The 143,887-nt window shown below is 43.1% G+C and overlaps 5 protein-coding genes across 8 annotated transcripts; 3 read left to right on the forward strand and 2 right to left on the reverse strand.

The window, feature by feature from the left end:
- The first annotated feature begins 2,290 nt into the window (after positions 1-2,290).
- Positions 2,291-52,182, forward strand: samd11 (sterile alpha motif domain containing 11). 2 transcript variants are annotated; one of them, XM_006785545.3, is made up of 13 exons: positions 2,291-3,142; positions 4,257-4,348; positions 16,557-16,732; positions 26,426-26,535; positions 33,567-33,659; positions 36,672-36,836; positions 41,884-42,037; positions 47,074-47,189; positions 47,353-47,431; positions 47,539-48,317; positions 48,780-48,913; positions 50,032-50,142; positions 50,398-52,182. In XM_006785545.3, the coding sequence occupies exons 1-13, from the start codon at positions 2,443-2,445 to the stop codon at positions 50,671-50,673; spliced, it is 2,985 nt and encodes a 994-aa protein (XP_006785608.3). In that variant the 5' UTR covers positions 2,291-2,442; the 3' UTR covers positions 50,674-52,182. The 2 variants fall into 2 exon arrangements, with proteins under 2 accessions (XP_006785608.3, XP_087690109.1); XM_087833983.1 differs by lacking the exon at positions 50,032-50,142.
- A 1,012-nt stretch (positions 52,183-53,194) lies between these two features.
- On the reverse strand, positions 53,195-77,107 carry noc2l (NOC2-like nucleolar associated transcriptional repressor). Its single transcript, XM_087833329.1, has 18 exons — positions 77,018-77,107; positions 76,484-76,603; positions 75,441-75,624; positions 75,114-75,360; positions 73,039-73,129; positions 72,858-72,936; positions 72,603-72,713; positions 72,376-72,489; positions 72,073-72,261; positions 71,600-71,739; positions 70,321-70,432; positions 67,522-67,635; positions 64,622-64,723; positions 64,255-64,398; positions 58,064-58,177; positions 57,720-57,858; positions 55,781-55,864; positions 53,195-53,443 (listed from the first exon to the last, which is right to left on the reverse strand). Exons 1-18 carry the CDS (start codon positions 77,035-77,037, stop codon positions 53,298-53,300), a joined length of 2,250 nt encoding a protein of 749 aa, XP_087689455.1. The 5' UTR covers positions 77,038-77,107; the 3' UTR covers positions 53,195-53,297.
- A 263-nt stretch (positions 77,108-77,370) lies between these two features.
- Positions 77,371-92,412, forward strand: klhl17 (kelch-like family member 17). 3 transcript variants are annotated; one of them, XM_035905637.2, is made up of 12 exons: positions 77,371-77,529; positions 80,611-80,875; positions 81,573-81,694; positions 81,810-82,031; positions 84,386-84,502; positions 85,530-85,761; positions 86,191-86,335; positions 86,551-86,718; positions 86,808-86,896; positions 87,046-87,119; positions 87,266-87,447; positions 90,029-92,412. In XM_035905637.2, the coding sequence occupies exons 2-12, from the start codon at positions 80,662-80,664 to the stop codon at positions 90,255-90,257; spliced, it is 1,794 nt and encodes a 597-aa protein (XP_035761530.1). In that variant the 5' UTR covers positions 77,371-77,529; positions 80,611-80,661; the 3' UTR covers positions 90,258-92,412. The 3 variants fall into 3 exon arrangements, with proteins under 3 accessions (XP_035761530.1, XP_035761529.1, XP_006785606.1); XM_035905636.2 differs by lacking the exon at positions 77,371-77,529 and adding an exon at positions 77,931-78,328; XM_006785543.3 differs by lacking the exon at positions 77,371-77,529 and adding an exon at positions 77,932-78,328 and having other exon boundaries at positions 85,530-85,743.
- Positions 92,413-102,089: 9,677 nt separating this feature from the next.
- Positions 102,090-115,403, forward strand: plekhn1 (pleckstrin homology domain containing N1). Its single transcript, XM_087834196.1, has 16 exons — positions 102,090-102,273; positions 103,876-103,966; positions 104,132-104,293; positions 105,089-105,169; positions 106,608-106,698; positions 108,405-108,538; positions 109,019-109,168; positions 110,340-110,420; positions 110,524-110,599; positions 110,850-110,995; positions 111,270-111,422; positions 112,058-112,300; positions 112,696-112,851; positions 113,223-113,468; positions 113,685-113,745; positions 114,593-115,403. Exons 1-16 carry the CDS (start codon positions 102,200-102,202, stop codon positions 114,775-114,777), a joined length of 2,130 nt encoding a protein of 709 aa, XP_087690322.1. The 5' UTR covers positions 102,090-102,199; the 3' UTR covers positions 114,778-115,403.
- Positions 115,404-116,583: 1,180 nt separating this feature from the next.
- Positions 116,584-123,336, reverse strand: perm1a (PPARGC1 and ESRR induced regulator, muscle 1a). Its single transcript, XM_087834060.1, has 4 exons — positions 123,223-123,336; positions 119,228-122,907; positions 117,515-117,631; positions 116,584-117,368 (listed from the first exon to the last, which is right to left on the reverse strand). Exons 2-4 carry the CDS (start codon positions 122,883-122,885, stop codon positions 117,238-117,240), a joined length of 3,906 nt encoding a protein of 1,301 aa, XP_087690186.1. The 5' UTR covers positions 122,886-122,907; positions 123,223-123,336; the 3' UTR covers positions 116,584-117,237.
- Between the last annotated feature and the right edge of the window lie 20,551 nt (positions 123,337-143,887).

Raw genomic sequence — 143,887 nt, forward strand, 5'->3', positions numbered from 1 at the left:
CGCTTTGATAAAGTATCAGAGCTTCTAATCTGAAATGCAGCGTTCCACTTCCTAGAAACGACTTTTTAAACATATGCCATAAATGTCAGCAGGTCATAATTAATGTCAGTGCTGCTTTTCGGCGAGCTCACCATCACGTGGAAAGATATGTCGAAAAATGTTTGATTCGATTTTTTTTTTCTTTCTGTTTCAGGCGAGGCTTTTCGGAGAAGTGATCTCAGGTCACTTTTTTCTTCCTTAGCTGTGAATGTAACATCTGTTTTGGTCTCTTCCTAATCCACAAACCCACTAATTCCATTACTTTTCCCTTCAGACATCACAGCTTCTCATATCCAAAGGGAAAAATGTCAATCTACAGCCTGTCATCATCTTCAGTGAGGTAGCTGGCATCTGTTTTTATACATGTCTGCTGTGTATTTGCCTGCTTGGTCGTGGCTGGAGGCTTTTATACCAGTTTTGGCCCCGGCTGTGGACTCCGGCCTTCCCGTGCAGCGCTTCCGCCTGCGGTGTGGCGTGCCTCTTTCCTGTGTGTGTCAGAGGCAGTTTGGCCTGATTTATAAGCTCTTGACACACAGCGCTTTAGACCCCACCTCTGCTGCTGGAATGGCTATTCCATGTGTTGGTGGTGGTGGATCCACCTGGGTGGTTCTTCACTGATGGGGGTCAGATGTGGTCTTGCTCATAAGCTCCAGGAGCTCAGGGGAGCCTACCCTGCAGACAGCGTGGAGAGAAAGTGCTTTCAGAACGTATGGTTCCAGGTTTTGGGTTATACTCCAGTTAAAGAAACAAAAGTCTGCAGCAGTGGTTACATATAAGACCAATTCCTTTTAAAATTTGCTATATGATGATTGAGTTTAGTTCAATTTTAACACTTTTACTCAAACAAACCACCATTACTTATGACTGTATTGAGGACAAAATAGTCTCTTAGACCACAAAAATATATTTTCGGTCCATAATTTGACCTTTATTGCATGTCACACCAGTGTCTGTCTTTGTATTTCCTGTCTACATCAAAACAGAAGCTATATAAAGGACAAAACACACAAAAATTACGTTTTCCATTAACTTAGTTATTAAGCACACGTCTAACAGCTCACTATTGCTGTTTTTGTAATACCTGACAATGATATCAATCTTGTTTTGCTTTTTTTTTTATTATATTAAATAGAAACACAAGGTTAACACCTTCTGTACTTGGTTAACACCAAAAATAGAACATGTAGAGAGCTTAACAGGTGAAAATGTGTTCAGCGCTGAAAGTGGCGGCTCACATAAAGACACTGCAGCAGGTGTGGCGGGAGAGGGCAGAACGGGGTCATAGTAGGTGAAGTATAACAAATAAGATGGTTGAATTTAGACACCAAAACAGAACACAGCAGTGGCCATGTGTGGATCTGGTAGTCTCTGACGTCCGTCCAGCAGTCCATTTCTTTTGTATAGGCTAGGTTAATAGTAAAGGACTACTTTAGAGCTGTGAAATTATATGATGATGAAGTGATTACAAGTTGAACATGTGAGTAAAACTGGCCTTTTTTTGTTGGCTAAAAACAATGGCCAAAGCAAAATTTGGAGCAGTTCCTCTAATAGTGAAGTTTAAAATGACACGAAAGGCGTATTTTAGGGTTGAATTTTGCTTCAGTTGTTAAATTGTATGAGTGCGATTTTGTGTCAGTGTTCCACTTAATAATTATACGATTGTGAGCTTTTGGTTAAACAGAAGGAAAGAGCTGAAAGAAGTTTAAGAGTTAGTTAAATAGGTGGAGACGGTTTACTTCCTCGTGGTGGTTCCTCCATTTTACGCACTGAAGTGCCGTCCCTCGCGGTACCCCCCTCCCTCTGTGTGGGTCTCGCCTAGCCTCCGCTGTTTAAATGGGCCAAGTTGAGAAGCGGCGGAGAGTGCAAATCTTGTTTGGTCTGGGTCTGTGAACTTCAGCGTGACTTCAGCGACATGCACAGGGGTTAAAAACTAACAACTCTTACCAAACTTTAAACCGCACCAACGTTTGCGCAGACACTAAGGATTATTAAGTCTCATATTTTATTATTATTACTATTATTAATAATAATATTGGGATGCGTTTCTGATCAATGGCACATATAACTGGTTTAATTGAAATAAAACACGCACTCTTATCGGCTTCTTGTTATTGGCTGTAACATTTGGGCTCGTTACATCTCCCCCAAGTTTCCACAACAGAATCGCTTTTTTTTTTTTTTTTTTTTTTTTTTTTTTTTTTTTTTTTTTAAGATTGCACTGGCGATTGGTTTACCTCTACTCGGTGGATATTAAAAAAGAAAAAAGAACTCCCACTTTTAAAATTCTCAAACGCTAAGAAGTGCGAGGTAAAACGTGGCCGCTACTGATTAGAGCAGGTAGGAGAGTGTGAGGGGCTCAGGGCTGCCCAGCATGTCAGGTATTAACAGAGCGAGTGTGATTAAATGTGGGAGGTAGGAGCTGTGAGGCTGGCGGAGAGCGCTGCTGCCGCTGCGAGCTGGAAACTACTGAATGGGAATCTATCCGGCAACTTCATCAGACCGCTGTCTCTCGGCGACACGGGACTGCGTAAAACCAAGCGGCGCGTCTCCAAGTCTGGGTCAGCCCAACTCGCAGACGAAGAGGACGCTCAAGTTGGATCGGGCGAGCAGCAGCTTTTCACTTGTTACCGGCGCTCGGCTCCCACTAACATGCCTGCCATCAAGAAGGAGAGGCTGGATGGAGACGACATGGCATTGACTGCGTTCAACCCCTCTGAATACTTGGCCCCTTTAAATGCCACCGCTATCCCCGTGGTGACCCCGCATCCGCCGCCCTACGACCACATTTTCGCCCATCATCGCGCGTACTTGGGGCTCCACGACTCGGCGCTGCATCACCAGCACCTCCACCATCACACGGACGACTTAATGGTAGAGAGGTTCTCCTCCATCCCCGACTTTCAGCCCTTCTTCGACAACGGGGAGCCTTGCATTGAGGTGGAGTGCGGGGAAAACAAGGCTTTGCTTTATATCAATAAACTGTGTCAAGGCAGTAAGGGACCCTCAATTAAATACAGGGGCGAGTGGCTCACCCCCAACGAGTTCCAGTTTGTCAGTGGACGTGAGACTGCCAAAGATTGGAAACGGAGTATCAGACACAAAGGTAAGAACTGTATCTTCACTTTTCTGAAGGTTCACGGGCAAAGGAGGACACGACACGGTGAATTAGGAGCTTTATAGACGTCGCATAGTGTGGCTACTAACTTGAATCCTGTGGTTCGGTACTGAGTTTTGGAGTGAAAGGGTTACAGCAGTCGGCGCGTAAGGAGACAGATGAGAAAGGGCGCATATCCTCCACATACCCTCCGAGCCTTTGACACAGAGTTTGGGCTGCTCTCACACACACCGAGCCGGGGCTGCACTAGGAGTTGGCTGCACTGGACCGAGGTGAAAAGTTAGACGTAGTTTACTGAAATACGTGACAGTTCAGATATATTGTTTTCTTCCACATTATGGGATAAATCATTCCGCTAGGTGCAGCTGCACTTGTGCATGGGTGTTCACGTTTACGCATTGCATGTTAGATTTGAGGAGACTTTATGAGCCGATATTTTGCGTCAATTTAGCGTCACAGTTCGTTTAATGCGACTTATTTGTATCCAGTGTTTCTCATTAAAGCTGACTCATTTTGAATGTTTTTTTTCATTAAAAAACCCCCAAGAAGAACAAAATAACCAAAAAAAACAAACCTTTGCCAGCGATTTTTAGCTTGGCATTTACAGCAAAGTATTCTTATGCAGTAACTACGCTTGGTGCGCGCCCTTTCGCCTCACACTCACGCGCATGCAGGGCTACTCCGGCAAAACTGACACGCATTAAGAAGTGTGTGGGTGGGTGGAGGTGTGGGGGGTCGCCCACAGGTCAAAAATGATAGTCTTATAGTTTAATATAGCGATTCCTATAGACAGATGTCAGTAAGCTCCTGGCTGGCTCGCAGCCCTGAACAGTGGCTACAGCTGGACAAAGTGATCAAATTAAACAGAGAATAGGCAAATCTTTGCAGGTACCGACTCTTTCAGGTCTGTGTTGTGTTAATTATCTGGTTATTATTATTTATTTTTGTTATTTAACATTATTTGTTTTTAAAATTCTGAGGTGAAGAGCTGAAGACAGATGCCATGTTAGTGGGGAGCTTCTCCCATGCTACAGCAGATGAGTTTAGTTGATGGAGGATATGATAGGTGTTCTCTGAAAGTGTCTCTCTTGTTTGTTTCCAGGAAAAAGTCTCAAGACTCTTATGTCCAAAGGAATCTTACAGGTGCATCCACCCATCTGCGATTGCCCTGGTTGTCGAATTTCATCCCCAGTGGTAAGAATATTTCTTTTTATATATATATATATATATATATATATTACTGGTGGCTGCTGTGGCTTTCTGTATGTTTTATGTCGGATATGGGAACACTACTTGCTGAGGTATAGCTTATTTGTCTTTAAGATAACTTCTTGTTTTTAGTGTGTAGGGTTACTGTAGTGGTGAAGAATTATCTCATTGGTGGTGAAGGTTATAACCGGTCAAAGAGGACAGTCGTGGTATAAAAAAACATTTGTGTCAAAGGTTTTGTCATTTTCTTTTGCAGATAGGCAATATAATTGTTTGTTTTTCTGCTCAGTTAAATCAAAGATGACTGTTTGCTCTTTCTTGGCTGGCACATCAGTTTATTTCTGTATTTCTTAAATCGCAAAATCTTGTTTAAGGGCTTTGGAGTCTGTACTCCTTTTTGTTTGTTATATATTTTTTCCTCTTAGCTTATAGTTGAGTTTGGCGTGGGTCAGAGCTGGAAAAGACATACCAGCATTTATTGGTATTTTTGTTGTCAGCTTTTATTCTACCAGTGGGGGTAGTCTGTAAGAGTATATTGTGAAGCGGTCTTTGTAACCTTGATGGAAGAGACCCTACAGGCACACATGTCAGCTTTGATGGTAATTTTCCTCAGCATGAATATCAAATCCACTTTCAGCCTTTCACAGATGTGGCGTATCAAACAGCCTTTTATTCGGAGGCATTGAGCTGTCCAGGTCTAATGCCTGACGTTGGGTATCAGTGGTCAGGTTCTTCTGTCTCGCCGAGTCGGTTTCCTCACCTGGCTGTTGAACTTTTGTTTGCCTAGTGCCTCCCTCAGGGCTCGGCCAGGGGCACGGTGCCAAACCTTGAGGCCTTGCAGGTGTGTCACGATTATAGCATCACCGCTCTGTGTGTGTGTGTCAGCTTTGAGCAAGCACACTGCGGGCTCGCTGCCGCCAAATCTGTTCACACAGGTGCAGAGGGTTTTGAGCGTGAGTGTGTGTCTTTGCGTGTGTGTCTGTGTTTTCTTTCTTCTTTTTTTTTCTTTTTTTTTTTATCACCGCGGAGCGCATCTGTTGTCGCTCCCAAGCTCTAATCTTGAGGGAAGGGTGTAAGAGGCTTAGCGAGCTACTGAGCGTGGCTACTGCTGATTATTGTGTGCGAGGCACGCAAGGCAAAGGCGGGTTTGATAAGCCGGAGGTGTTTGAGTGATACAGGTAAACTGGTGACATTTTTTACAGCCAAGAATGAAGACCTGCACCCTGACACATTGAGTTCAGCCAAAACAAATTACCTGAGGGAGGTTGGGGGCAGGAAAAATACACGTCTTATTTTTTATAGAAGGATTTGAAAATGTGAGCGTTCGCTTGCGCTTAGGCTCATTACTGATATCATTGGCTCTTGGCTTGCTATGGCTTGTACAGTTCCACTTCAATTACAGCTGTGACGGAGAAAACTTTGTTATTGACGTAAGCAGAGATATGAGAGCCTTAAGGTTGTTGTTGTAGCCTTTTCTGCCTCTTTCCCCTTTCCTTGGGTTGGTGGTGAAGCCTAAAGTCAAACCCACCAAGTGAATACCTCTGTGACACACGCACAGACACACACACACACGCATAGACACACAGGCTGAGCATGTTGGCAGTTCTATGTGGAGCAGTGAGGGTTAGGCGGAGGAGGGAAGGCAGCGGGACTTGTATGGCCTGTACTGGCGTCTCCCTTTCTCCCCACTGACTCCCCTCAGGGCATGGCAGCCAGCACTCCCTCACTGATGAGCTCTCGCTCTCTCGCACTTTTACACACACACACACATACACACACGCGTGCACTATATGCCTGCCTACTGACACAAATTACCTCATGCCGACATTTGTTTTGAAAGTTTGACGGCTGAACTTTGAGTGATCTTGTTTCGCTATAGGCATGAGGCAAGCCATCATAAAAAAAGTGCAGCAGCTGGTGGGAAGACGTCTCACCTGCCTGCACAGAAATCAGGGAAGGTAATTTGCTGCGTCTGCCTGGGCACGAGCCGTTTTAATAACACCACGACACAAATTGGTCCGTTACACTGGAAAGTTTATGGATTAAATATGTTCTTAATGTTGGCGTATGAAATTAATTCCTTTACGACTCGCTGTCGAGGTGTCTTACTTTTCCATTATGTAATAACGGCAAGTTGCTTAAAGGATTCCTCTTTCATATTAGCGTTTGCTTTTGTTACGGTTAGTCATTGAGGTTTTCAGATGCTGCTTATTGAGTGTCTATATAATACTTTATCTTAGCTCTGTGTATTTGTCTTTGCGTATGTTTGTGTTGGTTTGTATTTGTGTTTCTCTTTGCCTGATACCGGCTGACTTGTCAGCTTGCTGTGTGTGCACGTACGAGTGTGTTTGGGTTCGTGTGTGTGTGTGTCTCTTCCCGGGAGAGCTGGGCTTCCTCTGCTCTGTTATTTCAGCGGAACTGGCGGAGGCCGGGAGGAAATTACACTCCCCTCCTCCGGCTCGTAAAGACCTCCTCCAATCAAGGGCTTCTCTTGCAAAGTGGAATTAAACATGCAGCCGCACATATCTGTACAAGCGCGTACACACACACGCACTTTTTTCCATATAACTTCTTTCTCATTATGTTCATAACACCCGTTTTCAGTTGGGTAAGAATGGAGAAGATAATTAAATAATTAAAGTGCTCCATGTTGAGTGAAATATAGGACGATGTGTTTGTGTGATGGCTAGACCGTATCCACTGCGTGACGTGTGTTCTGTGTTTGTGCACACGCTCGCACGCATGTTGCTGATGCTACGTTGCTATGGTAACAATGGAATAGGTCATCAGCTCAGAAGTGTGCAGAAACTGCAGTTGTGCCAAGTGCATAACTTTGGTGCGCGTCTCTCTCTGTGTCTCTGCGACCAATTAGATATGGAGCCACCAGTATGTGCATCAGTCTCACTGATAGACAGACATTAAAACCGTAATGTGGGTATGACATACAGAAATGCAATCCTAGTCATACACACACACACTTAAAACCATTTTTGTGGCTCTTGTTGTCTTTCCATCTATGAATAATTCAGTTAAAATAAACTGTTTAATTTAGCAAATTACCCATTAGCTTCCGTTAGTGTCCTGCTCAGCAGAGATGCCAAAGACTGAGAGCTGAATGTGTCTGGCAGTTTGTGTGAACGAGCTCTGTGCTGCACTGTGGTGGGTGCGGACACTGTTAAGATGCCCCTAAAATAAGTTGGAACAGCTGTCTGTCAGCCAAATGTGGTTTGTCACAGTGAAGACAATGGCGATATTTCTTGAAAAACCCTCCTCCTCGATATCTGTGTGTGTGTGGAGCAAAGTGTTTGTGCTTGCGTTCTGACGTGCGATTTCCTCTGATAATTGTAGGCCTGATCTGCCACATCAGACCTTTGTAGACACTATTGTGTTGCTATCATACGTCTTTCAATACATTGAAAAGAACTCGTACCTGTATTCAACCAAAGAAAGAACATTCTGGTTATTAATATTGACTTTAATAATGAGTTTGGTTGTTTGCTGTATACTTAATGTAAACGCATAGAATGTATATGTATTTTTTAATGTTACAGATGTAACAATTCAATTCAATTTTATTTATATTCTCCCCTCTTCTTCCCCCCCATATTTGTCAGGGGAAGGAAAGCCACGGTCGTTACCTGTCTGTAAAGCTCCCCTGTGGCGACCTCAGTCGGCGTACACAAACACATAGAAAGAGTTGGGGAGAGAGAGGGCGATGGAAAGGCAGAGAGAGAGAATAAGTGAGGAAGGAGGAAAGAAAGGCGGGTGAGGGTGCGGGGGGGCGTGAGAGGCACGCTTGCACGCCTGGCTGCACCGGCACTGACCTCCCAGCGCCGAGCCTGCAGCCTCCCCTCCACCTCGCCGCCCCTCGCCCTCTGTGCACCTCAGCCCCTCCTCCACTATTCCCCCAACCCATCCACCCCCTCCCCTTTTGCCTTGTGCCGCTCCACTGGGCTGCAACTGCCCGCTTGGCTCAGCGCGTGGGGGCCGAGTGTGCAGGGGAGCATGTGTGCATGTGTGTAAATATATCTCTGTGTGTGTGTGTCGGGAAGGCGTGGGTCTTGGTCGCATGCCTGTCTGTCCTACAGTGCTTTCTCACTTTTTTTTTCTCCTCTTTCTCTCACATGGCCTTGAACAACCAAGTGTTGCCTAAAGACTGCACATAAACCACAGACACACACTCGCGCACACTGCCATCCACAATCAGATCTATTTTTCAAAGTGCATTTGAACTCATAAGGAGTTGGTGCTTTTGTGCATGATCTCATTTGGAGATTGATAGTTCTTTTTGCTGTTATCACACATTTTCAATATGTGTGAAGGAGTGAACACCACGATGAGCCACTCAAACAATATTTATTTATTATTAACCAAAATATTGACCTTTAAAGAAACCCAATGCTAATACCTCTGTCAGCACAAGCATGTTCTTACCAAAATTATTCCAAAAGCTTCGAAGATGATGTAACAACAAAATCTTTAGTGAACCATCTCTAACACTATACCAGAATATGTTGGAAAATTCAAATCCCATATTTACTCGTGCTCTCCATACTTGCTTTTAGATCATTGCTCTTGTTCTGCCTGCAAGCCCGATGCTGCTGTGTTATGTATATAAGTATGTTTGTTATTTGGTTTTATTTGATGTTATTTTGGTGCGATGGAAATCGGGTCTAAAACCATCTACAGATTTCAAATGCAACCTGTGATACTCATTTGCATCAGTTGCAACTTTTCCTTGATTCTGTGCCTCAGTTAATCCGCGCTCTGAAACCAAACAGTTTTAGCTTCCTTGCGCCTTCCCTTGAAGCTAGCCTTCTTTTGGTTGGCTACTCTTCGTAAACGTCTGAACAGGAGCCGCGTAGGGCTTCACTACTCACGACAAAAAGCTGTGCGCACGAGGTGAAACGCGTCGTTAATATCCCCACTCTCTGACATCACACAGAGACAAAATTAGAAAGGGGGGATAAAAAACTATCTGAAACCGAGCTTGTTGCTACCAGTGATCACTGATGCGTATACTGACATTATTTGAAACTTCGTTAGCATCCACAATCGTAGCCGTGTATAGACGGAAAAAATAAAACGAGCACTTTAGACTCTAACCTGAACAGACTGGATAGGAGCTTCATCTACAAATAAAATTTTCAAGTATTGATAGGATTTGCTTTAAAAAATAGGGTAATGGTTAGGCCGACACACATGCTAAATGTTAGTATAGTTCTCAGGAACATGTAGCTAAGTCTTATCTTTTAACAGAAGAGCAGTAACAAGTTACTGTAACTGTTACTAGTAAAATATATGTATATAAAATAAAAGTGATGACATTGTGTTGCTTTTGTGCACTTGTGTTGAAGCATAACTGTTTTTCTCCACTTGTGTAAAGCTGTGAGTTTCAGCTGTCATTTAAAAAAAAAAAAAATGGCTGTCTGTTAAGTTTCTTAATGTGAAGCTCACACTAGTCATACAATTATAACCCCACGGGGCAAATAGAGATTTTGTCATTGTCTCTGCACAGTATACTGTGCCTTTGTCTGATTTCTTTCAGTTTTGTTTCTAAACTTGCTGAAAGGTCACGAAGTACGAAATGTTTTTTTCTTCTACAAACATATGGGGTGTGTTGAAGAACGAAAAAACACCGAAATAACGTGGGGACGACAGTTAAATGTCTTTCATGGAACGAACATAACGAAAAGTAACAGAGCCTGGCAATGAATGTTTTCTGTGAATTCACCAAAGCAAAAGCAACTCCACCAACTCCGTTTTTTGATGACTTGTGGCTCCATTAAGAGATTTTACAGATCAGTAGAAATTCTTACAGACTTTATCCTGACTGTCAACCAAATCATATAAACTTTACTATTAGGTTAGTGGGAGAAATCAGATTAACTGTGAACCATGTAAACACTTTAATCAAACCATTACCTTAATCTGATTATTCACAGTAGCTAGGTTATGCTGGTCGTGTTTGCACACTGAGCGACCTCAGGTTGACCAAAGCTGACAAATTTGTAGTTAATTTAAGGTGCACCTGTGAAAATGTCATAACGGCCGTACCGTCCACTGGAATCGGAGGCGAGGAGATGAGACTAAACAAAGTAAATTTTGCATTTTGTGACGAATTGTTTTTCAGTCTCGCGTAAACACACAACAGACAAATTGTTTGTTTTGGCCTTGTTTCAGAGCTCTTATGCTAGCGCGGTAATGACCGCTCCGCGCCCCCCCGCCAAACCCACCATCCTCATGCTCACCCCCCCCCCACTCCCCTCGCTGTCGTCTCCTCATTCCCCCTCCCCCTTTCCCCTAGTGCTCGCGCCAAGTCGGCCCGCCATCCCGCCTCCACACACATACACACACACACACATGCTGCGAGGTAACGGCAGACAGGCGCGTGACTCATTAGGCATTCGTCCCCCAGGGAGATCGCTGGGGGGGCGCGTGCGAGGGAGAGAGAGCGCCGCAGCTGCAGGAATGTCACGGGCGGCTTCTGCTCTGTGGGTGTGTGTGTGTGTGTGTGCTTGCTAATGCTGGTTGGAGCCAGCGGCGGGGCACTGCACCTTTCAGGAAATAACGCAAGGAGAAAGGGGAGGGGAAAAAAAGGGGAAAAAAACATACTTATTAGTCCTCTTTTTCCACCAAGTGCTTATTTAAAAGTCTAAAATGAATTTAGAGAGAAAACATTAGATTGCCTTATAATTTCTGCTTTAATTTGAATGCTTTTGCTGGCCAAGCTGTGCTTTAGCTGTGGATGTTAGCCTGCGTTGTTTTTCACCAAGACTGCTTTTTGTTGCTTTTAAGCCATGCACTGGCCATGAATTTATGAGCGTTTATGGCTGCAAATGCAACAGCATTACTCACTGAAATATTAAAAATGTATTATTCCTATATGTTAAAATAAAAAAAATGTAATGAGTTGATTTCCTGCCTCTTCATTACATTTTAAATCATTTTAGTGAGCCCAGTAGCATATATTTCAGTACTTCAGTAAATCTCTTCCCACCACACTAAAGACCATATGAGACACAGGAAGTCAGTGCTGGCTTCATCAGTCTTTTAAAGTGACGGCGTTATGTCATTTAGGCGTAGGTCACTCTTAGGTTAATGCTCCTCACGACTTCGGACAAGCCCCCAACAGTAACAGAGAAACTATGTGCTCTATATTTGGCATATTTTGAGGAGGATCAGAAGTTTTTCTGAGAGTGCCCATCTTCTTCTTCTCCAGTGCAATTCACATTGCCCATTCCTCTCATATTTGTCTCTCTGTGAACCCTGTCCTTATATTCCTTTTGGTCCTGAATATGGAAAGCCTCTTTCATTAAATTTTCTCTATATGTAGTAAAGGAAAAAAGAAACTAAACAGTGCAGGTCTTCTAGACTTGTCTCTGGTTGTTGTATCGGTGGCTTTGTGCGTGTGCCTACCCATCAGCGAAACGACATAATGCATGCAGTTCAGACTTGTTCCATGTTGCAAGCCATATGTAAATGTTACCAGGTAGTAAAATTGTAGTCCCAGTGTTTGCAGAAAAGGATTCAGGCTGTGGATCCAAACTTGAAGCCTACACAGTATTGGCCGAAAGGATTGCAAGTGGGCTTAAGTGGCAGTTGGTGCTATTCATGTCTTTCAAATTTTGCCATGGATATTGCGTTAGCATTCATAGAATTAGGATAATCACTTACAATGAATCCGTTGAGAGTGTTACAGATGGGCGTGTTGGTGTGAAAAGTAAAGATAATGCAGAAATGCCTTGAACCTGCATTCTTAGTAAACACCACTAGGGGGGCGAAGCTGTGGTTGCAAGACTTCCACGCATAGAAGTCTACGCCACGCCAGTAAATACTTTCCTGCTGAGTGTATGACCTCAGTCACTCATTTCGGGTTGCACTCAATTAAAACAAACAAACAAACAAAAAAACATTTTGGTCATTCTACGGGTCAAAAAGAGGAATTATCCAGGATATGGTCATTGGCTAGTTGATAGTGCACGAGTGTGCAGTTTCACAGACAGAACCATCACCTGCGGTCGCATCCGGTTTCAAAACACTAATATCTCGATGACGGTAATGCTACATGTTAGGCTTTAAAATGGGACTTCAGAAACCAGTGGATGACGTCGCAAACCGAGTGAACAAAGAAGACCGAAATAGTTAAAAATAAAACCTAAAGACACTAAAACTTTTAACGTCTCACGAAAATTTGTTTTTAAAGCTAATACAGCTTTATTACAATACATAATGCAAAGGTAACATGTTGTTTCACTGGCTAAAGCAGTTGTGGCCACCTTTAAATTAATATGTAATGGAATAATAAATTATTTTTCTATATATCAATCATTTGTTGGAAAAAAATGGACTGTAAATGATTGTAATCGTACTTAACCTAGATATACAAGTTACCCCAACGCCTTAAATATGCGGGACTCCCCCAGTCATCTTACAGCTTTTATGATGTAAGCAGGGTTAACCGAAGAGATTCAATAAATGTAAACTATTAGTCTTAGATCCGCTTCTCATATAATTTGCTTAGTTTGAAAGAAGCTAACTAGTTACTTCATTTAAAAATGTGTTACAATCACAAAAGCTTGATTTAATCCTTAGTTTAATAAACAGCGCTAATTTAATTTAACATGTATGAAGGGCTAGAAAAACTCGTTGTGTTTTCTATTTTGAAAAATCTCTGAGAATAAAAACTTTATATTTTAACCTTGAAATGATTTGTGTACATTAAGTTAAACCAGAAGATATTGATTAATGCCAAATATTTATAATCCCTTCAATGAATGGAAGTGAGTGCGTTTGTGTTATGTAGGCTTCAATAAGTGAATACCATATATCATAGGTGTCAAACTCTGGCCCGCGGGCCTAATTACATTTGGCCCGCAAAGCCATACCAAATTACTATCAGAGCTGGCCTACTGGTATTATATAGCTAATATATATATTGTTTAGTATTAAGCTTTACTTGTTTCATATTCAGTTTTTTAGCTAAACGTGTTTGAGTCCATAAGAAAAGATTCATTCTTATATCTGGAGGAATAAATATATTTCAATAAATATTAACGTTAGCCCGCGACTTTGTTCCAGTTTTGAATTTTGGCCCACTGTGTATTTGAGTTTGACACCCCTGCCATATATAGTAGATTCTGAAGGATGCTCTTGCATCAAACTTAGTTCATCTCTTATTATCTCTGACCTGTAATAGCATAATGAACACCTGCACTGCTGTTTGCCGCCAAACTATCGAACATGCAGCGATCTGTCTGAATCACTGAGAAATTTCAGTTCAGGTTCAGTTAGTGCCGGCTTCACTGCATATTGTGAGTGATTGGCAGAGTGTCCGTGTGTTTGTAGTCATTATAATTGTAATTGTCTATATTGTGCAATCAGTTCATCTGTATGTCCTTATGCGTGTGTGTGTGTGTGTGTGTGTGTGTGTGTGCGTGTGTGTGTGTAAATGTGGAGCCCAGATATATTTCTTGGCTGGCTGACTGTTAGACAGAAAGCGTGGGAGGTGATATTCATAGAGGTGCTTTTAGTGGGACTTTTATGAGAGACTTTTTTCCATGGCTGAAAGGAGGTTGACCACACACAGTAAGGTTGCCTCAGCTCTGCACACACGCATGTTTGCGCGCGCACGTACGAGCACGAGCGCTCAGGCGCCCTTCCTTTGAGCGCTCCTACGTGGGCTGCCAGGGGTGTGTTTGGCTTCATGTTTTGTTTCAGAGAGCCCTCCCCCGTCCTGCGGAAGTGTTGCCGGAAGCAGTGGGAGCTCACCCCCAGTTCTGCGTCAGTGCCACTAAAGAAAGGATTGGGGCTTTCCGGGAGGAGAGAAGAGGGAGGAAGGGAGGGGGGCTGTCAGGCTGGGTATGTCACGGCCATGTGGGTGGTTGTCACGCACACACGCACACACACACAGTCACAGTCACGACTGCTCTTAGACAAACTATTCTTGTGTACACTCTATTGCTGGCTTGCTCCGAGTAAAATCCCCCGCTTTGGAGGGGAATTCTAAGGAATATTAACAGGTGTGCCTGACTGTGAGAGCATGCATGCGTTTATGTGTGTCACGGTGCGGGTGTAGTGCACATGTGTTTTCCCTGACAATGTGAAGACAGCAATAAATAGACCTGGAGGTGGAGAATTTGTATTTGCCAGATGTTTGTGTGTAAGAGAGACAGATGGATGTGGTTGGATCCATAAAGGAGTGATTTATTTATTTTTATTCCTTTTTTGGGGGAGGGGTTCACTCTTGGCCCCTCCACTCCTCTTGATTCTGTATTAGAGCTCCAGCATTCATTTCTTTGACTTGGACCTGGACTAGAAGAAGCAGAAGTACCAGAAAGTGTCCTGAAATAATGGTGCACAACTTTTAGAAAGGCCTGACAGGACAGGAAACAGATGAAAAATCTTTTTTTTATTATTATTTTTTTTAAAGCAAGACACAGAAAAGCAGAAAGGCGAGAAATTTTCAGAAATCTGTGGCCTGCTCATCCTGGGGGATGTTTTCATCCTTCTCTGTCCCCTCCCAACTCTTTTTAATGTGTGCCATTTGAGAGACTCCAGAGGGGCTGCACCTGTTTGCCTTTTGGCTAGGAGCCCCCAAATCCCTCCTTCTGCCCCCGCCTGCCACTCATGCTACAGCACCTCCTGGGATGGATGGAGTGAGGGAAGAAGGGAAATATAGGGAGGAGTGGTGGAGTGTGGGGTTGCATGCCGTGGAAGGGATAGCTGGAGGGCTTGAAGGAGTAAGAGCAGAGATGTAGGCACACACAGAGAGTACGAGAGAGAGGGGAATACAGTTTCACATCCAAGTCCATTCTCCCACACTGGACAGACCTTCCCTCTGTGGAGCTTTCTCCCTTTCATGTTTTGACTCACCGCATTCTCTTTTATTTCTGTGTTTTCTCTCACCTTTTTCTCTCCTGTGCAAAACCCACATCTGCTCTTCCTCTCTTCCTTGTTAACTTTTCTTCTCTGCCCTATCGTTCCCTTGCTCGTTCTCCAATTTTCTTCCCTGACTCAGTCTCTTTTACTCTATGCATCTCTCAATCCTCCTATCTAGGTTATTCCTCCCCTCCTCTTCCTCACCCTTCTCCCATTGCTCTGTGATAGGGTCGTGTTAATCTGCAGTGACCTCTTCAGGTCACATTAAAGGTCGCCCAGCTTCACTTCCCGATATCCCTACGGCCATACTCTTGTCTTAATCCCTACTTTGCTCTGCTAACTCCAGGAAGTTTTGGAACAAAATAAATACACGGTTCACCGACAGAGTTATTTTCTTCCCATAGATTTGCTTTTGAAATAAAAACTCATGTAATAGGCAACATGTAACCTTTATCTTTTATTATATTATATACCCCACCATTCAACATATGACAGCTGGGATTGGCGCGTGTGCACGTTACATCTGGCTCACTGATATCTGTAAATGTCATCTCCCCGACATGCTTTTCACTCATGCAACCCCGTATCATCACGCTCCCTCCTCCGTGCTTTACTGTGGCACTCCTCTTAGGCTGAACTCCGTCTGAGCCGAACGCATTTATCTTGGTCTCATCTGACCAAAGCAGGTGTTCCCAGCTTTTATTGGGTTTCTTTTCATGTCGTTTTTTCAAAGCCTAATCTTGCAGATTTGTGCCAAAGAGCAGGGAAGGGGTTTTTCTTGCACGTTGCCCACAGAGGCTAACGTTATGTAATCTCCTTTGCAGTATCTGAGATATAACAGAGAGTTGGATTTTCATTGATAACGCCTATTCCAAGTGGGAAGCCTTTACCTCTGTGTGCTAATCGCGCACTCTCTGCGGTGATTTTAGGGCAACAGCCAGAAAGGCTCTGATTAGCGGCACTACAGCTCGTTCTGTGCATTCTGATTACTGCAGCAACTCAGTTTCGGCTGATTTTTAGTCCATTTCCTGTGCAGTCTGACAATCAGACTTTCCAAAATTTCTGCCAATTCTTTTTTATATACAGCCAGACTTGCAGATAGAAATCCATGGATCGCAAACTGAAAGAAATCTGGTGTTCAGGTCTGTTTTTTTTATTTATTTATTTTTTGACTTCGATTTTCTACTTTGAGTATCTACTTGTGTTTTCATCTCAAAGAGTGGCAACTTTAAATAACTCACATTTTAGTACGTTGTCTGTCTGGAATTACTGAATCCTGTTTTTAAAGTCTCGCCTCTTCTGTGTTTTGCAGAACCGCGGGCGCTTGGCAGAGAAGCGCACCATCCCCCTGCCACCTAACCGGGTGCCCAAGAAGGAGCTGGCCTCCATTTTCAGCAGTGACGACAGTGAAGGCAGTGACCGGGCCAGTGGGGATCATGCTCACATCAAACAGGAGGATGAGCTGCATTACAGTATCATGAGAAAAAGGTCAGTCACCTCTGACTTGTAGCTACGACTTGCATGCAGTCGGTTGTTATGCTCTTTTACAAAATTAACAGGTAATTACCCAGAATTTTTATTTTTACTTTTTTACTTTTTTACTCAGGCTTTTATTGTGTCTTCAAAAAAAAGTACTTTAGTCACCTCATGAAGAAAAACATTAAACTAGTCTTTGTTTTCTTGTTTTTGTTTTTGCCTCTCAGATTGTGTTTAATGGCAGATGGATGTAGCTTTAATAAACTAATAGCACCTCAGGCGTGTTTAGTACTTTTATCAGAAGTGGCTTCAGGATAATTTTGCCGTTAAAGGCTCACTTTTAGACAAACAAAGAGCCGCATTTCAAAAATATATGTGCATGGTTTTTGCTTTGGGATGTCTAATGGAAGCTGTTGAGCTTTCACGGCGTTAATTGGTTTGTTAGTTTGCGTTATCCTGCTCCTGCCAAGTCTCGGTGTGTCTGTCTTGAGTTGATATCGAATGACTGAATCACCTGAGTCACTGCTGCCTGTTTCATCCTATACTGTAGCAGGGGGCAGCTCGCTCATAATAGAAAAGATAAATTTGCCGTCTTTATGGTGTTCAGCTGATCTAAAGATTGTTTCAAAACGCTTATGAAGTGTTTTTGAACAACTCGAGTTAGATTAAAGAAAGAAGTAGCATATGCTGCCTCAAAGACACTTTGGCAGTGGTAGAAACATGACTAGTGTTTTATTTTTGTCAGATCTGGAAGGAAAGCAGGAGTTTTTTGAGTTGTGCCATTTTTATTTTTAAGAAGTAGCTGGTATCACATCATAATAATATGCTTTAGGCATACATCTCAAATGCTTTTATAATGATTGGGGGTGTTTATTCTTTACATTGAGCGAGTTTATGTGTTAAATTAACAAAAATATTAAAGAGTTATTTTCAAAATGAAGATGATTTCTGTGCAGGATTTTTGGTTTGTTATAAAGTGGGAACTGCTCTGGATACAAGTGAATAATCACGTCTCCATTTTCATACATGCAAACAAAGACGTGCAAGGCTACAATGATGTCACACACCGCCACTGGTGGCGTATAGTCGATGGGGTTAGGAACAAAAACTAAACTGAGATGGAATTATAATTTTTCTCGTGTGTGTGTTTGTTTTTTGTTTTAATTGCCACCGTGGAATTTTGTGATTGCTCAGTACGTGCGTAAACGGATTGTGATATTTAGAAATCAGACAGATTATTGATTTAAGGCAGAGCCTGTTTATTGATTAAACCCAGAAAGTCCCCAGCTGCATTATAGGAGCTTGAGCAACCTCATTAAAGAAAGGGATGTTTTTCATGTCGTGAGATTTACGCGTGACACGGCGGACAGCGCAGCAACTGTGAAGCTTTAAATGGATCCACTAACCTCATTTAAGAGGGCTTCCCCTCCCCCTGACACTTGTGCCGCTGGCGTGTTAAGATGATAATGAATTTAAAGAACACTTATGACTAATATGTCAGGCTTTTACCCTTTGAAAGGCGACGGACTCGCTGGAGCCGCAGCTCCGGTCTGTCGTGGGTATCCGTCTCAGCCTTGCTTTATCCCCCAATGTGGGTCTGGACGAACAGGATAATGGGATGTCCAATCATGGAAATGTGATTTCCATTGACCGCAGCTTCGTAAGTGAGTCGTAGAAGGGTCTTAACAAATTGGATTTGTCCGATGGATGTGAAAAATACAGGGCCTCTGTATACATGTGAGTGTATCTGTGCTGTCTCATCCTCACATCATCAGAGCTGGCGGCAGCACCGTCACACCCACTCGGTTGCAGCTACTTGCCTACTGTAACTGTACTTTAATCTAAAAGAGCACATCAGATGTGCCATGTGGTATTTAACCGTTTGATCCTTGCGTAATGCTTCATCCAGAAATTAACTTCCAGAAGGATTACGTTAGGAGATTCTCCCCCTTTTTTTTTTTTTTTTTTTTTTTTGACTCAATTCAAGTTTTTCACTGCAGAGCTGCATGGAACTTGTATAAAGTGTCACATTTTTCACTAAAATGATTTTGCATACCAATGCCAGAAAGTTTCTGACCTTCTCATTTCCAGAATTCATTATCAGACACTCCACCTTAATCTGATTAATGGCAGCAGTCTCTGTCTTAACAGACAATTGGTTTTCTTGGCACTCTATAGATCTGCATTCGTCCTGCTGAATAAGCATAGACCAACTACAGACTGAAGTGCAGCCAAACCACAGAACTAACCCAATAATCGTTATCGCAATAGAACGCATATGGACGTTTCCTGGATATCAAAATGTATCCAAAGCTCTTATTGTGGTGTCTGCGCTACAGATTGTTAGGATTATTTACACACTGATTGATGAATTTCATCTTGGGGGGGAAAAGATTATGACTTTTTGGTTGGAAAAAGGAGTGCAAATGGAGGTCAGCTCAGTGATTTTTCATCCTCTGCATCCTACCTATGCAGGCTTTATGGCTCTGTAATTACGCCACCTCACTTCCTCGTCTGCTCCCGTCATAATTACTACTGCCGCCGTCGTGTTGTAATGTAGCTCCGGTTAAATAAGCTTTTTACACCATCAACCTATGGAGTCATTTTTCATAATTTCTTTTTTTAACGGCAGGGAAATTTTAAGATTTTAGCGTCTTACTCGAGGGCAAAACAAAGCCTATCTTAGCGTTTGTTTATCTTGGCTATAGATAACAAGGGTTGATTGAAAAGTGCTGACTGAGAGTCTGGATAATTACTTGGCAGCCACCGTGGATTTTGTAAGTTACACCTGCTGACGTCTGCCTTCCAACCTGCAACCTCTGGAAGACAAACTTCTTCATACCCGTTATTAGCCTTTGCCAAAACAAACACAAAAGACGCTTTAACAGTTTCTCAGTCATCCACGGCAATTAATTGTATATGCAAATTCTCCCTTCTCGTAAAGAGACGCTAAAATAATGAGAGGGAGGTGTTTGTGACAAAATCAGCAAACATACTTCATAAAAGGGTCATCTTTTCCTGTCTGGTGATATTAGAGCATGCTAATATCCTCCTCGTCATGGAGGCAAAATTTTATTTTAAGTCAAAACGTAGAAGAGCTGGCATGAGTTTGAAGTATCTTTCTTACTGTTTGTTACAGGCTGTGGGTGATAACAGGCTGGTATGAAAATAAGCAGCAGGCAGATGCTTACGTTTATGAAGATTAAAAAAATCCTCACATAACTTTGTGGCCCCTTTTTGGGAAGCATCATCGGCTCATTTGTTAACAGGAGAGCTTTACTTAATCTGGCCAATGGAGAAAGACGCTGATGCTGAGTTAGCTACTGTATGTCTGTTGCAATTGACATTTTGTCCTCTGGCTTCATTGAACAACCGTATCATTGCCTTATGCCAGTAAGGGGTCAGAGACAGTGTGAAATTACTGGAAATGGCTCTCCCCTAAAGCACTAATTAATGAGCTTGGAGGTTTTATAGCTTTTTAGAGGAGCTTTCCGCCTTAAAAAAGGAAGAAAAAAAATGGTCTTGTTTACATGCCTTTGCCATGGCGACATAGTCGCAGCAATTTAGTAGTTGATTGGGCGTTGGCTAGCAGCAAGGCATTCACTGTTTCCACACAGAAGAGTGTTTGTTGTGTCTGTTAACTTGCTGTCATAACACAGGATGGACAGAAAGACGGTCAGCAGTGTTTCAGCTGTTAGGCTCAGATGTGGCTTGAGTTCAGCTTTTCCACGTGTAAAGATCAAAGTGATTGTGCTGTTATATCAGTGCGAATCAGGTGAAATTAATACACAGAATGAAAGTGTCCTCTCTTGAGAATTACCACTCAAACTGCAAATATAAATTTTATTTAGTCCAATTTTTTCCTTAAAACTAAAAACAAAAATCTCTCTCCAAGTGAGGAGAGATTTGCATTACAGATGAGAAATCAAGAGTAAATAAAACCAGCAGTTTTCTCAAGGAAATGTAGCATGGCAGACTTGCTGTATATTCTGTTTCCATTGTCTTCCCTCCCTTGGCTGCTTTATCGACCTCATGTCAGCGTGTACAGCGGGCGCACAACCAGGAGGAATGAAGCTGGGCTACTCTGACTTATTCATGTATCTGTTTCTGTATTTATTCATTACCCCCTCCACTTGCAGGGTTCCCACTTGCATGTTACCTTTGAATTCAACTGTGGAAGCCTGACAATTGTGCTTCTGCTGCTCACAATAAACCAACAAGAATCCTGATTTAGACTTGATGAGTCTGAAAGGAAGTCTGTTTTTATAAACTCTTTTTAATTCCTTAATTTTTTCAGCATAATACTCATGTGCACGCCTTTCTTCTCTCTGGTTGTTGAATATTACATACTGTCTGGTAGTATTTGAATTTTGCTATGGGGCCACCTGCGCAGGTTGGAGCAGGCTGTATGTTTGGGCTATTGTCTTGAGCAGATGAGGGTAGTAAACCTGCGCGTACCAGATGTTTCATAGCAGTTGCACCCTGCCTTTCTCTCCCGTCTCTGTCTCTCTTGCTCTTTCTCCTCCTCCTACTCCTCCTCCTTCACATCCCTGCTGTCTGTCTGTCAGCACTTTCCCAGCGGTGGTGTGAGACATGGCGTCAGGGTGCCTGGGCTGCCAGCTTCTGCCAGCTCACACTGTGACCTCCAGCCCCGCCACCTCAGCTCCACGTGCCAATGCCACAGCAGGGCACTACTGGGCATTTATACTGAGTTGACTCCCGGTGCCAGCAGAAGTCTTTTCATGTTGTTTGGGTTATTTTGAATAGTACTGAATTGGTAGAAGAGAGCACAAGCGTTTCTTAACAAAAGATCAACTTTTACTCTAATACAAATCATTTCTCTTGTTAAGCTATAAATACATATTTTAAATATCTAAACAATATTCACAGAAAATTGTAATACAGAGCACACTACTACACATAGTATACATAGTATATACCAGGGGTCGGCAACCTTTCTGATGACGAGTGCCATTTAAAATTTCCTCAGAGGTCAGTGTGCCATATGATTGCATTAGCAATAAATTTAATAACGCTCTTTATTAACAGTTACACACTATATAGAACCACTTTATAGAATTATATTTGTTCGCAGATGTTGGCAGCTGTCAGCAAATAGTTATCAGCTATTTTGAAACAAAAATAGACTTTTTATCCATTACAGCAAATGAACTGTACAACAGAAAATGCAAATGCTATTTATGGTCTCCTCACAACAATGATAAGAAAAATAAACTTGGCCAATATATGACATGTTTGTTAATACAGAGACACACATGTTAATGTGATCTCTGGTCTCCCACTCAGAGACACAGGTCTCCGAGTGTCCAGCATTCAGACGGCTACCTGAGGACTCATGTGAGAGAAAATCTGCTCACACAGACATGTAGAGCCAAATACTGTCAATAAGGCCTCTACAATGTTCTGAAGACAGTTAAACTTGTCAGGTAGTGATGTCCAGCAGGTGAAAAGGCAGCTCCATGAACACACACAGCTGTGGATTCCAGCTGCTTTGATGTTATATGTATGATTTCTATACATTTTACGTCAGATAAAAACTTTGGTTGTAAGCTTCAGATAATTATTTATTAAAAGCCAGACATTTTAAATGAGAATAAGAAAGTATTTCTTTGTGCCCCCCTCTCCCTGTTAATGCCCCACCTGGCCCCCTGGCAAAACTTTGTTAGACCCGCCCCTGCACAGTTACCAGCTGTCAGCTACTTAGAAAAGGATCTTGGTGTTATTTGTCTCTCAGAAACAGTTCATAACTTCCCTTTAACTCATTCATGTCACCTAAAAGGTAAACCTGTTTCTCCATCACCTGTTCAGCTCTGATGATTCAGTAAGGACATCTCCTGGTTTCATCTTCATGTTTCCCTCTCACCAGATAACCAAACTGACATCATGACCAGCAGCTTTACAGCTGTGGCTCCAGCAAACATCAGCTGATACTAGAAATTAATATCAAATAAATTCTAACAACAGCTGATCAAGCTTAAACGTGCTGCTGTTGTTTAGCGCGACATCTGCGGTTTCCTCTTTCTGGCGCAAAGTGGGCGATAAACAAACGAGAAAAAAGCCGATCAGCTGATCACTGATCAGTTTCATGATTGAAGTAGCAACAGGCGAGGGAGGGGGAGAGAATGAGAGAAGAAGAGGCAGCTGTGCAGCAAAGACACAGAATAACTCCAGCTTTGTGTCGTTTTCTATTCTAGCTGAATTACGGGACAAACTGTTCCTTTTCACCTCAACACGAAACGAGTAATATTTTCTCTGAATGCGGGACGATTCAGTCTTTTTACAGGACAGTTGGCAACTCTACTAACTAACCTTATGAATAAAATAAAGTTCACTATCAGTAACATCATAGCACCCACCCAGCTGTATAGAAACTCTGTCATGCTAGCTAGCACGCAGTACGAGTTATTGTAACTGACGGTAAAAAGTCAGCACAACGAAAATAAACTCCACCTAAACTTGTTTATATCTGACCCAGGTACTCTGCAGGTCATAACGTCTTACCTGAAGTTCTGTTCACCTGACACTCGGACCGGCGGCCGCCTCGGGTCTCTCCTCTTGCCTCCCCTTTCCCTCATCCACCTGCTGGCCTCCACCACTTGCTAATGTTACTGAATCTGTGGAAGCTCCGCCATAGTCACCACCAAACAACTGAGTTATTTTTACACACCAACCAGCATCTGGCCAATCAACCACCTTCCATTGTTTATACGTTACAAAGAAAAGAAAAAAGTCCCCTGGCCACCGAGCAACTGCCCGGTATGCCCGATGGCCAGTCCAGCTATGGTCGTGCCATCAGTTAACCCTTCGCATGCCAACTGTGGCACGCGTTCCTAGGGTTGCCGACCCCTGGTATATACTATAATGCACATACACAGTTATCTGCTAAATAATAATAATGCTAAATAATGCATTTTCCAATATGTTATGTGTTGCACCACTCAGCAGATCTGATTCGTCAGATACTTTAGACATTAAAAATGTTCCAAAAAGCACAAATGGTATAAACAAGGTGGAGGGGTCCAGTTCAAACCCGTTCCCCTAACTTTGAGCCTTACCAGCATCCTTTTTTTTTTTTTTAATGAAAATGCATATGAAAAGGAAAACTATGGAGCCCAAAACTACTGAACATGGCTTTAAATGCTTTTTATTTAACAGTTTCAAATGAGAGTGATTCACTTTTGAAGCCAGCCTCAAGTGGTTACTCTGGGAACTGCAATGTTCTGCTTTATACAGGCTAAAAAAAATAAGTATCATAGCTGGAGATGGATTGGTATTGAAATTCAAATTCAGCCTTTGTGGAAGTTTGATTATGACAGTTTTATGTCATCAGTAATGTTAGTAGATAGTGGTATTTGATTAATAACACACTCTGGCTAACCCAGTGTCTGGTTCACTGTGTCCAGTAACAAAGGAACAGTACTGACCAGTTTAGAGATAAGCAGGAGGTGACTGTCTGGTGCACGTGGGTGATGAGAAGTCGGCTCATGTCCTTCTTAGCAATCGGGCTCAACAACCGCTATATAACCCCCTCCCTCCATCGTTTCCAAGGCCTCCGTCCTTCCCAGCTAACCCTGGCCTTTGGAGCTCCTTAGGGAGCGCTGACTCAGGTGACTGGGTTTTAAACAGCATCCCCTGCCCCCCTCTGTCTTCCACGGCTTGAGAGTGACCTTGCCTCCGCTCACAGAACAAGCGAAGGAGGGGGCTGAGGGAGGGCATAGGTGGGTGGGGATAAGGCTAGGCCCTCATTAGCCCGAGCTGAGGCGGGACGGCTCAGGAGAAGTGCGCTAATTACCCAACTAACAATGTCCTTGCCGTTCACGGCTTTGAGCGGCCACTTCACCATGAGATAATAACCCCGTCACCTCTCTGAGAAGTTCACGATGGCATTATCACTATCACTTTAAATGATGGACAGAGGGTGGTGTTATAATGCAGCTAACTGATTGATGGATTTGGCCGCAGCTTCCCACAGTAGAGCATCTAACTGCATTGCGTACGGACGGCATAGTTTGGAGTGAGTGGGTGACACAAACGCACAATAATGACCTTTAAAAAACCTCCTTTGGACCTCATTTTCGTTTTTGAAGAAAATCATTGCCCTCTCAGACGCTTAGAGCTACCAATTTTAGTAAGTTGCACTCTAAAAAAGAAGTCTGTCATTAGTGTAAAAAGTTTGCAGTCACAGACCAATCAAGCGTCTCCTTGCTTAGCAACCGATGGTGACTGTTTTGTCTGCGACTATTTTCTGAGTCATTGGTTCTCTGTGCCTGAGAGGTGACTGGTGAGGCCAGCAGGGCCAGCATGAGGTCCTCAGCACTACCCTTCATCTTTTCTGTTAGCGTGTGGAAAACAGCTTGGCGACCGACAGCCTGACATTACAGAAGGAGCCTGTAATCATGGGACTGTAAAAACCCAAATCCAGCAGCCGCAAACAGTGTGGCCTCGTCATAGTGGTGGCAGCTAAGAACCATTCACCGCCTCTGTCCCATAAACTGTGCTTGCCGTGTCATACCAGACCCCCTTCATAGATGTTTCTGCTTTCAATAAAGTTGCCAGTTAAGGCTGTAAATGAGATTGCTGCTCACACGAGAGGTTGCTGATGCTGTGAAATGACGTGTTAGGGTTACTGTGAAAACAACACAGCATGTATGTGCAAAAATCTCTAAATCCTCGTGGGCTTTGGGACAGCTGTGTGCAGCAGGTATATCGCATAACTATGACAGAAGATATGTAACTGTAACTAAAAAAACACATTCAGCCCTGTACCTCTCCTGCCGCACAAGCTGTTTGCCATTACACTGACTACACTCCACACACCGCGCGGCCATGCTACCCTCAAACGCTAAGCGCCTATTTCCCATCATTATGCCATTTAATGCGATCAGGATGGTAATCAGATTGCAAATGAAATGCCTCCATGACACAGTTGTGTGGGTCCGCTGGTGTGGGGAGTTTAGAAAGGCAGCTGGTGGAGAATTTGAAAGGACAGAGCGGCTCCAACCAAATCTGGGTCTAATCTGTTAACCCTCCTCCTGCTCCTCCTCTGGGTGCTGAAGGGCAGGACAGGGTGTTTGAGAAATTCTTGTGAATAATAATTTTCTTTCTTTCTATTTTTTTTTTTTTTTATCTTATCATGTGAGGAACTTAACATTAGCGTAGGCACAAGACTAGAGAAGACTTGCAGCTCCTTTTTTTAATTGTTAGCGCAATCAACGGTGGCTTATACTTGAGGATTTTATACATTCTTAATAAATAAAACCACTTCCAAGCGCAATCGAATCGTTTATTTATCTTAACTATTCTTTACCTGTCTTTGCATATTATTAGAGCGGGTTTTAAGCTGTTAAACTGCTTATGGGTTGTGAATATGTTCATTAATACATCTTAGTGTGGAAGATGAGTAGGGATGAGACCTGAAAGTGCTGGATGCGGTAGTCTGTCAGAGTGTATTACACACCTCAGAGCTAAGAGCCAGTTGACAGGACAGCCACTTGTTGCTGCTGAGTCTGTGTGAAGATGTGCATTTTATAGAGCGCAGGTCTGTCTGTATGGAGGATTTCGGTGGTAAGTCTTTTGTGAAACAGTGTGAATTTATATGCTGCTGCTTACACACTGATTTGGTGCACTTTTAATTGTGCTCTCTTTCCTCTATGTGTGTTTGCGTGTGTATTTTGTGTGTTGCAGTCGTGACACTGACCTCTCTACAATTATCTCCAACCTGCACCACACCAGACAGCACGGCATGCCCGAAGGCCAGTCCGCCTCTGACCACGGCACCAGTACTGGACACACAGGTAGGATCATGATGATGCCTGTGTGTGTGTGTGTTTTAACAGTACGCATGTCTAATGTATGCAAAATGTAAGGTGGCTTCTTTCTTTCTCTTTCTTACATTTGTCTTTCTCTTTCTTCCTTTGCATGTAGGCAGATGATGCATGCCCCTTTACGCCTCCTATAACACATGTAAACGTTCCATTAACCATTTAATTTACTGTAATTTATGTGATTGAGGGAATTTAACATAAGCGTATTAGTAATTCCTAAAGGTCGCTCATGTTGATTACTTAATGTTCTTCCCACATTCTCTGCCGCACTCCAGGATTTTTTTTTTTTTTTTTTTTTTTGGCTAAACCCCCTGTTTTAAATTACCTCTGAATAAATAGCTTTGTTTGCCATTAATCCAGTTTCATGTGAGCAGAGGAACCATGGTGTGCATGTGCTAAGCTAAGAGCTTTGCTTCCAGCTTAAACACAGAACACAGACCACATTTAATCACAGCTATTTGTCAAGTAGACTGTATGAGGATATTGTGCAGCCATCAAAGACATATGGCTGTTCGGAAAGCCTCTGTGTAAGTCACTGTTTAGAAACTAGTCCATTGTGCTGTATGTCTCGCTCACATTTTGTAAGTTGCACTTAACTTTAGTGGCGTACAAGTATGTTTGTGTAGTTTTTCATGGTACACTTGCAAAATCTTCACATTATCACAGTAATATAAGAAGTTCACTAACTATAATTTTAGGGTTGTTGAAGACTTAAAACAGTCGGCGTTTCATGTTGAACTAATTAATCTCAAGAGTTTTTATTTTTTCTTATCCCTGCTCATTTTTTTTCTTTTTTTTGATTTTTTGCCTGCAGGTGAAAATATTGATCATGACACATGAATAACCCTGGATTATAAACTTCTATCAGATAATCCAAACACTTTTAAATAAATGCAGTTACCCTTAATTAAATAATTGGGTGCCTTTTTATCAGTAAAGACCATACCTTTGCTTTGCTGTTACCCGGAGTTCAACCCCTGTCCCTCCTTATCCCATTAGGAGGCACAGCAAGTGGCATAATCACCCCAGACCCAACACTTCCATACTGTCTCTCCGTGTGCTCATATACTCTGTCTGCCAGATTAATTGTCCATACGGTGCCTGCGATATGAGGTAGAGTGGGTGCAAGGTGGGGAGAGTATTAGATTGCTAAACAGCCAGCTCAGCCGGTGTCTTTGGGTCCCTGTTTGGGACAGATTTCCACCAATACACCAGTCTAATCAGCTGTTAAACTTAATGGAGAAATCAGAGCCATGAATGATTTTCCTAATGGGGGAAGACAAGAGAGATGGAGGTGGGTGTGGGGCAGCAATGGGGGATGGTGTGCGCACAGTGTGGCCTACACATAGGGGGTCCAAGACCCTAAAATCTGTCCGCTTGAGCATTAAAGGGAGATTTAACAGGCTGCCTAAGCGGCTCGCTTCGTGTCTGTAAACAAGTCCAATCCGATCAGCCACTGGCTCTAATTCTGTCTGCCAGTGAAATTAGACACACACTCGTTCTCAAACACACAATTACACACAAATAACATGTAGTTATACATCTGCGTGCCTACGCAATATCAACTCAAGTTCGAATTTGCGTCCACATACTTAGGTGGGTGACATGTACGTGAAGTTTTAAAGCAGCGGATTATTTGGCTTTGGGATTGGCGCAGCATAAATGCTTGTGTTTATGTGTTTACGCTGTTGCGTCAGTCACCTCTGCTGTTCGGCTCCTCCAGAGGTGTTTAATGTGTACCAGTGAACAGTGGAGGGAAAGAAGGGAGAAAGACAGCCAGGAGGAGGTGAAGAAAAAGTCTGCAGCAGCGAGAGACGGAGATGCTGTGATGGAGGAAACATTTGGAAATAGGGAGCCAGAAGAAAATGAGATGAATGAGTGCGGTAGTGGTATCAAGGGAGGGTAAGCAGCAACTATGGCGGCGGACTGCTCCGTGTGTGTGTTTGTGTGTGTGCGTGTGTGTGTGTGGGTCAGGAGGAAAGGGAAGCAGGCTTGCCGGGTCGTCTCTGTGCCGGAGTGGGCCGTTAATTAAATCTGAGAGACAGACAGGAAGGTTGCCTCCCTCCCTTCTCTTCCCATCTCCATCCGTCCCTCCCCTGCTTCGCTCTCTCAATCCCCAGCCACTGGCTATTCAGAGGCTCTGTTAGAGGCGGAGAAGGAGGGTGGAGGGGAAGGAGGGGTAGGAGGCAGGAGGGGCAGGGGCGCCGATGCTGAGAGTCTGGCTGCCTGTGGAGACTGTAAACCGTGGCTCTGCGGTCAGACCGGAGACTCAAACAGGCAGATAAGGTGTTTTTGGGCCGCCGCTCTCTCTCTCTTCCTCTCTCTCTTCGCTCCCAACACTCAGGCTCTCAAAAGCAGTTACAGCCTGTCGGCGTGTGTGTGGTTGGGGGTTGCAGCAGCGGTTTGGGGCTTGAGCACATTTTTGTGTGTGTTTGTGCATGCGCACCTTTCCGTGTGCGGTTTCGAAAAGGCCTGGTTTTAAATGTTTGCTTGCGTGTGAATCTGCAGCCCAGCGTGTTTGTGCAAGGCCTTTTTCTTTCAAACTGATTGTGAGCGAGGATTGCTTCTGAAGTATTACCAGCTAGTTATTACATGATTAGCATAGAAAGGCAATTCTGCCCCCAAAGTAAACATTCCAGGATGTGTGCTTATATTAGCTCTGTCATACAGCGGCTAAAAAGGGGAAATGTGGATAGTAAATATTTTAAAACATCCCACAGCTTAACAGGGATGTAATTGCACTGCCATAACAAAACGCTTTCTCGTGGTTTCTCAAAAAGACATGCGGACGGTTCTGTCAAGATGTGGAATTCAAGATGACAAAATAAATAGTTGAATTAATAGTGAAAATAGTTTTGTCTGTCTGGGCGCTTAAAAGAAACCCTGTAGTTTCTGTAGTTGCTCTTTGACATCTCAGATTTTTTATTGTGTTTTTTCTTTTCTGCTTGTACTTGTGCAAAGTTACACTTGAGCAGAATCAGCAGTCGGTCGAGTTGTGCGTCACAGAAATATTTCTTGGCACTTTTAAATCTTTAATTGCCTTTAATAACCTGCGAATTGCGCGTTGTTTGAATGGGAATATTAGCTTGCATATTTGGGCACGAACTGTTGCCTAGGAACAGTCTCTGTAAGCAGAAGAAGACGGATGAATGCTGGGAAGACGGAAAGATCTGACAAAGAAAGCAATACATTTAAGACTGACAGAAGATATTAGACATCGTTTTTGGATTCAGAACAACCTTATTGGAAAAGTTTAATTGAGAAATTTTCCATTTACAGATTTTTTCCCAGATATTTAATCTACTTATGCAATATTATATATAAATGTTTCTTGATAGTTTTTTCCCCTTTTTTATATGTTGTTTCCTGATTCAGGATGATGAAGTATTTTATTTATTAATCAAACTTATTTTTAATTCTAATTAGTTATTTCTGTCATGTTTTTTTTCTTTTGACTTTTTAAAAGGAAATTCAAAAATAAATGGTATTTCCATAGAATTAGGACAGACAGTTGTCAGATTAGTTTTGTAGCCGTTATTTCGGGAAACAGAGTAGACAACAAAGCACTCTGCAGTGGTCTTTTGCTATATGGGTTGCCTACTCAACCCAGTGAGGTGTACCGATGCCTACATATTAGTAATTTTAAAAAACTTTTTTCTGGGCGACTGTCACAGTGGTTGTCATAACCGACATTATAAACAAACTGGTACTGCTGATGGAAACTTCTCGTGTAACGCCACCTGTTCAGAGGATTCCTATGAGAAGGGACTGACTGTATCCGGCTGAAGGCAGTGAGGACGACAAAGACAAAACCTACTTTTGGTTTTATTCGGTTACATAATTATGATCTCTTGAAAATATCACACTCACAGATTTTCATTTTAAGGTCAGATGTTTGGGGGTTTTTTTGTTCCATTTTTTTCTGGCTCTGTTTGTCCGTCTTTCCGTTTCTTCCATCATATAAGAAAGACGAGCACTTTTTGTGGCAGTTTTCCTATTGGTGAACATTTGCACATGTTGTTGTGGTGCATCCTCCACTCGTGCCAACTCCATCAACCACCCCCAACCCTCTCTCATACACCCCCACCACCACCACACCGCCCTTTCCCAGCTGCATCGGCCCGTAAGCCAATCAATGCCAGGGCTTTCAGGGCCGGCGGAGGCCCCGGCGCACGGAGGAGGGATCAATAAGTTATTAGCACCATTCTGTCAGCTGTAATGTGGAGATTGATCGGGGGGCTGCGGCTGGCGGCCCACCCCACGTCCCCGCCTGTCACCCCACCCCCCCCAAGCTGCTCCCTCCACTCAGCCGCCTCCCCCTCCCCTTCCTCGGCCTGATAAAGATGACAGATTAACGGAGTAAGAGAGGAATTAAGGAGTCTGGCTGTCTGAGCTGTCAACGCGCTCCACAGGATGGAGAGAAGAGAGGAGGAGGGCTAAAGTTTGAGGAAGAAGAGGGGTAAAAAAAAAAAAAAGAGTAGGAGAGGAAGGGGAACGTTCTCCTGGCTGATGATTCGCCCTGCTGGTGTCACATGAAAGAGAAGTCGTTTAGGTCCTGCTGTTTCCTCTCTCTTTCTATCCCTCAGCTCTCATCTATCTTTTCTCTCAGTGGGAGGAACAGCAGATAAGGAGGAGGTTAACTAGCAAGGAGGAACTGAGGAAGAGGCTGGAACATGGTGTGTTCACATACACGTCTGAAAAAAAGGCAAGACTGCAGATTGTCTGTTGACCAAGAAAAGCTAAAACATGGGGTTATATCATTAGAAGCAAACGCTGTCTGCACTTAATAATTGCTGTATTTTGACAGTTAAAATAGCAGCCTTGGAGGCGGACTAAAACTCTTGACTCCACGACCGCTAATTCCTTAGCAATATTAACAAGCAGGTGATAGGGAAAGGCCTAAGGTAGCAAACTTGACTGTAAGCTGTGTTAGTGGGAGTAAAAGGGTTAGTATAGATGCTAGCAGAGCTCAGGGTTTGGCATTAAAAGGGAGCGCCGGTGCTCTAAGAAGCCCCATTTAATTGGCTTTAAAAGCTTTCCGCCCTCAAATCTCGGGCCCTCGGGCACTCGCTCAGGAGACGCAGTGTCTTGAGTGAGGTCGGCTCAAGAGACGACTCAAGTGTGTTTGATCATGAGAGGCTCTGGGTGTGGGTCTAAGCGCGTGTGTGTTTGGTAGAGAGGGGCTTTAACTAATGGGGGTTCTCTCTCTCTTTGTTAATATTTCACTAATAGGATAGATGGAGACCTTCGTTTTTTTTCACCTGAAAGGACCAGTGAAAGAAAAGTACCAAAGCGAGATTTGAAAACGAGAAAGAAAAACGGAAAGAGAGATCATAAAAGAGATTGGAGAAAAAGTAGAAATGGTAAAAAGCATCCAGTTTGTGTGTATGCATGCACTTGTCCATTAGCGTTACTCCCTGTGCCCCCCGCCCCCTCTTGCTGTTTCTTTTGGATGGTATAGGGAGTGGATCTCCTCAGGACCTGAGAGGTAACATCAAACACCGGATCATTAGTGAACCTCCTCCCTCTCATCCTTTCCCGCTTGCTCGCTCGCCCTCTCATCAACACCGGCACTCCTTTAGCAGCACAGCAAAATCCTCAGAGTCCTGTCTAAATCCATTTTTTTCCCTCCTCTGTTCCCCTTGCAGACAGGAACAGGCACAAGTTTGGCTAATAGGTTAAAGGTCAGAGCTCAGACACCATATCAGCTTTACTCTCACGTACCACCAGCAATATTAATGCCGGACACAGGAAAGAGGCGGAGCTAACTGTATTTGCGTGGGTGTTGCGATGATGACGACGACGTGTTTTATTTCTACTCTGTGTTCGTTGTTTCTCCGCACTGTTTACACCTGCTGTGCAAATGATGAAAAATTGCTTTGCTGAAAAAGCAGAGAGAGAGAGAGATGAACCATTCTCCTTGAGGGAGGGGGGGGAAAAACTCGCCTCACCCTGAAAACTATGCATTGAGATGGGAAAGAGAGAAAGTGGAACGAAGGGAAGAAGAAGTCACTGCGATGGGTTTGGCTGTCTGTGTGGAAGAAGAAACAGAGTTGGAGAAAAATCAGAGATGCATGAAGTAGAAATAAAGAGAGAGAGAGCGCGCAATGACAAACGCCTCTTTCCTTCCTGCCGGCGCTGCGTGCGATGTGCTCTGCATCTCCTCCTTCTCTGATAAGGCCTGTATTGATTTGAGGTGTGTTTGTAGGGGAGGTGGCGGGGGAGGGGGGGGAGGTGATGGGATGGGAAAGGAAGGAAGAGAGAGATGAGAGGGGAGGAGAGGTAAGGGGGGGGAGCAGCTCTAGAGGCAGGGGTGAGGACAACAGGGAGGAAGAAGAGGAGCCAGAGAGGTGTTAATGTGAGAGTGAGGTGCTCCTGAGGTTCAAACACCCAAATGAGACTAACGAGAGAAGGAAGTGGACGGAGAAATGAAGAGACGTGAGGGTTTATGGGAGGTCACCAAAAGTTGTTGTAGAGGTACAAAAATTAAAATAAAAACACGTGAGGCAGACATGACGTCAGCTGAGCGGTATTTCTGAGAGGATCTCGTGCACTTGAGTTCAGTCAGAGGGTTTTGCTTCAACATCTGGAAAAAAGGAAGAAAGAGAGAGGAAGAAAGAGAGAGGAAGGATGGTGATAACACTTGAGGACAGACTGTTGGAAAGAGATTATGGCACAGAGAGACCGAGCCCCCCTCCCTGCTTTAGATAGACAAACAAACACGTGACTAAGGGGGGGCAGATCCGTCATCCACGGCAGTGCAGGGCCTCTCTTTTCTCTGACAGACAGAATATGCACCTCTCCAGACGCCCGTGCCTTGTTTCACTCTTCTGTTTTTCATCTTTCTCTCCTCCTCTTTGGTTATTTTTCACTCGCACGTCTCTCTTTCTTCTACATTTCCAAAGCAGCCACCATGCACACAGGTAGAGACACAGGAGAGCGGCAATATCGAGTCTTTACTCTGGTTTTTGTTTCTGATTGGTTTCCGTGTGTGTTTACAGATGACCTTCTAGGCAAGAGGAGAAGCTTCTCTCCCAACAGCAGCAGCGAGTGTCCCTCTGAAAGCAAGAAGTTACGCAGTGTATCCCCCAAAGGTAGGCAGTGTATTTGTGTGTTGTGATGTTACAGATGTGTGAAACTGTTTGAGGGAAAAAAGAAAAAGAAAAGATGGAAGTTGACTCGGCCGCTGGTGAATGTCAGAATGTTGACCCCAAATTATGTTTCTCCAAATATACATGCAAACATCCCTGCAGAGAAAGGTGTTATGGGTGACTACAGGTCACAGAGGCCCACAGAGCAAATGATGTGCAGATCTCAGTGTGTCACATGCTCCTGGTTGAGATAGAGGAGTATGTAGAAGCAGCCATCTCGTCCCCCTTTCTTCCTACATATGCACACGTTAGAGGGCGCCACCAAAAACGAATAAATAGTCAAATAAAAAACAAAGTTCTTACTTACAAAGTGATTTAATATCAATAAATGAAAACCGTTTAGGAGTTTCATTTTTAGCCCTGAAAAAGATCAAACATTGATCACCTCTATATATGTGTGTGTTCCACAAAAAATGAATGAAAACTGTGATTTGAGGGCATGGCCTGTCCCGTCTGTCATCTTCCAAACAAACACGTGTGTACAGTAATATCCTCAGGCAGACACACTCATATGAGCATTTGCTCTCTAGGTGAAATTAGCACAGCGTAAATGACGGACCTTGACAAGGCACACCTTGGTAAGACGGTGCTCTGTAGTGCTGCAATCTGGGCGCTGTCCTCTATTATTGATATCTCCCTCGTGTGGTGTGAAACCAGGCGCCCGGCGTGGAGCTGGAACGGCCACCGAGTCTGTCCCTCTGGGCTCCTGACGAAGACTTCCTGACTGATGCATTATACAGCAGGCAAAACCCGAGGGCAGCTCACCACACATCTTATCTTTGCAGACTCACAAGCGCTGTGCATACACTGCACTTCTTATTTGACAAACTAATAAAATCTTCTTTCTGCGGGTTAAAGTATGCATTAAAATTTAGATGACTTAAAGCAGTTGTGTGTAATTCGGATGTAAGACTGAGCTGTGTCGAGCTCGGCGTGATCCCTGTTTTGACCTTTGGCCACCAGGTGACCTTTGACCGACTGCAGTCCTGCCTGGAGCCTCTTTCCTCTTTGTCTGTGTACAGAAGCACTCATTCGTGGCCATTATCGTCTTACTTAGACACAACCCTGCCTCTGAAAGATGCATGGGTTTGTTATTGGTTGAGAATAGTGTGTTTGTGTGTGTTTGTGTATTCTGGCTCGGTTTCCTTTTAAGGCAAATGGAGGTTTGTGTGTTTTGAGTTTGTGTTTTTGTGCCTCTCGCAGTGTGTATGGTTAGGTTTCTGGTTTTAAAAACACAATCTCTGTATGTGCTTTGCATATATACATACATTCTTCCTCTGCTGTACATGCACAAACTGAAACTGAAACAAGAGAAACTGATAAAGCAGACTCTGTTTTTATGTGTGTGTGTGTGTGTGTGTGCGTGCAGCCAGCTGTCCAGAAAAGTGCATTTAAGCCTTGTCAAAACATTGCTGATCCTGTGTCTTAACCTTGAGCTGCGTCCACACCCAAAGCCTGACGCGGCACCTGTATGTGGGTTAGTATTTGTGTGTTATCTATGCTAAGTTACATCTTTTTGCCTCCAAGTGTGGTGACACAAGAGATCCTTTAATGACTAATGCAGGTGGAGAACAGACTAAAAGAGACAGACTGTGAGGGTAGTGTGTGGATGGAGCCAGAGAGATTGGATACCACTGTGTAAATGATGTCTGTTTTTCTTTCGGTTGCAAAGTCGGCACCCCCTGCTGTGTTTAGAGAGCAGGAAAACTTTAGACAGGCACAGACTAGTTGCGCACGCACACACGGACGCACACACAAACACTCGAGGACCTTGGGTGGATTAGCTGGAGCTTGTCGGTGGAGACAGAGATGCTTGCGTGTTCGCTTCCTCCCTCACCACCTCCACCCCACCTCCGCTCCTCAGCGCCACTCCTGCTCGCCTGCCCGGGGCCAGACTCAGGTTTCAATAAGGAGGAGGGTGGTAAAAATAACCCCTGCTTCTTTCCTCTGCTTCTCCCTCCTCCACCTCATCCTCTGTCTCCCTTTACTAACTCCCTAACCACCTTCCTATATCCCCCTCCGTTCTTACCTTAGATCATGTTACTATTGACAGGGAGGGGGAAGAGGGAGGTCAAAGGCAGGGAGATTAAGTATGGGGGACTGACGGCTAGATAGACATCATACACCGCATTGTCTTCGCAACACCTTAAACACAACAGAGAGATGTTACACACACACGTACCCACACTAACAGTGGTCGAAGCTGAGAGTTGTTTTGTACTGTTGAGTTTTCTGTAGTCTGCATTATATACAGTAAGTTTCATCACTGCAGTGTTACCGGAGCTACTGATGCGCTTTGTGTAAGAGAAATTGCGAGTTCATGATGGGGTCAGGCTCTGAACATTAACAATGCATGGCTCTACGCATGTAGCTTCATGTGAAGAGGCTTCCAGTCCACTGGACCTTCATGATCTTTGAAAGCACATGTTCTGACTCATATTTAACATATGCAGAAAACTTATACTTGTTTTATTAGGTAAAATGAGAAAATGCGACCAAAAAATGTTTAATATTTAGGTATTTCTCAAAGGGTCTAGTACCTTTAAGAACTGAAATCAAATTTTAACTAGAAAAGGTTTGAATCATTATTTCTTATCTGACAATAAAGTTCGCAGTAATGTTAAAGCAGTGCTTCATGTGTCTGATGTTGAATCGGCTTTTTAGCTGTTGAACTGCAAAATTTCACAAATCTGTGACCTCTGGTTACCATTTAGAGCCACTAATGCTTCGAGGCTGCTAACAGTATTACATTTCATGCAACCTCTTGCTTGTGGCGTGCTCTACACAATCGTGACATGCAAATGAATGTGGACTGTTCTTCCTATAAATACCCCGTGTGCCACTGAGGTGATAGAAATTTATGGGGAGAGCTTCAGAGCCTGGAGATCAAGTTAAAAGAAATTTCCCGATCAGTTTGCTACTGACAATCACTAATCCCTCCCCTCCTTTCTGCAGAAAACTCCCAGAGCCCAGGGGTGGAGGCAGGCGGCAGCCACGGCCACATGAGCCCTGAGGAACATTACAGGCGCATGATGTCAGCGCTCAGCGAGCAAGGGTCCTACGAGGAGCAGCAGCAACGCCTCTACCAGCTAGCAAGCAGCATGGGTCTGCCCGGTCACGGTCAGTACACAAAGCTCTGTCTTGCTATTTGATTCTAATCTTTCCCCACTCCACAGATTTTTAAATTCTTAATAGTAGATTTAGAAATTCTTACATAAAAGATCTAGAGGTTTCTTTTCGTTCACTTTAATTCAAGCATCTTTTAAGAAACAAAACAAAATAACCCTCCTCCATCACCTGTCGCTAAGTCACTGAGGTGCAGTGCTACCTGGTAACCCTGGAGTACAGCTCTGTGTTCGCACTACCATGTAGCACCGTGCCACGCCGCTGCCATTGTGAAACCCCCGGCCACTGAGACGGCTGACATTTCTATTTGCGGCGCTTGCCCACCCAGTGTCAAAGTGTCACTCAGGGTGATTTCTGACCACCCCGACTCTCCGTTGTTAACAACACCCACAAGCCTTCACATGCATCAACGCCATGATTGATCCAGGAGCTCTCATTGGCTGCCTGCCAACCCTCTAAATCTCACCCAGGAAACCTCTAGTGTGTCACATATTCACTGAGCTTCTATAGACATAAAATTCCCCAGTTTTATCTTGAGGAAACTGGAGTTTGATGGGCGGGGAGGAGAGAAAATGAGAAAAGTTGTTACAGATTGATACGTTGGCTTCTTGTTCTCGTCGCTGAGCGTGAAATGTTAATATTTTTCGCACATTTTTTCTATAGGATGTAACGTTAACTCCTACCAGTGTCTTTTTTTTTTTTTCCTTTTTTTTTTTTTTTTTTTTTACACGAGTCTTTCTTGCAGTAGTATAAATCCAATCAGTGCTTGGGCCAAATTGTAGTTTGAGCAGCTTTTATTTTTATTTGATTAGTAATGATTTTTAATTGCTGGTTGCAAATCTAGGGGCGAAGCCTATAAAAGCTTTAATTGAGTTTAGAGGCAAAATTCTGGGGGTTTTATGGCCATGGGCTAAGTCTGATCACCGGCTTCCTTTCCCAGAAGCTTCGTCAGTTTTGAGGCAAGCGCTCTGGAAATACTCGCTTCCTTTTCTTCACTTCCACATTCCAAATCATTTGATAGTTTCCACATTATCCTTTATTCTGCAAATATGCTTTCTTTATGCGACCAGCTCTTGTGCAGAGAAGAAGAGGCACGGGTAAAGAGGGGGAAAAAATGTATATCTAAGGAGAGGAAATGAAGAAGGAGCACAAATGAGGGAAGAAGAAATAAATAACTTCTCCTCGAGGAAGAAATATAAAACAAGTTACAGTTGCCACACACTAAATGAACCCATCACTTAAAGATAATTTCCTTGTGACATAGCACACTCCTGTTTATGTGTTAGATGCTGTCAGTGACTGAGGAGCCACGGGCAGTGCAGGCTTCGCTAGTGCTGACAGCCACCCTTCCATATTTCTCTATAAATCCACTGGCTGTTTACAGGTTTATTTGCCAAACACAACACTGCTTCCACATCCTCCCTTTCTCCAATTAACAGGTGGCGCTTGTTAGGAACCACACTGTGAACAGTTTAGGATGTAGGACAGAGGGACGGCTGTTTTGTCTCTTAAGAGGCCGATGTGAATCACTTCAGCGAGAGCGAGCCCCTTGACATTGACCTGGTCTCCAATGAGGCCCCCATGACCCTCTTCTTTAACCACCTACGCCCCCCCACCCCCCCGGGGCCCCTCATCTCCCCTATACATTTGCCTCTCATGCTTGCTTTTATACCACCTCCCCTCTTCCTCCTCCTTTTTCCTTACCGCCAACTCTCCCTTTAGCCTTGGTCCCCGCAGAGCATCCTTTCATGTGTTTGAAGTGTGGGGCACAGAAAATGAAAGTGTGAGTGCGTGGAGAGGTGGGGGTGAAGAGCAAGTCTCCGTGCATGCGTCTAGATGTGTGTGCACGCAAATGTGTAGTTGCAACGTGTTGTGTGAGAGGCTCTCTCTCTCTGGACCTGATGGGCAAAAGAAGAGTACCAAAAGAAGTGATTGGGGGTGTGGGTGTGAGGGGGGGGGTGAAATTGGGGGTGGAGGTGGAGGGGAGGCAGGGATGTAGAAATGGCCAGGAGGACTTTCCCTCCCTCTTCATATGATGAAAGGAGAGTAAAGAAGAGAGAAAAGAAAATGAGAGGTGGGGGTAGAGATCCAGATGAAAGTGAAAGGAGGGGTGGGATGGGGGGGGCGTCTTCTCCTGTTTTGTCTCTTGGAGTTCAGTCGGCGTCGAAATGTGGAGCTGTGCGTAACACCTCTAGCATCATCCCGAAAAAGTGAAAAAAATCGAGCAGTGCGTTTGGTCAAAGGACGAGGACGTTCAGCATGAGCGCACATGCCGCATATTTACAGCTGCATAAGCCTATGATACTGGCTAAATGCTGATAAATGCTTCTTCCTGAAAAGATGCTTAATTTTCTGGTGTATGGTGCGCTTTAGCGGATAGATGCTGGCTTTTGTGTACCTGCCAGTCCACCAAATCCATCACGGGGCCGGCCAAGCTGCATCAGCGCAGCGCTCCCCTGTATTCTCGTGCTGAGGAAAGCCCGGCTTAACTGAGGGGATTTAGGCCCAACTCCCGGAATGGTGGTGGGGAGAAAAATGGGATGGCACAAAAGAGGGATAAGTGGAATGGGTCCGAACGACAAACTGGGACTTCCCAAAATAACTCATGCAAAGAAAGAGGTGTGTGTGTGTGTGTGTGTGTGTGTGTCCATCTGCAATTAGGACTCTAATTTGTAGTCAGAGGGGCTCTCCTCTTGTGTGCCAGCAGCTGCAACATGAGACAAGAGTTTTAGAGGGGAACATTCTGAGTCCGAGCACCTAATCTGTCCACATACACACATGCACACACACGCACACGCACACACACACACAGAAAGAGAAAGAGAGAGGGTTAGAGCCCCAGGTGACCACGCTGCTCTCAGTTCACATGAAAGAGAATTCAAGAGAGAGGAAGGGAGAGAGAAAATATGGACCCAATATTGAAGTGATGCATCGCTTCCATGGAGTGGACATGTAGAGAATAATAGACAGAGAAGCAAAGGTCATAAGGCTTGTACTGTGTCGATTTAAGGGGGTATATCACCTGTTACACCTGTCAAATTCAAGGTCTTAGTTACTTTTGGGAAATCATATTTGGGGGTTTTAAGATTGATTTTCATATTTTAAAAATAAATGTCCGGCTGGCTCCTATGGACTCCTTTAAAAGTCTAATGAGAAGCATGATGGGAAGTGTAGGATCTCAAAAACACAAACAATGTGTCTGAAAATGTATTAATGTTAAGACGTATGTCGCATTTAGAAATGAAAACATCACAGTGAAACCAAAACACTGGTCTGCTGCTCATCAGTAAATAAATAAATAAATACTTAGAACATTAGTAATTTAATGAACTTTCATGGAAACGGCGAGTGTTTCATCGCCTCCCCTGGAAACATTTATGGCTCGGTGTCATCTGCCTCGGCCAAACTGTTATTTTAAACAGCAACTAAAAGTTGGTGTGTTTGCTCCTTGGTCTCCAGCATGGTGCGATTGTTTGTCTCTGCAGGTTTTATTGTGACCATTCTTTCTCAGCTGGGCGCTTGGTACTCCTAAAGACTAACAAAACTGCTAAAGTAAACCCTTTAACTGAGCCAGACATACAAAATAATTGGTGGAGGTGGGACTGCGACCAAAGGAAACTTATAGAGGTCAACTATCCTACCCTGTCTTCACTGCACCTTGTATGCAAGTGCTCAACAGAGTGTGTGTGTGTGTGTATGTGTGCGTGCGCTTTGGGGCTTCAGTTCCCTCTGATCCTTCCCTTATCTCTCACAACCCTCCCTATCCTCCTCCCCCCCCATTTTACACACACACACACACACCCTTGTCTGCCGCCAGCAGAGTCCCTCGCGGCCTGGCGCAGCAAACAGATCGATACACCGGAGCTAGGCCGCATTAATATCTGTCGCTTCACCCCCCCCACCTCGGCGCCCGCTCAACTGCTTCAACACACGCACACACGCGTGTACACACACACACACACACACACACAGCCGGGCACATACACGTAAGCACCTAAATCACGCAGACACACAGAAACACACATCACACCCGTACCGGCGGCGGAAATGGCCCCTAGCTCCCGAGGGATCTGTCTAATTAAAAAAAAAAAAAAAAAAAGTTGGGGGAGGGGTGGAGGGTTGGGGGGGTGGATAGATTGAGGCAGAGAGTGAGAGGGAGGAGAGAGAGAGAGAGCAGGATGGATTTTTCTCTCATTAGAAGCCATGTCTCCTGGTGTGGCCTGGCCTGGCTTGATAATGATGAGTCCTCTTCTCCTTCGAGGGCGAGAGAGAATCGGGGAGAGGGAGGAAAAGAAAGAGAGGGAGAGGGGGATAAGAGAAGAAAGAGATAGAATGAGGCAAGAGGTGGAGGGCATAAGGTGCAGGGGAGAGGGCAGGTAGAGATGGAGGGAGAAGGCGTGGTGGTGGCTGTGAGGGGTAAAAACACTCTGTACATACTGTGCTGCTTTTTGCACAGCAGGCTATTTTTTTAATAAATATCAGAAAAAATAATAGCAGAAATTTTACTTTTCATGTTTTTCCTGGATCCAAATCTTTTTCTCGTATTCACTTAAATGGGGTCAGCTCAGTTCCAAAGCAAGACACATGGCTTTAAACTCTGTGTGGATATCTGTATATGTAGATGAATGGATAAGAAAATCCATCATTTCAGTGTAAAGGTGGAATGAGGCCGAGTGGAGTTCTTAATGACTCATTGGGTGTTTTTATAAGCTGCCTGCATACTTGACCCTTAAATCCATCACTACAGGATAATAAATAACTTTTGAGAGCATGTGCCGCTTCTGTTTTTTGTTCTAATAACTTGTATCACATATTAAAAGCCAAATATCAGCAGCTAAATGTGTAATTAGTTGAATTATGTTTTTACAAATGTTCAGTAAAATACAACTGGATGCTAAACTTCATCTCCCTTTCTCCCTTTACATCCTCTTTCCTTTCTGATCCATCTTTTCTTTCATATTTATCCCATCTTTGTCACATCAACACTATCATCTCATTTCTTTTCCTCCTGCCGTGCTTTCCCCTGTGCTCCGTAATGCAGACATGCTGCGAGCTCGCCAGGAAGCGCTGGCTGCGGCGGTGAGGAATCCAGTGGCCTTAGAAGCTCACCTGCCCTCGGCGGGAAGCTCTTCTTCATCCAGCCAGAGACGCAAGCAGGGCCTGCCGCAGCATCGGGACGCACATTACACCGACAGGTAAAAACAGATGCACGGCGTCAATGTCTGCATCAGCGCTGCCGTAACCAGCTGTAGCTGTTGAAACAAATACCCGCATTATTCATTATTAGGAAAAAAGAAACCCTAACACCTGCATCCACCTGGCACATGCATATAACTTCATACCATAAGAGTTGGAGTTAATCACCTGCCAGTTTGCATCAGCACAGCACTGTACAGCACCCCCACCCCCACCTTCCTCAGCGAGATCTGATCTCATATTTGGCTTTTCCTGTGTGCTGCAGAGTTTGTGTGAGCGTGTGCATTTCCACATACATGGCTAAACTGAGGATCCAATAACCTCTTGGCTACCACTGTGGAGTTGCACGCCTGCACGCCAGCTCTTCCTCCCTCCCCCCCAAAGCGCTGGCCCCTGCGCCTCCCAAACAAAGCCAGGGGCAGCGGGAGTGGGCGGGTAATTGCTTGTCGATTATTTATGTGGCGCGGGGAGAGGCGGGGGATCGATAATGGGCCGGCGGTGCGGCAGCAGGGTGTGTGCGCTTGTGTGTACGCTTGTGTGTGCATGAGAGAGAGGCAGAGAGGGGTTGGTGAGGGGCAGGAGGGGGAAATAAGCAGGAAGCAGAGCGGCCAGGCGCTGTGTGGTGCAGCTCTGGGAGACTGTGGGGGTGTATATAGTGTGTGTGTGTTGTGGCAAGATTGGGGGGGGGGGGGGCTGAGTGTTCATGTGTTTGTTCCATTTTTCAAGCTGGCGGTCTGCATGCGTACTCATCTATGCGGATTGAATCTGGGTTTGTTTGTGTGAATATGTCTGCTAATTTGTGTGTGCGTGCGCGTGTGTGAGAGAGGCCAGTGGTGCAGTGTGAATGTACTCAGTGAGCCGCGGCTGTTCTCCGACAGCACACAGAGTAATTAGCCACACAGGACCGGGGAGAGTTAACTAGGCCTCACCCTACCTCCGTCCATCCGTCCGTCTGTCTGTCTCTACCTCGCTCTGCCCTGCTTGTGCGTTCTGTTTAACCCTCAGTGAAACAGTTTAATCTGTTTATCACTTGTGCTATTGTCCAAGCAGTAGTACAGGAAGAAAAGACAAATGGACCTAGGGCTGTTCGATATAACGATATATATCGGATGATGATATAAAAACGTCTATCGTTTCATTTTAAGCTATTGTGATGTCGCAAAATAAACCGTTGACGGCAATATTTTTTCATCGTTTTGATGGTCACTGTAGCGGCTATATTAATTTCTTAAACTTCTCTCTTTCTCTTATATTTAATATAACCACACTGCTGACGGACAAGCGCCTGTTTTTATGCGTTGTCGTTAGCAACAACGACGGTAACAGCATCGCGTGTCCGCTTGTTTATACACAAACCTTTCACAATAAAGCTCAAGATCCTGTTGAGACTTTTCAAAATAAACCGAATCACGTGAAAGAGCAGATTATTTACGGATGAGAATTAAAAAAGAGCCGCCAGGTGCTAAAAAATAAACCTTAGACTCAAACGTTAGAACAGGCTTTTCCCCGCAGCACGCCGTGTAATAAATACTCACAAAGAAAACGGCGGCCGTTACAACTTATGTCTAAAAATGTATCGATTCATGCATCGGTTAAAACACTCGACTCCAGCTACATGACGCGCAGCTGGAAGCACTTCCCGCAAGACGAGCTGCCCGAGATTCACAGAATTTACAGAAAATGTTACATTTTTGTGATTTATATCGTTATCGGACAATAGAAGTCTTATATCGAGATATGAGATTTTGGTCATATCGCACAGCCCTAAATGGACCAATTCTAAAACCTAAAGGCAAGGTTGTACCAAATCCCCATATAATAAACAGAACTAGTAAAAAGAAGAGGGGGGCAGAGAGAATGAGTGCAAAAGTGAGGAGAAAATTAAAATGGAGATATAATTGGTATATTGAGAAAAAAAAAATAACAGCAATAAAATGAAGAATGAAGGCTGAGGGAGTGAGTTAGAGATGGAAGCGCTCCCCTCTCTTCCTCCCTAACTCTCTCCGTGGCTCACCTTTCCATCGACCCCTCATCATTGATTACCTGGGGCCCATTAGGGCCCATTGTTAAAAACAAATCATTAGGGCCGCTCGATGGGCTTAGAGCCTGGCGTTCCATTTGTCTGGCCTTAAATGGCACTAAGCTCACCAAGCATCTGCAAGGCAAATAGGGGAGGGGTAGAGACAAGTAAAGAGAGTGTGTGCGTGTGGGGGGGGGACATTGGAGCATAAAGCGGGAATGAAGAAAGGGAAGCAAAAAAGGAAGAGAGGAGATGGGAGATGGCGAGATGACGGAGTAACAGAGAGAGCGAGAGAGAGAGATGAACAAAAATAGGGAGTGAGGAGATCGGGAGAGTGTGAGATAAGGGGAGGGTGGGAGAGGGAGAGAGAGCGCAAGCGTGGAGGGAGCCTCATCCATTTTAATGAGCTTCCTGTGTAAATGTGTTCCTGCGGAGAAGGAGCCGAAGGCGGCCGCGCGGCGCTCCTAATCCCCCCACGCTCCAGTCATTAAGGGCAGCCCTGTCACACACACTTACACAGACGCACTTATGCACACACACACACTGCCTGGGCTGCTGTGGGACGGGGCCGCTGTCGCCACTCTGACAGGTCGCCACACACCAGTGAATTCCCCAGGAGCCCCTGGCCTCACTGCAGGCAGGAGACACACAGGCTGAAAGAGAGAATCCAGCGATACAGTTTTGCTTGATTATGAGTCCACCTTGCATTTGTGAGTCTGCCTATTTTCAGTCTCTGAGTTTTTTTGCCTCATCTTTTTATAGCATGTCAGTGGTTTGCCAACAAAATGCAAAGATGGTGCAAAAAAAAAAGAGAAAATAAAACCACACAGAGAAAAACAGACAAGTACACACAAACACATGTAGGAGCACCCAACACACACACACAAGGCCCCAGAGCAAAACGACTAATGTCTGCCACTCCTCCCTCAAAATTGCCTCCTATAAAAAGAGGAAGAGAGGGAGAGATGAAGGAAGGGAGTGGAGGGGAGTGTCAGACAAACACTCCTTCTCTTCTCTCTCTCTCCTCTTTCTCTCTCTCTCTCTCCCCGTGATTAGGCCTAATTATGGTGGCGCAGACGCCTGGCAGCCCCAGTCATGCAGCTTTAATTGACCGTTATTCATTTGAGGGCTAACGCTAGGCAAGGGTAGGCGGTACAAGAAGAGGGAAGAAGAAAGGGGGAATATCAGAGGGGGGGGGTGATGGGAATTTGGCATGCGGGAGCCATGGTCGGGCGGCTCGGGGGGGAGGTTGGGGGGGGGGCGCCTTAACGTAGCCTAGTGGAACTGCGCGTCGGAAGGCTAATTGCTAGCCCTGAGGGATTAGGCCAGGTGATTACACACTGGGCGGTGTAATTACATAAGCAGCGGCTAGCGGGGCCCCGGCTCGCGGCTCCAGGGTCACGCGCCACAGCCCTCACCCAAGATTAATTGGAGCTGCCACTGGAGTGCGAGGCACCGCCGGAGAGAGCGGTTATACGATTAGCATTAACATTTCAGCGGCGGAGGCGATCGATGAATGCTGCCGCCCCCCCATTCCCTCCCCTCTCCAGCACACACACCCACTCAGTGCTCCCTCTGCCACCTCACACCTCCCACACCACCCCATCTCATCCACCAGCTCTCGTAGATGTGCCCTCCCTCTTCACAGTTCCCCTCTCTCGCTCTCTCACTCTTTTCCCTCACCATTTAGTGAGGCGGGAGACATGCAGGCGCTGGCTAATTTGAACACGGTTGCAAAACAATATTTGCGGTCGCATGTGTCCCAGTGTTGGTTTTGACTCTGTTGTTTTCCTCAGCTTGTTTCCCGTGTATGCTTTTGTGCGGCGGCAGTCGCGCACAGCTGAGCTCTGATTGGTGTGATTGCAGCAGCTCGGGGAGCAGAGAGAGGGGAGTGAAGTGGAGACGTGTGGGTAAAAGAAGCTCGAGCTTGAGCTCAGGAAAAGGCCCTGGAAAAGGCTCGAGAGAGGGTAGAGAGACAGAGCAGGCGGGCGGCATCATCATCCACTCCGGGATCAAAGCCTCGCACACTCTGACGCCTTCAGTGGGTCAGAGTGCACATGCCTCACTTTTCACACATTACATGCTGCTTCAGAAGCCATATTCCCGCGCCCCCAAGGATGCACGCCAAACTGAAAGAGAATGACAGAAGGGAGGGGAAAAAGAGACGTGATGCACAAGGCGAAAACAGGATAAGATGAAAGGATGAGGAGAGATATAAATAAACAGGCAAAAGGAGCAGACAGATTTTTCAGAGGTCATAGAGAAGGAGAGAGAAGGGAGTAAGGAACAGAAAAAAGGTGGGTAATACAGAGGGAGAGATGGAGAAAGAGGGGGAAAGGTGAGAGGCACCTTTCCCCCTCAAAGAGGACAAAAGACGAAGCCAATAATGGAGAGGCCTTTTCAGAAACAGGGGTTGTAGGACGCTCCATCTTTTCACTGGCTTCAATGCAGCCTGGAGAGAGGGAGGGAAGCAGGGAGAAGAGCACACAGAAAAAAGGGGAGAGGAGGAGAAGAGAGGAGGGATGAGTGTTAATTAGAAGGTCCTTCAGCCCGTGGCCCCGGTCAAGACGCAGGGGCCGCCCCAGCTGTCGGAGCATGACACACTGGCATTGTGCATTCAGCCCTCATTATGTGTGTGTGTCTGGAGTTGTGGCGTGTATGTGTGAGGCGGCAGGGGAAGGAAAGGCTGCAGTCCAGGGTACAGCAATGGCCAGCGGCGCTTGCTGCGGCGTGACAAGACTGATGAGGCGCTGGGGCGACATGAGGGCCTCTGGAGCACCACTGATAAAAATACACTGCATACATTGGCAGTGTGGCACCATTCGCGCACGCACAGACACACAGACACACAGAGCAGCAGCTGAAATTTTCTGAGAAGAGAGAGGGGGAAAAAATCAAAATGTGAAGTGAAAACTGTTCCATTGACGTAGGAAGTCGCGTGTGCCGAACATTCGTGTTATTTCAACTTATTTAGTAAAATTGAGATTGATGTTTTTGTTTAATTTGTGTCCACAGAGAAATGTCCCATCCTCCACCCCTACTGTCCCCTCCAACTGCTCCTCACATCGCCTTAGGACCTCACTTGCGGCCTCCTTTCCTTGGCATGCCCTCTGCTCTTTGCCAAGCCCCCGGTGAGTCATAAGTAATTCCAAGGCCAGATGGATACTTTCGCACAACACACAAAGAAAATAAAATTTTCACCCTAGTATTTCTTTTTGCCACTTTGTAACATGTTAACTCAAAGATTCCTCCAAAACTTGGGACATTGTTACATTTGTGCTGTTTTTGTTACAGGTTACGGTTTCCTTCAGCCAGCTCAAGCAGAGCTCTTTGCCCGCCAACAGGAGCTCTTGAGAAAGCAGAACCTGGCCAGGTGTGTTTAATAAAGTGATTATGAAAGCCTACATCAAAAGTATTAGGATATGGGTTTAGGAAGCGTTTGGACTGTGTGGTAAACCTCTCTGTGTTTCGCTGCCGCAGACTTGAGATGTCAGCCGAGCTGCTGAGACAGAAAGAGTTGGAAAATCTCCACCAGCGACAGCAACAGCAACGTCTGCTGGGCTCTGACCCTCTGGGGGCTCTACCGCCTGGAATTCCTCTCGACCATCCAGCATTGCGGAGCCTCCACGACATCCCAGAGGGCCATCCTCTCCGCGAGGAACTGGCCCGCCGCACGAACGCAATGCTGGTGCTTCGACACGGGGCTACCACGCCCCTCCTAACACTCAACCACCAACAACAGCAACAACCGGGGGCGTCATCCACACCCAAAGACACCCAGCCGCAAAGCTCCACTGCTGGCACAGACGCCGAATCCAGAAAGATGGCCCGCAGGATCCCCCAGACGCAAATCCATAGTGGGGATCACAGAGAAGGAAGAGAGGACAGAGGAAGGGAGGAAGACATGGAAGTGCACGAAGAGGATATGAAGGACTCAGACAGCGAGACAGAGATGTGCGACGAGAGGCTGGAGAGAGTCGGTGCCAAGTCCAGCAGTAAACCCAAGGACAGGGGTAAAGACACTGGCAGCAAGGGAGTGTGTGACAGTGCCAAGGAGACTGTAGAGCGCTCAGGCAGGCTGAGCGCCCCTTGTAGTTCTGCAGGTACAGACTCCCCCAGTCGCCACCTTTTTACCACTGGACTGGGCAAAACCGATCTCAAGTACCACCTGCCACCAGGGTTCCTGCCACCGCTACCTGCTCTTCATGCCCAGTCATTTCCCTTCGGATTCCCATACGCCAACCCTTATTTTCACACGGGTGAGAGACTCAGACGCGCACACACGACACACAGCTCAGAGCTGACACGTGAAATCCATTAGAGTCACTCTCTGTGCGTGTCTCTAGTGTGGAGGCCTCTCCCTGTTAGGGCCTCTTCCTCTGACCCCAGGGTGACCCACATGCACGCCACCAACAGCACAGCCACGTGGGCAGAAGGGGGTTGTTTGGTTTGCAGGCATAAAGTGGGATGACATCGCAGCAAGCGGCACGTTTACTTTATGAAAGCATAAGAAAAGACTCGTAATGAGCACCTAAAGGAAACTGTAACAGTCATTTATTAAATGAGTTTAAGATTTTAGTTTACTTAATTTATTTATGTTAACAGAGCCAAAGACACTTAAAACCAAACCAAAAAAATACATATTTTAAAACAAATAGCACCTTTGTACCTGGTGTGTGTATATATTGACACATCATTTTCACCCACTGCTGCTTTTTCAGGCTCTTTGGGAGGTCTTTTCATGGATGGGGAGGACTCAGCCACAGCAAACCCTGCGGAGGACATCAGCAAGTGGAGTGTGGAGGATGTGTGCGGCTTCATAAGCAGCCTGGCAGGATGTGCTGAATACACACAGGTGAGAACGTAGAGAGCAGGAAAGAGAGAGAGAGAAGGGGACGGAGGCCAGGGGCAGGCTGATTATTAACCATAGAGGAAAAACAGTGTACTGAGATATAATTCAAACCCCAAAACCACTGCAGTACTGTCAAAGGCGTCTCATTATATTTAGGTAGAAGCAGTAAACCTGCAGCTTTTTCAAGGTTTTTTTTTTTTTTTGTGAATGTGTGTGGATGCATGAGAGAGCATGGTCACGTTTAATAGTTTGAGCCACGTTTGTGTGAATGTCGGTGAGCTTAAAGTGCATGTAGGTGTAGCTTGTGTGAATGAAACGTGCTTTTGTGTGTTAATCCAGGCTGTGCGACGTTCCAAAATGAACTATCCAGAGAAGGTTCTCATCATTGGAAAATGGAAACGAGTAAAATATTAGGACTAGATATTCAATTCACCTTATTTTATATAGCGCCAAATTATAACAACAGTCACCTCAAGGCGCTTAATATTATAAGGTAAAGACTCTACAATAACCCAGAGAAACCCCAACAATCAAATGACAACCTATGAGCAGCACTTTGGCAACAGTGGGAAGGAAAAACCTCCTTTTAACAGGAAGATTCCTCCAGCAGATCCAGGCTCAGGGAAGAGCAGCATGTGCTGTGACCAGTTGGGGGTGATGGAAAGGAGACGAGACAAAAGACATGTTGTGGAAGAGGGCCAGAGGAACATTTCTGGAGTCAGAGACGTGTATGGGGAGGGATTTGCTGCTGTCCTGACTCCAAGGGAACTGATAAGGAACAAAGTAGACACCATAATTTGGCTTCAGCTGTCTTAGCTGGAGTCTTTGGAGTCATTTTTGCACAATAAATGATAACCGTATATACGTATGGCATAGAAATCATCCCAATCCCAACATTACGATGTTTAAAATGATAAAAGACTACAGTCTCTACAATTTGAATCATCAATATCGCAAAAATGTTTCCTGATAATCTTCAATTGCGCTCTCAAAATGAATATGAAACATTTTGGAATAGAGCCCACTGTTCTGTAGTGTTCGTGTGAGCGAATGTGTAGGGTTGTGTGTGTTTCTGTGTGTGTGTGTCGGGGCTGTGGCTGAAGAGGCTGTGTCTCCGCCAGGTGTTTCGGGAGCAGGCCATTGATGGAGAGACATTGCCACTGCTCACGGAGGAGCACCTGCTCAACACCATGGGATTAAAGCTGGGGCCCGCACTCAAGATCCGCTCACAGGTACACCTCACAGACCTGCGCGTGTGAGAGTGTGTGTTTGTGTATGATCAAGTGGACCCGTGTTTGCCTGAGTGTGCGTTCCCGTCTGTAGGACCGAGACAAACTGCTAGAATAGTATAGCTGATTCCCTTAAACTAGCCCGCCCCACATTCTCAGCCTCTCTTCTTCTCTCTCTAAATTCAGTACACATTAGTCCATAACCCGATGCTCAACAGGCTGTACTGACAGTCATGTGATCTCCTCTCGTCTCCTCAGGTGGCTCGCCGCGTTGGCAGGCTTTTCTACATGACAGGATTCCCACTGGCATTCCCGTTTCCACCTTCTGCTGCCCTGCGACCCCCAGAGCGCGATCGGGACCCCCTGACTGCGCCATCTGACACACCCTTGCCCCTCTCTCTCTCTGTGCCACACCGACCCACTTCCACCAGCAGCAGTTCCTCCCCTTACAGCGGCCCCACCCCAGGTTGCTCCTCCCCCAAGCAGGAAAACGGCAACGTGGTAGGACGATACGAGGCCAAAACCCCCTCATAGGAGTGTAAGGGAAGGGGTGAGAATGGAAGACTAGTCTCATGAATGGGGATGGGGGAGTGTAACTTGAAGCAGACTGACCTCTCAATACCTTCACCTTTTGAAATTTACGGGAAAATAACAGACTTGAATAAAAAAAAAAAGAGACAACTGGACAGTATGGACCGTATCCGACAAACCAATCAGCTGAGTTCCTCTGCAGGGGCTGTAGCCGAGCAGAATCCAAAGAAACTGGGTTGGAAGGGAGAGACGTGAAGCGACAGAGAAAAAGGAGACAGCTGGTCACAGCAAGCCTGCCAAAAAAATGGAGCAAAGCCCTGCCACAAATGCGACATTCTTGCAAGTCAGACAGTCAGACGCTAGCGGAAACTCTTCCTTCCTTCCTGGGCTGGAGGAAGCTCTGCTCACTCGCTCACTCTCTTTCTCTGGTCTCTGCATCTCTGACTGCTCTCACCCAGAACCCTGCAAAGCCCAGGAATTTAAAAAAGAGACATTTCTCCCTCCCTCCCCTCTTCCTCGCCCCCTTCCCTGAGGCCAAACAGCAGCGTGGTGCTGTATGTTGGTTTGTTTTTCTTTTTTTTGGTTATTTTTTTTCTTCTTCTAGAGGCTGGAGTTGAAACATATGCTGAGCAGCACCAGATCTGACCAGCTTCCTCTCTTATCACTGCAACTATGCATTCCGCTGTCCCGATACCAAAGATGACCGGATATGTGGAATTGAAACCATGTTTCACAACGTGTCTGCGCTTCTTTTTGCATTAACGGTCAAACAGGGGAATGCTAGGCTTAGTGCCTCACTCAGTGGGACTCTTATTTGAGATGACACAGGTAGAGCCGCCGTTTACTGACAAACAAAGGATTAAAAAATGCTAAGAAATGGAGAAGCCTCAATAGCAGCTGTGGTTTGTACCCCTTATGTCATTGTACGCTTGTGTTGACTACTGTGGGAGGTAGGAAAAACATGCAAAATTGTACAGAATCATGCTTAAGATGAAAATATCCTGAAGATTACATACGTGGTACTTTTACTTTTTGTTAAATGTAGTTGCACGATTAAGGTTTTCTTTACTGAAAAAAAAAAGTGACTTGCTGAACTTTGGTGGTACTTTTTGTTCATGAGTTTTTGTTTTGCCCTTTTTTAAAAAAAAAGTGTAATATTAAAAAAAAAAACGACAAAAAACAAAAACGTATGCTCCAATCTCGAATGCTACTTCAGCATATAAATATGAGGACAAAAATATTTATAGGACTTTTAATGTAGTAGATAAAACAGATGATGATATGTATTAAAATTAGCCCTCAAGATGGAATTCCAAAGATACTTTTACTTTCTCTCTTGGTTGCAGGGAAAAGAAAGGCACAAGCTCTTAATGCAAATGTTTTGAATTTGTTATGGGTTTTTTTTGTTTTTTTTTTACTACGCAAACAAATTAAAAATGGTCTCTAGATTTCCCTTCAAAAGTTTGTCTTCATCCTATTTTTCTATTCACCACACGGGTGAAATAAATGCTAAAGAAAGCCTCTCTTCTTTCTCTCGTGTTTGCTTCAAATATCAGAAATGCTCTTTCCTCCTCAGGTGTTTGTGGTACTTTCGTTAAAAAAGAACATGCAGGAGGCGGGGTGTGTGTGTGTGTTTTATAAAGGGGAGGTGACCCATGGGGGGCACAGTTCGGGTCAACACCAGCTGTCGGAGTGTGAGGTTCAGCCGCAGGCCAAGGCCTCCCTGCCTGTGGGGGTAAACCTGACCCTCCTCATATACCCACACACGCACACAGCAACAGAACCAGGAGCAGCCCTCGCTCACACTCGCCTTCCTCCTTCAAAGCGGTGCGCTCTTCACACTCTGCTGGGACTTCCCCCTCGCTTTAGGCGGGCCTCTGCATCAGGAGGTTCAGAATTCACTGAAAACCACCGCGGAGGAAACGTGACGACACACGAGAGTTGCTCAAATCAGATCTGCAGTTGAAGGATTCACGCCACACGTAGTTCACTTGTCTCCTTCCTACACCGGTGAATGCCGTAAATGTGCCTCGTGATAAAGGTCAGAATCGCCATCGGTTTGGCTGTGAATTCTGGCAAGCTGGGGGGGGGGAAGTTGGGAGTAGGACAGCCGTGTTTGAGCATGTGCGATAGACAGACAGAAAAGACAGCGGTCCGGGCAGGGGGTGGGTGAGGAGTTGGCACGGAAACAGACCAGCCTGTGTAGCTGCTCTACCACCTGGGCAGAGAGTCTTGGCGCAGCATCAGACACCACCCTGCCAGCCTGGCACCGCACTGCTGCCTCGGGGCTGAACACCCGCCTCTCTGTACCCGCTCCTCTTGGCCGGCCCTGCCTGGCTGGGCCCGGCTCAGCCAGCCTCATAGCTCCTTCCAAATAGCCCGTTCTTACAAAGCCTGGGGGTGCCTACAGGTGTGCACAAGTACACAAATTACTCATTTCAGGTGCACTTGTGCATTAACATGCACATACACGCTTCAATTAGCATCTTAAAAAAATTCAAGGAGAGGATTTTTTTTTGTATCAGGCTCAGTGTTTAATAAAATTAAACTTGTACTGTACATAGACAGAAAATTAAACAATAGCAAAGAGAGGAAATACTGGAAATATTGACCGCTCCTCTAGACCCTCAGTCGTCATCAGACAGTTCCAGGTCTTCAATTACATCCTCCTCTCCCTCAGCCAGCTTTATCAGAGCAGAGGAGGACAGCGGCTGAGGAGTCTTGGAAGCCTTTTTATCTCCTTCCTCTTCCTCCTCTTCATCATCATCATCATCTGGAATATAGACAAGAAGTACTTAAACTTCACGCTCAGCCACATCAGAAACCTCGCAGGTATCGAGTGGTTTACGTGCACACGCGTTAGAGTAGAACGGCATTTTTAACAAACCTCTTCTAATCTGACACATTTCACATTTTTACAATGCTGTTTACTCTCCAGGCTCGGCTAATGAGTGGCCACAGGAGTTGCTACCAGCTGTGAGACCACCATGTTAAAATTATGTAAACCATCTCAAAAGTTACACACGGATGATAAAAGCATAAATTTAGAGTAGCGCTCCTTAAATTCCATTTCTGTTCATTTATACATAATAAATTCATTTAAGAGACTGAATTCATTTCTGGGGACAATTTAACTATTTCAGTGCAAATGCTTAGTCTAAATTGTAAAATCGCTCTTCCCTCCGAACCAGCAGCCGAACCCAGAGATGTTTAAACTTAAAAGTTCAGACTGACGAGACGCAAATCTGGCATCATGTGGCAGTTTATGCCTGAAAACCTGCTACAAAAACAATTAAATATTTATTAAAATTCAATTTTTTGTACTTGACTATATTTGCATTATCTAGAGCAGGGATATCAAACTTAAGGCCCGGAGGCCAGACGCAACCCGACAAAGACTCCAATCCGGCCGCTGGACTGTTTTGGAAAATATGAAGAACATAAATTTCACAGCTTCTCTCACTGATAAAGAGCTTTTCCACAGCCACACTAAAGTAATGAATTCATAGATGATATCTATTAATAAACTATGTCCACAGTGAAAAAACGAAACATTTGCTTTTAATGAACAAAAACTTTCCGGTCTGTCTTTCATTTGCTGCAGCAGCATTTCTATATCGTGCAGAAAAACATATTGTTATAATTCTACTTCTTCTTATGTTAATATTAGAGATGGCACGATACCACTTTTTTATTACCGATATCATAAATTTGGATATCAGCCGATACCGATACGAATCCGATATAGTGTGTTTTTAATCAATAAAACTGTTTTTTAAATATCTTGCTGCATTTTGTATAAGTTTATACTCAAGTTTAAAAAACAAAACAAAACACTAAAGCTATTCTGTTATACCTGTATGCAAAAAATACACTGCACCCAAAATATTTCATAGTTCAGCAACACTGATCAATCTAATAAACTTAAACCTGCTCCATCCTCCCTATTCTGGTATTTTAAAGAATAAGCAACCTAACCAATAGGGTTGCAAACTCCCAGCAAAAAAAATAAATAAATAAAAATAGGGAACCACCCTCCACCTCATGATGCTTAATCGACGTAATCAACTTTAATTTGATGCAGTGTGAAAAAAATGCACAGAAATCAATTATTTTTTAAGAATAATTAAATAGATTCAACATCTTTCTTCAACAGAATTGCAGACTGCACAGATGGTTCCTTCCCAAAGGAAAAAGTAGTATAGCTTACTAGGGTATATTAGACTTAATAGTTACTATATACAGTAATGAACTTCTATACATTTTACATCAGATTAAAACTTTGGGTGTAAGATTCAGATAATTATTTATTAAAAGCTAGACATTTGAAATGAGAATAAGAAAGAAAAGTATGTCCTTGTGCCCCCTTTTCCCTGTTCATGCCCTATCGGCCCCCCTGGCTAAACTTTGCTAGATCCGCCCCTGCACAGTTACCAGCCGTCAGCTGCGTAGAAAAAGATCCTGGTGTAGAAAGTAATATTAAATAAATTCTAACAACAGCTTATCAAGCTTAATAGTGCTGCTGTTGTTCAGCCGCTGGTTTCCTCTTTCTGGTGCAAAGTGGGCCAAAAACAAACAAGAGAGACTGACTCGCGACAGAAAAGCCGATCAGCTGATCATTGATCAGTTTCACGATTGACGTAGCAGCAGGAGAGGCAGTTGCTCCATATATCGGTTGTTTTGTGAGGTGCTTGTTTGATATTTAATGGATCGGATTACATTTTTTTTTATTTCTCTCCGATATCCGATCCAGTAATTTAGGTCAGTATCGGACCGATACTGATACGTAATATCGGATCGGTCCATCTCTAGTTAATATACAACCAGGATTAAATGTGCAGATAAACTTCAGGAAGCACTGTTTCACTGGGCTGGCCCACTTAAGATTAAAGTGGACTGTATGTGGCCCACAGTGCAAAACGAGTTTGACATCCCCGCTCTAGAGGCAAACAGTAATTTTAAGTTTTACCCTTGTTACCAGCCGGCCTCCATATTTCTGGCCCTGCACTGATAGAAAAGGGTAACGCAGACGCCTCTACACAGCAAATTAACCAAAACAGACAAATTAGGACCTTAAAATGTGTCAAAACTGTTAATTGTGAATACCGACCTAAGTCTTCATCATCGCTCAGGTCAGACAGGTCTTCGAAATCATCGTCATCCTCGTCATCTGACGCACGGCTGCTCTTCTTACCTGAGGGGAGACGGTGGAAAAACATTACAGCGCGCTGAAATTTGTCTAGTCTTACTTTCTTCAGACGTTCCTAAGTTTGCACCGGTGCATCGCTGACGTCTGACGGCTTTGGAGACGTGGATATGTGGGCCAGGTATCAGAGGCAGCTGGAAGTGTCTATTTCCTCCCGAGATGGAACTGAGAGTCGATTACAGGCGCCGCCGCCGCTGCTGCTGCTGGTGCACAAACACCCATGACAGTTTACTACCGGCAATTTCAGACATCTTATGCTCACGGCCTAAATATAGCAAATGGAGATAGCAGGCAGGTTCCACAGCTTCCACGATAATGGCAGAGTTGGTGTGTATGTGTGTGTGTGTGTGTGTGTGTGTGTGTTGGAGAGAAGTTGGGTTTTTTTCTTTTTGAAATTTAAGGTGTGCTACTCTCAGAGTGCTGTGTGTGTGTGTGTGTGTGTGTGTGTTGTCTAGCCAAAGGGACAACTGGGGTCCACATGCTTTGAAGTTGAGGTGTGATGAGAAGCTGACGGCATAGGGGAGAGAGAAGGAAAACAGAGCTGTTTCCTTTATGACACGAGCGCACATGCACGCACAAGCGCACACACATAAACAACATCTATTAAAACATCAGGTACTTCCCATCTGAATTTAAGATCGCAAACGCGCTCTCGCCCTCTCCGACTCTTTGTTGCTCACATGGTGCTTGCAGATTTCAGTTGTACCTTTGAGGTTGCCCCCAAATGACCTGGATGACTTATTACCACCACGCACACACAAATACACACACGCACACACACACCAATCTTAATCATCAGCCCCTTCTTGCACTCCCCCTCTTTCCGGGAGTGTGTGAGACCGCAGAGAGCTTTGGTGAGCTGCCTGAAAGCTTTTGGCTCTTCGAGACTGGACGGCGAGGCGGTGGGTGTGCATTTGTGTGCTATCATCGAGATGTGTGTGTGTGTGTGTGTGTCTGCGCACGTGTTGCGAGGACATGCGGGGGCAGCTGGTTGGAGTCTACAGAGCCAGAAAAAGAGAGAGAGAGGGAGGAAAAAAAGGGAGAGAGGCCACCGCTGGCTGTTCCAGTGGGCTGGTTTGAATTAGGAACCCCCGCTGGGATCCAAGCCTGTACTTCCTGTTGGGGTGGAGGTGGGGAGGGCAGGTTCGTGAGTGTGGAGGGGTTGAGGAAGGATGAACGAAAGAGGGGTGAGGGAGGAGGGGAGGGGATGCTTGCCGGCAGCTGCCCATCCGTTTGTGGGGACTCTCCCCACAATGAAGTCCAGATGCATTTAAAAAAAAAAACGCCGCCGCCTGCTCTGTTCCTCAGTGACCTTGCGGAGGGTTTTTTTCTGTTTGGAGCGTGTCCGAGTGTAAAGCTATAAAATCGAGGTTGACCTGTGGACGACCCGCAGAGGACGAGAGACAAACGGGGGGGGGGGTGTTAAAGGATGAATGAGCTGACGGCGCCTTTTGGCGGAGAGAGTAAGAGAGAACCAAACTCTCTGATAAGCGAGAGATTTTCTCTTCAGTTTGATTTGGGATTTAATTTTAATTTCCACGGAAACGGCCTCTGTGGATGCTTTCATATCTCGGAGCCTTACGGCAAACTGCTCTGCAGGTGATCTGCTACGTGGAGTCAAATCTAGGAGACGTCACACAAACGGATAACGGCAGGAAAAAAAACATAAAACCACAGTGAACTGTCATCACCTCTCAAGCTTTTACACTGCTGTAACAAAATGCAGCCCCCTAGAGGCCAAGCTGGGAAATACACCATAACCTGCACCAGTCCACAAATTGCATCCTTTGCAGGGCCGGATTCAGATAAGTGGGGGAAACCAGACACGAGGGGGTTAGCTCACATTTGATTTTGAGTCCTGCATCGTCATCTTCATCGGAGTCGCTGTCAGACTGGAACAGACCCTTGAACTCCTTTTTGTCCTCGGACTTCTTCTCTTCAATCTTCTTCCGTTTGATCTCAGGAAGGTTCAGATCCTCCATCTTTATGTGACACACACACACAAAAAAACAAACTGCAGTGCTTGTACACACGCTTGCATTTTAACAGCCTTAATCGCGATCACACAATAAATTTGTGAGTAATTCTTCTGGGTAACGTGAACATTCATGAATGAAAAACAGTAGAAGTGACTCATAATGACTGAGTACGGCGACTACTGGCAGGTTTCTTTGGTTTGATAATTACCCTTTCCTTGCCAGAAATCTCCAGCTGGATCTCCTTCTCTCGCAGCTTCTTCCACTGGCTGTAATATTTGCTCAGGGGGGTCCCCTCCTCCTGGATCTGCTTCTCCCAAGCCGCCTGACAGAGAACAGATATTTAGATGGAGAATGCACACAGGTGTGGACAGGACAGGTATGTGTATGTGAAAGGAAATGCAAATCTCCATCCTAATAAGCATAAACACACAGGTGGGTTCTCTCCCTTTCGTTTCCAGGATCTGTTTAGACAAGCCTTTCAGCAGGTTCATATTACACATCCACCTCCAGCTGACCGGGAGAAAGAGACAGACGAGTGTGATGAAAGTCAGAGAAAACAGACGGGATGAAGATGCCTGAAAGAGGAGATCTTCTTCAGCCCCTAAAGGTCTTTCTGGACAATATTGATTAGGCCCAATCACATTATCTGACCGACAAATCCAATAGTGCGAACAGACCGTGGCCTCTTGTACCCGTTGGCCTAACATGTTTATCACAATTTTCAGTGCCTCTATTAAGACAGAGTGACACGTGTGCACCGGAAGACGGGACGAGAGAAAGAAAACGTTACTTCTGAATTCAGTCAGACAAACAGAACTAAATCATTTCAGATGAGAGAAAGACGAGCGATGGCAGAGTGTGACCAGGATGGACGCGGGGCGTCGTTAATTAGGCTAGCTCTCAGTTTGGGTGACATGTCAGCAGGGGGGCTGGTGGCCGGAGGGGGGCCGTGGCCTTTCCACAGCGACAGCAGCAGGGCTGTCCCCTCTCCTTTGCCCGCGGTGACACCTCTACGGCTGCCTCCGTGCCAGGGAGTCAATGCCATGGCGACAGCCTCCGCTGAGCACAGAGCCGTGGCGACAGGCGCTGGCACCGTGCCGCGTCGTCTGCCATACTATGTAAACACACACACACACACACACACACACACACACACACACACACTTTCATCAGCTAAATTACAGACGAAGACCATCCGCTTCCATTTCATCTTTAAACGCTCTTAAATATTCATCAGTTCACACCTGTTCAAAAGTACAGGTGACACAACTAAATGAACGCACACGCGCAGCAGAGGTTGTTTCAAATTTTTAAATGTGTTTTTTGTTACTTTGACGACATTTATACAAACGTCACAGCAACAGACAAAATGATGCATTTCTGAGGGTGTGGACATGCAGCCACTTCCCATGAAAACATAAAAAACAAGTGATTTTGTTTTTCCTCCTCCGGTTATAGCAGAAGCGCTAACACACCACGAACTTGAACCATGACTTCAGCTCTGAATCTCCTTGGGTATAATTAAACGCATCCACACAGAGGCGATCTTTCCCCCGCCTGAACCCTGCCTCTGCTGACACACTGGACATTTCAGCCATAGCTTTCTAGGCTGGAGGATGTTTGTCCCATGAAGTGATCAGACGTCACTGTGAAGCTTTCCAATCATGCGAGCGCTCACTTCACTGACAGCAAACCTTGCCATACGTGTCTGCGTAGGTTCTCAGTCATCCAGGTCACGGTAATCTAAGGAGCTTGAAGACGTTTCAGCTCTCATCTAGAAAGCTTCAGAATCAGAATGAAACATCTTCAAGAAACGTAAAGAATTCCAGACGCTTTTCTTTCCAAACTTCCAAGCACCAGAGTGTGCAGATGCACGTATGACCCTGGAGTGCGCCCAGACACACCTTCAGACTGGCGAACTCCAGATTTAGTGTTTAACGACACGGTGAAAGAAAGAGACAGCAAATTATTTTGTATACGGAGCACTAATGCGACAGCTTTGCAAGCCACTTTGTTTTTTTGTGAAACCATGCTACATCACGATGCTACAGAGTAGTTGTAATCTGCTGTGATAACAGACTGTTATCGTATCAATGTGATTAGCCTTAAATTCTACAACAATTCCCACAATTCCTTTGTGTTTGCTACCAGTCCATTGGTACAGCGGTCCCCAACCCCCGGGCCTTGGACCGGTACCGGTCCGTGAGTTGTTTGGTACCGGGCCGCGAGAGTTGAGGCTCAGGTGCGAAATGTATAGTTTTCAGGGTTTTTATTGGTTTTCAGCATTATTTTGTTATCGTTTACTCAGTTTTCCTTGGTCTTTTCACGTGTGTTATGAATAAATTTTATTTTTTCCGGTACCGGTACTAGTTTTATTTTGTTGTATTTATCCGCGACACCTTAAAGGCCGGTCCATGAAAATATTGTCGGGCATAAACTGGTCCGTGGCGCAAAAAAGGTTGGGGACCGCTGCATTGGTAGACGGTATGCGCAGGCGGCTCAGAGAGTTTAATGGCAATTGGAAGTGTTTTTTTTGCTGAATAAATGGAGCGATGTTTTAAACGTTTAAAAGAAAATGGAAGAAAACGAGCCATCAGGATGAAACAAACTCAGAACCTGCAGCAACTTAAGGAACGTCTGACAATAAAGGGAAAGTTTAGAAGTACAACAGCGAGTGGGAAAAGGACTTTCCGTTGCCGAACGATGAAGCTAAGGCGCAACTTTTTGTCAGCACTGCTCAGAAGCAGTGAAAAAGAGTAAACCAGACAATCGTTACGTCGTGGAAAAGATGATATTTAAAAGAGACGATGTTAAAAAAAAAAAAAAAAAAAAAGGTAACACAATAAAAAAAGGAAATGCTTGTTTTAAGTTGCTCTGTCCTGTTCTAATAATACTGTTCCATAAAATTATGCCATTTGCCGCAACTCTAAATTGCTCTTCAGATCAAGCATCAAATGGAGCGTACCGAGTTCGCTGCCATTAAATGGCTGAAGGCAGGAGGAATGTTAGAGAAGTTCCCGAGCATGCAGTCTGAGGGAGAGAAAGGTACCATTCAGGTGTCGTATCATACCAGAGAAAATATTTCCTGAATACGTTCTTCAGTTACCGTACTGGTGTTTATTTTGTTGTTAATATGATTTTAAGGGCATGGAGCTGAAAGGGCAAGTTGTTACTGTGGATGTCACCTAGACATCCACCACTTTGACACAACTGACACCTGTAATTATAGAGGTGTTACATACAGACACATTCAAATATCACACATGTATGTCACTAAAACACACACATATATATACACACACATATATATACACACACACACACACACATACATGCAGTATGTATACTTGTACACCTATGTGTTATACACACTAATACTAGTTATTGTGTTTGCATGTTTACCGACAAACACATTTGTCTAAAAAGATTTCTAGTTATTGTGTGTTCATATTACGCATTACTGTCAGTGTGTTTAAGTAATGAACTGCACTGCTTTTGGTTATTAGGGATTTTAACAAACATTTCATGCTGGTGCTACAAAACTAGCAAGCTTTGTAGCACCAGTACTACAAGCTAACAAAGTCAACATTCTTTGCCCTGGACAGCCCACTATGTTGCCAGCACTGCTCTTTGTGATGCAAATTCTTTAATCTTACAGCAGATCCACCATCGTCATCGCATAGTTTGTGATCTACAGACGGTGCAAGCTGTAAAGAGACTGTGTCTGCATGTTCTAGAGAGATTTGTGGAACAACCACTATTGCAGGTCACTCTTTGTAGTGAAGTGTCTGTGGTGAACTCCAAAATCCAGTCCAAAGACACGCATGTTGAGTGAAACTGGTCGTGGATTCGAGGAAGATGGGTGATAAAGTGCTTCGGTTTGCAGAAAACCCTATAAACCTAACCCTATAAAGTACTGGTGTACTTAAGTAGGATTTTCAGGTATTTGTACTTTATTTGGGTATTTATTTCTCTGGCAACTTTTTACTTTTACTTCCTACATTTTCACACAGATGCCTCTACTTTCTACTCCTTATGTTTGCAAAACAGGCTTGTTACTTTAGATTTAACAAGTCTGGGAGATTCAAACATGAAACTGATTTGAGCCTAAATGGAGGGAACGGTAACACATAAAAGATAATTCTGGTTTATCCATCAAGAGGGCTTATCACATACAAAGAGATGAAAGAGGCAAAAACATGTAATTGATTGAAGCGCTACACTTTGGGGGTAAGTTACACTTCAGTATAATAACTTTGCATTATCCAGGGTTTGTATGAAAATACCTGGCAGTTAAGTTCAGGATAAACAGGTTAGCTTGCAGTACTGTGGTAAATTTACAGTAAAGCGCTGTGTTGGACTGGTGCACAGTGGCTGTGGTGCTCATGACCAGTGTTAGGTTACATACAGCAGAGATGAATTTGAATTTAAGCTAATGATGCTGAGACTCATTCATTGAATTCGGCCTTTATACCAACTGTCAGTATAAACAGGGTGCTGTCAGTGTAGAGGATGGAAATCAAGACAGTCTATGAAGCATCTGCTTACATCTAGTTGAATTCAGTTGTAAACGTACAAAGAGCAGTAAAGCTCAGAGCAGCAGCATCAGGTCAGCTGATTATAACATGTAAACAAAGAAAAACCCACTGTCTCAGTAGAAATGATTACTATAACTGATCTCAGAGTTCCCTCCATTAAAATCCTATTAAAACTCTTGAATTTTCTTTTTAGCTGTGAAGGTAAGTTCTACAATCAAGTTTATACTCTCTACTACTAATACAATATAGATAATATAATTTTATTATTATGTTAATACAGCAGCAGAGGTTCAGATAGTGTTGCACAAAAACTGCTGGTAGAAATGTCCTTCAAATATCTAATTTGTAGTTTCTTACTTTCTTTTCAGAGCTTATGTTTTCACTTTTTAACCTTTTCTGGATGGAGTAAACCCACCGTCCCACTGTCTGCACAGCCATGGTCTTATACCCAAGAACCTGCATCAGGCACCACCCTTAGTTCAAACCTTATAGCTATTGATAAGTCTATTTATAGGAAAACTGTCCAGTATGAATATGGGAGATACAGTTCATTAGGTTGAAAACTGGACAGTAACTCAGTGAAGCACTACTGGTACCTGCATCTTGTGTATAACTGGCCCTTTGAGACCTCCCGGGGTCTACAGCCGGAGTAAGCACAGGGTCATTCTTACCTGAGTTTAAGGTTTATATAGAGAAGTGTTCTCCATTACCAGCTTCTGCCTGTGGCGTTAGATGATGTGTTGTTAGATGGCCTGCAGCACGTAGCTCAACTGGAAACTATCCCAAAGGAATGTAAAAAGCTATTTTTCCCTGCAACTGGATTTCTCTGGTGCTCTTATTAGAAATACTGGAATATGATTGTTAAACATATAGTTACACGAACCAATAATTATTACCCATAAGGGCTGTAATTTATTTACAGATGACTGTATTCACTGTTGTACCTCTCGCCAGACGTCCTTGATGTTGATGATTTGAAAATGTGGATCTATCACTCCATCAATACGTGCTGCTACTGATTTTCAGTCTAGTTCTTGTGTAATTTGGCCCCTTCTTTATGTTTCCCTTCCATAAGAACGGCTTTTTAACAACCAGCCCTCCACTAAGACAGTGTGTGATGAGGCTTCAGGGAACCGTATGGATCAGTTAAGGAGTCAGATGCATCTCTCAAGTTCTGTGTCAGGTGTTTGCAGGATGCTTTCCCATATTTTTCCAGGACATGACTTTCAGATACTGTTTGCCCTCAACACACAGTACACCATTTCAAGAAATGCCAATTTTTTTTAATCTAATAGCTCTTTGGGAATCACCTTGTTGGTGCAAAGATAGTATTTTATGCCTGTCAAAGTGTGTTATCTTTGGCAGTTATTTATAGATTCAACTAAAGGAATGGGAACCGTTTTTGTGACAGGCTACTAGTAACAAAGTGGCAAATGGTACGTTACATATAGATGAGTCATGTGTAGACACAACACTGGCTCATGCATTGAGTTACATGCCTTTTTATGTCCAAAGAAACATTTGAAAAGATATTCATAAAGTCTGGAGAACTGTTGCTCAAGTCTGCTTTTAAAATGAAAATAAGTCTAGCTTGGAAGCAAATATAACAGTAAAATGTTTTTTTCTGTTTTTTCCTGTTGCCCATCTTGCATTTTGTTGATGACCTTTATGTTTAACTGGCCTTGAGTAGTTTTAAAATTTAAACCTATTTAGTGCCATTTTCAACATATTATTTATTTGACCTTATTATGTGGATCAATGGAAGAGCATTGCTCTGTATTTGCAACTCATTTCTATGCAAAAGCTTAACGCCAGTGAATAGAAGGGCCAAACAATCATCGCACAAACCAGACCCACTCACCACAGCGGTGGCATCGGCCACTCCAAACGTGGCCTTCTGTCTCCGTCCTGTGATGTGGCTGCTGTTTTCCTGTATCTTCTCCAACAGCTGACGCACCGGCTTGGAGTAATTGGGCACTTTGCATTCCTTCAGGAACGCTTTCAGCTGCAGGGACATGGAGGAGGTGCATGAGAAGGTAAGAACAAGCACAAAGGATGATTATTGTTTCCCCTAAAGGAAGCTGATTCGGTTCAGCAGATCCTGAATCATATATTCAGGTGATAAACTTTGGGAATAGCACTCAGTGTCAGTGTCACTTTTTTAGACAATTGCTAAGTCAAAAAATAAATTCTAGTCTGCTTTAAGATCACTTTGAAGTATGCCTCACCTGAATGATGGTGGGCAAGGCGAGCTCGGGGAACCCGATGGAGCTGGCCTGAGTGTGGAAGTAATCTAGTATCAGGTCGTACAGCTGGTCAATCATCCCATCCTAAAACACAGCAGGACAGCAACGATCATAAACAATGTTCACAATTTACAAAAAGACATCATTTTCCTATTTCATGTGAAACTAACTCGAGTGGATCTATGGAAGCATCTTCCTCGCTGCAAATTAAACACGCCAATAGCTTTTCCCAGCCTGGTATTAACATTTAAATGTTTACTAACCAAGAATCAATAATGCATTACAAGCTGTTTTAATTGATCTGTGTCTCTATCCAGATCTATTTTGGGAAGATTTAATGTTGAACTTCTAGTATGCAGTGTTTGTGTTCATGGATATTGGCATTTCTGGGACAGACAATATACTTCCTGCTTATTGGTCAGGGCTAACTTAAAATAAGTCTCCAAACCAATCACAACTCGCTTAGCATGACGTCTATACCAGTGAACAGAAACAAAGTGCAAAGCTAGAGCTGGGCGATATGAGATTTTTTCATATCACGATATGTTTTTTTCATTTCAGGCGATAACGATATATATCACGATATAAGCCAAATAACTATATTTGTAAGATTTAAATGTGCCGTTGCTCACAAGTAAAATGTGAAATAATCAGCAGCTTGTTTTGATCTAAATATTTATTTCCCATAATAAGTTCAACAGGGTAGATGTACTTAAGGAACATGAGACTTTCATATAAATAAAGGCAAATATTGCAAACTACACAAAAGGCAGCCGCTAAAGCATTTAAGTTTCAAAACAGAACAAACAAAAACGACTAAATTGTCAATTCCACTTAGAAATTATTAATTCTAAAAATAAATCTTAGTTTGTTTTACAGAAGAACAGACAAAATTGACTAACTTTTGTCAATATCAAATAAACTGAGAACTAAAAGAAAATTATCAATCTCTCCTTGTTGTATAGCTGAGCTTTTCAAACAGTTTTAACAGTGACTTTAGTCTGACAAAAGCCGAATGACGAATTAGCGCTTCCAGCCAGAGATTGAGCATGAACCGGTTTATTGTATTTCCAGACTTGCTTTCAGCACAATTTACAGTGCGCTACTCTGTTTGACTTGAAATAGCCGAAATACCTCCACACTACGGAACTTCTATGGCTCTTCCGTTCGACAATCTCTCCGGCATTGGAACCATCATCTGTTTTCTCTTCGCTAACCTTCGGTCACGCTCTCGGTTGATTTTTCTCTAGTCGGCACACTCATTTCCTCCATTACCCGGGCGGCACGGCGGCTGGCTGCTTCCCAAAACAAATACACTTGTGCGGCACTTGTGCTTTACGTAACAAGTCACGTGACGTGACGCTGCAGCTGTGATTGGTTCGGCTCTGCACTACTTAATTTGGATTGGCTGTTCTTTTTTTTTTTTTAAGAGGACAAGAGCGGTGAGGCCTATCGCAATAGTTTAACTTTTCTATCGAGAAAAAGTTATTTCGCAATACATATCGTTATCGTTCTATCGCCCAGCTCTAACATAAGCTAAAGTTTTATTTTATCTGAACTCACTAAATCACTCAAACAGTGTGAGCTGATGTGTCTGCATCACCCTGCCATCAGGAGTAAAACTGAGTGGCTAACGCTGGAGCCAATACTGAACGACTGTATTTTCACTGAAAAGCAGAAAGGAGTCTATATGAACAACAAACTGTGCAAGTCTACACTGGCAACAATAAGCAAGCAAAACGCAATTACTGGCCAGTACATTATCACAATGTTGTGCTAATCAATATACTCTGTTTGCAATGTATAGTGCTAGCACACAGATCCATCACAGCTGTGGATGTGTGTGTCCCTGGGACATGAAGTCACCTCTGGCTTATAAACAGGAGATCAAATGGTAACCATTTAGGTAATATACCAAAAAGTAACATGACTAGCCGAGATGCTGCCCCAGGAAAACCAAACGCACTGAAAATAATTACAGTGTAGCATCAACAGCTCGAAGGCTGAAGAGCAGCCAGGTTACCACAGCAGCTGCATCTACATGTCGATACGGCAAAGACTGGGAAAGGCACTGGGTACCAGTACACTAGCTAGACCCCTGAGGCAGGATTTGGTTCTCCTCCTGGTCTTGAACCGACAATCTTTTTGCACGTAATGCTAACTTTGTTAACCGCTACACCACAGAGCCACTATGTGACGGTAACAGTGCACAAACTTTAGCACTTCATAACAGCTATATTCTCTATCAACACAGACTAAAAACAAATAGGAAACCACAGAAAAGCAACCCGAGATTACCAGTTGTGTTACTCAGAGCTCCCTGTAGCCCCTAACCTTTTAAAGGTTCCAACAACAACAACTATTATTATTATTATTATTATTATTATTATTATTATTATTAAGCCTTTAGTAAAAGCTGAATACGTAAAGATGACATCTACAGGGCTAGAAGTTAAGCTGCCTTTCTGTGAAATAAAACATCTGAAGCCTGTGTGGACTGAGAGGTGCTCTGATTCAGACCGATCTGTTTGTTCGGTCAGGTCTGCTGTGTGTTTACGAGACGGGGGTTCACGGCAGTTGCCTGGGTGACAGCGGTGAGAACAGTCCTAGCGAGCGGAGTGCGGGGGATAATCCCACAGAGCTGCAATCCTCTTGGCTGCAGCACTGAGCGAGGTGACTCAGGGTCAGTCTGAGAGCTCTGACTTTCAGCGCTGTCCTCAATCCACACCCACTCTGTCACAGAGTAGCACTAAAATAACTGAGACTCCAGGAGCTGCTCCATCTCAGCACACTAAAGACAGAATCAGCAGGAACCGCTGTATACCAGCTATAAAGAAGTACCTGGTTTAACACTTAACACTAGTGGTCACAGAAACACTTACCTTGTAGGCTTTCTCGATTAGGTTGACCTTGTTAAGCTTCAAGATGACTGCAAAGTTGATGGGTTTCTTACTTATTCGTCCAGGTTTCTTGTTGAAATCAACTTGCTGGAAGATCTGTAAGAGGAAACAAACAGTAAACTCTGATCTACATCACTCATACAACAGTGTAGTGCATACCATCTCAAATATAAAACATGCTCTTTTTAATCTGTCAGTCTTTTTGTTTGCATTTTTTAAAAAGGATGCAGATTTTGGTATGAGTAACATCCACCTGTTTTCTCAACTATCCAATCCAGACACATCCCTTAATGCAGGCAAATTTTATAATTAACATCACTATTAATTAAACCAAATAGCTAATAAATCTGTTTTATCTGTGAGAAACCAAGTCCACAGTTACCGCTTGCATAGGACTTAAGAGGGTAAGTAGCAGCCAGGTGCTGCTAATCAAATGCACTTGAATTATTGATCATCAGCGAGTGTGAGCACCTCTCTAAAAGCAGAAGCTTTGCTGGTCCGCAGTATTTAGACGTGTGTTAACATAATCCCAAGAATAAAAGACATCAACAGTGATCTTAGAGAACCAGGCCATTCTGAAGTCCATCATTCTACTGTTAAGTGAAAAACAAGACCGTTGCCAATCTTCCCAGGACTGGATGTTCCAGTAAATTCACCCCAGGATCAGACCATGCAATGCTCTGCAGGCTGTAGTTAGCATGTTAAATGTCAAAGTTAATGACAGTACAGATAGAAAAAGACTGAACAAGTGTGGTGCTTGTTGACAAGAGGGGGTGTCTTCTCTCTTAAAAGAACACGGCAGCACGGCTTAAGTTTGCAAAGCTGCATTTGAACGAACCACAAGATTTCTGGAACGATGTCCTTTGGACAGATGAGACCAAAGTGAAGATGTTTGGCTGCAATGATGCCCAGTGCCATGTATGTAGCATATCAGCTCAAACACTTCAGACTAACTGTCATGCACGGTAGTGGAGGAGTGATGATCTGGGTTGTTTTGCAGCCGCAGGACTTTGCAGTCATTGAGTCAAACATGAACCCCCACTGTGCACCAAATGCTCGAGTCAAATGTGAGACCGTCTGTCTGACAGCTGGCTGAAACTGGGTAATTTAACGGGACAATCATCCCAAGCACCGCAGGAGATCTACAGCAGAATGGCTAAAAAATGAAAAACGACGGTGTTGCAAAGGTCAAGTAAAAGTCCAGACCTCAACCAGACTGAAATGTAGTGGCAGGACCTTAAGAGAAAGTCATATAGAAAACAATTGCTTCAAGTTAAAAGTGGTTTTACAAGCAACTGAATCGTATGGTGTGCTTAGTTTTTCAAGTCCAGGGGAAACTTTGTCTCCTGGCTGTAGGTTGATATTTGGAACTGCTTCTACGCGTTAATGAAAGCCGCGACCGTCTCTTGCTATTCTTCAAAGACAACACAGCTAAAGAAAACATTTATTCTGCGGGATGCTGAAAGTGTTTTGACAATTATCAGTCAGCGCAGCTCATTTTAAATACTGCAGTGTTACTGAGATGACACATTTCTATCTTAGTCTGTGAAAGTACATTCTAGCCAACGTGTGGGCTATTTGTCTACAAGCTTTAGCTTTCACATCTGCCCACAGTGCGCAAGTGAATTTCTGTCTTGTATTTGTGTATCAAGCTATTTCTGACTCCCTGTATCTCTGTGCGTGCGCGTGTGTGTGTGTGTGGTCGTTAATGCTCGCTGTGCGCGAAGCAGAGCAACGCTCCTGGCCGGTGCTGTCTGTACAAACATAGGATGTGGTGGCGGTCTGCGGGGGAGCCAGGGGAAGTGGGAAGGCATGGGCCAACCCTGGTGCACTCTCTCTCACACACACATGCACACGCATGCACACAGCTACACAAGCAGGAAGCTCCAAATCATACACCCCCCTCGGAGATACGAGAACACACACACACACAGGCACAGACACACAGGAGGAAGGGGCTGCTTTTGCTGTTCTAATTAAAACAGTAGCAGCGTACCTCAGCCTGACTTTAACAAGGGGAACAGTAAAGGAGAAAAAACACAGGAAGCATTGTGCGTCACAAATAAACACAGCTTGCTGTTGGGGGTTAGATGGAGCGAGGGAGGCGGGGGTCGGAGTGTATCTGCGTGTATGACGGGGAGAAGAGTGGGGAGTGGGCCATAGGCAGAGAGGATGTGGTCTGCACAGCATGTTAGGACCAGAGTGTAAACCACAACCGTGTCTTTATCGCTTCGGTCAAACTGCTGCACGCACGCAAACACATACAGGCAGACATGCGCTGACCACTCCCAGCGGGCCGAGCCAGTCGCCAGCACATGTCTCTCCTCCAGCAAACCACAACAAAGCCGCACAGCGTGCATGAAAACTTGCGCACAAAGGCACACTACGCGCTCACGTGACTAGCACCTGATCCAGAGAAGATGTTGTCAGTTGGTGACCCGTGATTGGTCTGATAACAAAGGTGTCTCTCACAGCTCTACCCTTTGAATGTTTCCTCCTAAGCTCCTACAGTTGTGGCCGTTGAGACCAAAGTGCATTTCGTATGCCACTGATGTTTTTCCGCAGCAAACCACCGACGGAACATTTCATCACATCTACCTTTTCATTGTTTCCATTTCACCAAAGTCAGCCAACGGGCTGTTTATCGTAGATTATCTCAAACTATCTGAGGGCCTCAAGTTGTGTGTCGGTGCGAGAGACTCGGGCCACTGGAAACCTGACCCCTCACTGATACGCTGTTAGCTCTGCACGGTGGTTACTTGAGATGACGTGAAGCCTTACCTCCAAGAGGAAAGGCAGAACGGGCACAAACGTGTTGGTGCTGCCAGACAGCAGAGTGAGCGCTCTGCAACAGTGCATCCTCAGAGGGTAATACCTCGCTGTGGGAACCAGTCTGAAAGAGAAAATAGTGATCAATGTCTCCACCTGCTGTTGGCAACATGTACAAAAAAAATAAAAATAATTATCTTCCAAGATTTTGAAAGCAACACAGTTACAAAAATTTTGAGTGAAGGAACCACAAAATATATTTTAAAAAAATGCAGATTGCAGGAGCACAAACAACGGTTCATCTCATTAGGTAAACCTGTTCATGTTTGTTAATGCAAAGATCTAATCAGCCAACCCAAAGGCATACACGTGCCTTCTGACAGAGTATTTCAGAAACTGTTAATCTACTGCGATTTTCCTGTGCAATCATTCTAAGGTTTACAGGGAACATTCCCAAAAAGAGAAAATATCCTACGCGAGGCAGATCTTTGGGCAGAAATCACTTGCTTTAATGCTTTAAGGAAGACAACAGTAAGTCAAATCACAGTAAGTCATTATAGCCAAGGTATGCAGAAGAGCATCTCTGAAGACCACTCCCATCCCGACAGGAAGCTGAGGCTACAATTCCAAAAATTTTAAAAATGTTTCCTGGTCCAAGGAGTCTCCGTTTCTGCTGCAACATTCAGATGTTAAGGTCAGAACTACATGAAAGCTTGGATCCATCCTGCCTTCAATCACATTTTCTTGGCTCACTTCGGGCCCCTCAGTACCAACTGAGCATCATTTAAACGCTACTTCTACTTGAATACTGAATCACGTCCGTCTCAGACTGCACCCATCTTCTGATGGCTGCTTCCAGCAGGATAACGCATCATGTCACAAAGCTCAAATCTCAAATCTCAAACTGGTTCCTTGAACATGACGATGTACTCAAACATTCATCAGATCTCAATCCATCACAGCATCTTTGGGATGTTGTGCAACGAGAAAGTGACATCATGGATTTACACCCAACAAATTGGCAACAACTGTGTGATGTCACCATGTCAATATGGACCAAAGCAGGAATTTTTCCAGCAGCTTGTTGAATTTATGCCACAAAGAATTAAGCTAGTTCTAAAAGCAAATGGAGGTGCTAGCGAGGTGTAACATAAGTGTATGATATAATATAAGTGGCTGTTTAGTGTGTATTTGAGGCCAAGTCGTGGCTTTATTTATACATCAGACTCTGGGGTTGAGTTTTTAATCTTTTAAAAGCTTTTTTTCCCCTAACATATTTATGTATACTTACTTGATGGTGCCAATTATGACTTGGCAGAGTGGATAGATCAGAGGCTGCAGTACCTCACTGGGGTGCAGTGTGCTCAGGACCCGACACCACAGGAACAGACAGTGAATATACTGCCAGTTATAAACTGATTGATACGTTTCCTATTAAAGAAAGAAAGAAAAAGGGGTCAAATGTGAATGAGGGTGAGCATCTATATAGCAGAGAACAGCTCTGTGTCACTGCGCATGGTTGCTCAGTCAGTATATAGCTTTAAATCACTTTTGTAAACTGGACTAAGCTCCAATCATACATCCCCGTTTTTGCGCAAGAGCATTTCGAAAGCAAATATATATTTGAATTTTATATAATTACAAAAAACAATCCTTAAATTGAAGCCCTAAATGACTCAATGCAGATGTATACTTGTCGGTCTCTATAAATACTGTTTTATGTGAGCACATACAGCAAGAAGAAGCCAAAACAAAACAAACAACCTTCTTCTTCATGGTCATGGCGTTTCTGAGGTGAATGGCCAGCTGTCGGATATAGATGAAGGCGTGCTGGTAAGTGACCTGCGTGTCCAGGGCGTACATCTCTGTCAGGGTTCTCTGCATGAAGTTGATCATGGGCAGCACGTTGGGAGACGTGAACTTGCAGTTTTGTACATAAGAAATGTACATTTGCTGCAAAGAGGAAGACGATTATTCTTAAGAAGCCCAGGCTGGATTTGCTTTTTCCCCCTTTTGCCTCAGTAAAGATCCAGCTTTGTTGTGAACACCTCAATTCCTGCAGCTCACCTTAAGAATCGGGTTGAGGTACGTTTCCTGTTTCTGGCGGCAGATTTTATTGAGGGCCAGGAAGGCAAGAACCCGACTCGTCTCTTCTCCCGTGCTCCACTGCTTCATTAGTTGCTAGAGTCAGAAACAGGAAAAGGAAACAAAAACAAAGACACATTAAGACATCATTTGTCAATAAATACTGACATATTTTACTCCGTGCCATCAAGCTAAGGTGGAGGTCTCACTTTAATCAGGTGGCGACACTGTTTGGGTAGACACAAGTAATACGGTACGAGCTGGTTGGTGTGCTTCAGGACCGCGCAGATGACCGTAGCCTCCGTTAGGCTGGATAACAGCTGCAGTTGGGAAACAAGAAATAATCTTAAAGCAAATATTCACAAAAATGAATCCCTGTATTTCATGTATCTGCCTCGCAGGAACACACAGGCCTGAAATCTAAGTGGTGAAAAACAAAGAGACACATGAAGTAAAGAGCAAACCTGAACCACTCCACTGAGATACATCTTTATGTCCATCTGATTCTTCTGCCATCTTGGACTAGACGAAGGAAGCACTGACCTGCGAACAAACCGCAAAACAAACAAAGAAATGAGTAAACAGGTTTTCTTTTCCCTCTTCTCAGCTGCACCGAGACAATCGATGAGAAATGAGATTTTGTACTTTTTTTGGTCTTTATCTGGCTTCAGGTTAAGAATCCTCTGCAGAGCTCCGTGGATATCTTTGATGCAGAACAGGACCAAAGCATTGAACACTGCAGACAGAAAAAGAACATCATGCATGCTTAAGTGTTGTATCTTTCATAAATAGCACAAGGACTGAATATTAATGTGCTTATGTCATCACAATAACACAATTCTAGAAACAATCGATCTTTAAAGGAAAGATTTAAGAACTGCCAGAGGCCTTTTTGTAACTGATAAACTGTGATTTCAATCTCTTCTCTGTGACAGAGATCGGCATGTTTGTCTCTAAATAAGCTGCACTTCTTTTACTTATATAATGTGTCTTGTTAATCCATGGTGGGTTAACATAAATAACATTTCTAGCTTCTGTGTGGATTAACCAGATCGTGAATTGATATTTTGGGTGACGTTCATCCAAGAGGGAAAATGTCTGCGTTAGAATGTATTCACAAAATACATGGCTGTTTGGAATAACAACAAAAACCTTTATTTGATTGCAAACAAACAAGTTACATTTATTGTTTCAGCCCCAAAACAAATGGTGTGTATCCTTAAGGCCAATCAAACACGCTTCCTGTCCCATTTATGCTACTAAATGTATATTGGGCATCAAAATGGGCAGTGGGTGTTTATCCTAGCTCATTTTTGATGTTTGTGAATCTTATGAGCTTCTTACGGAGTGCTTAAAACGTTAAAATAAACATTAAATCTGCACTGTAGACACATCGTAACATAAACCCTCTGAAACACTACAATGTAACCTGATGTGCAAATGTAACTGTACATTTTGCAGTTACATTTGTAACTACAAATATAACCGCTACTGTGATTGGCCTGTTCGATACTCTCAATTCCTCCTGTGCATTTAGCACATTTTTTTTTTTATTTGTTTACTACACTTTTTTAAATTTATCAGTCAGAGAATAAAAATGACCACCTCAATATGAGGACTCAGAGATGTCAGCAAATTTCTAACTGCAGATTCCCAGAAGTATCAGTATAGAGATGAAAGAATGTTCAAAAAAGTGAAAAACAAAAGCCCCCCCACAAAAAACCCCCAAAACAAAACAAAAAATAAAACCCCACCTGACAACAATAACAACAAGTCCAGGCATTTTATATATTTCTATCGTGGCTGGCACTGCATAAACAACCGTAGGGACACGACTACAAGCTAATTAATGAGTAAAATATCACACAAAAGCATGAACGCTTGCAACAGCATGTGACAAGTCATTAAGGACTGACAACAAATTATGGTTAAATTATTAAATTCGCTAGGTATTCCCTTACTGGTTGGTGATTGGTTGCCCGTTGCTAGCAGATCACAGCAGTCGACAACAGTTTGTATGGAAGATGCTGAACTGTCTCCACTGCATCACCGTATACCTCTTTTAGCCCTTTTAAAAAAGGTCCTTTAGCCATTTCCATCAGTACATACTTGGATCCACTCGTTTTCCAGTCGCCCCATCTATTGTGTATAGGGTCGTGATAGCAGTGGGTCCAAATGTCCCGTGGACGTTACGCCGATGGTATACCTGCTGCTCGGTGTTTGGCTTTTTAATCAGACTTGAGGACCACTGTGTTTCCTTGTTGCCTGGTTTCAAAACTGGCTGTTTTGATTTTCATGAAGGAGATGCTCTCATGACCAGTGACTTTTTCAGATCGCTTGAAACCCCGGCCGAGTAGGTACTACAAAAGTACGTGGTACCAGGTACTACCACATAATGAAAAACCCCAATAACCAAGTCGATCTGATCCGAGGTGCTAATGGAAAAGGGCTATTTAAGACCAACTACTCACCAACCAGTCACAAAATTAAAACTTTCACATAGCAATCAATGGTTGCCAGGGGTCACTGACCCCCCTCTCTAGGACTGCATGAATAGTGCTTTCAACAATCACTTGCTTGGAGAACACACATTTTTCCTTTGTGACTGTTGGATGGTAAATGGTTGCTGATCGGCCTCTAGGCCTGTGTGACTGGTGTTTTAATTTCAAATTAAACTGTTATATACCCATGTATACATGAATACAGATATGAGGACCCACCTGAGCTGTCAGCTACTTTGTAGCGGCACTGACCGCCCTCTTCACCCTTCGTTGTGGCGACAGCAGCCTTGAAGGCCTGCGTGACTTCTCTGAAGAGATGAGCTGTGGGTTCTTTCTTCATGGCCGCTTTCCAGTCGTCTATCATTTTGTCTGTGACTTTGATAGTATCTGCTCCCTTCTTGGCTTTCTTTGAACTTTTTGCAGCATATTCATCGTCATCATCTTCTTCATCCCCAGAGCTGGCCTCCTACAAACATGTAAAACGGCAGCATGAGGATCTCCTAATTTCCAAAATAACTCACACCAGAAAGTAAGTAGCCCTCTTACCTCCAGTTTAGATGGTAGTTTGTGGTACCCTCTCTCGTCTTCATCGTCTGAGCTGTCGGTGTCGTCAAAATTCAAAAGCGCCTGGTCGTTTTCCTGCAGAAACTTGTAGAACTCGGGATCTTTGCTCTTTAACCTGGACAGCTGCTCCTTGTGCTGAGAGGCCTTACCTTTAGACTTTTGATCTCTACAAATACAGAGTATGTACAAAACGAGTTACAGAACTTTGAGACATTTTCTGCATTTGCACTTTTCTAACAGTACATCGTACAGAAAAGAACATTTGAAGTGCTCCCTCCTGATTTCTTTCTCTCTTTTTTTGCATATTTGTTACACTTACATGTTTCAGATCAGCAAAAAAATGCTAGACAAAGACAACCCAAGTAAACACAAAATGCAGTTTTTAAATGATAATTTCATTTTTTTTAAAGGAAAAAAGCTTTCCAGGCCTACCTGGGTCTATGTGAATAAGTAATTGCCCCCTAAACCTAATAACTCGTTGTGCCACCCTTGGCAGCAAGAAATGCAACCAAGCACTTAAGTAACTTTGTGCTGAACATTGGGGGGGTCGAGATGTCTGTCTAAATAAATAAATAAATCTGGGTGAATTCCCAGATGATTAAACATGCAACTATTTTGCTAGTAAAAACTTAAATAATCAACTGATTATTTAAAACAGCCTAGTTATGCAAGATAATTCATAATTATATTGGGGGCGTTATATTGGTTGGGTGTGATTATTGGGGGGGGGGTGTCATACCCCCCAATAATCAGGCCCCCTGGAAATTACGCCCCTGCCAAAGCATCTCAATCGGGTTAGGACTTTGACTTTGGTTAGGCCAGGCAGCACATATAGCAGAATAGTACCATAGCTAAAGGGGTGTGAAGTCAGTTGGTGAGTCTGAAAAGTAAATGGATATGACCCCAATTGAACAGAATACAATATCCAAGCATTTTACACTGGAAAATGCTGCACCTGTATCAGAGAGTGCCCACATTTAAGATTATGTTTCACCCCCTAAAGGTCTCTAAATATAAGGACTCACTTCTTAGGGCTTGGAGAGTTCTGATCTGTCTTTTTCTTGAGCCCATTCTGTTTGGGAGGCTCTTCGTCAGATTCAAAGCCTGTCAGCAGGAACTCATCCACACTCAAGTCTTCTAATTTCCTACAAGAAAGAAAACAATCCATAAGAAGCAAGTCGATCAAAATGTGTGTGTGTAGTCTAACTGTTCTACAGTTTTTAAGTTCACGTGTAAGCATTTTGTTGTTTAGCTGTTCACTTGTCAGTCAGATGCAAATATCTCCCTAAAACACTCGGGAACCTTGTATTATTATTATTATTATTATCATTATCATTATTATTAATATTTTCATGAAGCGAAACCACATTTACAATACAGCAGTCGTATTCGAGTTAGCATGACGACTTTATGCTAGCACTTTAGTTACTAACATACAGCCGTAAAGAGTTAGAATGACTTTCACGACTAACTGGCCAAACTTTAACTTTCAACATCAACATAAAATACTGGGTAAATCTCATTGTATTCATAGCATAATAAAGAAAATATTAACAAACCTTTTCTGTTTCGCTGCCATGCTGGATCTAAAAAACGTGACGCCAAACCTCAATACCCACAATCCTCTGGTGCAAAGCGATGGAATTGGTTTTATGTTTCGCGGATACTGATCGTATGACGGTACTTGCGTTTATAATTACACCGACTAACCGAAACATTATTATTTTTGATAAAATGCTAACGAACTTTATTTGTTTAGTTTTTGATGAAAGTAAAGTCGTCACAAATACAGTGAACAAATAATCAACTGATTATTTAAAACAAATATCCGGTAAGGCGTTCACGAAAACCTCGAAATTTTCTTGCTCGTGCAAGATCGGACACTGTTTTGATGCAACACGTGAGGTTTAAATAAAATGTTCAGCTGCATTTACCAGACACAGGAAGCCAAATATCCAGAGAGGAGTACAGTATTTTTTAAACGTTACTTTGCACGGCCTCAAAGCTGGGCAAGCTTACAAACCGAAGGAAGTCACTGCTGTCATCGCATCGACACCGACGACGGCTGGTCGTGAGTACCCTGTGCTTTAATTTTTTTCAGGTTAGCTAACGTTAGCTTAGCGGCTAGCTTCATAGACAGTTTATTTAGAATCACTGGCTATCTCACGTAGAGATAATAAAGACAGGGTGCTTATTTTACGTCAGTAGTAGGGTGATAAGTGTATAATTTGCACGTAAATAACGAGAAAAAAAATTACAGAAGCTGTGCATTATTGAACATGGAGTTTCACATTTAATTTTGTTTTCCGGGCTAACCAAAACGGGGTATGTTTCATATTGTGGTCAAAGGAGCTTGCATATTGTGGCCAATCACAGCGCGTCACTGAAAACTCCGCCTTTCACAGTAGCACAGACGGATACGCCGAACACACTTCCGTGTTCGGACAAGACAAAAGGGGTGGCTTAAGGTCGTGTGTGTCTGTCGGCTCGTAAACTGAACATTCACTGCATTAGTTTGCCGGTTGGTCATTTGAAATGACATACCGGTGTTTTTCAACCATGTCTTCTTTTTTAACGTATTAAAATTTAACAGCATGAGCAAGTCTTGCTACCTTCGGCTTCGACAATTACAGCGCCACCTTAACAGACCGATGTCAGCTTTCAGGCAGCTCTTTTTTTTGCATTGACGTCAAGCACATACAGCACAAAACAGAGGCTTTCTTCATATTTCCTATGCTCGAGTCACAATATGGACCGATAAGTAGACGGTGATAGGATTTTAAAGCCTTCTGACTGCGACAGCTCTTCATTCATCTCCCCTTACCTCCTGGAACACACTGTCTTCAAGGATAACTGCAAAACAACCACCGGTAAAGCCATTATACATTCATTTTCTTTCCTATTGCCGCTGCTGCAGCTGACATATGCTCTTATTCAGAGCTGATGGAGTGGGGGTTGGGGTTTCCGTAGATCACATAGTGATATTTGGATAGGAACATCCCTGTGTCCCCCAATGAAATTGTGCATTCAGCAGGATTGTGCAGGCACTATTTATCAAGGAGCAACTCAGCCTCTGTGTGGATACCAGCCAGGGTTTGGGGGTAGAGACGATAAAGGGAGAAACAAGCCTCAGATGAACAGGACAAGTGTTTCAGTTTGTTAGTTTAACTGTGACAGTTGTGTTTTCACATCTACCACAACATCCCGTGTTTCCATGTCTCATTTTCCAGTATTGTCTCTTACTATTCCCTTGGGCATGAGAGCAGATTGTTCCCTCATAGAGGAACATGGCTGGTGTGCGTGTTTTTGTTTTTTTTAATGGGCTATTGTGTTTTGGAAAATGGGACCCTGGGGTAGTAGCCAGGCAGCTGTGATGACATTTGAGATGGTGCTCGGTGGGATGGGGGAAGAGTGTTGAATTGAAAGCGACAGAGCCGTTGTTAGGATGTACTGATCATAACAGGGAACTGCTTATTTGACAGTCATGTGAAACTTAACATAATCAGGAAAAATGGTACAATGGGTTTCAGCATTGAGCATTGCACTTCTTGGACTTCAAACTGGTCAATATTCTCTCCTGATGAGATTCTGCTTGTTGCATAATTGCTCTGATTAACTCAAGATTGTAAACCTCTTGTCATATGTCTAAATAAAGCATACAGAGGCTGTTTGTATGTGGTGGTTCAAAGGGAATGTTCCAGCTTGGTGTATTAAATAGATATCCTAAGGTATGTGTGATTTTTATTTATTTGTGTAATGTGTGTGGCTGCAAGGTCCTGCAGGCAATGACCACACTTATCAGGGGTCTTGCAGTTTAAGAATCCTTCTTTATCATTAAAGTTTAAACATATATCACAGTTTTCCTTTATTTTCAATCATATAAGTTCTTCTACACCTGTGAATGCTCACATTAAATAACAGCAAAGTTTAAAATAATGAAGAGCAGTCAATTAGAAGGCCAATCAGATCGATTGATTTAAAAGAAGAGGATGTAAAATAGTGTTTGTTTATCTGGGGCTGGGTCGTAGGGGCAGCAGTCTAAGCCGAGAAGTTGGTCTCTTAAGCCACATCCTCGATCTTATCCAGGGGAACATTGAAGGGTTCCCAGGCAAGGGAAGGAGCTTGTAGCCACATTTTAATTATTCGTCTGAATGGAGGGCGAACCAGCGTCTGCTCAGTGGCTAAATGCTTGCAAATCACTTGCCAGCAAGAATTCAGTGTTCCTCTGTTTCACACTCACATCCACTCCTCGCTTGTCAGGTCAGGTTTCAAATGGAAAAAATGGTAGTGATGTTGTGCTGGTTGCGTCCATCTTTCATATACAGTTTATGGGATGAATTGTGGGCTCCAGGTCCTGTTCATCCCAGATAAATAATCCTTTTTTAGCTGCATTAGATAAATAAGAATTATTCGAAAGCTATTCTTCAAAAGTTACAAATGTGGAGCTGCAAATGAGTATGAAGGTTATATTTTTGATAGCGTGGCCTCCCCAACCCCATAGTCAGCTTCTGCTTATATGCCTTTCACACTTTTAAGGTATCACTGCATCAGAGTTAGTACATTATATTTTGTTTTGTTTAAGAATCAGTCTGTTCTTGGCCTGTGGTTTTCTACTCTTGCTTCAATCTGGTTTCCTCATCTGGTCACTACATATTCATCAGACAACAACTTCTAAGATGCTGCGTGATGACAGTTATGCAACATGCAGAAGTGTGTTCTTCCATTCAAGAGCAGCGTGGGGGAGTTCACAGCTAAATGTGGTCCAATTACATTGCAAGTCAGGATGGATCACACTGATTTGATGGCAGGCTCATGCATAATGTCCATCTTTTGAAACTCTCTGGTGTGTCATAGTGAGATCTAATCATTCCTGAGACTGAATGTGAAATAATCAGGCCATCCATCCTACTACACTTTGTGATTGTACTCAGATTTCTGTCATGCTGGCAGGACTTCCTGTCATAGCCGACAGGATGGAAGCTATAACTGTAATGATAGGTACAATGATTGGCCAGGACACCTGTCATAACCGCTCACTCCCTATAGATGAGCAGAGCCAAGACTTTTGTCTACCCCCCAAAAAAAGGATTTTATTATGATGCTGATGATATTAGTATTGGCCGACATTAAAAAGCTTTTCTTGACGTTTCAGTTGCCAAGAGTGCGGCCCAGGCACGAGCCCACGACCGCAACGTCAGGCACCATGATGGAGGGGGGCATGCAGCTGCTCAACCGTGATGGCCACAGCATCTCGCACAACTCAAAGCGCCACTACCACGACTCCTTCGTGTCCATGAACCGGATGCGACAGCGTGGCTTGCTATGCGACATCGTCCTTCATGTCTCCAACAAAGAAATCAAGGCGCACAAAGTGGTGCTGGCGTCCTGCAGTCCATACTTCCACGCTATGTTTACCAGTAAGTTCAGTCTGTGTTATGGACCTTAATGATGCATATACTGTATACTGTCCCTGAAGTTAACAAAGATGAGCAAGTGGCATGACAAACTCAAACTGCAAACTATTTTTCTCTGCTGTTCGAGTTTGTTTACATTAGAACTTGTGTTTTTATGTGTGCCGTTATGGCTGTTCCATCCTTTCAGCATCATCGCTTCCTTCCACCTATTCCTGTCTGGGGCACAGGTGGTCATGTGAGGTGTGTGAAAGTCAGATTTCCTCCCAAACACTAGCCCTTTGTGAGGTTGCTGTGCGCTCCAGACAGTCATTTGCCTGGAGACTCAGCTGTTAGACTTCATGTCATCTGACAGAGTCCCTAATTAAGCTATTTTAACAGAAAACCTCAGCAGAGGTGTTTGTGAGGTTGTCTAACTATGAGTCGATGAAGCTCGTGACTGTTACTGTAGAAGCTCCAGGCTTAGTTCTGTGGGAGAGAGAGTGTTTATATCCAGGAATTTCAAAAATCTCACACACTTGAAACGACCGATTTAATAAACGGTAACAAATGAGCTGTGCTGACATTTTGCAGCAGTGCTGTAAATGTTATGAGATGCCATGTGTCAGTATGATTGAAGAGGGAGGAGTTTAGCTATCAGCTGGAGCTTTACTCGGTGTAATTTGTTAAAATTAATCTGATCTCATTCTGTGCGGCCACGCAGACGAGATGTCTGAGAGTCGTCAGACCCACGTGACCCTTCACGACATTGACCCTCAGGCTTTGGAGCAGCTGGTCCAGTATGCCTACACAGCAGAGATTGTGGTCGGGGAAGGAAATGTGCAGGTAGGCTTGACGTTTTAAGATTCACATACACAACTGCTAAACCACTTTTTTTTTTTTCTTTCTTTTTCATATGGCACAAAAAAATTAACAGACTTTGCGTTTCCACCTGTTGTAGACGCTGCTCCCAGCAGCGAGCCTGTTGCAGCTCAATGGGGTGCGGGACGCCTGCTGTAAGTTCCTCCTCAGCCAGCTGGACCCCTCAAACTGCCTGGGCATCCGAGGCTTCGCTGACACACACTCCTGCAGCGACCTGCTCAAGTCAGCACACAAGTATGTCCTGCAGCACTTTGTGGAGGTGTCCAAGACTGAGGAGTTCATGCTGCTGCCACTGAAACAGGTAGGGGTGATGATTAATCTATCATGAATAATGCCAAAGCACAAAGGACACGCAGCAATGCTTACATCTATAATTTTTCCCCAGCATAATGTATACACAAGCACAGCTTTTTCTTTTTTAAACTGCAGCAACATGCCACGGGGAAGTTGTGTGCTTTTGACATTCACCAGAGAAACTTTTTCTCCTGCCTGTTTTCACTGTCTTCTGCGGTTTTGTCATCTGGCAAGTCGGCTAAGCCAAACTATCACTTATTCATTAGCAGGGCTCAGCGGTGGCAGCACTCTGGTTCCTGTCTGGGAAGTGGTAATTAGGCAAAACCAGTGACATTTCCACAGCTGCTGTGCTGTTTAGAGAGCTAACAGCAGTGTTTGCTCCTCTGACGTAACAATAATGGTTTCTATTTTGGTTCAGTTAATTTGCTTTTGCTTGTTTTAACCAAGGTTTTGGGGGAAATGCATCTTGTAGACGTACCCATTTATTATTTTAGAGCGATGTAAGGAATGCTGGGCCTTGGGAAAGAATATAACCCTGGCTCAGCAGCCAAACACTGCTATCAGTTACCTGTGAAGAAGGCAATGTTTGGCTAACAAGCACTGTAAAGTCCTTTTTGGAGTAGATCCCGAAGGAGTGAAAATATTTTTTAAAAAGTTGTTGCCCAAAATTGTAGCAGAAAAGGCAGAAACATACGCTTCTTACTGCGAAGTGATACATAATCCAGCGGGACATCCTGGCATATTGTATTTGACATTTATGTGTTGGTATTAGTCTATTCCTGGCATGCTAAAGAATAAAGTAGTGCTGCTGTTGGGTTATTTGAACTTCCTGTTTCCTGCAGTTTAAACACACCTACCTCAGTAGAAAGTTTACATGTTTTTATTTTTAAACTTCTAGAGCAATTTGTGTTTTTAAAAAAATTGGTGTTCATGATGTCAGACAGCTTCTAAAAGCCCACAGAGGCACATCATGTTTTTGTTTCAGGCAGGGGCTCACTGTAACATCTAAAGAATTGAGAAAATATATTTTCTCTTAGATGAAATGTTTAAGAAGGTAACAGCAAATTAAAAGGAAGGTGAAGAAAATTAACAAACTGCCACTACCATCCCTTTCCTGTTATTTTCTCACTCTTTAAATAACAATTCCCACAGTCCTAAAGTGATGTTGTTCCACCAGAGTAACACACTAAGCTTCCCTCTGTATCTGGCCTTCAAAGCCCTGAGACTGAATCTGCAGTGTGTGGGCACAGTCCATTAAAACACTGAAACTTAAGCTGCATAAAAGCAGATTAAAAATAGGCCATTTTCTTCATCTCTGTTCTTCTGTCTCTCTCTTTCTCTTGGCTTACTCCACTGTCGTGTCTGCAGCTGTTCTGTGACTGTCATAAATCTGCACCAGATCAGGATTTATGTACTGGCTGCTCTACAGGACTCCAAGCTCACAGAGCTGTGAAATATGCCCCATATTTCTTCTGATGTTCTCTGGAGGAAGTGGCAAGGCATGACAGGATTGTGACTTGCCAAATTTGGTGATGTAGAGTCGCATGCGTGACATTTTGAAGACAACAGTCGACAGATTCCTCCTAATTACTGCGTGTAGCTTATGAAGACATGAGTACTTTGACACAGTGGCGCTCAAATGTCCCTCAATCGTGTTGCCATACTATGAAAAGGCAGTAAAGGCGTTTTTCTCCATATGCACCCACACATTCTGGAGTTAATTTGATGCACTATGTGCATGCAGCGGTAGGAGGGACTGCAGGGTGGGGCAGTGGCATCAGCAGTATTTCTGTGTGTGACTCTGGATTAGAGGAGGCTGTTCCTGGGAGGGTTTTGCTCTGATCTGGCCAGGCAAGGCAGCAGCAGCAGCAGCTGGCTGCCTTGGTCCCACCCAGCCCTGCCAGCTTAGGCTTGGGCTGGGAACACTGCCAGCCAGCCACTCAGAGTCCAGCATTCGTTGTGCCACAGATGCACAATTGAAGAAGTGGTAGCTTAAACTATTACTTAAAATGCATCACGGCTCACGTGCACACACACAGGCTGTAATATAATCCACAAGCGAAGTGTGCACGATGTCAGAGTCGTGCTTTATTGAGTCATCCTTTCTTTCATTTTGAATTAAGACAACAAATCAAGCAAAAGAAAAGGAGATGCAAGACTTCAGCTGAAGTCACTATACGGTCTGTGACCTATGCAAATTACTTCCTGTGTGCCGATTTCTACAACCACAAGAAAGTATTCTGCAAATGCTTTTCAACGGTCCAAGTTGATACACTATGATTTAAAAAAAAAAGAATAATATAAAGTTGTAAGCGATAGTATAATTTCACTCTTCCTATATGCTTTGTCTTCGCCATCCAGGTCCTAGATTTGATCTCCAGTGACAATCTCAATGTGCCATCTGAGGAAGAAGTGTACCGAGCCGTGTTGAGTTGGGTAAAACATGATATAGATGGACGCAGGCAACATGTACCTTGGGTAAGTCGTTTGTTTTCCATGTTACCCACCCCATTCCCCTTTTTGTTGTTTAACTCTGTGTAGGGCTGCTCGATTATGGCAAAAATGATAATCACGATTATTTTCACTGAAATTGAGATCTCGATTATTTGACGATATTTAACAATAACAATGTGTTGAATAATGACTTTAAAGATTGTCAAAAAATAATATAAAATAGTGTGCAAATACTGATAACAGTGCAAATGTTTGCAATATAAAAAATAAATAAATGTAAACATCTATGTTTAGTGAACTTTGCAGTGTTGCTCTGTGGTGCAGCTACGACACTGTAGCAAAGTTTACACACTATGTCTACTTGATCCACGTCTGACTCCGCGAACCCATAATGTTTCCACACCACTGAAGTTTTTTTACCTCTCTTTTCAACCAACGGCAGTCACTCTCCTCTCCAAATAACTTCTGCTTAGCTTTCCGAGCTTCCCTCGGGTCCTCTTAATCAGCGGTCCCCAACCCCCGGGCCTTGGACCGGTACCGGTCCGTGAGTCGTTTGGTACCGGGCCGCGAGAGTTGAGGCTCAGGCGTGAAATGTATAGTTTTCAGGGGTTTTATCGGTTTTCAGCGTTATTTTGTTATCGTTTTTATCGTTTACTCGGTTTTCCTGGGTCTTTTCACGTGTGTTATGAATAAATTTTCTTTTTTTTGGTACCGGTACAAGTTTTATTTTGTTGTATTTATCCGCGACACCTTAAAGTCCGGCCCATGAAAATATTGTCGGGCATAAACCGGTCCGTGGCGCAAAAAAGGTTGGGGACCGCTGCTCTTAATTGTTGTGACACGTGTTCGAAATGCAGAGAGGTGCGCTCGATTTGCCACACGGAGCAGCGCGAGAGTAAAGCACGAGGGAGGGGCTAATAATCGGCTCAGTCATTTTTAATGATCGTTGAAAGCCCAGATCGTAATCGAGATTAAAATTCGATTAATTGAGCAGCCCTAACTCTGTGTAGCACCACCTGCTCATCACCCACTCTCCCACTGTCTTCGCTAGCTGATGAAGTGCGTGCGGCTGCCATTGTTGAGGCGAGACTTTCTGATGAGCAACGTAGACACGGAGCTGCTGGTGCGTCACCACTCGGAGTGCAAAGACCTGCTAATCGAGGCCCTAAAGTATCACCTGATGCCGGAGCAGAGGGGCGTCCTAAGCAACAGCCGGACGCGCCCGCGACGCTGTGAAGGCGCCAGCCCTGTGCTCTTCGCCGTTGGTCAGTGTGCATCTGAAGGTACCCATTAGGGTACACTTGGACCACACACATCATGTCTAGCTCACCAGTCACTCATGATTTTTGCAAATGCCAGCATTTTTTATTCTGTGTGAACTGCATGTTGGAACTTGAATAGTGCGCCTGTGCACACACACACACACACACACACGTCAGATGTGTCTCCATCGACTGTTTCCAAAATGATCAATCTGACCTTTACACCCACTATGATTGGAGGCTGTGAGGCTCTAATACTTCTCCTCCCTCATTTTTAACTTCTAGCGTTGCTGTTTGGAACGACTGTAAACACATTTCATTTTCACTCCTTTTAAAAACCCGAAGTTGAAATCCTCGTTTTCTCATGTCACCATCCTCCTGATGACATTTGCGTTTTTGCTCAAAGCATTTTTCCTCATTTTTTTTACTGTATGTTTGTTTCTTTCCCAGGCGGCGGCAGCTTGTTTGCTATCCACGGAGACTGCGAGGCGTACGACACCAGAACAGACCGTTGGCACATGGTGGCGTCCATGTCCACTCGGCGGGCACGGGTGGGCGTGGCGGCAATTGGGAACAGACTATACGCTGTTGGAGGGTAGGTGATAATAATCGCAGCGTTTGACCCTAAAAAGTTATTTGTTACTCAAACATTGTGTGATTTGAGGGGAAGCTTTGGCGAGCAGAATTTGTGGATAATTTGCTCGATGAGCTGGTGAGAGCTTTCTTCCATGCGAAGCAACTTTTTATCTTGTATGTTTACCGTTTGTTGCAAAGTTGTGCATTTATTTATATCCGTGTCGCTTTCTTTAGCTATGACGGCACCTCTGACCTTGCAACCGTGGAGTCCTACGACCCTATCACTAACTCCTGGCAACCTGAGGTTTCCATGGGAACAAGACGGAGCTGTCTAGGCGTAGCTGTCCTGCATGGCCTGCTGTACGCTGCGGGCGGTTACGATGGAGCTTCCTGTCTCAATAGGTATGCACAGCCTGTTATTATGCTGATGAATACTGATCATTTTAAGCTGAATTAAATACACGTGAGCATCTGGCTTTTTTCACTTTTAGTGCAGAGAGGTACGACCCTCTGACCAGCACATGGACCTCAATCGCTGCTATGAGCACTCGTAGGAGATATGTTCGAGTAGCAACTCTGGGTAGGTACTGGCAAAAAAAACCAAGCTGTGCTCCTGTATTTACTTTTCACTGTTTGTATTTTAATAACTCACATCAAGAGGGAGTTGCCATCTCGGTATGCGACCGCTAATATTTACATTCTCAGTATTTACTCCCTTTTCCCCTCCAGATGGCAGCTTGTATGCGGTGGGAGGTTATGACAGCTCCTCACATCTCGCAACAGTGGAGAAATATGACCCTCAGGTATACAGCTGTTAAATTTATCATTAGAAAAACCCGTCTGTTGCCAGGTTTACCTAGACTGGATGCTGTAGACAGAGTGAAACGGTACAAACAAATCTGCTGTGTGAATATGTGACAAGTGCTCCGTCTCTTGATTGGCTGAACAGAGCAACACGTGGACCGCCATCGCCAACATGTTGAGTCGACGCAGCAGCGCCGGGGTGGCCGTGCTCGACGGCATGCTTTACGTCGCAGGAGGCAATGATGGCACCAGCTGCCTGAACTCAGTGGAGCGCTTCAACCCCAAGACCAACACCTGGGAAGGAGTTGCCGCCATGAATATACGCAGGTTAGCCACGTTTACAAAGAGAACAGAGAGGTTATGGTTTGTTTTTTACATTATGCTGCACCGTAAGAGGCAGAAAGACAAGAAATGAGAAAAAAAATCTGGGATGAATTCAAGGTAATAAATTAAACGAGACACACCTTTAGCCAACTGAGCCAGCAGGATGACCCAGTTCTCCCTTTACGCCTGCATAACTTCAGCTGGGAGTGAAGAATATGGAAACAGCCTCTGTGTTTTTGTTTTTTTGTTTTTTTTAGCACTGTCCAGCTTCTATCCTTATTTTTGTGCTTCCTAACAAGCACGACACCTTGCTGAAAGGATTTGAGAAGCACCACAGGCCAAGCCTCAGTTTTGGTCTAACCTAAATAAAGAGATAAAACCATCTTCTTTGAAAAGCTGAAAAAATATCTGCAGCTCTGTCTGTATGTAGCTTGTCAGAATAGTATCTCGGCTGCAATTAGTTCGCTGTGTGCTAAAGGCTCGGGTGTCGGGGCATTTGGAGGATTTTTTTCCCCTTGTGCTGCCAAAACCTTCTTAAGGCATAAACATCAAGTGGCCTATTTTCCACAACAGAGTTTTCATGTTTTAATTTTCTTAGAAGATGAAAGCTGAAACTCATCTTGCAAGTGATTATCAACAAAGGCGTACGTGCACGCACGCTCGCAGCATTGTATTGTCACAGGATCTGCAGCAGGGAGGAAGATTTGGAGATGTAGCTGTTGAGGATTTGTGATAGCATCGGCAGATTTGCTCTTTCCCAGGGCAGCTAGACACACTTGTGCATCCGCACACGCACACTTGGTTATGTATGAGTCAGTGTGTTGTAGGAGCAGAAAAACCTGACAACAGTTGACTGTGCAGCTCCATGAATAACCCATGGCATTAATCAGCTGTGTGCCTTGGAGTTCTTTTCTTATCCAGTTGCTGAGAGGCTCAATTTCCACAGTCCAAAACAATCACACTGTAATGGCTACTAATGTGTCACGCGCTATAGCCACTTCACACGTGTGCCGGTGTGGGAGACATTGTAGAATAATAGTCTTGTCCAAAATCATCTCATTGTGTTACGGTCACGACGGGGATATTTGAAATGAACATTAAAACCAAATTTGTTCCAAGTCCTCTTTAAGCACAGAAATTTTTTTTTTAAATTATTTATTTTTTACACCGATCATTTGCTTTGATTAAGAATTAAGTATAGATGTTCAAAAAGTACTGCTTTTTAAAGGTCTGTGTCATGTCAGGTTGCTTTAATCCCCAAAGCTAAATAATAAACAGAGTTGTGTTACCCAAGCACTGCAACAGGCTCATATACACATTGTGTTACATTAAGGTTTTTGGTAGCGACAGTCCTGTGTGGTTTTTGAAACCCTCTTGTTGTAGCTTTTTTGTAAAAGTTCATGTTTGACTCAATAACTGCAAGGTGTCCAGGCCCTGTGGTTGAAAACGAGCCTCAATCACCACCCCTCCACTACCATGCTTGACTGTGGTGGTGATGTTTGAATGGATATACCGTGTTTACGGCAGTAATTTTGTCTGTCCAAAGTTCATTGTTCCTGAAGTCTTGTAGTTTGTTTAGGTTCATGTTTGCAAACCAAAGCCATGTCACCTGGTTCTTTTTAGAGAAAAGACATTTTCTCCTTTTAATCGTTCCAAACAAGCCGCACGTGTTCACATTTTTAAATTTTACTGTCATAAACTTTAACATTTAACATGCTGAGGCCTGCAGCATCTGAGACAAAGTTCTTGTATTTTTTATTTATTTGTTTTCACGGCCTGACTTTTATGGGAATTTGCTGGGACATCTTCACTTGGGCAATTGTGGCAATGTGTTAACAAACACCTGAATGCTTCAGGCAGCAAACTGCCAAAAGTTGCTGCTTTTATAGCGGTGCGCAAACTCGCTGATGATCAAAGTGCAATTCATCATCAGCACCTGGCTGCTGCTTAGCTTATTTCCTGTGGACGCAGTAAGGGAGTGCTTAACCATAGGACTGCACAGAGTCGTGTGAAAAGCTTGTGCATATGATTATATAAAATCTATAGGTAAGAGACTTTTATCTTAAAATTTGAGTGGCTTTTGAGGAGGCTTTGGTTGCATGTCTGTGTGGAGAGCAAATGAGAAATGCTAGATGCCAAATTTCATCTGATAACTATTGGATATTGTCTGACGCTGATTCATTTTCATTATCCTTCTATTTTACTTTTAAAAAGAAACGATGGAGAGAAAATTGTCAACACCACAAGTCCCCAAAATTGACAGTTTCATCCAAAGGCTAAGCCAGTACACTGGTCATTGGGTGTCCCAATTGCTTCTCTTCTCTTTGAACACTGCAGCTTTTAGCTGTGGTTTCAGACCACATGAATTTGCCATTTGTTTCTTTGTCCGTTTCAGCAGTAGCCACTTGCATCTCACAATCCCCTTTTTTCTGTTTAATTTTCAGTGTGCCTAAATCTAGGATTGGTTACAGTAATCAGAATGCATACATACCTTCGTTCGTCCCACATTAGGTTTAGAAATCTCGAACATATCATATTAAATATATGTGAGAACTTACATTTAAATATTCTTTTCCCCTTCCAGGAGCACTCATGACCTGGTGGCTATGGATGGCTGGTTATACGCAGTGGGAGGCAACGATGGCAGCTCCAGTCTCAACTCCATTGAAAAGTACAACCCACGCAGCAATAAATGGGTCGCAGCCTCCTGCATGTTCACACGGCGCAGCAGCGTGGGCGTGGCTGTGCTGGAGCTCCTGAACTTCCCGCCACCTTCCTCGCCCACCCTCTCGGTTTCTTCCACCAGCCTTTGACACGGGGTCATTGTTTGGCTGACCTCAGCCTCTGCTGCTACAGCCCAGACTGGCTCTGGGAAGAGACGCAACTGCTCTGTTTGAAACAAAGAAGATGAGGAGGAAGAGCGCTGGTGGTTGGACAGGTAAATGTGTGGAGGCGAGGGGAACAGATGGGCTGAGGCCTCGGTGTAGTGTGCTTCAGAATTAGTGGCAGCTTTGGTGAAGATTAGTGCACCAGAATTAAAAAACAAACAAACATGCTGGTAATGAATTTAAAGATCTATGTTGTTTTCACTGATTATAGGATACTGTAATTTACAGTATTTCACAAGTTAATTTTTTGTTATATCAACAAAAAGTCCTTTAAAAAAATCAACAAAACTTTCAGTTTTGTGCATTTGCAGCTTCAGATACATTCTTAGCCTCATTGATTATATTAATTTGAGGTTGAATGAACAAAAACTGGGCTTACTGCATTGCATGTTCTAAATTTCCTCTAACAATCTGGCTGTTTTCAATATTCCCCTTAATTCTGGACTACACTATATCTGGCCTTGGTACCTCCACTGTATAGCCATACACATACCGGCTCCCTCCCATATGTGAACATTGACCAATCGTTCTTCAAAGCCCCACTTTTAAAAATAAATAAATAAATAAAAAATTTCCCACCGCTCTGGTGTTTGACACACCTAAAAACACGGTGGTCCCTTAATTCTGTCGTGTGTGATGTAAATGTATTTGGTTTGATGTTGCGGTCTCGCTGCAAGGTTTTTCTTTGACACCCAGAGGTTTTGCAATAATGTATTTAAAAAAACAAAAGAGGGAGAGAGAAAAGCTGAATGATTTATTTTGGAATGTAGATTTTTACTGGTTGTACCATGCATGTTTATGTACTGGCACCAACAAGATAGGAAAAATATATATTGTAGTGCTGCTTTGCCACACTAGGTGGCAGTAACAGGCAATGTTGTAAACCCTCACTGCAAGAGCGCATGGACACCAACAGCATAGAAAAGCTAGGCCCTCAAAACTGTAAATGAGTTTGGATCCATTTTCTTTTTTAAAGATATAAAACAGAGATGATAAAGTATATGTATTTATAAAAATGTATAAATGCTAATATATATTCTGTTTTTAAATATGCTTAGAGAGGAAAGGAGCCTACTTCAGAGTGTTTTTAATATATTTATTTAGATGTGTGATGTGCATATCATCAGTGGATATGACAAAGAATGTCTAAAGCGTGAGAGGGGTAGAGTTTCTCCTGTTGCATCTCGAAATGCGGCCTTCGTTTTGCATTTCTAAATATTTCTTCACTGCCATAAGCATGACCGCATTTGACACTGCATTTGTGACAAAGGCTTTAATCGCTCGCAAACCTGCTGACCACTCAATGAAAGAAATCTATACTGTTTTTAATCCTGCTTCTTGAACAGTTTTTTCCAAAAATGTGGAAGTGGATATCATCCTGGAATTCAGTCAAAGCAGAAAGGTCTAGTTTAGCTTCAGTATGCCAACACTTGACACTAATCGGTAATGTTGTTGACACTTGGTGCTGTCATTTTCCCTTTTTTATTACCTCATCATATAACAGCCGTATGATTAACCACAAATATAATGTCACTGAACCTGTTGTGGGTGATTTGGGGAATCTCACCTGCATGTCTAAAGTAAATGGGACCTGGGTTCAGTTCACGTGTCGTGCAGTGTTAACCTTTCCAAACTTCTGAGAAGTTGCCTTTTTTCCTTATTTTGAAGGATTTTTGTTGAACCTTTTTCTGTTTATCGAAAACAACCTTGCGTTTTAATTTCTGTGTAAGTGCGGACGCTCGTAGAGTTGGAGTCGTGATGGCCTTATAGAGAAGCTGTGATGAAGTCGATACAAGGCAGGGACAGACTTTAAAGACAAAAGGTGCACAGAACCACACAAGACTTTAGCCTCCATTCTGTGGATCCAAATGTACATAGAAAGATTGCTTAAGATATCTCACATCTGTTTGTGCAATTTTAATGTGACTGTAGCTTCTTTTTTTAAAGTTTGTGTTAAATGTGGTGATATTTATTTATGGTATGTTTCTTATTTATGATGGACTTTAAAATGTTGGATTTTGCACTGTTGCCAAATGGAGCAATACTATACACTTTAAAAAACAAATAAACATGTTTTCAAAGGTGAAAATTGTCCTGGTGATTTCGGACACACACAGAAACAACTGGTTGCATCCAAAGTGACATACGAAATGAAAAGTTGTAACTGAAGAGCAAAGGTTTACCCGTCCATGTATAAATGGTCACTACAGTTGTGTCCATAAATTATTGGATAGTTCACCACCGTGCATTTTTAATTAAACATGTGACTGACGTGCAGACTCTCAGCTTTAATTCAAGGGGTTTAAAGCTTAAAGGCCTTGCAGACCATCTGCATGTGGTGATGTCCATGGGTCCCAGACTTCAGCTTTCAGTGACCGCAAAGCATTATTAAACAGGAGTATTTAAAAACTATCCTTATATTTAAATAATAAATATTTAATTATGTTAAAATTGTAATTCCTAAACAGGTAATCATATTTGATACAGGAGTTTTTGAGAGTTCTGCATCATCAAAAATAAAATAAGGCAGCAAATATGATACATATTAAAACTTGTTTATACAGCTCGTGTACTGCATTTCATTTTAAAAGTCCACTGTGGTGCTGTGCAGAAGCAGAAATGCAAAAATGGTCTTTGTCCAGGAAATTATGAAACCTAATTGCATGCACATATTTATTCTTTAGCAACGGTGTACTCGATACCATCACATGTAAACAATGCAGCTCTCCATTTATCAAAGACAAACGACGACAAAAAAAGGCATGACGTTTATGGCGCTGGGAGCACTGTGACACTCGGAATAGTAGGTGTATGTTGTTTCCTAATAAAAACTGACACACACACACACACACACACACACACACACACACACACACACACACACACACACACACACACACACACAGTAACAGTTGTGTTTCTAACAGTTTGTTGCTAGGATCACTCTACACAGTTCTCTGGTCCATTCCCAACATGCTGCTCTTTCACAGTGATCTACGTGGACAGCTGAACACTCTCACTTTACCCGTCTTGACCTCAGTCACATGGCATTAACACCTGTGACTGCGTCTGCACACACACGGCCCCATAAACTTGTACTCTTCCAAAACACATTCAGAATAAGATGTAAAACGCCTACGGCTGTCTTATAACCGCAGTAGGATGAGATGGAGATCTCTGTGCGTGCTTGATGATATATAACATAACCTCGTGTATGTTCACTATAATAACCTTTTTCTGAAAATAAAGTCTACCTATCAGAAATGACAAAAAGGTCTTAGACTAAATTAAGCACATTAATAAATTTGAAAATGCAGGTTTATTGTGGGTGATGCTGCAGGCTGCTTTTTGTTACTGATGACTGTTAAATAGATACATTTGTAGTTGTACATACTGGTACTTCACCTCAATCAAACACCTGGACTTTAGAAAGGTGGTTTTAAAATATGTTGGGGGGTCTTTGCAAAGAACCGTATCAAATCATACTGATTATATATTATGTTTGTTTGTTTTTTTAAATAAAACCATTCTTATTCTTTGGACAGTACGCATTAGCCAGGTAGCCAAGAAAATCTGAATTGTGGGGTACTGCTTTCCAAACCAGGGTGCACTTCTGAGGAAGTACATGTGAAGATGAGCATGGAAGGAGACATGAGAAACATGACCTGGAAAGTTTGTTGTCAGTCTAAACTCAGTCATATCTGAACACACAATGCATTTTTATTTAGTGCAATGACTGATCTCTAATATATAAATTTCCACAGAGAAACCTAAAAACCATCAGCGATGGGCGTTGCTCGTTTTAAGTCTACAACCTGCTTCATGTTTGTCTTTAATTTCAACATGATCTGCTGATGGTTGCCACCTTCTTTCTAATAGTGACAATTTAAAATCAAATTCAAATCAAATTCAAATTTTATTTGTCACATACACAGTCATACATAGTACGATATGCAGTGAAATGCTTACACAACTGCTCGTGACCTAAAGAAAAAAGAAAAGGCTATGAATAAGATAGGAAATAAATATGAAAATTAAAAAGGGTAAATTTAACTAGGAAGGAATAAAATAAAATAAAATATAAAAATTAAAGTTAAAAATGAAATAACTGTACAACACAAATTAGAATGAGGGGTAAATTTAACTGGGAAAGAATAAGATAAAATATATAAATTAAAGTTGAAAATAAAATAACTGTACAACAAAATACACAATACACAGTATAGAAATATATAAGAATGTATGAAGAAATATAAATATATATATACACAATAACAGCAGCTGTACAAGTATTAAATGGAAATGAAGAATATAATGTCCAGTGTTGTGCAATCCACATTTACCAAGAAATAAACAAGCACAAGGTAAAAAATGTGGGCCCAGATTGTAACATACATGCTCACTGCGTGGCACCATCATGTAAATCCTCGAATTAAACTGAATGAAGCCCAGAATTAAACTGCTTATACGCAACATTACTAATACTGGTGGGTATTGTTGGGGGGGTTGCAAACCTCAGCTATACTGTTAACATTATTCAGTAATGTTGAGCTTAACTTGTAGTTCAGAAGTCAACGGTCGATGGAAAGTTCTGTCAGCTCTGCTGCTATCAGGACGCTAATGAGTTAACAGTCTGTCTGGTCGAATGTGCTCACTCTGGAAGAGCTGCTACAGCTGATCTGGGGGGCCGTCTGTCCTCCCAGCATTCCTACCACTGCAGCATCTCCTTTTCCCCTGGTGTCAGCCTCTGCACAGCCTTTAACAAGCCACAGAGATGCTGTCACCTTCTCTGAAAGGGCTGCAGTGTCAACTTGGATTACTGCACCTACTGTGAAGGGGCTGATACACTTTTTGACTCTTTCAGCTGCATCAAAGACTGACTTATAGCCCATGGCAATCCAAAGAAATGATGTGGAAGGTCTTAAATCCTTAAATCCAAGAACAAATTGTGTGCTCAGTTGGAGACATAAAGTTCACTGTAAAAAAACTCTTCTTTTCTTTCAGCACTGAGAGTAAGGCCGTTTGAGTTAGCTAGCATTTAACTGCTACCTAAATAATCATTTAAGCTGGAGATCTAAACCATAGAACAACTTTATAAGGCTTTCTGTTATCTGGATGTCACTTTTATATATATATATATATATATATATTTTTTTTTTTTTTAAATCATATGAAATCCAAAACATGATCCTTCAATGTAATCAGTTTTTTTAAAATCACTTTTATTAGATTCAAATGCTGATTGTTCATGGGAAAAATTCTGTTTGAGTAACAGGCCGACAAGACTGGTGAGTTACTGGAATTACATCTTTTGTGTGTGTTTTAACTTAAAAAAACACAAAATGTTCTTAAATTAAGCAAGTGAGTAAAATCTGAGAAATTGACCATAACAAACTGCTACTTTTGCTTTGGAGCTAGTTGCTAGCTGATTTTTTATTAAGCTTTTAAAGTCAAGTGCTGTCATGTGAAGCTGCCATATATCACAATTCAAACAACATGAACACATGGCACAAATCAGAGTACCAACTAATAATATTTACAGTATTTTTACGATAAATCAAAGTCAAGGACAAAGATGTCAGGTAGCAAAACAGGAAAAGGATTGTGTGCGAAGCCCCAAAAGCAAAAGTAATGAAGACGTAGATTTTAACGATTTGAAAGAGAAACAGGAGAGCAAGATAAAGCTGCAGTTCATATCGTAAATGCAAATGCTTTCGATTTCCTTTTAGATTCTCATTTGATTATACACTCACTGGCCACTTCTTTAGGTACACGCACCAGTACTAGGACCCCTGTTTCCTCAGAAACGCCTTAATTATTCCAATTATCACAATTATTGGGTGGATTCAACAAGGTGCTGGAAACATTCCTCACTCACATTTTGGTCCATATTGACGCGATAGCTTCACACGGGTGCTGCAGATTTATCGGTTGCACATGCATGATGACAATCTCTTGTTCCACTACATCCCAAAGGTGCTCTACTGGATTAAAATCTGGTAACTGTGGAGGTCATCTGAGCACAGTGAACGAATCGTCCTGTTCAACAAACCAGTTTGAGATGATTGGAGATTTGTTACATGGTCCTGTTGATACGAGGCAGGATGGATTCTTTTATTTAATTTTCATTGTCATTTTTTGTTGTCATGTGCCTACAGGAAAACTTGATTTACAGACAAGCTTTCAAGAAATCATCCACGTAAACAATATAAAAAATAATAAAAACAACCCAAAATCATAAGAGATAATCCTCCATAATCATTTTACTGCCCATTTGTGGAGAACGGTGCCAATAGCCTCAGTTTCCTGTTCTTATCTGACAGCAGCAGCCGGAGTGGTCTTGTGCATTCAGAGGTGCTCTTCTGCAAACCTTGGTTGTAAGGTGTGGTTATTTATTTACTGTTACATTCTAATCAGCTGGTAAAAATCTGGGGATTCCCCTCTCAATGCTCACAAGGAAAAAGTCTGTTTTTCTAGGATATTTTCGTTAATTTCTTTTAGTATCATTCTCTGTAAATCCTAGTGGTGGTTGTGTGGGAAAATCCCAATAGATCAGCAGTTTCTGAAAAGCCTATTCAAATAAAAAAAACAAACAAACAACCAAATACTAAAATTTGTGAGTTAAGTGCTTTGGTATATATGACACAGATGATGGGATAATGATACTATAGCAGTTTCACTCCGATTTCTTTCCCCACTTCATTTTTCGCAATTATCAGAGCCAGCAGTTCCAAGGAAATGATACAACCTGTCTAACACGCTGGCACAATACGTCCCTTTGACTCAATTGTTTTCCAGAGAAGTGAAAGTATGTAAATCATAAAAGATCACATCAAAAGGTGTTGTCAGGTTCCCATACTGGATGCAATTAGGTCTGTGTGCACATTTTAAAGTGCAGAGTGAAAGCACTCTTCTGTTTTATCACCACACTTTTATAACCCAGTCACAAATTAATGTGGAGTATGTGACTTAAAGACAGGAACCTACTGAAGTAAGACACTATTAATCTGACTATGACAGATCTTCCCTTCAAAGGAGGCCACGGTCTAATTAAGATTCCTTGATGGTCGCCTTGTGTGAGAACTTTGGCACGTCTCATTCTCCGTTGGACACCTGATGTTGGGGGCCTCACATCCAGGCTCCGTTTTAGTGGCCTGAGGTGTGACTTTAGCACTGCTGCTCTCACCCGCTGAGCCTGGGTAAACACCAACAAGTGACTTCTGTGGGAGAAACACAGTTCAACCTACCACAGATGGAGGGAGCGTGATATACAGTGTCGTGAAAAAGTATTTGCTCCCTTCCTGAGTTTTATTTTGGCATATTTGTCACACGTATATGTTTCAGGTTATTGAACAAATTGTTATATTAAAAATCAAAAACCCAAGTAAATGCAAAATGCATATTTAAAATGATGACTTCATTCATTTGAAATTCATATGTAAAAAGTTATATCCCCCTAAAACCTAATGACAGGTTGTTCCAAACTTGGCAGCAAGGACTACAATCAAGCGTTTTTCATGACTGCCAGTGAATCTTTCACGTCACTGTGGAGGAATTTTGGCTCACTCTTCTTTGCAGAATTGTTTTAATTCAGCCACAATGGAGAGTGTTGGAGCATGAATGGCCTGTTTAAGATCCTGCTAAAAAAATCTCAGTCTGATATAAGTCCGGCCATTGAATAGGCTACTCCAAAACCACCTTATTTATTTTCTTTATTTATTTTTTGTGTAGGTAGGCTTGCTGGTGTTTTGGATCATTGCACTTCTGCATAACTCAAATGAGGTTGAGCTTCAGGGCATGAACTGATGGTCGGACATCCTCCTTCAGGATTTTCTGGTAGAGAGCAGAATTCATGGCTCCATCAATTACAGCAGGTCGTCCTGAAGCAGCAAAGCAGCCCCAGACCATCACACTGCCACCACCATGTTTGACCATCGGTGTGATGGTCTTTTTATGAAAAGCTGTGTTAGTTTTATGTCACATGTAACAGAATTTAAACCTTCCAAAAAGTGTGAAGTCTTGGATATTTCGGGGCGATCGTGGCTCAAGAGTTGGGAGTTCGTCTTGTAATCGGAAGGTTGCCTGTTCGAGCCCCGGTTCCGGCAGTCTCGGTCGTTGTGTCCTTGGGCAAGACACTTCACCCTTTGCCGCCTACTGGTGGTGGTCAGAGGGCCCGGTGGCGCCAGTGTCCAGCAGCCTTGCCTCTGTCAGTGCGCCCCAGGGTGGCTGTGGCTACAAAGTAGCTTGCCATCACCAGTGTGTGAATGGGTGGATGATTGTGTATAGTTTAAAGTGCTTTGTGGTCCTTACGACCAAGTAAAGCGCTATACAAATACAGACCATTTACTATATTTTCATCACAATATTTTCATGTAAATCTAAGACGAGCCTTTGTGTTCTTCTTAGGCAGCAGTGATTTTCTCCATGGATGCCATTTTTGCCCGCTCTCTTTCTCACCACTGTGCCATGTTTTCTCCATTTGTGGCTAATGAGTCTCACTGTGGTTCGCTGGAGTCCCAAAGCCTTAGAAATGGCTTTGTAACCTTTTCTGGACTGATAGACATCAGTGACTTTGTCTCTCAGCTGTTTCTTTAGCTCATGCTGTTATGTGTTGCTTTTCGAGGTATTTTAGGATACTTTACTTTGTCAGACAGCTTCTGTTTAAGTGATTTCTCGATTCGGTAACTCTGGCAGTAATCAGGCCTGAGTGTGTTTAGTGAAATTAAACTCAGCTTTCCAAAAAATGTGACTTATTTAGAGCTAACTCGTGATTTAACTTTTTAAAATTATGATTTAGCTTTTCACACATGGCTGGGTAGGTTTGGATAACTTTTCCCTCTTAATGAATGAAATTATAATTTTTGCTTTGTTTTGTGTGATGATACATGTAAGTGTGACTAATAAGCATAAAAAAGAAATCAGGAAAGAGTGCTGTCAAATAGCTTTTGGCTGCACTATATTTGGAAAATGGAAACAAAGTCATTAATTTCAATAGAAACTGTTTGGAAATTGTTGTGTATAGCGGACTTGTTTGGAAAATGTGATCCTTCCTACATGAGTCAGAGCAAAGAAACTGACTTTCAGATAAGGACTTGTTTTTGACATAGTTCCAAGTATTTCCTCTTCTTATTGAGTAATGTTAAACTACCTGTAGGAGACGTGACGTGACGAAACGTTTCTCCCACAAAACACTACGTCTGCTGTAGTCTCTGTGCTGTAGGCCCAGGAAAGTCCTGTGTCACTAAAAGCTTCCTGGTCAGATAGGTTGTTCAAGGATAACACGAGAGTTTAAAACCCCACCTTTACTGAGAAATAAGCATTACAATTACTATAACAGCTCACATTTTGGGACAGCAGTTGCTTAAAGGTATTCATGATGTCACACAAAGGAAAGTAGCCTGACCAAGCCTATAACGCCTGACCAAACGATGCATAATGAGCCGTTCATGGATCGCTGGTGTCAGTTGCAAATGTGATGAGATGTGGCCCACCCATTCCTGCTGTTGAAGAGGTGTAGGTACTTTTAGTGACCACATAGAATTGCAAAACACACCAGGAACAGGAATTTTCACTCCAGCTAATGTGTGGCTTGTTTGTTGTGTTTGCTTTATTGCTAATGGGGGGAAAAGTCTGGCCACAGCTTTGATCCAAGGCAGAACATTCGGCATCTTTAAAGGGTGGCCTAACTACATGAGTTAAACTGTAAATATGGATATTCACATATTTGACTTTTGTGCTTCCAGCCTTTGTAAAAACGTGTATATTTAGTAACTATATTCAGGCTTCCACAGTTAAGGATCAATTTTGCCAGTACTTTGAGAGGCCAAGATTAGGAAGCTTGAATATCTTTTTACCTCCATTTTTCCAGAAAAGTCATGGTGAGATTTAGAAATACTACAAATAGTATTTATGCCATAAAATGTAAGTTCGACCTGAATTATCAGTGTGTGTTTGGGGTAGATTTAGAGCAATTCTCTATCACCTCTGGGTTCTGTCTCATTGTTTCTGTACTAGATGGTGAAATAACTAGAAAACCTATTATTGATAAAGGGCGTGCCTGATGAGGCACCTGACTGACCAAAGAAACTTAAAGTGGATTTATCTCACAGGAAAAATTCCCTGTTTCATTTTTCCTGTAATATTATGACTATGAGTGTGAGTCACTTCTGGCTGCATGTGTGAATTATCTGGTTCGTCTTCCCGCTTTTCCATGATGATGCACAGCCAGACCTGAAAAGTAAAAATGTTTAAAAACCAGTCTGTTTGATTACTCAGTAAAATATCTGTGACATCTTCAGACCCTGTCTTTGGTGATCTTTTGTGTTTTGGTTGACCAGGAGGAGACAAAAATCCCTGAGATTTGTCGGGAAGGGGATCCGGAGTAAAAACAAAACCAAATACATGGGTCCATGGGTCCAACAACACCCCCGCCCCCCCAAAAGAAAAGAACACTGCTAATATATACATACTGCTACCGGTACATAATCATTTGCTCACTAGCATTATTTTAAATTTTAAAGGTTAGATATATTCTAAAAGGAATCAAATGTTTATTATAAACCTTACATATCATTATAGTTGAAGTTATTATTATTATTTCATGATACTCCTAAGCAAAATTTGCCTGGCAACAGCCACATTCAGTCTTTCTCCCCCTCTTTTCGCTTGGGTTTTTGCTTATCTCGATCCCCCCTCTTATCTGGTCTCAATTCTATCGTCTGCCGCTTACCGAGACGCTTTATATTCACTTCCACTGCTGATTAAATTACTCGAGTTTCAGAGAACATCATAACGCAGTCAGAAAGATGGCATCGTTTGGAGGCTGATGACTGTTAGAGCCTCAGGTGTATCCGTTTAAACAACTGGTTGAACAGGCTGGGATCAACTGACAGACCGCAGCGTGCGCTTCAAATTTATGACACTAGTGCAGCAGCTCAGCACAGACAATGATCTAATCAATGAGCAAACAGCGTGATCATGAGTTTTGGGCTTCGTTGTCTGACTGATAAGACCGCGTGTTCTATGAAGGAAGTTGGGAATTGACACCTTTAACCAGATATGGGTGTTTAGACCTATTAATCCCGAATAACTTCTTAGAGTGACTCTCACGTTTAGGTAGTGGATATTTAATTTGGGAACATCCTCCTAAAATGCAAACAAGATGTGTTTGCATACACCTCTTGGCTTATGAAAATTTCAGTGGTTGAATTCACGAGCATCCTGGATGGATAAGAAAATATCATATTTCATATATCCTTGCTCTGAAAACAATGTGACGCCAGACATGTCCCCTTCTTTGGGCTTAACGGTGATGTTTTCACCCTTTTTAAGCTCTGTGCTGTGTTTTTTTTTTATCCAGTCTACTAACCAAAAGCTCACAGATACTTACCTTGCAGTAAATAGAATTAAGTGTGGAGGCATTTTCATGTCTGGACATGCCAGCAGAAGTTCCCATCTTCCCCTGTGATTGACACACACCATCCAGTGTGTTTAGTGGCCAGTTATTGCCAACAATGAGCTCCATTTGGCTCCAGGAAGGTGTGAAATGGCACACTTCTCCTTGAACCCCCTCCTGTTGGCTTTGTTTTCGGGATTGATTTAGCAGACAGGGCAAATCAGGGGAATGTGTGTCCTTATTCACCGAGCGCGCGCGCACACACACACACACAACCTGTTGTGACACAGCCCCAAACTCCACCCCCTTTTACTCACACACAGTAGTGACTCTTCACCCTCCGTACTTCTGCCTCAGTACAAGTCTGACTTCAGCCGTGAGCGCACCACACGTCTGGATTAGACTCATCCATCACAGAGGGAGTTTACAGCGTATCTACACAGAGGCGCAGAGCCCGACACAGGAAAGCAGCATGGGGAGCAGTATGTCATGTGTCCCCCAGCACAACTTCAGATTCTCCAGCAAGAGTTTCATACGCAGAAACAGGTAAGAACTATTCAATCTCTCCGGGTGTTCATACTGTACTTGTGTCGGTGTGTAAACAGAGCACATGTCATGCCCTTGACAGCAGATTGTTATTTTAGACACTGGAAGGTATTCTTGGTATTTCTTGAGGGTTTGAGAAGTGGGGTTACACAGAGGTTGTGCATTTTGTGGGGGCCAGGTTCAGGATCATAATACGGAATAGTCCCGGAGTCGTGCCTGAGCAGCCTGTCGGTCTGGCCAACGGTGTCAATGATCCAGTTACCATTTGCCTCCTCTTTGCATCTCTGTGAAGATGATCTGCCAGCTGTCGATTACTCTGTTTTCCCTCCAAAAGATGAACACACACACACACACACAAAACAATCCAGACTTGAGTATTAACGTGATTAATTTTGAGCTGTTATTCTTAAATGATAAGGTTTAGTCTGCTACGTTAGTACATGACTACGTGACTATGGAGATGGCTGGCTTACACTTGGTTTTCTACCTGGTTTTCTTTTAATCCCCCAGGATTATATGCTTGGGCATGTTACCCTTGATTCAGCCTTGCCAGACCATCACATCTGGTTCTAATTCACCACTGCTTCTATTCTTCATCTTCTGACTAACGATTCAGGATGTAGTTTGGTTAAACATCTCATGTAGCTTTAAAGTTTTTTTTAAAAGACTGTCTAAAAAGACAGTTGGTTTTAAAAGCTCAGCGGCTCAAACTTGGACAGTGATACACCTTCCAGGCAGGATCATTGGATCAGGATGAACAATACAGTCAGTGTTCCTGTTTTCTGTTACCGTACAACCTCTTTGTGTTGGAGAATCAGGCCAGGCTCAGGTATTCCCTGAAGAAAAGGGGAGTGAATGGTGCTGAATGCCACAGCAGTGACTTGGAGAATGTTGGGTGTGCAAGTCCACTACCTGTCTATTATCTACAACACATTCCTCTGCCACCTTGCAGATGCAGATTACACCACAATGTAGGACCATTAAGCATAAATGCATTTTAGAAAGTTTGATTTTTTTATTGTTCAATAGGCACTAATAGATAATTAATTCTGCACATGGACTTCCTGGACGGACAACCCGTGATTCCCAGCATAAAAACAAAAGCCTGCGTTGTTAAACTGAGGACGCTGGCACACATATGTACAGATAAGCAGATAAACTACAAGCGGAAGCTGTAAAAGCAGTCTCTAAAGCCTTATCTTTGCAGTGTGGGAGCTTCCTCGTGAAGATGTGACACACATGGTAATAGATGAGGGTCATGCAAAACAAAGAGAGACATTGAATGCTGATTTTTCCCTGTGGATATCCTCGCTATCACAAACACAAGACTCAGTTGTTCTTATCATTTAAAGGGCTGGCGCTGATAGAGTGGGAGCCACGCATAGGGATGCTGATTGATTTAGGAGGCAGACAACGTGATTTAAACTAAAGTGTGACTTTGGAATGAAAAGCTTTGCTATAACAAACATTAGATTTAGGTTATTTCACTAATCCTTATAGGCGTGAAGTTTGATTGGGAAATAAACCAAACAGCTAAACATGGATTAGGCGGTAAACACTGGAGAGTGAGTATTAACACATAGCTTTCCTTTCTCATGACAGCAGTCGCTTGTTTCGCAAGTATAATCCCCAGGAGGGACAGGAGAAGTCCAACAGCATCATAAATATCCTCTGCACTGTCACCCCGAGGAAGGTACGTACCTCCATCAGCTCTGAAAACAAACGTCATTCATCTACATGCCAAACAGAACTGCTCGGCTGTGGTTTCCAAGCCCTGTGCCAATCTTTCTGACTTTAAATTCAGGTCTGACTGCTTTACTGACATGCCCGAACTAATATTGTGACTTGGTGGTTGCAGGAAATGTCGCCTAAAGATCTGCAGACGATAGAAAACATCAAATGGGATCCTCCGTTTGCTTACGACCCGATCAGCGGCTGGAAGAAGAGCAGCATCAATGTGAAGAATTATGGACGGATGATTCACAGCTCCAAAGTTCGTTTCCGCTTCGTCCACTGTCAGGTAAGCGCAGCAAAGCACCTTTTTTTTAAATGACCGTGTGTCGCAATGTCAGGAACAGAGGTGTAAAAGAAAACAAAGATTATACTGCAACTCCCCCGTTGAGGTTAAAGTCATCTCCAACAATGGCCAAGCCTATGGTGACACATCATCCCTGTGCGAACCCAGCGAGTGTCAGAAGCCGAAAAAACAACAAAACAAAACAGGTGGAGAGTAACAGGATGTGGCTGCAGCCACCAAACACAATGAAACTCGCTGCCGGCTTTGACGCACTGGTTGGCTGCGAAAGATCCAATACGTTTTCCAAAAAGAGAACCGCAGCCTGTGTTTGGACATGCTTGCATAGGCTGTGGTTGTGAAACAGCTTAATGAGAAAACCTCAGGGTACAGAGAGAGTGCGTCTGATCCCAGGCGCAGATAGAGGACTCGCTGGCTCCTCGCGGTGGGAACTGCAATTTGTCAAAGTTGTGACACAACAGCTCTGTCAATAAGCGTAAAAAAAATTAATTGAAGGAATGACGTCACGGTGGGAAAAGAACATACGGTGCAGTGAAGAGCAAAATAATACTGTAACAAGACGGTGGGCACTCGGTGAATCAGAGGAAAACGCTTGAGCAAGATGGTGTGATGCAAAATAAACAGTAATAACGTGCGCCTCCGCACGGGCCTTTATGCATACACAGGTTCATTTCCCTGCAACCGGAGATTGCAGTTTTAATGCAGAACAGTAATCCTCACAGGTGGGATAGATTTTACTACACGGCACATTTGGCTCATCTTCTCTTACTGTCTATTCAGGATATACACGACTGCTACCTGGATCTGTTCCAGACACACCTTCATTTTGTTTCCAACAACACAACCGGACTGACATACCAGGTGAGTTTTCAAAATTCAAGGAATCAACAATCCCTTCCTTTAAATCCTCACGTTTTCAGGTTAGATGTAAAAAAAAAAGATTGTCATTTCATCATACGCTCTGACATAGATCCCCCTGTCAACCAGCGCTTTGTTGGTAAACAGAAGGTATGATTACATGTCTTCACCTGCCTCATAAAACGTGAGCAGCCATTAATCATCAGTAGCTACCGCCAATTAAACCGCTTCTCTAAAAGAGACAGCTAAGCACCTGTGTGCAGTATTAGTCAGGTTTATAGAGGACGGAAAATGGAAGTCAGACATGAATACATCATTGGCATCCAAGACTGACTTCACTGTCATGGTGAATAATTTTTGGTTAAGAACTAGAGCTGAACAGATGGCTCAAACAGATCATATAGCAGCTCTGATGATGATGATGCAGTGAACAGTTTATACTAGGGATGCAACGATACCAATTTTTTCAAACCGATACGATACCGATACTTGGATCTGAGTACTTGCCGATACAGAGTACAAAAACCGATACTTCTACCACACACACAAATACAATTCATTGGAAGACAGGTTTTATTATATTCCCTGCCGATAAAAAATAAAATCTTAATAAAAATGACCACAAAAATTTCAAGTGAAAAATAAGCACTTCTGTTAAATTATTGCAGAGTCTCCACATTGTAATTTTACAAAATATCACTGAACTATTGGCACTGTCTGGGCGGTTGGGAATTTCATAACGCGGCTCGAGTATGCTGAGAAGACGGTGCAATCCTCTGTTTTCCATGGCCGGCATTAGCTGGTCATCCAGAGCGATAAAATGAGTCAGAGCCTCTGTTATTTTAACTGCCTGTGGATTTTCTCTTGACATTTTTCTTCACTTTTCCAAAACCTGAATTAAAGTTGGCTGTTCCGGTCCACACTGCTGACATTTTGTTTAGCCTAGCTACAGCAGCCTCCAGTTTCTCTTTTTTATCTGGAGCCGCCAGTCTCACTCGCCTAACCCTGTGCCTGTTTAGCGTGGGATGTCCCCCTAGTGGCCAATCTAAAAAACTACAACAGAAATGACAAGCCACCCTCTGATTAATGAAATAAGTTGGTATCGGTTCATGGTATCGGTTAACTTTTACGAGTATGAGTACACACACATTTTACAGTATCGGCCCGATACCCGATACCAGTATCGGTATCGGTGCATCCCTAGTTTATACTTTATGAATGTATGAATGTTTGTGCAAGTGAAGAGAATAGAATAGCTCTTTATTGTCATTGTGCATGCACAACAAAATTGTGGGTCAATATCAATAGTACACAGCAGGAATAAATACAAAAGAAAGAAATATATGCTATAAAAATAAGAGAAAGGCACACATTAGAGAACAAGTTGCAAAGAATGAGTGAAAAGCGCCATGACTGAAGTTGTTTTACTGTTTATGTGCAGGGGACTCTTCCGTTGAAAGAGCTCACTATCTGCAGCCTGCAGCAGAACTGCAATCACAGCCAACCCCAGGAATTCGCTTTTCAAATAAACGGTATGTTTGACTTCAGTAGAAAGGACACGAGTGGTTGCTGGCATTGTGCCGTGGTATCCAATAATGCTGTTTTGTTTCTTTGGCTTTGTGGAATTTAGGTAATTGATCACTTAGACTGAAAATGTATGACGTAGAGCTGTGGATGGCTCTTTTTGATGATGAGACAGACTGACACAATTTTTATTTATTGTTTTAATCTTCTGTTGTGTGGTCAGCTGTGTCGAACCGCCTCATCAGTTATAGATCAAAGTAAAAATTCTCCTCTCTTTAGAAAAGAAAACAACCCACTATTTCCAGACTGCAGCATTTCCACTGTTATCACATTCTGGGGATTCAAAGGTCCCGCAGTGCCTCTCACCTCTTCACCTCCTCTCAAAACCGAGATGAACCAGAGCTGGGCCCCTCCGCCTTCGGTCAGGGAGGGCCAAACTGGCCTTAAAGACCCCGCTTGTTAGACAACAGGTGCACTTCAGCCGGCCCAGCTGTTGAGCAGAAAAGCCCAGCTACCGCTCTTAACCTTGTCACCGCCTATAATCTGTGGTGCCACTTTCCAAAAACTGCTCAGGTTAAGGCTTGCTGAAATGCCACTTAGCTTTTGAACTTTGAATGGGCAAGAAAAAAAAGTTTTTTTAAATTAAAATCACAAAAAAGCTGTTGTGGCTACATAGCTTTTGTAATAGCACAGGAAATAAAAACGAGAGACGTGGACTGGACTTTTATATCTGCTGCCAGAATATTGACATTCTCCGGTGTTGCTCTTTCTCGCTTTTGGTTTCGTAATTTCCCAGATCAAGCCTGTTATTCAACGCTATTGTTTTTTATTGGTCGGGCACAGCTGCCCGGAAACATTTGGAGGAAGCGTGAGGAAGTTCTGAGTCAAAAAGGGAGAGCTGATGTACATCGGTTCTCTTAGGGAGGCCGACGTCTTCCTCTCACTGAGTCGAAAATGCGCTGTCGATGACTTAGAAGGGTGACTGTGCAAAAGCAACACAAGAGGATGTGTAAAAATTCCTGGAAGCTTTTACACATGTAGCTGTGAAAACAAGATGTTTATTGTGGCACATTTTCAACAACAGTCAACGACCTGACTGACTGAAAGCGGGAGAGACGTTTTCGTAATGTTCGCGTTGCTTGAACTTAAAAAAAAGGGAAAGATTTGAGGGAGTGAAAAAGATAACTAAAGTTTTAGGGAGTGCTGTGGTCACGGTCTAAAATTAAGTCCTGCAGTGAAAAGAAAGTCAACACAAGACTCCAGACGAGCTGCTTATTAAGGGAGCAGTCAACAGGTTCACGGTTCCAGACGATTACAGTAAAAAGCCAGTGGACGGGAATGAAATAGACTACCTGACTATCTGTGCTGGTTATCTGTGGTATGTGTGGGACTGATAGGTAGAGGGAGATTCCAGATCTATTCATCCCAGGTCCTGTTCATTCCTTCTGGATAAGCACCGTGTGGGAAGGAAAATCTCCTACGATCCTTAAATACCAAACACAGCAGGTCAGAGGGGTTTTTCCAACATAGGTCTTACATGTGGTTGACTGTCCTGAACATGTGTTCACATTTATGGCCCTTATTACATAACGCCTCACAACATCAAAGCAGGCAGACTGTGGACATGAATGATCTGCCACTGTGAGATAAAAAAAAGGGCTTAGAAAGAGGAAGCGGTTTACATTTTTGACCTGTGACCTTTTACATCCTGCAGGCGTCAGCTTGAATCCCATCATCGTCTACTTCGCCAACCAAGAAGAAATGGACATGTGGTTTGGGCTGCTCAGAGAAAACATTGAAGCTAATGGAGGAACTGCAATGTCACCAGAAAACTACACTAGAGTGAGAGTAAGTTCATCAGCCTCGCCTGTGGTTTTTTTGGCCTCTGTATGTGTGTGTGTGTTCTGAAGTCACACATTGAATTAGCCAGAAAATACTTTGGCTTCAGTCCTGGCTCATAAAACAGGATGGGTGCGTGCGTGTAGATGTAGGTGAGTCAAGTGGGTCACTCACTGCTGGCTCTCCCTGAGGCTTCGATACTAGGGAGTGGCCTTGACCGCATCATGGCCTACCTCAAACTAACCCTCACATCTGTGCAGGGGTAAAGTGCTGACTCTACACCCACAGGTGGGGAATTAGTTGATAAAACACGTGAATGTGGATGTATCACGAAAAAAAAGAGAAAAGAAACACGTCACGAGTTCTTTAAAACGGTGTTGGCGTACAAGCCGGGGAAGGAAAGCAGACGAACACGATTATGTTTCAGGAAAAGCCGAGCTTTTCTTTTCCGACTCACCTAACTCATCTCTTGTGTACTCACTCGTGTAGCTCAACAAGGACAACTCTCTCGAGGGAAGAGAGGAGCTGAGAAATTCCATCAACAGAGAGCCAATCCACGAGTGGGAAGGCTCACAGCGAGACAGCCTGGGCACCATCACCTATGTCACTAAGGTGCGACTGCAGCACCTGCCCTGCCTGGTACGTCACCTCTGCTTCTTATCAAGGCTGAATCACTGTTATGGGTCACTTGCCTAATACTGTACAGACTGTAACAAATGATACATTCATGTTTTCAAACTCTGAGAATTTTTCCCATGATTATAGTCAGGATAACATCAGCCCTTAATCTAGGTGACTCACATAGTTTTCACATTGCGCAACACAAACACAAACATCAGCTCGACAAAATGTAAGGAGTGAATGAAAAGGGTGGAGTCTATATGTGTATATAGTGTCCTTCAGCTCCTTTTTGTTTCCTGTCACGGTGCACCAGCAGTGCGAGGCACCTGCAACCTGGTTGCTCCAGAAAAACATACAAGAAGACAGAAAAAAGTACCGCAAACAGGGCTTCGTTTAGCAGCCAATAAAAAAAACAGTAGTCATGACACAACTTGCGTGGATCTCTGCAGTTTATTTTCTGTGGGAAAATATCGGCAGTCCCATTGAAGTGCTTGAGATTTAGGGCCTGGGTGTGTGAGAGGCATTTGCTGGGCTCACGCAGCGACTCGACTCACCTCGCAGCTGGAATGTCAGCTGTCTATCCAGACACGCCCTCCTAGAGAGAGAGAGAGAGAGTGGAAACATAAACCGTCCCTCTGCCGCACCTTTAAATCGCCCCACTAACTGGTTCTGAGTGGAGATCCTACTGAGATTTAAAGTGTACCCCCACAGCGCTGTATTAAAAGATAATGCCGCTGGTTTTGTTTACGTTCGCGCAGGTCTTATGGTCGTGTTTGCACCGGAGGTTATTCGTATCTTATCACTGCTTGCCTTCTTACCTTCAGAAGTACTTGGTGCCTGTTTGTCCTCTAATTAAAAAATAAGTTCTGGCTCATATAGCACCAAATCACAACAACAGTTGCCCCAAGGAGTTTAATATAGTAAGGAACAGAGAACAATACAGAGAAAACCCAACAATCAGTGCAGGATAAATAACACCAGGAATAAACAGTACACAGGCGAAACATATACAAACAGGAGGCATACATACAAATCAAGTGAAAGGCGCACAGTAGAGGACATGGTAAAATATGTAAACAAGATATACAAAATTGGGAAACTGTATGCAAAAATGTTGCTTCTTGTTGAAAAATAATATAAATTCTCAGCAAAAGAAAACCACACGCTTCATAAATCTCTCTGTCCTCAGGAACAGAATGACAGGCTGCTGGTGATGTACCCGTCGACCCTGATCATCCTATCAGAGGAGAACGACGGGCTCTTCTATAAGGTGAGGTTGACCCCTTTCTGATGTTCAAATGAGTCACAGGCTCAATGCAACATATTCAGAGTGCACGAGGAAGTTGTGTTAACCTGTTGCTATACAATTGCAGGGAAAACTTCCGCTCAACATGATTACAGTGACCACGCCCTGTCAAGACGTCAAGCCCAACACCTTCATGATTGAAGGTAAACACTGTGAATCAGCGCACTGCTCAGAGATTTTAATGAGCCTGCATTCTTATGCATGTTTTTGTGCTAAGTGCCCTTTTCCATGAATCTGCTAGCGTCACAGAGTGTAACCCCCCCCCCCCCCCCCCCCCCCCTCCCATATGAATGAGCTGGTTTTATCCCTGCTGAATGACAATCTTGCTATAGCACATTCCAGTGAGCAAGTGGACCGAATGACAGGCTTTGTCCTCCCCTCCTCTCTTCCCAGGCAAGATGATCAACCCCATAGTGGTGTCCTGTCTGGACAGGACCGAGTTCTGCGACTGGATCCAGCAGTTCAAAGCTGCTGACGTGCCTGTTCTCAGCCCCCCGCCTCCCGTCTATGACATCATCTACACCCCGACGAAGACAGAGGTGAGGCCAAACATAATTAAACTGACCACAGCTGCTGTTAAGAGGGCTATCTCTTGTGAAAATATGGGTGGAGTGAATTAAAGTATGAGTCTGGCCTTGCCTCTTTTATAAACTAACACTCAGCATGATTATATACTTGACTTCCTCTATTTTTGCTACTGTGTTACCAATTAACAGTTTACTGTAGGTCTAGACATGACCAAAGTCTGAAAGATTTATTCACAGTCGCTTGCTTTACATATTTAATGCGTGCTTTGTGCCCTTTAATCTCCAGGCCCCTCAGTTTGACAGGTGGAGTGGACACAGCCAAGGAAGAATGGAGTCTGTTAAGTCTAGCCGGCCCCCAAGTGGACGAGGATCCCGAAACCTTCAGTTCCCAATTCTCGACGAGAACCCTCTCACCCCTGGGTACTCCGAGCCCCGTTGTGTAAGTCGGCTGTGCGCTACTTCTCAGTCATGAGTGTTCAAGTGATCTAATAAACGTAATCGCACGCACCAATATTTGCACAGATATAAATATGGTCAGAGTTGTGAAAAAAAAAAGCCTGTGTTTGTTTTGTTGGAGCTGAGCAACCAGATGCTTTCTTTCACAAAGTTAATTATTAAGCAAGGTCTAGAGACCAAAGTGCTCCTGTTACAAAGGCTGCGGTGCTGATCCTCAGGCCTTCAGCAAAGACAAGGAAAAACAGAACAAAGTCATTTTCACTCAAATGATGCCTATCTGCAAAAACTCTAGATTTGGAGTCATAAGAGACCTTTAGCTTCTGCTTCAGCAGTTTCCTAATCATTCTGCATTATCAGGACATTTGACCAAACTCCTCCAGGAAAGGGGGGGGCGGGTCCTGTAAGCTGCCTACCTATCCAATTAGCTAAAGTAGAGCGTGCTGCACGCCCAGATGTTAGTGTTCAGCTTCAGATCTAAGGCACAAATTAAACAGAGACATTTTTCTCTCACACTTACATGACACTGTTTGCTAAAAACATGAGCAAACAGAAGCTAAATGTGCTCTAAAGCTCCAGTTCTTGGCTGACTTTTGTCCTTCGGGTGTGTTGTCCTTACAGTACAGTTCCAGCCGTCCTTCTTCGACTGAGACTGCCCAGCTAGGCAGCAGAAGCAATAGCATGTCTTCCCACACGAGGCCCGAGCGTGACCTACGACCTTTGTCGGTGCGCTACTCATCCCCTCAGCACAGCTCCTACCTCCAGCCTGCAGAGAACTCCAAGCTGTCTCAGCTCTACAGCATACCCTACTCTGCCCAGCACCGGGCCAGCCCGCAGCGGTTGGAGAAAGCTCCACTTGTCAAGGTAATTAGGTCTGGCGTCTAACTCGATAACCGAATATTCCCTTTGAGACTGCTGACGTATTTTACGTGTCATGTGTGCGGTAACCTAAATAGACACCAGGCAATAGACTGAGACAGGCGATCATGCATATGGTGTTAACAAATGGAGTAACACTGGCACTTAGGCTGGTTGAAAGATCAATTTAATCAAAGATGCAAGGAATGAAATTTATAAACAGAGCTTAAGCCAGTCTGGTGCAGATCTGGAATAAGTCACAAACACACAATCACACTGTAACACTTACAACTAATTGTGGATTAGTTGATTTTTCTACTTCCTGTGTCTACTGTTACAAATGCAAGGAGATTTCTCCTTAATGTAAAGCTAACTCCTGCCTCTGTTTGAATCCTCTCCAGTCTAACAGCTGGAGCACTCCTCAGACATCCCTGAAGTACTCCCTTGACATCGCCCAGCGCCACTCGGATATGTGTGCCCCACGACAACCCTTGTCGCCTCTCTACGATGAGCCCTGCACCCCCGAAATCTACTCCTTGGAAGAGGCCAGGCCAGTGGTAAGTGGGCCAATGATACTGGATCCACAGGTTCAATTTACACCTGCACAGCCTGTCTGATATCAAGCAGTGCAAACACCCATAAACACATGAGTATTTGGTCATGTGATAACTCTTTTTTTAGAGCATGTCAAATCTTCTATAGAAGTTTAAACGTTTTAAATTGTGATTTCGCCAACCAGTCATTTAATTATTTTAGTTTGGCTTAATTTTATTTTTAAGTGCAGTAAAATATTCAGTTTTACTGCACTATTCCTCTTTATGAAGTCATCATTTATTTTATTGGATACATTTACTGTTTTGTCCACTGTATCTGAGGAATGTTGCAACTTTTGTGCTAAAAATGCATATCTTATTCCTTTGTTTCTTAGCCGCGGCTCTGGCAAGAGCTGAATCAACAGCAGTACCACCACCAGGAACCCCAGATGCTGCCCTCCTCCTTCCAGCTCCATGACCCTCCTATGGGTGGACGCGCCAGGAGAAGCCTGGTCCTGACCAACACCCAGGGCCACGCTCTGGACCTGGAGATGGACACACCCGAGAACCAAGCGCAGCAGAGAGCAGAGGCTGTGTCGAGGCTAAAGCTGCTGCCTGTGCCAGGTCAAATGCAAGAGCAGGTGAGAGGCACAGAGATACTCATCTCCCAAGACACTCCGGTTTCTGGAATGCAGTAGTGCAGAGTGAAATGATAAACTGTACGGTAGCACAGCAAGCGTGCTGCAGGTGATATTTAAACAGGTTCAGAAGAAACACACATTTTTAAGAAACCATGAGGATGTTTGTTGTAACTGATCACAGGAAGTAACTGTCTCTGTTTTCACATCTGCTGACAGATACTTCACCCGTCGAGCTCTGCCAGAAAGCCCGCTCAGATGCATTATGGTTACTCACCAGGTAAGAATTAAAGGCATGCAATCAAAAGCCAAATAAAACATTCCTTTTATGTTTAGAAAGCCTGCGTGTCATTTTGTGCTCCTAGTCCAGATAGGAAATGTTTTCATTTCATCCTGTGAACAAAGATACAGAGCCCCTTTTTTTCTTTGTGGAGAAACAATGGAGACTCTTTGAAATCTCCAATCTCAAAGTTTGAGCTATAAAAGTCAGCACTGTGAGCCTGTGTGCCTGAAAGGACACACAACATTGGCCACGCTCCACCACACTGTAAATTCAACACTGTGCGCACTTTGGTGTGATTAAACTCCCGGGTCTGTCAGCAGGTAGACGGAAGGTTAAAGGTTGCAGATTTGAAGGTGTAGGAAATGTGCAAATGTGCCGGTGAATTAGAGCTTAGTGTCGCTCTAAATATGCTGGTGCAGTTGTCCCAACAGGGAGAAGCTCAGTGTAAGAGAACACTGCTCAACAGATTGGATTTATAACCCCACTGTGACTGACAGCACACAACTGCTCACACAGGCTCTGCTATCATTGATGAAACAAGACTAGGATTTCTCTGGTCAGTCCAGATTATCTGATTATCCAGATAAACTAGTAAACATGATTTTCCCAGGTGATTTTATTTGACGGGCTGCACGTTTTTTACTATTGACCATAAATAACAAGAGAAGGTGGTGCAGCAGGGATTATGCAGCTCTACTGGTTTTTACAGTAAGACCATATTTTGGGACAATGCACATAACACCATAATTACTTTGGGACTGTTTCCAAGTTTATTTAAACAGGGTGAGGTTTGCTTTTTGCTGCGTGAAACTACAAGTATGTTAATCGTCTTCAATTCTTATAGGTCGCAATTCATACCTCGAACCCGCGGAACCAGATGACCAGGAAATAGACTATGACAACATTTGGGAGTTCGACTGTGATACAGGAATGATCCAGCCAACGACTGGAATTTCAACAGACTGGACAGGATTAGACTTCGGGGCCAGAGGGCTTGGTGCCATGGCAACACCACAGAGATGGTCATAAAACAAAAAGGATGGCCCGGCGCTCGTCTGGACGTGTGCAAACAACAGATCTCTATCAGGGGGGATAATAAAAGCCGGCAAGCACAGCAAGCATCGCACTGGTCCCACTGTGTACAGTAGGAACCAACAAATCCCAGGAACTGCTTTGTTAGACGTCGGGCAGTTGAGCAGAGGAATGACGGGATGAAGCAAAACGTTATGGAAGTGACAAACAAAGGCTTCAGTTGTCTGTTTAATATGTAGCATTTGTGGAAGGAGACAGTAGAGGATGCTGTATATACTGTGTAGCTTGAATAATATTTTCTGTCATTGGTTTTATCTGTAGCAAACCCAGTTTCTTTTTTTATTTTAATATTTATAGGTTTTTCAAGCAGGCTGTTCATTTCATATTATACTGTAATGTGTAATGTTATTAAAGCATTCCATCAGGGCTTGTTATAGTAAAGAAGATATGTATATTTTTGTAAATCTTGTACACTTATTTTATTGTGCTATACTGTCAAGGCAAATAGATGTGGCTGTAACTGACTAATATTGAATTAATAATAATAATAATAATATCAGGGGTGCACAGTACTGATACCTCTGTGGCTTTTTTTAATTTTTGTTTGAGGTGCTTATTTATATTTGGAAATAAAAGTGTTAAAAGTTTCAGTATATTGTGTCTGTTTTGTCCTCTTCTGCATATAGTAATAGGAACACTTATAGGTAATAATTTGTGAAAGTGTCTTGGCTTCAAATAAAATTAATAGTGAGTGGTGAAGGATTGGTTTATATTAGAACGTGAGAAAAATAACAGCAATAATGTAAGAATAAAACAAGTCTTTTTACGCAAACCTTATGTTGTAAAACAGGTGTTCTGCAGCCTGCACACACTAGCTCACCAGGTGCCTCTTTCAAAGTCTAGTAAGACACCATTTAGTTTCCATGTAGGCAAATAATAAACAACAGTTTACCTGTGATTAATAGATTGTACAGTGGTTTGGAAAAATCATGTGACCTCTCTAATTTCTTTACATCTTGTAGCAAAATGTGGTGCAATTGACTGAAACATGCAGGCATACATGGAAATACAGTAAATGATTTAAAAACAAGAGTTTCAGGGTTAGAGTTGTACAATTCTAACCAGTTTTAAAAGTCAGTATTTTGTATGAAAATCCACCTTAGTTGGTGCAAAAATACTATTTTATATCTGTCTTTTCTTTAGTATTTTTCCTGGATTTAATTAATAAAATTATTGTAAGCTATGAGAAACTAGATTTCTGCTAGTAACAAAGTGCCTGAAGATACAATTTAAAGCTATTTGCTAAGTTGTCTGTCACGCGCAGACACAACAGTGATTCATCACTGTTGTGTCTGCTTTTTCAAGCTCAAATGATTCATAAGTCAGCGTTAACTGGCTCAACAAACAACAACAAAAAGATTCATTTGAAAAATCAAGAGAACTTTGAAACACCTTGGAATTTATGGTCCAGTGTTGCCCCCTGCTGGACACAACGTCTTGACAGAGTGCTCTTTGAATACCAACAATACTGAACAAACTTTTAAACTCTTTAAATTTAAACAGTATATTAAAATATATTGTTCCGTATAAGCTTAGTCTTCAGTCTATCATATATACTAAATATACTATCAGTCTTAGTATATTTCTGTACTGATTTATCGGCAGTATTTTGTTTATTCTAGGGAAGAAAGACATTGTAAATCACACAGCTGCGTCCAGTTACATGAGTTTATGTCGCCATCTAGTGTTTAGAAAGGTTTGCGTGCACGTCTGCTTTTTCAATAACACACACAGCACACAACCTTAAATACACTGTTTACTTTAGTTCAACTGAAAGGCATCACTGCCATTATCACCAACATCCACAGCTCAGTGCAACCTATATGACAACAGTATACAGATCTCTGTCATTAACATAAAATACCATACACATAATATACATATAACTGATACTGGCACAGAATGCTGTCCCCCTTAAATAAATTACGCTTCTGAATGGGAGCTGTTACAGTGGCAAATCTGTAAAATACAAGAACTGTGAGTAAGAATATTTTAAAAGTTTGGTTGATTTAAATAGAAGCATCTGCTACCAAAAGTCATGTAATGAAAACAAGTTTGTGTAAATTTCTCCTGAATCTCTACAGTCTCTCACACTAATCCACTTATCACTCATCACCTCCAAGCTTACTTCACACATACTTACTCACGCATCAGATTTTTTCTAAAGCCTTCTTTCAGTCAGATGAGCTTGCCTCATCTTGCCTTTGGTCGTTTCATTTTTTTTTCTGAACACTTTCGGATGTTAAAGTTTCACTCAAGTTAAATAACTGCTATTAAAATAAACACTTTCTCTGGAAAGCTCAACGAGACGTAAGATCAGTAATCACAGTGCAAACGTGTTTCAACAATCCGCCGCAGACTTTCTGGAAAAAATCAATCACTTCAGCCTCGACATATTTAGAGGCCGAGAGGTGAAGGAGCAGGCAGCGCCCTGCGGTGCAGTTTTGTTTCACAGCCGGCCGCCTCCGCTTTGACGTACTTACGCAGGTATCGAATGGCTGACAGGGCACTTACGTTGGCCAGCAGAACTGTGTGGAAAATACAAGTGAAAAAGTGAGTAATCCTGTTGCTAAAATCCAAGTTTCAGTGTGTCACTTAATAAGAACCATTTTGTAATTTCAGTCTTTAAAAAGGAAATTTTCCGTGGTATTAAACACTGATGCTGCACACGTACCAGCCTTCCAAGCATCTCCGACTTGTGGATTTGCAGTCTTCAGCACCCACGAGGCAAACGCAATGCAAACCAGACACATGTCTGACTGTTTGAGCGGCAGGAACGGGGCATCCAACCCTTCAAAGACAGAAATGTTTTGAGTGGGTAAGCTGTTCGTGCAAATGCAACACACAAGAAGGGAACAACCATGTACAGAGAAATCAATTTGTGTTTGGCAGCTGTAAATAAAATCCCACCAAGTTTGGCCTTCCTCTGCTCTCACACAGTGCCCCAGTAAACCTCGAAACACCTGCAGACAGTTCACTTCTAGGAGTATATAAGTATATATATATCTAGTGAGTATTTGTGACCTTAAAGATAACCCTCATGGGTAAGCAAAAGAGCTCAGATATCATATCAGTAGCATATTAATTAAATGCATTGGAGGAGGGGAGGGATTTACACACAAAGACTCATAAACAAATATGAGGTAATTTCATTTCCTTCACAGCCAAACACAATTACAGCCGGCTTAGAGCTTAGATATGACGCTCATTGAGTGAAGTCAACTTATCACGTACTACCATTCCCCTTAGCTTCACTCCTGCGTGCCTGCAGTCCAGTACGGATCGTGTGACAGCTGAGGAAAGAGAATCTGTCCCAGTCAGGACTGTAACAGCTGACCGAGCAGTCGTTACAGTCGTCCACATGTGAGGAAAACAAAAAAGAGCTTAACTAAATGAAAAATAGTCTATTAGTTTTGTTTTTTTGTCTGGAGGCCTCACAGAGATGCACTCTGTTGGACAGGTTCATACAGTTAGAGCAGTCTTCATCTTGCTCTTCGAAACATCTTTTTTAAGTTTAAGTGTGTCACTCTAAGATACTGTAATATGGAATTTTATTCACTTTTCCATTGAGGCTGGAGTGGAAAACAATATCAGGTCCAGCATACTGTAGGTGAAGTGTTCAGAAGACAACTAGACTCCTTTCACCTCCTCCGAGCTGTGTTTTCTGCCTCGTTCAGGAGATTTTGGCTGATCACAGGTCATTTTAAGATTTGAAAGCAACTGAGTGCTTCTTTGTGCAACAATGACAAATTTAGACCCCTATCTGATACGTGGACATGTTTGTAAAATCAGATGGTTAAGCTGGGAGAATGTAAAGAATGAATGAGGGGAAAATGCATTTTGTCTTTTTTCCCCTTCAACTTCTTACAAAAACCTTGGGCGACTGTGGTTCAGGGGGTTGGGAAGTGCATCTGTAACTGGAAGATCGCCGGTTCCATCCCCGGGCTCTCTGTCCTGGTCGTTGTGTCCTTGGGCAAGACACTTTACCCTCCTGCCTACTGGTGTTGGCTAGAGGGGCCAATGGTGCGATATGGCAGCCTCGCTTCTGTCAGTCCGCCCCAGGGCAGCTGTGGCTACAACCGTAGCTTGCCTCCACCAGTGAGTGAATGAATAATGGCATTGTAAAGCGCTTTGGGTGCCTTGAAAAGCGTTATATAAATCCAATCCATTAAAAAATAAAGGCAAATTGAATCATTTACTTGGAATTTCAGTGAAGATGCTACTGAGATCTCATCTCTTTACTTTTTTAAATCAAACCAATCAAAACTGTTATGTCTGAAATCCAGGATACATACTGAAGATTCGACCACTGCACATTGCAATGAATCTTATAACCTAACGCATTTCCACGGTTACTGTGTGCATCGTTGTGTTAAAGTGGACTTACTTGGATTTGAAACGGCCGTCTGCAGGTCTTCGTATCTGAAAGGCTGCTGTGCTAGTTGGCTGACTACCCTGTCCTCAAAGTTGTAGAGCAGTGGATCAGGAAACATCACGTCTTCATTTCCCAGTGCATTCAGAGAAGAAACCGTCGTTGCATGAGAACCGCCCCTTTGCCTCGCAGGTACGAGAGACAGAGAGTGCGACGCCTGGTTTTGGACTGTAGATGCTGAAAAATTGATGTTCCTGAAGGAGAATGTTGTTTTCCAGAGGTTGTTCTCTGCAAAGAAATCATCATACATGTCTTTAGAAATATGAGATGAGCTCGCCTTGCGGCTGAACCTGGTAACTACCCTGACAGGACCGGCGTTATCCTCTTCATCTGATTCCCCACATGACTCATCAGATGAGGAGGATGAGGCAAAGAAATAATCATAAGCTTCCGGGAACTGGAAGTTTCTGTTAGCTGAGCGAGAGCTGGAAAAGATAGGAACTGGCTTGTCTTTGGTCTCATCTTCAGTTGCCATGAGCGGATAGAAGAAGTTTTCTGTGTCGAACTCAGAGAAAAAATGATCATACGTTTCAGGGACTGAATTCCCGTCATCGTAGAAGGTGGTTAAGTTATCTGCAGCTGGTTGGCTGGGAGCAGTTTCTTTCCCTCCAAAGAAGTACTGAAATATATCTATGAGAGAGATGCTGTAACTGTCTGTGAGAGAGGAAGGCAGAGGATCTGTGCCTTTGTCTTGCGTAGGCAAAACATACTCTGCTTTCTGAGATTCTCCTTCATGTACTGTTTGTAAAGTTTCACATTTCTGCGTGTAGCTGAATGACTCAGACTCGAGTGCACGTAAGTTGTGCACGCTGATATTTTTGGAAATCTTTCGGAGGGACTTTTCAGCCTTTTCTGAGAGGAAAGGTCGAGAAGTGTCACTCACAGATGTCAGCATCACATTTTCAGGGTAAATATCAGCACTTTGGCTCACGTGGGCTGATTCACTCTCCCATAAAACACTTTGTGAAGGGGAAAAATTGGCCGCGCTGTTAGGATTAAAACATGATTCTACAGCATCGGGGAAACCAGAGGCGTCCTCGGTCGTTCGCTCGGGTGTGGACTCGTCTATTTGAGTGAAAAAGCCTGAATCTGCCATCTCCTCGTTTTCCTGTAACGGTGGGAGGGAGCTGGGTGGAGCAGCTTTGCTGATCATTCTCAAACCCAGAATGTCGTTTATTGTCAGCTTCTCCATCTCACTCCAAAAGGAAGACATAGCAAACACTGGATTCAGCACCCGTTCAGGTTTACATTCAGCTTCGGGTACCAAGATGGCATCTTCCTCTTTTCCCAACATCTCGCACACTGAGTCTGGGCTGCTCTTGAGTCCAGATTTCTCGTCCCCTTTTTTTCCTCCTTGACCTCCAGACTCTTGCTCGCTGACAGATGAACAGAAACTTGCTGACATGTCTCTGATATTTCCATTTGACCGTGACTCTGTGTTCAGAGTACCGCAGGATGATACATTTATGATATCTGAAAGACTTGTTGGTACATCTTCAGACACGGGTGATTTGGTTTCTGCTCGACTCTTGCTTGTTATCTGTGATGCCGCTAGTGTTTCTGTGCTTTTCTCTGAAATATCTAATTTGGGTGAGGTGTGAACCTCAAGAGGATGCTCTGTTTGCTGTGTTATCGTATTCACACCTATACAGGGTGAACTTTTAGACAGAAAGCTTTCATCGGGCGAGGCATTAAAACTATCAGATGTAAATTGAGCGCTGATAACTTTGCAGGCGGAAGTTTTTAATTGCAGAGGTTTCGTGAGCAAGCCTTTTAAAGTCGAGGCTGTAGGCGGAGAATAGTCGGTGTTTGCCATTGTGCCGCTATATTGGTCTGTGTTGTGAAACTCCATTTCCAGCTGTTGTTGGGGCTCAGCCTCACTGGGACACAGTGTGGGCTCGTCCTCGCCAGAATTTCCAGCCTCCACAGCCAGGACTGACTTAGCGGCGGGTTGTCTGTCATTTTGGCCCACTTCCACAGAAGTAGCATTTGACTCTGAGCTCGATAAAAGACTATGAGTTACTGCTTTGACCTCTACAGCAGATGTGAGATTCTGTTCATTTTCAGGTGAAGTGACGGAGTGAAGCCCCTCGACTTTTATGTCCCCGCTCTGACTTTCTCTGCCCATGTCTGGTTTACCAGTTTCACCTACTGTCATTAAAACTGGCAGTTTAGGATATATTTTCAGTCCAGCTGATTTATCTTCCTGCAACTCGCTGCAAACCTCTGAGTTTGTTGCCACGGTAGCACTGCTGTTTGGTGCAGACGTCACACTGTCATCAGTTTGACTCAGTGTGGTCGCTGAGCTATTGTTTGCTGAATTATTGTCAGATGTATCTGTACTCCTCCTCTGCCTGCCCACACTCTCTGACAAATATTGGTGCTGACTATCACATGGAGGATCAGAGGATATAATCACCGGGAAACTGCTGCTGGTCAGTGAATATGGCGTTAGAAGAGATGTGAGATTTTTCTGTGGTTCGTTTAAATAAAACGACTTGATATCCTCAGAAAAGCAGAGACCCGTTCCTGCTTTTGACGTGCACTGCTCCTCCTCCGAGTCGCTCGGCTTGACTAAAACCTGCCTCTCGTATCCGTGCCCACCTTCGCCTTGCTCCACACTGAGCCGTCTCTTCTTTCTCCTCTTCCTCTTCATGGAAGCAGACGGAGATTCTTGGATCACTGCTTTGTTTGAACATGCTGTGCCTGACTGTGAAACAATAGGGGTTTGGTCTTCCTGCCATTTAATATTTGCCATGTCCAAATCACTGGCTAAATCAGTGGCACACTTTTTACAGAGGTGTTTCAACAATTCTTCCTCTTTAAAGTCATGTAGAAGTGCGCATGTCTGCACCTTGTTTGGTGTCGTCACTGAGCAGACGGCCGTGCACAGTGAGTCACGATTCCACTGCTGTAAGTCGCTGACTCTGGGTTCTGTGCAGGCTTCCTCTCTGAGGAATAACTCAGTTTCAGTTGATTTGTTAGTGTTGAGTACTGAGTTACTGGCTGCATGTTGCACGGAAATGCTGGGCTCAGAGTGCACTTTTCTCAGTGTGTTTGTCTTTCTGATGGCGTCGACAGGCCTCTCGCTCTCTTTGCCAACTGCTGTTTCACCCCTGGCAGGCAGAAAGTTTAACTTTTGGATGTTTTTTGGCAGTGCATCTCTACTGGCCTGCTGCCCTTCACTGCACCGCTCCGTCTCTTGTATTGCCTCGCTGTTTTTTCCAAAGTTCACTCGGCTTGGCTCAGGCTCTGTCAGACTTTTCAGCCTTTCAAAAAACATATTGACGGATTGCAGGTGGATATCCTCCTCGCTGCCCGAGAGGACGCTCTCCATCCCTCCTATGCCGTGTTTGCTGAGGTAGTGTTCCACGGGAGAGCCCTCACAGTGTGGGGGCCCATCGATAGGGCGGTCAGTCTCAGAAAAGCCTGCGGTTAGATCGACTCTCTGAGCCCTCATGGCGAGAACAGACCCCGTGTCATCAATGTCACTCATCCCCGAATCTTCGAGACCTGCTAGCGATGGAGGAAGCAGATTACACTCCTCGCACTCTGCAAAGAAGCGCTCCCAGTCACGGTCACAGATGTCCACACTGTATTCAAACTCTTCCATTTTGCTTCAACTTCAACAGAACCTGCAAAATCAATTAAAAGAGCTGTCAAGTAAAACCCTTGTTATCAGGTAATATTAACATTTACAGATCTTGTCAGGATGACTAGCAAACTCTAATCTCAAATCAACTCATTAATAAAGCTGCTCATAAAAATACAAGGATATGAATTTTAAGTGTGCATCATTTTCAATCCACAATTTAAATTGCAATGCAAATCATAAAACTAAAATGCCACAACTTACAACTTACTTACATTAAAATTACAGCATATAGAATTCAAATGTTTTTGTATTTTAGCTGTTTTGTTGTACTTATACATCCAAACATGGTTCGTACCTGTCCTGATTCAAGCTGTCCTGCTCTACAGGAGATGAAGGTCAAGGAAGTCTCTGCAGCACCATGCTGTACGTCCTCTGGTAGGTGTTCTTGCATGTGAGCATGCGACAAGGCAAGCCCCATGATCTGATAAATATAGAGCGGTGCTTCTGATCACGTAATACACGCAGTGTTCTCACAGCCGCCATCTCTAACAGAGGTATAACATTTCTGAACTTTAAATAGATTCTCCCCTGGCAAACTGCTAATCTGCTTTTAGAGTAGCTTTAATGTTACTGTTGTTTAATTAGCAGAAAAACTCTTGGCATATTTAATTAAAGTTACACATGTTTTATTATTAATCCTGACTTTTGGTCAAATAAGTGTGCTTAAACCTCAGCAAGTAGCCGGAGTGGCTGGGAGCAGCTATAAAAGAGGTCCCTCGGCACATATGGGTGTCATGTGAGGTGTGTGTCAGTCAGCTGATACCTCACTGTTGTGACATCATGGGGTGACAGCCAATATGAAACTTTCCCATGCAATGTTTCCAGCTAAGGCGAGCCAGAAAGACAGACGGAAGAAAGAGTCACAAATGACTTAGACGTCATTTGTGACTCTTCTGAGGCTGAAAATCAGAAATACAAAGAAAAAAATAAGATTGCTTCATCTGAGGAAATAAAAAAAATAAACAAAGATGTTTAAGAAAATAAATAAAGGTGCTTTATTGGCAGTTTCTAAAAACAATGCCAAAGGATCAAAACACAATTTAGTGAAAAATATACAGACCAATCCACACACTGATTAATTTCAATTGAAATAGTCTTAATAAATAATTAGGTGTTACATACAAACACATGGGTGTGTCCAGGTCATTTATTGTCCGTCAGGTTATGGCATGTTAATATAAACTGTTCATCTGATGACTGATGTAAATATCTAATCAGCCAATCACATGGCAGCATCTAAATGCATTCAAACATGTAGACATAACAACAGCAACAACATGAAAACACAGCATACACAGAAGAGCATCTCTGAATCTAACTTTGAAGCAGATGAGCTCCAGCAGCAGAAGACCACACCAGGTGTCACTCCTCCCAACTAAGAACAGGAAACCGAGAGTACAACTCACACAGGTTCACCAAAATTGGAGAAGATTGGACAAATGTTGTCTGCTCTCACGAGTCTCGATTTCTGCTGCAACATTCAGATGGTGGTTTCAGAGCTTGGCATAAACAACATGAAAGCATGGATGCATCGTGCATTGTGTTAACAGTTTAGACTGGCAGCAGTGATGAGATAGTGTGGGGGAAACTTTCATGCTTTAAATTCAACATCCTGTCTGAGTATTGTTGTTGACCATGTCCATCCTTTTGTGACTGCAGTGTACTCATCTTCTGACATGTCATGAAGCTCAGATCATCTCAAACTGGTTCCTTGAACATGACAGAGAGTTCACTGGACTCAAATGGCCTCCACAGTCACCACATCTCAATCCAATAGCTCACTTTTGGGATGTGCTGGGCTGTATGATGCTAGTACGTCAATATAACCCAAAGTCTGTGAGGAATGTTAGCGGGTGTACATTAAGTAACCAGATATTTCCTGTTTCCTTCTGATAAGAGAATTTTTAATTATGAGACCTCAATTAGCTTATTGAAATTTAGCAATACAGTTAAATTAGAGACTGCAAGCAGTCCTTATGTCATTAGATAATTTACATTTCAATCTTTGTTTTAACCTCACCTGTCTAATAGCGAAGACAAGTTCTGTTTCCTTTGTCATGATTTTTTGTGTGTTCCTTCCAACACAAAGCCTATTTCTTCTTTGCGGTGTTTTAGATGGGTTTATTTGCATCGTGTTATCATTTGGTTTGGAGGGTGTCTTTAGGGCTGGATTGAGGGTGATTAACTTTGAGTGAATGTTAATTGTCAGTAAGATTTTGCCTAATTCTGCTCAACAGGCATTTGCTGGTTTCTTATGCTTTACTACCATACAACACAGGGAAGGACGACACTATGAAATATTTTAAGTGAAATTTTTATTGGAATTTTAGCGAATGAACATTTTCTCATACATTTTATTTCTTACATTTTCAGTTTTTCTACATAATAAAGAAACATTGCTGTAACAAAAAGAAGAAATCTGTCAGCATGACTCTTTGGGCTTAAGGTGTAAGAAATAAATGTCTAAAATTACAGAACATTTTTGCAACTCATTGCAAAAATCCTGTAATTAAAAAGCATTTTATTTAATTCAGAGAATTCTGAAATCTACTACTGTAAAAAACAAACACACAAACAAAAACAGAATTACTTTAGTACAGTAACTTTTCTCTAATTTAACACAATGGGCAGCACATTGAACACATTTTATAAGTGGTCAGAAACTTGTAAATAACTCATGAGAGAATAAAGTTACGTTGAAACCAAGCACACCATTGTTTTTCTTGTCACATTACCAATAAGTCTGATGTGTCACATGGCCCTCTTCCTATTGAAAAAACAAAAGTTGTATCCAAGATGGCCGACTTCTAAATGGCCACCATGGTCACCACCCATCTTGAGGAGTTTGCCCCCTCACATATACTAATGTGCCACAAACAGGACTTTAATATCACCAACCATTCCCATGTTATTGTGGTGTATCCATGTAAATGGCCCACCCTGTAGAATGGGAGGCAGAGCCTTCAGTTTTCAGGCCCCTCTTCTGTGGAACCAGCTTCCAGTTTGAATTCGGGAGACAGACACTATCTCTACTTTCAGGATTAGGCTTAAAACTTTCCTTTTTGCTAAAGCTTATAGTTAGGGCTGGACCAGGTGACCCTGAATCCTCCCTTAGTTATGCTGGAATAGATGTAGGCTGCCGGGGATTCCCATGATGCATTGAGTTTTTCCTTTCCAGTCACCTTTCTCACTCACTATGTGTTAATAGACCTCTCTGCATTGAATCATATCTGTTATTAATCTCCGTCTCTCTTCTACACCATGTCTTTATCCTGTTTTCCTTCTCTCACCCCAACCGGTCGCAGCAGATGGCTGCCCCTCCCTGAGCCTGGTTCTGCTGGAGGTTTCTTCCTGTTAAAAGGGAGTTTTTCCTTCCCACGGTCGCCAAAGTGCTTGCTCATAGGGGGTCATATGATTGTTGGGCTTTTCTCTGTATCTACTGTACAATATAAAGCGCCTTGAGGCAACTTTTGTTGTGATTTGGCGCTATATAAATAAAATTGAATTGAATTTAATAATTTAGAAAAAGAACAATTCCCAAATGATCTTTCTCCCTGTCAGTATCGTTAGGAATAAACAAGCCTTCGCAATACACCCAGGCATAACATTATGACCACCTGTCTAATATTGTGTTGTGTCCTGACCCGCGGAGGCATGGACTCAACTAGACGCCTGAAGGTGTGCTGGGGTCTGTGGCCCCAAGATATTAGTAACAGATCCTTTAAGTCCTGTAAGATGTGAGGTGGGGCCTCTGTGGATCGGACTTGCTTGTCCAGCACATTCCACAGAATCTCGATTGGATTGAAATCTGAGGAATTTGGAGGCCAAGTCAAGGCCTTAAACTCATTGTTGTGCTCCTCAAACTATTTGTGGCATTATCCTGGGTGCATTATCCTGCTGAAAGACGCCATCAGGGAATACTATTTCTATGAAACAGGCAATCCTTAGGTAGGTGGTTTATTTCAAAGTAACATCCAGGACCAAAGGTGTCCCAGCAGAACACTGCCCAAAGTGTCACACTCATCCTTTAGTGCATTCTGGTGCCAGGTGTTCCCCAGGTAAATGACCCACACAAATGCTCATGTGCCCATTGTTGGTGCTTTCAGCAATGTACAGGGGTCAGCATGGACACCCTGACTGGTCCGCAGCTATTCAGCCCCGTATACAAAAACTGTGATGCTCTGTGTATTCTGACACCTTTCTTTGAAAACCAGTTTTTTCATCAGTTTGAGCTACAGTAGTTCATCTGTTGGATTGGACACACAGGCCAGCCTTTGCTCCCCACATTCATCATTGAGCCTTGGCCTCCAATGACCTTGTCGCTACTTTACTACTTTCCTTTCCTTGGACCAGTTTTGATAGATGCTGAACACTGCAGACCGGGAACACCCCACAACAGCTGCAGTTTTGGAAATGTTTTGATCCAGTTGTTTAGCTATTCCAACATGTTCCTTGTCAAACTCATTCAAATCCTTACACTTTTTTTCTTCTTCTAACACATCAACTTTGAGGACAAAATGTTCAATAGCTCCCTGATATATTCCACCCACTAACAGGTGCCATGATGAAGAGATAATCAGTGTTATTCACTTCACCTGCCAGTGGTTATAATGTTATACCCAATCATTTTATTTGTATATGTAGCAATCAAAAGTGATGCCTGAAGGCCAAAAAATGTCAAACAGATTTACTTTCACAAGTGGAGTATTATGGCCTTTATTATGGCCCAACTTTATTGGATTTTTTATTTTGGATTATTACAACCATAACAGACGAGGCTGGTGGACAGAGAGAAAAAAAGAAAGAAAGACAGTGAAGTTGGGGAAAAAGTTAACAGAAAGAGACTGAGAGAAAAATAGAGGAGACGAAGAGGGATAGAGGGAGAGGGGAAAAAACCCACTGGGAAACCATAGCAACAACCAACATATGTATGCAACAGCACACAGTGCTAATAATACAAGATATTTCTGGAGGCAGCAGCAGCAGCCCAAGATACTGTGTGTCGCATTCCCACCCTCATGCACACAAACATTCACACACACACCCAACTTAGAGATGCACAGAAATGTTTGCCATGCACACACTCACACTCCCCATACACACTCTATACTCCCAGGTCCAGGCACCAATAAACCTCATTGGGGCACCAGCACCAGAGGTGAGGCTCCACCAATGAGGTTGTGTTTGCATAGCTCAATTGCAGGTTAAGCTGTCATTATAAGTAACAATTTAGAACAATTATTTCTCTTGTAAAAGCACACATCTGCCAGGTTTCCCTCACAGTGTCACTCTCCATTGAGACTTTTTTACCTCACACTTTCACAGGGTGGAACTGCAGCCTTTATTTACCTAATTTTCATTGCTATAGATATTTATGAGAAAACAGAGCCTCTAATTAGCCAAACCACAGCCTGGGCTGCATGCCCAAGAGGCTCCTCTCAATTCATCAGCCTCAATAAAGGGAGACAAGCCTGGGCCTGAGTGGCTACTGCACCTGGGGCAGCGGGGCTGTTTTGCCATGGGTGGGATTCTGTTTCCATCAACAGGATTAAGCTCTTATGAGTCCGTTTATGGAGCTGAGACTGGGATCCGCTCGGGCTGTTTCACAGCTACTAATGTGACAGAATTCACCCTAATTGTTTACCATGTCAGGCTCGGCAATTCAGCGTTAATTAAACAAAGCCCAGTAAAAAACACATTCATCACCAGCTCAGTGACATGGTGTTTAAACAGAGAGCAGTTTCTGTATGGTCCCGTTACCAAGCATCCTTGGCTGGTGGCACCTTTTGTGTCAAAATGGAGTGCAATGCCTAAATTACAGCAAAGGGTAGAAGACAGAAAATAGCAGACAAAGACTTGTATTTTGCATCACTGGAGACTCTTTAGGAAGTTTACAGACTGTTTGTACCACACAGGTTGATGTAGAGTCTGATTAAAACCAGTATGAAACTATAGACTGTTTACACTATGTGGGCGTAAAAGAATGAATTACCAACAAGTAGACGGTGCTTGTAATTGTAAAAAACAAGGGACCCCTTATTTCTTTATATTATGCTATTAAAATAGGAAATAGGTGCATAGGCAGACATCCATATTTGGTATAACAGGATGATTAAACTGATTGCACATTATTTATATTCAATTCAATTCAATTCAATTTTATTTATATAGCGCCAAATCACAACAAAAGTCGCCTCAAGGAGCTTCATATCCCCCCAAAATATCCAAAAATATAAAAAAAAGAAAAAGATGTATTTGTCCCATTATAATATATATATATATATCCTCTTATTAGACTTCCAAACTGTCTCTAAGACATTATTTCAAATCAGATCCTCTATCTCCCACTCCTACTAGTATATCTCTATCATGACCTAAAACATGGGACATGAATCTTTGTAATGTCATGAATAATTTTATTTATTATAGTCTTGAGTCTAAGTCTAAGTCTCTTAGCCTCAAGTCTAGATAGTTTATAATGGTATTCAATAATAAGGATATACAATGTTAAATAGAGTTACATCCCTTGACTTTATTTCAGTACTCCTAATCAATGATGTCTTTCTGAGAACTGGCAAACATTCCCTGAGAATAACACAAAGACACTTTATGTCCTTTCCCAGTCTTCCAAAGTACTCAGGAGCTCCCTGATAGATATTTTAAAAACTGAGATCTAGGTATTCCAAATTGTTGGCAGATTGCACATCTGGAAAGCCACCATCAATGCTGAAAGGTATATAGAGGGTTTTAGCTGTTATCCTTGTTGGACAACATCTCCCACCCCATGCAGGAGACTCTGACAGCACTGAGCAGCTCCTTCAGTGGCAGCAGCTGCACCCACGATGTGGGACGTAGAGATTTCGCAGGTCTTTCCTCCCCACTGCTGTCAGACTCCACAACAAAGACTTTTGCAGCTAATCAAACCCACACAAACCCACACATGTGCAATAAGACTAAGTGGAATACTCCTTTCTGACAAAGTTGCATTTTTACTCAGTTGTATATAGAATTTGTATTCTATTTATATCCTATTGTGTATTGTATTCTATTTTATTCTACTTTATATAGTATTTTATTTTATTCTATTCTATTCTGTACAGTTGTGTGCAGTATATTATTCGTATTGGTGGTGGTGTTTTTTCTTGTTTGTAGGCTGCCGGGGATTCCCATGATGCATTGAGTTTTTCCTTTCCAGTCACCTTTCTCACTCACTATGTGTTAATAGACCTCTCTGCATTGAATCATATCTGTTATTAATCTCCGTCTCTCTTCTACACCATGTCTTTATCCTGTTTTCCTTCTCTCACCCCAACCGGTCGCAGCAGATGGCTGCCCCTCCCTGAGCCTGGTTCTGCTGGAGGTTTCTTCCTGTTAAAAGGGAGTTTTTCCTTCCCACTGTCGCCAAAGTGCTTGCTCATAGAGGGTCATATGATTGTTGGGCTTTTCTCTCTGTATCTATGAAGCGCCTTGAGGCAACATTTGTTGTGATTTGGCGCTATATAAATGAAATTGAATTGAATTGAATTTTATTATTTGCTTCGAGCCCTGTGTACAGGAGCTGCATGCTAAAAGATCTTTTGTTAAAAGGGTTGGCGTAATAAGCAAATGCTTCAGCCAATACCTTTTGATTAGCCTTGTCTCATGCTTTCTTGCTTTGTGGTAAATCTTTGTTCTGTCTTCACTGAGATTTGAATGCTAATCAATCAATAAACAATAAACAAACAATATTGTATTCTAATTTTTGCTATATAACTTTTGCACTGTCCACTTTCTGCTGTGGCAAAACAAATTTCCCACGTGTGGGACTAATAAAGGTTATCTATTCTTGTCTTAGTCATCCAGATGACATCTTTTTCTGTTTCGAGTACTTCATTGACTACAACAGCATGGCTTCATAGTAGAAGCTGGCTTACCTACAGACCAGACCTCCAAAGAACTAAAAACATTTGGCACATCGCGAAATGAAAAATACAACAAAGAAGACTCAGGACTCTTTAGCAGCTAGAATCATCTATCGGGCAAGAACAGGACAACTTTCCTCTCCTAGCAGTCCAGCAGCAGGTCTGCTGTTGTTACAGTGGTGAACACGACCCTGTCACAACCGTTTTTTAGAGTGATGCCATCAAATTCCAAATTACCTTATTTTTTCCCTTTAACTGGTACATTTTCTCAGTTTTAACAGTTGATGTGTTTTCTATGTTTTACTCTTGATAAAATATGGATTTCTTTTCAGAATTGCACTTTTGCACAGTTTTTATTCCTGAAAAAAAAACCCATATTAAAACACAGATACGTTTTGAATGTGCAGAAAGTGTTGAACAACAGAAGAATTCTTGCAGAAAGCATATCGGCCCAGGGGGCTGGTACATTAAAATAGCATCATTTATCATTGATTTGAACAGACACAGGCTGGTTTAAAGAGATTACTCACATGAAACACAGAAGTAGCCTGAAAGCTGCAAACTGAAAGCTCTGGCTCTCACGCCTCACAGAAAAGTAAACCACACCTGTGCTTGCGCTCACTCAGCATGACAGGATGAAAGGAGGAAAGCATCACAGAATAGCAGGCAGCCTCAGTGCATCCTGTGCTGAACAGTTACCTTACAGAAACAAAGACATTTCCACAATATGTTGATGCAGAAGTATAAGCTGGCATATCCCCACTCACTTCCACTGCTCAACATCTGAAATGTGTAATCCCCACCCCACCCTCCCCACATTCATGTTTTTAAAAAGGCTCGAATCTTCTTTTTTAATGTTTTATACTTTTACTTTGAATTTAGTTAATTTCAGCTAGTTGGGTTTGTTCATTTCCGTTGTTTTTTTAATGTCTAACAATGTTCAGTTTAGAGTAGTTATTAAAATATAAGCACCTGTCTCTTGCTGTCCTGGATATCTCCTGGTCTCAGTAAACATTTACATCAACGGCCTCCTCAGGCTGAATTTGCTGACACATTAGTTCAAATTTACCAGTTAAGATTTCTTTCTTTCTTGCTTATCTTCTTTTCAATTTGAGGTATCACTTTGAAATTATATGTCCGCTAATTAAACTTACTAAACTAAGCCTTTCAAGTCTAATGTGAACTAATTATAAATGAACCGTAGTTTTCTGAAGAAAAAGAGCAGAGCGTTTGCGTGTTTATCCATAAACACAAGCCCACTGTAAATAAGGTAATGGACCGTTTCAAAGCACCAGGGGTTATTCTAGTCCAGCTGTTAGGCTAAAGAGGCCATTGCTACCTGTATCCTCCTGCTGCTGCTGCTGGATGTAGGACTGCCTGCAGGTACTCAGGAGGATTATCATTCGTCCTGACAATGGTGGGATTTGATCAGGAGCACTAACAACACATTACTGGCTCACCTGAAGCGTCACCACCTGGCAGTGTCAGCACACTGGGGATCATCAAGACTCCTCTGCAGAACCTCTGCTTCCCAGATTAGACAGTTTATAGCCATTAATTAATTAGTGATTGAAATGACCTTTTTTTTTTGCTTTCCCTTTGACAAGAAACACACAAATGTGTTCACGAGCACATGCCTCGTCATGTAAATACCAGATCCTGCTTTTCAGGTATGGGCCGACCCTGATGACCTCGACTCAACATGTAGTGCGCCATGTTCACCACAAGATGGCGATTAACAACCATCGTTTGACACCAGAGCTGAAGCACAAAGGAGTTTAAGACCTGTTAACCTTACAGTTAAGTAACAGTTGCAAAAAACAAAACAAAAGTGTGAGACTTCCAAAGGCGTTTATTTATAAAAGCAGTGACAGAGAGCAAACTGCCAAATATGTGGATTCAGCAGAGAGACAGCTCTCTGTACTTAACTGTAACTTCTGCTGTTAGCCACTACACAACCATGAAATTAAGAGACATTTCCAATTAATTTCCAAGTTAGGTCTCTGCAAATAAGTGTGGGGATGAGTATAGACTGTATACTTCTGCCGTCTCGTAGCCCTGGCTTACAGCTGGAGGCACGATGACTCTTCTCTACACTGAGTGACCAAGTGTATAGAGTCCATCCTTAGTCCAAAGCTGACAAAACAGTCACTCGTGCAGATTTTCTAACTTATTTAAACAACCATATTATTTGTATCTTCACTGATCCATATAAAATAACCTGTGTGACTGGGTCATGCATTTATTATTACTTATTATTTTTAATATTATTATCTTTTATCTATCTGTCTATCTGTCCCTTGCAATGTTGTTTATATTAGCAGTACTAACATTAAAAGACTTACTAACTTTATTTCCTAAATCTCTGAATGGAACGATAAGGCTGTTCACAAGTTTTTTTTTTAAAAAAAAACATAACAAAAACCAACCAAACAAATAAACAAACAAAACCATTTCTCTCCATAAAATAAAATCCAAAACTAAAACTGTTAAAATTTGTGTGGGCCAGTAATTGTTCTCTATGTTGTACTTTTGCCAGGAAACTGAGCAGACTTGCTGAAAGCTGTCCGCCACGGCTAAACTTGCAGCTTCACAAATGGTTCTTTCATAGGTTGCAAAGCCATCTTGGCTGTGAAACACAGTGATGAAACCTTTTGGTTCCATGCTGATTGCTCGCTCCTCCCTTCTACATTGAGTGTGTAACCACATCATCACGCATTAGCTGGTGTCAAGGTATTTTTAGACCTCAGACAGTGGGTTTAATTCTCCTTTCAGTTTCCAGGCAGTCAGACTTCTTGCACATGAAATTTGGTTAACTTTTGCCATTTTTTCACTTCAAATGAAACAGCTGAAATGATTGTAAAGCAGGCCGAGTGAGAGCAGCACATTGACGCAGATAAACAGTGAACAATTAAGGCAGCAGACACATGACATCAGCTCAGCACACGAGGTGTGAAGTTACCTCATCTGACTCCGGTCTCTGTCCTGACAGCATGAGAGTCCCACAGGCCTCATCAGCTGAGTTAATCAGTGAAGCAGATTACACTGTTTACCTCTGAGCTACAGCTTTTGATAAGAACAATATTACCAACATTTACCAGAGTTGGCTTCAACATGGCTTCGTTTTTACTGTCCATACTGTTCATCGTAGATGTTCAGGTTATTTTAAATGCCTTTTTATTAGTTTCCGCTAAACTTTCCACACAACCTGTTTGCAATCCCATTTTCTTGTTGCGTGTTTGTGTAAATGAGAGCAAAGTGCTATAAAGTCATTTAAAAACATGCATTTATCATTATTTATAACTGATGATTTAAAATGAAAGGATTGAAGGAATCTATTCCATCCTGACAGGCTTGTGCTCGCTCCTCTTGGAGGATATCACATCTCAGAGATGCCTGAAAGGCTGTTTACTCTTAGTTAACCATACAGCGAGCCATGTGAGGATTCATTCTTCTCTCAGAGGACTCTTTAAGTTAATAAGTTATTGGTGGACAAAGAGCTGACAAGCCTACTGCCACAAACTAAGCGACGGCCTTCCTTCCTTTGGCCCGAGTCACAGAGGTTATCAGTGACAAGGGAACAATAGGAAGTGGTGCGACCAGTCACACTGCAGCACATCACTCACCACATGAAAGTCTCCACACGGCTCTGCAAAGCTACGGAGCTGTTGGTCTGCCACTTGCATCACATGCGATGTGACGAGGCTTTGACCTCACCTATATTATTACTTCTCACGGCCTGAAGTTTCCCAGCAGCCGTGACATGTCGTGACTCTTTCTTCATGGCATCTGCACAGAAGACGTGACCCGCCAACAAGCATGCTAAACTACTGGAAGTGTCGACGTGTTAACAGGAGAACTGTGACTTGCAGACATGTCAGAGCTGCAGCACAAACAGGTCCATAAAAGTCCAAAAAATCAGAGTAAAAGAAAGAAATGTCAAACTCTGTCCCTCATTTAATCAACCGATTCGAACTACAACCTGGGTTTGCCTCTTATCTGTAGTTAATTTGATTTAATTTAATAACTGTACAGTACTCTGTTTATAGTAACCATTGTCCTTAATGTAAATATGTAAGAAAAAAAATTGTGTATGTTTCTGTTCTGTGTCCTGTGTACTGTTTGTTTGTATATGTGTCTTTCTGGCTGCTGTTACAACCAAATTTCCCCTTGTGGGACAATTAAATTCTTCTTCTATTTTTTATGCCGTATGTGCAAAGAAGAGAAGCTGTGTGAAGTGGCTAAACAGCTGATTTGACACAGGAAATATATGCATGGTAAGAACAATAAGATAAAAAAGAACCAGTGATAAGCAGTAGCTCAAATTAAGTTCATTATAAAACAACAGCAAAATTATATGCAATACATAACTGTTTGCCACCAGATTTGCTAAGGTTATGTCTACTTGCTCACAACATGTTTTTGTTGCTCTCAAGTGGTTGAGAAAATAGTTATTATGGATTTAAAACTTTCATCAATGTCTTTATTTTAATGGGGGAGTGTCTGTTCACAAACCCACAGAGGATAACAAGTTTTTAGTTTCCCTCCGGCTCTTCGGAGCCCTTTAATATCTGTAAGTTTAATTAATTTAAGTTGAATGATATTTAATAAGCCAATTTCATAAAGAGTAGCTTTGCATGATTTACTGTTCACAATAATCCGTATTTGGTGGTTTAGGTGGCTAGCATTGCTGTATGTCTGAAATTAACATAATAGGGATATCCCCACTTACATCATATACCTATCCATCCAGCCAGCCAGCCAGCTAGCTTCTTCTGCTTATCCAGTTTAGGGTTGCAGTGGGGCTGGACCCCATCCCACCTGGGTAACAGCCAGTGTTGGGAAGGTTACTTTTAAAATGTATTCCATTACAGAATACAGAATACATGCCCCGAAATGTATTCTGTAACGTATTCCGTTACGTTACTCAATGAGAGTAACGTATTCTGAATACTTTGGATTACTTAATATATTATCATGCTGTTTACAACCACGTGAATGTACTATTGCTGTGATTTATTACTGTTACTGAACCGTAGTAAAGGGACCTCTGGCTAATACGGTGGGTTCTGTGTCGGACTCTTAGCCGAAAAATAGCTTTACTTTGTTGTCTGGGTCGGCTTTGCTTGCGAGAGACAGAGAGAGGCGTTGAACGGCTGCTCCAAAGGAACTTATTGTTTTTGGAGGAAAACACGAACACGGTGTACAGTCGAGTCTTAATAGCTTACTTACAACTGGGCTCGTCAGGCACTCTTCTTGGCTGCAGTGGTTATTATTATATTTACATGCTTCCAGCTCCCGTTTTTGCTTGATGACATCTGTACTTTTCCTTTTTCTCCCTCCCTCGCTCACAGACATATAACGGCTATGGCAGTCCATTCTCCCTGCAGCACGGACTACACTGCCTATGATGCTACATTCTTTAGAGCAGTGGTTCTTAACCTTGTTGGAGGTACCGAACCCCACCAGTTTCATATGCGCATTCACTGAACCCCTCTTTAGTGAAAAATAAAATGATTTTTTTCAAATTCAAGACATAGATATGGGATATTGGTGTACAGAATGAGCCGTGCATGTCACAGTGGAGGCTCTGCCGAACCCCTGAGACCGACTCACCGAACCCCTAGGGTTCAATCGAACCCAGGTTAAGAACCACTGCTTTAGAGCTATACCTGTAGCATTCTGCCTATTAGCTTAGCACAACAACAACAAAAAGGCCTCTCTCACCCAGGAAACACGCAGAGAGGGAGCGTCACCCTGTAACCATGGCAACCGTAACGCTGCCACCTGGAACAACAGAACGTAGCTGTCAAACAAAACCCAAACAGGCCTGACCCGCCACAATATGAAACAGGGAAGTACCGCCGTGTAATCCATTTATTTCAACAAAGTAACTGTATTCTAAATACCACCTTTTTAAACGGTAACTGTAACGGAATACAGTTACTCATATTTTGTATTTTAAATACGTAACGGCGGTACATGTATTCCGTTACTCCCCAACACTGGTAACAGCATAAGGCGAGAAGTAGACAACTTAGATAGGTCCCTAGTCTGTTGAAGAGACAGACAACCATTCACACCTATGATCAACTTGGAATCACCATTGTTGTCTTTGGACTGTGCACAGGAAATCAGATAACCAATAGTAGGAACAAAACTGCCTGAAACACAACGTTTAGTACAATCATTGACTCACAGAGATTGTTTGCTCATATGCTGATCTCATTACTCACACGATGAATGAGAACATCCACCACTGTTGCAGTTTATATATGATGGAAAATAAGGAAAAGCATTAAAAGTCTGCAGTGATCCGATTTTCAAAGAGCCAGTTTAGAGAAAGTGTAAAAATGAATTAACGGACTCATAGGTGGCACCTTGCCCTCTGTGACTGTATTATCTTTAGATGTGGGCTGTAGTATGAGGATGAAACCAGTTTTCAGGGTGTCTCTCCCCTGTAAGGAAAAGGCGTGTGATACCGGTTGCATGCATCCTTGCCAAAACCAGCCAGTAAATCAAAGCTTGGCTGCAAAGCATTTCAGTGCAACGCCTCAGGCCAGGAGTGCACATAACTAAGTCTGAGTCAAATGTCTGTCGGTGCGCAGTGCCCTGTCTGCCCTCAGCATCTGAGTCAGCCTGCTGGTCAGAGTGGGTGTTGGCACGCTGAGGGTATGGGCCATCCCCCGAGTAACCTCAGTCTGAGCTGCCACGCAGCTTTATCACTGGGAAGAATGACAGAGTGGGCACAGTTTTTCCCTCTTGTACCACAAACTGTCGCGCCACAGCTCTTTTGTGGTTCAACAGTTTAGCAGAGTTCCTCCTCCGGTTTGATTGTTTCCTGTTAATGTGGATCACCCACTGTGCAGGTTATCAGTGTGCAGCGTGGCAGCGCTTACCTCCCTGGTTTGTTTAACTATCAGTGTTTGTTTGTTGCCTGACATTTGTTAATGATGTGTTGCTTCAGGGCTGAGTGGCACATTCTTGCTCTGACACTTCAGATGTTTTTTAGCTCTTTTGCCATTGAGGCCCAGAAGCCTGTAGACTGAAAGGCAGCTAAATTAACACAACCAGTCAGTCAATGCTGGCCTTTGCCACCTGAGAGCGTGTAAGAATTTGTACTGAGGCCTCGCCATTCATTCTGCAATACAACAGGTCTCTGACAAGTGCTCCCTGAGCTCGTCTGGGTCTGCTGGGAGAGCTGCTCTCCAAGGAAAGAGACTCTTATACGAGGCCAAATAGAGAGCTTAGGTAACAAGAGGTAAGCTGGAGCTTCTTGGCTTGGTGCTGCCATAACAGAAAGGGTAATAAGAAGCAGTGGCTAATGTGTTCCTCTACTTAAGGAAAGGGCAACAAAAGCAAATGGTCAGGGGTCAGCTATACTAATGCCATCAGCTCCTAAAACCTCTCAGAGTTACAATCCTTTTACACTAGAGAATTATCAGCCGTATAGTGTGTATTCTCAAATGTCCATAGTCTTTGGATTCAAACAGCAGAATGGGAAGAAGAGGAAACCCCCTCATTATGTTGGTTTCCCAGTAATGTTAGCTCTCGGGTCGCTTCAGATAATTAGCCTGATTTTAGCAGTTGTTAGCTTTTGTTATGTGGCGGTTCCTGAAACCTGGTCGAATCACTGGATAAATCATTATTTTGTTTAATTCATCTGCATCATCACATATCAGTATCTCTAAGCGGGGACTAAAACTTAGAGATTCTCTTCAAATTAAGAAAAAGAAAATAATAATAATAAAAATAATAATTTGTCATATTGCAAGAATCAATCATTTTGTGTAATCTGGGCATCTTACATCAGCGGTCCCCAACCTTTTTTGCGCCACGGACCGGTTTATGCCTGACAATATTTTCACAGACCGGACTTTAAGGTGTCGCGGATAAATACAACAAAATAAAACCAGTACCGGTACTGAAAAAAAAGAAGATTTATTCATAACACATGTGAAAAGTCCCAGGAAAACGATAAAAACAATAACAAAATAATGCTGAAAACCGATAAAAACCCTGAAAACCATACATTTCAGACCTGAACCTCAACTCTCGTGGCCCGGTACCAAACGACTCACGGACCGGTACCGGTCCGAGGCCCTGGGGTTGGGGACCGCTGTCTTACATCATACACTGAACAGCATCATCACACAGCACCATGCAGCTAAGACTTTTTATTTCTTTGGTCTGAAAGCATGCTAATGGTCATGCCATTACTCTTCCTGGGTTCACTGCAAGTTCTCCTCTTATGTGACCGTAATGCTGGTAGATGCTTATGCAAACATGTTCTGGGCTGCCGCTTTTCAGACCTGTGTAATCATACATTTATTGTCAGCGTCTGATAACTTTATGTTACAAAATTGGGGCTTTGTGTTTCCTTTCTCTCCTCCTTTTTTTAATCTCTGCCTTCATCATGGAATAATCACCTTTCATTTCCGTGGGTTTGACGGTGCAGTGTGGTTTATCACTGCGCACGCAGTTCTACTCTGAATGGTTTACACGCTTCTTTGAATAATAACACTGGGAAAACCCACACAGGGTCTCAAGGGTCAAAATGCATGTATTTTTTTGGGCACTTCTGACTCATGGAGTGGGGTTGATGGGTAATTGGAAGAAATGTGCCAATAGAAACAGCATACATGAGAAACTCTGTCTACTTCACTTCTAATCAAACTGCACAGAGCATGGCATGCTGGGAGAAAACCTACCCCCATAGCCTGGGAACACGCCAGCTTGTCTTGAGAACTTCCAAATAATCACAGCTTCCCGTCCTCTACTCTCTCAGAGCTCCCACTGTGTTGTAATATAACCTTAGAAGGGGGTAGCAGGGCTGTGCGAGGCCGGTGCTGTCAGTTGGTACATTATAGTAGACGCTGCCGGACCGCCGCGTGATATTACTAAATACTCGCCATCGCTTTGAGGTTGCTGAGGTGAACTGCTCGGTTCTGGCAGGTGGGGAGCCGGGCGGGGCTCGGGCTTTCACAGTAGGCTCTGGTTGATTAAAAGTGTTTCAACACAGTGGTGACCGGTGCTACCCAACTGCTTGCCATGAGGAAACTAACAGCATCATATATTACAACGATCGGTTGGGGATGGGAAGTGTTCCCACATCAGTCACAGCACGGGAAGCTGATTTAAAGGGGTAAGGCATTTTTAATATTGTCCCAGTGAAAGGAAAGAATCGGTCTCTGTCAGCTTTAAGTGAGTTTGTGTGCTCAAAGCTTGGTTACTGCAACATTTCAATCAAAGCATTAAGTTTTATGGTAGGCAGGCCATAGTGAGATATAGTCGAGTTGATGTCTGGCGGTATGTTTTGATCTGTTTGATCCAAGAAATGGAAGAACAGCAGGTAAGAAGATGTAATGGGCCGCTGGGGTTCATTATTTTTCCAATTTTACAACATGATGCAATTCCCCGTTAAAGGTCAAAGTTCAAGGTTATAATGTGATATCATCTGAACCCACTGTCCATTTCATTCATTATTTTTTATGTCACGAATCATGAACTGTCAGATGATTATGGTATTTTTTTACGTGGTGCTTTTCTAGACTAACATCACTTAACGTTGGACTTTAGAATAGAATAAACATTTATCCATGTATTCATGCAGCTCTGTATTTTTTATTCTGGACCTCAAACCTATATCCATCTATAACACGCATGCCTGTGAGAGACTGTGAGAGGAGGTTGTACCCAACGGAAATCCCCTCAGACACAGGCAAAATGTGCAACCTCCACAAAGAAAGGCAGCTGACCACAAGGACAAAACCCAGAATATTACAATACAAATCACAATGTTATTCATGTATGTATGTATGTATGTATGGATAACATTCTTGTAGTGGTTATCCATCCATGCATCCATCCATCGATACATGAGTTGATGCTTTATGTTTCACATTAGCACCATTGCATTGTTCTTCTTCGGCTTCCATGCATTCATCATACTGCAGTTTACGGTGAGCTTTCAAGTGGTTGAAGACGTTAGTTGGCTTGCTTTGTGACAGATATAGCTCTCCAACCCTCTTCCTATCATTTATCAGCGTCACTTGTTCTAAAGCCAAAATATTTCCAACTATCTCCTTCAAGCGACAAGCTCTTCACCTTCTTGATATTTGAATTTTATAGTATAAATCTGTCTTTTTACCTAGTGTTACTGCTACAGGGAAATTCAAGCTGCATGGTGCAGGGAACAGCTTTAATTTGCACATGTAGGCATGTGGTCAGGTACTAATTTGCTTTTGGTTTGCGTTCTGTTGGCGAAGCTTTTCAGTATTGCCCGTTCATGTTTATTTAATTGTGGAAAGGCAAACTTATAAAATGTAAATTATTTGATGTGGCCCCAGTATATTGAATTATGGAACGATTTCAGACTGAGCTAAAACTTTTTATTCGACGTGTATGTGTTTATGCCACTTGTATTTTTGCCTTTATATCCATGTGGTTCATGACATAAAAATATAACTAAACATAACAGGGGTAAGTCCATTTTGTGTTTAAAACACTGGTATGCTCACCTACATATAAATGACAGCAACTTCAAAAAAGAAAATAAAAAAAACAATAAGATGGTTAAAGATAATAAATGATGGCAGTAATGTTTAAAAGAATCTTTGCTTGCTGCCAGCAGCAAACATCTGGCTGAACAGTCATAGTCAGACAGATATTAGTAATACATAAAAATACAGACCTCTTATTCATTTCAGGGAATACAAAGTACCAGTTGATGATTTGGTAATGATTTGGTAATTTCAGGGCGTGAGCTACACTTTATCTGGTCACATGAGGACAAAAATGTGAAGATGTGGCTCGTGAATGGATGGCTGGGTAATCATAATTTATTGCCCCAGCGGCCTTGCTCTTTGCTAGAAGTATACTAGAATTTACTAATTTAGAAGTTTGTGTAGGTTGAAGCCTTTTGGAAGACTTCTACCTTCACTTGTCCCCTCAGTTGAACTAATTTCACCCGAGGCCAAAATGTCCCTTTTACTCCTGCTGTTTCACCTTCCCTTATATGACTATCCCCTGCTCCCCCTGCGGTGGGCCAGCCTGCCACGCAAAGAACCTTCCCCGTGGAGAAAGAGGCTCCACAGGTAAGAGCGGCCTGAGGACGAGCTCTCCTGCTGGGCGGCGACACAAGCTCCCACACTCTGCCCTTTCTCTCGTGACAGCTAAAGTCCTCCTTTTACAGTCACCCACCCACCCACACACACACACACACACACACACACACACACACACTTGAAAGGAGAATCCAAACTGCTGATTGCCATGTTTATGAATGTCTCAAATGTTTTTTTGTTAGCTCTCTCTGCGTGAGCTCTTGGGTCACGACACCCGCCGCCATAAGGCTTGTTATCATGGCTGAATGAATGAAAGAATTCACAGAAGTCAAAAGTGCCCAAAACAGTATATTTTTATAGAGTATCCTTGTTCTTCTCTCTTCAGTCGCCTTGGGTAAAGCAACAGAAGCAGCACAGGCATACATGGCCACGCACTCAGGGGCTTCCCACTGTGTCTTGCTTTCAATCCAAAGCTATTTCAAATGTTATTGATGTGTCTGCCAACTGTGAGCTTTCTAAACAACTACCCTGCTGCAACAGGTTACAAGTCCAGCTTCCCTCTCATTAGGCTCTAATTGATTGTAATCTGCCCTTTGAGAAGTACTGGCCCGCTATGGGGTTGTTCGGCACATGTGAGCGCCCCCACTGTCCCTTGTACTTGTCCACCTCACTCACCAGCAGGGTCTGGAGTACAGACACAATTGGTCCTCTCAGATGGAATCATTAAAGCGGGCAGGATAGCATGAGCTCTTTCATACAACAGGCCTAAGCGGACCAGCTTGAGACCAGGGACAGTGGCCACTCTGCCTGCCCAGTGGGAGAGCCCCATCCTGGGTAGGCTATTGTTGGCCTCACCCCTCGACTGACTGCCTGCGGTTCTGACTGCATTGGCTTGATTTGTATGCCAAGGTCCTGGACTAAAGACAGCCATGCAGGGGAGCTGGGTCAATATTGGTTTTGAGAGCTGGAGGAAAAATGTCAAAATGTTAAATTCTATTGACTTCCCCCCACTGCTATTTGTTTCTGTGGCAAAAGGCCTAGTGGGCCATTAGTGTAAACAGGGCTTTGTCTTAGGGCTCAGCTTCCAGCAGGAGGTTTGTAGGACAAAACCCAGAGACAGAGGGTCTAGTCTGACTTGAAAATGGCTGAGCTGTGGGGCTGAAGAGAGACCTTAAAATGACTGTGATACTGAAAGCACACTGTTTTGATCTCACCTGACACTGTTAGAGTGGGACTGCTCTGTCTGAAAGTCACGCCACTGGAATGATGTGAGACCACGAGAGAGATTAAAACTGACTGTGACCACTCTTGGTTTGTGTTTTCAAAAGGTAAATATCAGGAGTAACATAATGAATATTTAAGAGTAATCGGTGTTTTCCCTTGTCACTTTCTTTGAGTGTGTGTTATGCTTTCTTGACATCTTTGTATGCATTGATCTTTCGCACCTGTGTCTTTGTGCAAAGGCTGATGGGGTAACAGTGAAGAACAGCTGTTTTACAGCAGTACACCCTTGTTTCTTTTGCTCAGGGCTCTCCTGTTGCTTTCAAGCCTCCTTCCGGGAATATGGGATTCTTTTTTTAAATCACTTCAATTAACATGGGGCCATAAACCTGTTCTCCTTCACTATTTTCTCACGCTTGTCCTCTGTGTTTTCTCTGTAGTTTCTTTTATTAGGTAATAGACTTTTGTTCTGCTGTGACACTGCATCACTTCCTCTGTGGGCATACAGCGGTGCAAGGATGCAAGCACAGAGGAAAAGGTACTGAAAGGAGGGATACCTCTTTGCCAAAAATTGCTGTTTTTTTGTTGTTGTTGTTGTTTTTTTAATCTGTAAATGGCTGATTCAGCGTTATGTGCACCTTTATGTTGTGCTTGGTTAATGATACTTAGTTTTACCACTGCTAATGGATTACTTAGCAGGCAGTCATACTGAAAAAACATTTGTGGGAAATCACACATTGCTGCAAAGTGGCATGCTTCACTAATTGTGCAC

The sequence above is a fragment of the Neolamprologus brichardi genome, chromosome 20 (genome assembly GCF_056152115.1).
Source record: "Neolamprologus brichardi isolate AB-2024 chromosome 20, ASM5615211v1, whole genome shotgun sequence".
In the NCBI taxonomy this organism is placed as follows: domain Eukaryota; kingdom Metazoa; phylum Chordata; class Actinopteri; order Cichliformes; family Cichlidae; genus Neolamprologus; species Neolamprologus brichardi.

Coding starts and splice junctions, on each gene's coding strand:
- klhl17 (XM_035905637.2), top strand. CDS start 80,662: ATGATGGAGGGGGGCATGCAGCTGCTCAACCGTGATGGCCACAGCATC. Junction 81,695..81,809: donor TCGGGGAAGGAAATGTGCAG/GTAGGCTTGACG, acceptor CACCTGTTGTAG/ACGCTGCTCCCAGCAGCGAG. Junction 86,336..86,550: donor AGACTATACGCTGTTGGAGG/GTAGGTGATAAT, acceptor CGCTTTCTTTAG/CTATGACGGCACCTCTGACC.
- perm1a (XM_087834060.1), bottom strand. CDS start 122,885: ATGGAAGAGTTTGAATACAGTGTGGACATCTGTGACCGTGACTGGGAG. Junction 117,632..119,227: donor GACGGCCGTTTCAAATCCAA/GTAAGTCCACTT, acceptor CTGTCTTTGAAG/GGTTGGATGCCCCGTTCCTG. Junction 117,369..117,514: donor CGGAGATGCTTGGAAGGCTG/GTACGTGTGCAG, acceptor TTTTCCACACAG/TTCTGCTGGCCAACGTAAGT.
- samd11 (XM_006785545.3), top strand. CDS start 2,443: ATGTGGGAGGTAGGAGCTGTGAGGCTGGCGGAGAGCGCTGCTGCCGCT. Junction 26,536..33,566: donor CACCAGTACTGGACACACAG/GTAGGATCATGA, acceptor GTGTGTTTACAG/ATGACCTTCTAGGCAAGAGG. Junction 47,432..47,538: donor AGAAAGCAGAACCTGGCCAG/GTGTGTTTAATA, acceptor TCGCTGCCGCAG/ACTTGAGATGTCAGCCGAGC.
- plekhn1 (XM_087834196.1), top strand. CDS start 102,200: ATGGGGAGCAGTATGTCATGTGTCCCCCAGCACAACTTCAGATTCTCC. Junction 105,170..106,607: donor CAACCGGACTGACATACCAG/GTGAGTTTTCAA, acceptor GTTTATGTGCAG/GGGACTCTTCCGTTGAAAGA. Junction 113,746..114,592: donor GCATTATGGTTACTCACCAG/GTAAGAATTAAA, acceptor CAATTCTTATAG/GTCGCAATTCATACCTCGAA.
- noc2l (XM_087833329.1), bottom strand. CDS start 77,037: ATGGCAGCGAAACAGAAAAG. Junction 72,937..73,038: donor CCAGATAAAGACCAAAAAAA/GTACAAAATCTC, acceptor GTTTGTTCGCAG/GTCAGTGCTTCCTTCGTCTA. Junction 53,444..55,780: donor GAGCGATGATGAAGACTTAG/GTCGGTATTCAC, acceptor TCTATATTCCAG/ATGATGATGATGATGAAGAG.